At 52.8% G+C, this 111048-nt stretch overlaps 5 protein-coding genes across 11 annotated transcripts; 4 read left to right on the top strand and 1 right to left on the bottom strand.

The window, feature by feature from the left end:
• Positions 1–15436: 15436 nt before the first annotated feature.
• SLC1A5 (solute carrier family 1 member 5) lies at positions 15437–25504 on the top strand. The gene is made up of 8 exons (XM_016155347.2): positions 15437–16584; positions 18377–18419; positions 18848–18895; positions 19725–19891; positions 21687–21920; positions 22580–22774; positions 22895–23029; positions 24607–25504. Exons 1-8 carry the CDS (start codon positions 16013–16015, stop codon positions 24839–24841), a joined length of 1629 nt encoding a protein of 542 aa, XP_016010833.2. The 5' UTR covers positions 15437–16012; the 3' UTR covers positions 24842–25504.
• Positions 25505–29306: 3802 nt separating this feature from the next.
• LOC107516005 (fukutin related protein) lies at positions 29307–38899 on the bottom strand. 3 transcript variants are annotated; one of them, XM_016155351.2, is made up of 3 exons: positions 38849–38899; positions 37231–37292; positions 29307–33041 (listed from the first exon to the last, which is right to left on the bottom strand). In XM_016155351.2, exon 3 carries the CDS (start codon positions 33000–33002, stop codon positions 31515–31517), a length of 1488 nt encoding a protein of 495 aa, XP_016010837.2. In that variant the 5' UTR covers positions 33003–33041; positions 37231–37292; positions 38849–38899; the 3' UTR covers positions 29307–31514. The 3 variants fall into 3 exon arrangements, with proteins under 3 accessions (XP_016010837.2, XP_036087601.1, XP_036087602.1); XM_036231708.1 differs by lacking the exon at positions 38849–38899 and having other exon boundaries at positions 37231–38311; XM_036231709.1 differs by lacking the exons at positions 37231–37292; positions 38849–38899 and adding an exon at positions 35382–37224.
• STRN4 (striatin 4) lies at positions 38458–62661 on the top strand. Of its 4 annotated transcripts, none has more exons than XM_036231705.1 (18): positions 38458–38755; positions 45169–45272; positions 45745–45818; positions 46866–46944; positions 48456–48653; positions 50641–50782; positions 54016–54175; positions 54784–54897; positions 55232–55326; positions 56901–57076; positions 57158–57205; positions 57538–57659; positions 58746–58916; positions 59058–59198; positions 59649–59747; positions 59923–60009; positions 61363–61586; positions 61782–62661. In XM_036231705.1, the coding sequence occupies exons 1-17, from the start codon at positions 38474–38476 to the stop codon at positions 61530–61532; spliced, it is 2262 nt and encodes a 753-aa protein (XP_036087598.1). In that variant the 5' UTR covers positions 38458–38473; the 3' UTR covers positions 61533–61586; positions 61782–62661. The 4 variants fall into 4 exon arrangements, with proteins under 4 accessions (XP_036087598.1, XP_016010832.2, XP_036087599.1 ...); XM_016155346.2 differs by having other exon boundaries at positions 55211–55326; XM_036231706.1 differs by lacking the exon at positions 38458–38755 and adding an exon at positions 39037–39414 and having other exon boundaries at positions 55211–55326.
• A 2364-nt stretch (positions 62662–65025) lies between these two features.
• Positions 65026–91552, top strand: PRKD2 (protein kinase D2). 2 transcript variants are annotated; one of them, XM_016155343.2, is made up of 19 exons: positions 65026–65268; positions 65551–65965; positions 67960–68098; positions 71040–71171; positions 73382–73536; positions 73640–73862; positions 75166–75243; positions 75328–75481; positions 77304–77421; positions 77703–77780; positions 79163–79421; positions 80934–80986; positions 81134–81206; positions 81694–81800; positions 82587–82748; positions 85859–85957; positions 88176–88443; positions 90719–90804; positions 91084–91552. In XM_016155343.2, exons 2-19 carry the CDS (start codon positions 65726–65728, stop codon positions 91294–91296), a joined length of 2637 nt encoding a protein of 878 aa, XP_016010829.1. In that variant the 5' UTR covers positions 65026–65268; positions 65551–65725; the 3' UTR covers positions 91297–91552. The 2 variants fall into 2 exon arrangements, with proteins under 2 accessions (XP_016010829.1, XP_016010831.1); XM_016155345.2 differs by lacking the exons at positions 65026–65268; positions 67960–68098 and having other exon boundaries at positions 65874–65965.
• Positions 91553–97234: 5682 nt separating this feature from the next.
• DACT3 (dishevelled binding antagonist of beta catenin 3) lies at positions 97235–106066 on the top strand. Its single transcript, XM_016155456.2, has 4 exons — positions 97235–97603; positions 102469–102565; positions 102736–102888; positions 103859–106066. Exons 1-4 carry the CDS (start codon positions 97355–97357, stop codon positions 105253–105255), a joined length of 1896 nt encoding a protein of 631 aa, XP_016010942.2. The 5' UTR covers positions 97235–97354; the 3' UTR covers positions 105256–106066.
• Positions 106067–111048: the final 4982 nt, after the last annotated feature.

The following is a 111048-nucleotide window of genomic DNA, read 5'->3' as shown; positions in this document are numbered from 1 at the left end:
ACTTTGTCACAACCGGCAACCACACTCGCTCCCTCCATAAGCTCAATTTCCAGCATCCCAAACCAGCGCCAGCACTGGGACCTTTCCAGCTCACTCCCTCTGGCGACTCGACTCCAAAACTCCTTCAACCCAGCCCGGGGACCTTTCCATCCTATTAATTCCATCACTTTCCGCTGGCTCCGCCCCCTCACGCCCACTCTACCCTCAACCCAGCTTGAGCCTGTGGTTGCAATCTTGTCCTTGTCCTCGCACTCAGCTGCCTGGATCTCTCTCACTCATCCGTCTCAAAGGGAAGCTCTCCAACTATCCGCCTGCCGGGGGCTACCCCTCCTCTGCTGAGTGGTGGGAGAAAAATGCAGAACCAAGATGAAGGGTCTACACTCTACACTTTAACTTCAGGCCCCCCCCCATCTCAAGGGGGCGCTAACGTCTGGCAACTAGCTATTAGAGCCGTGGCCCGGTTGCTTTTCCTGTACCCCTAAAACATTTTTAAATTATGGTAAAGGATACATAACATAAAATTGACCACTTCAGCGATTTTAAGCAAACAGTTCAGTGGCATTAAGTGTGTTTATAACGTGTGCGACCATCACCACTGTCCACTTCCAGAACTTTTTCATCCCCAAGAGAAACTCTGTTCCCATCAAACCCTAAAACTACCCCACCCAGCCCCAGGTAACCTCTATTCTACTTCCTGTCTCTACGAATTGGCCTATTCCAGGTACCTCATGTAAGTGGAATCATATAATATTTGTTCCCTCATGTCTGTCTGATTTCACCGAGCACATTTTCAAGGTTCATCTGTGTTGTGGCAAGTGCTGGAATTTCACTTCACTTTTTTCTCCATTGAGGCATTTTATTTGCGCGCATACATTACAACCCTAGGAAAAAATCCCAGGACTATCCCTCCTATTAGTTTTGTGTTTCTTCTTCTTGGTCCATGATACTGTAACCTGTGGTCGTCAGTACCATGAAACCAAACTAATGGGACAGGCCTGTGAAGATCCCACAGTCCTCCCAGCTCTGTGATCATCCATAATTTCAAATTCACTAATGGAATCACATTTCATCATCATAATCAGAAACAGGAAAACAACTTTGGAGCATGGCCTAATAAGATTTAGGCACGGGCCTCTCTTTTTGGCATTATTGATGCCCTTGAGTTCTTGAGGGGACCTTCATGCCAGCATAATGGTGACACACAAAGATGGTGGCTGAATAATCCATCGTTTGGTTACACCACGTTTTGTTTATCCATTCATTCACTGATGGACGCTTGGTTTATTTCCTAGACTTCTACATGACTTCTCTCTCCTCAAACTCCTACTCCTCATCCCTTTCTACTCTCAATGGGGACCTTGTTTCCTACTTCACTGAGAGTAGAACCCATCAGAGGAAAACTTTCCCTGACTCCTATCACCCATCTACCCACCTTTCCTTCTAATACTTGATGCATCAGTTACCTGCCGCTTCGTAACAAAGAGACCCACCCCTTAATGCTGTTAAACAGCCCTTGTAATACATTCCCAGATTCCATAGGTCAGGACTTTGCACAGGACACAACAAGGACAGACCGTCTCTGTTCCCTGATGCCTGGATCTTCAGCTGGTAAGACTTGCAGACAGGAGGGTGACTTATGGTGGTGGCTGAGACCTAGAATCAGCTGGTGGAGGCTTTGGTCTCATCTGGCAGTCAGCCTAGCAGCTGCTGTCTGGGGCTCCAGCTGAGAACTTTCACGGGACCTCTCCTCGTGGTCCCTCTGTGGGGGCAGCTCAGCTTCCTTATGACATGGGGCTGAGTTCCAGGAGTCTCCTGAGAGCGAGTGAGAAGGCCCTGACTTTACTAGTCCAGGCAGTCACAAAGTTCTGCCCAGGTTCAAGGGGAACAGCCATAATCTCACACAAAACACACTCAGTGGGGGGAATGTTGAGGTCATGCTGCGAGAGTCTTTGGGGGTGGGGGCGTGGGTGGGGTGGGGGTTGGGGAGAGACTGTCATGGCCTCTTGGGAAAATGCACCTTCCCTACCAACTATGGGCTGCGGTGATGGGCTGCGTCTAGAGGGCGAGGGATGGTGTGCATTTCCTCTCTTTCTTCCTCCAGACAACATTCCAGCCATTCCCCTCTCCCTCTCCTCTGCTTCTGAAATTGAGGAATTTAGGCCATTCCCATCAGCACACACCTGGCGTTTGATCTTCTCTGACCTTTTCTCTCTTTTTCTCTCTCTCTCTTTCTTTCTCTCTCTCTCTCTCTCTCTCTCTCTCTTTCTTTCTCTTTCTTTCTTTCTTTTTTTTAAACGGACTCCCTAGCCCCTATCTCCCGCCCCTTCCTTATTTTTCTCCACAGAACTTCCCAATGTTTGGCACACCCCGCATTCTCCCCCACTCTGTTTATCATCCATCTCTCCCATTAGAATATCGGCTTCACGAGCACTGGGACTTGAGCCTCTGTTGCTCACCGTTATACCAGAGCATAGAACGGCTCCTAGCGCATATAGGTGCTCAGTAAATATTTTTTGAACAAACACTTCGAGAGACACTGGTAATCATAATTGCCTCTGTTGCCAGGGAGCTCAGAGCTCCAGTGACCGGTTCTCGCCTTACCCTGAGATAAAGAATTCAAGGGCAAGATGGACAACAAGCAAGAGAGTGCAAGGTTTATTAAAGGGAAAGTACACACTCAAGAGGGGAATGCAGGATTCTGAGAGAGGAGGGAGAGGGGGAGGGGGAGGGGGAAGGAGGGAAGGAGGCCAAGTCATGTGAGGATGTAACCATCTGGGTTTTTGTCCTTCTTGGAGGTAGAGCCCAAAGCATGGTGCTGATGCAACCTCGTTGTCACCTCCCAGTGGGTGGAGAGATCCCTTTGCCACTCTTTCGTCCTTATATGGTGTTTCTGGAACTGTCCTGACCTAGGTGCATGATGGGAGCCTCAGTATTTGCAATGCAGATGAGACGATAAGGTGTAATTAGTCGAAGGTCTTGCCTTAGGCAAAGATGGCGTCTAAGCTGGAAAAGACTGGTTTGGGCTCCTGTGCCTTTGCAGGGGCTAAAACGGGGGCCAGTCTAAGGGAAAGGAGAAAATTTCTGGAGCCATATCCTGGAGGGGCATCTCTGCTCTGTCCATCCTGCCTCACTCCCGGGAAGCGGAGCTGAATGAACAGCAGATATACCGTGTTTAAAGTTTTGAGCTGCCCCCACTCAACATAAAAGCTTGTTTCCAACCTTTTAAAATTGTGAAATAGGGATGCTTGCTTTTCCCCATGAGCCTTTGGGGTCTTATGCATTTTGCATTAATAAATGACATTATTGGAGGGTGGAAATTAGCCCAGCTCCTGGCATGAAATACATCGGCAGTTGGAAGTTGCATTATTACTATGATGGGAAAATGTATGGGTGCTTTTGCTGGGTCCACGCCCTGCTGGTCCCCCCTCCCCTTCATTCTCCACCCTTGAGCACGGGTGCTGGGCGCCTGCGTCCTTGTCCTTGTCCTTGTCCTCGTCCTGGGAGCCTCCTCCACGCTGGCCCAGCCCAAGACCAGCCCTAGAGCCAAACTGTTTGATCTGACCACTTCTGAGGCTTTGCCTCAGGTCTGCAGCTCATCAGGCAGCTGGAGTTGGGGATCCTCCCCAGGAGGGCCTTTGAGGGTGAGATTAAAGAGCCTGGGCCTAAGACACACGGACACACCGGTGGGTGCGAGTGGCCAGGGAGACTGCTAGGGCCAGGCCAGGAGAAGGCACAGGTGGGGGAGGCAGAGAGGAAGAGAAAAGAACCCTTCCCAAGGTGGCGAGGGGATTTTACCGAGTGCCTGCCATGTACCCGGATGTGTGCTGGACAGGGCTGGAGACACCACGGTGGCAGGCCCCGCCCCCACAGGGCAGTGCAGGAGATAAGCCAGTGACCAGAGAGTGACAACCTAGAGGGAACAGGGTGGGGCGGGGGCACCTGACGCAGTCCGGAAGGGCTTCCTGGAGAGGGGAGGCCAGACCCCTCACGGAGCAAGTCCGCAGCCCCCGTGGACACCGACGTTTTCGGTGGCGTCGATGGCACATTCCCTCGCCCCCTTGACTCAGCTGCACTGGCCTTCTTTCTCATTCCTGAACTCTCCAAGTTCATTTCCAACCTCTGAGCCATTGTCCTCGCTGTTCCCTCTGCCTGGTCTCGCATCTCACCTGGGGCGGGGGGTGCGGGGGGAGCTTCTCCTTGTCAGATTGCAAGTCAGTTATTTTCGCAGCATTGAATTCTTTTTAAAAATTCCCTTGTTTCTAGTCTTTGTTGATTTTCTGTCTTCCCAGCTAGGATGGGCCCTCCCATCAGCCTCTGCTCCCTCAGTCCCTGACAAGGTGCCTGACAAAGAGGTGATCCCTGGCAAATGTTTGTTATATGGAGGAAGGAAGCCTAGATCTCTGGGATAAACTACAGTCCAGTGAACAGGTGGGGGAAGAGTGTTCCAGGCAGAGGGAACAGCATGGGCAAAGGTATGGAGCAGAAAGAGAGCTGGGGAGGCAGGAAGGAGGAGCTGGAGGGGGAAGAATAAAGAGAGGAGGGAGGAGGGAGAAATAGGAAAAGAAGACAGGAAAAAAGGAAGAGGAGGGAGAAAGATGGAAGAAGAGGTAGGGAGAATGAGTGGGAAGGAGGGAGGAAAGAAGAGGAGGAGGAATGGGGGGGGAACAGGACCGGATGTGAGTCAGCTCTGTCCCTACGCGATTGGCTATGAAGGGGAGCTTTGATCACTGCAGTCGGAGGCAGCTGGATCTTACTGGAATCTTTTCCACGTAGGGGTGGAGGCGGCCTTTCTGGGAGCTCTGCCTGGCTGGCCTGCAGAGGCTGGGCCTGAGGGACAGGCCTCGCCTCCCAGAGCCTTCTAAGGGCTTCGAGAAGAACATTCCGTGGCGAGACCTTCTGGAACAGGCCGTGATGGCTTGGCAGCCCTGTCCGGTCCGCTGCCGGGTCATTCCCTGGCTTCCTCGTGGCCAAAGCTCACCCTCCTCTATGTCCTTGCTCCCCACAGGAGCTCCAGGTGGTACTTTTCATAGAACGCTTGAAAAAAATTTTAATAAGTAACGAAGGGCATGAGGCACAGATTTCTAAAGGTACAGGAGGGAGTACAGGGAAAGCCTTCCTTTCTCCCCTCCTTCCATGTCCCCTCTAGGAGGCACTGGGGTGACCAATTTCCCCAGAGACAGTCTATCCAATGTAAGCACAGATGATGAAATACTATTCAAGTTATTAGCATGATTCTGCACCTTATCTTTACAAGGTGATCTATAGTAGGTTCCAGATCACAGCAAGAAAACCAGTCGTAATCTTTTTGGTGGTGGAGGGTCTTGCCTTCAATTTGTAAAAAAAAAGGCAACATCTGTAACAATAAGACGACATGTGCCTGTATTCGTTCATTCAATACACATTTATTGAGGACCTACTATACTCCAGGTGCTGTTCTGGGCACTGAAGATTCAGCAGAGAAGAAAACAGACAAAATTCCCTGCCTCGTGGAGCTGCCATTCTAGTTGGGGAGAGAGAGAGACAGTAGTTCGATAAAATGACAAATACATTTTAACATCTCACAGTAGGTCAGATGGCATGGTCAGTGCTGTCGATAAAACAAAGCTGGAGTGTGGCAGAGGCAGCTTTCTATTTCATGACAGTCTGGTCAGAGGGGGCCCTGAGATAAGGTGACATTTGAGCAAAGGCCTGAAGGAGGTAAGGAACTGAGTCATGTGGTTATCTGGATGTAAGTTTAGAAACAGCAGAGAGGACAGCAAGTGCAAAGGCCCTGAGGTCGGAGTGAATTTGAAGTGATCTGGATCCAGGAGAGACGGCGTGTGGCTGGAGAGGAGTGAGCGAGGGGAGAGGGAGGGATGAGACACTTTCTGCAGAGCCTTGTCTAAAAGTGAGCTCGGGCTTTCTCGTTTGGAGCTGTCTGGGTGGTGAGCCAGGGCTGGCTTGTAACAGTCTGTGAGAGCTGATTGCTAAACTTTTGGGAATCTTGCAAGCCAGTTGTTAAACAAGCCATTGCTAAAAATTAAATCATATAAACTCACAATTAAACAAATTATGTTAAACACAAAGATAATACGTCGTCGTGATTTATCACTTCCTCTAGAGGTTATTTGCATCTCTTGTTTCTATATGGTAGAAATACTGCATGATGATGGGCTATTATTACATGTCTTTTCCAGACTCTGCCTTCAGTGGTGTCACGTTGGTAGCTTGAAATCAGTGGCGGTGAGAGTATTTACACCACAGACATTGGCAAACACTATGAATCGGCTCTGTTTTTGCCCCCTGAGAGGTGGTAGTTAAGTACCTACCAGCTCATAACTGTCATACATAGAGTCAGCTCATTCTTTTGTACAGCTGCATAACAGTCCATTGCATGGATGGGCCGTGAAATATTTTGTGGGTGTTAAAAAGACCACGGGCTCAAAATGGTGTCGCTTGCGCTAAAAGCCCATAATAACAAACTTAGATTTAATATCTGGCCTAATTGCTGTTTCACCCTTTCCCAGAAATATCCTCTCAATCAATCAGTCTGGAATTTTCTGGTTTGTACCAATGAGGTTGTCTGCCATGTGGACCCTCTCCATTCCGCGATCCCCTGCCATGAAGAGAAGCAATGTGCGTGGTAAGAACCCTTGCCATTCTCTGCCCTCGAAAAGATGGCCTGATCTAAAAATCAGCTTTTTTGTTTTGTTTTGTTAACAGCTCCCTTGGCCCACCCTTCTTCCTACAAAAAGTCCTATTTCGTACAAGCCCTCTGAGTATCCTTCTAGCTGCTAGGTGGGAGGCTGCCTGATTTGTGAATGGTTTAATAAAGCCAATTAGATCTTTAAATGTACTCGGATGAATTTTGTTCTTTAACGCTGGTCTCCTCCTGATGGGTCCTTAGCTGGTTCCCAGTCTCTTGCTAACAAGAATGGTGCTTTGGTGATTTTCTCCATGTGGATAAACCCCACAGACAAGAAGTGCTGTGTCAAAGGCCATGGGAGTTCTAACACTGACATGTTGCCTCATGCCTTTCCACGGAGGCCCTGCTGATTTCCACAGCCCCCAGCAAACGGGTCAGAGTTCAGGCTTCTTAAGATGCAGACTTGATGGTGTCACTCCACTGAGTATGCCTCCTGCTGCTCTCAGGATGAAACCCTTGGATCCTCCCAAGGGCTCCACAGTTGGGCCTTGTCCTTTTATCTTGCAACCAGAAAGTTGCACGTGAACCCACCAGGACCCCTCGTAAATTCCACATTAGAGCCACCTTGATAATCTGCCGTTTGTCCCACCTACTCTTGTCTGCTCACGCCTTCCCTTCTCCTGGAGTCACTTCCCAATGTTTGGTCACCAGGCTAACTCCCACTCCATCATTGTCGTTCCTTTTCTGTTTCAAGAGGCTGAAACCCCCTCTGCAAGGGTCTTCAGCAAAATCAGGAATCGACTGGCTCTTCTGAGTGAAAAAATCATCGCGTTGGCTGTCTCCAGCCACAGTTGGCTCCGGGTGCTTAAACAATGCATGGAGCCACAGAGCCGGTCTTGGCCTGTCTGTTCTCATCCCCGCCGGCACCCTTTAGCAGCCCCTGCCTTTAGAAATCTCCCTCGTTGTTACAGGAGACAAAGAGCTGGAGGTGGAGGGAAGGTTCCAGGCAGAGAGAGCAGCCCACTGAGCTCTAGATCCTGGCTGGGCCGAGGGAACAACCCAGAGGTTACATGGCACCCTGCGGGCCTCGCTCCAAGCGGGGGACACGTTCTTGTCCACTCACTAAATTCTTCAATTGAGAGGCAGGTTTGAAACAGCTGCTTGGGCTCCGGTGGTAGAAAACTGGGGTTCACATCCTGGCTCTGTTTTCTGGGGTGATGAAAAAAGGCTTGGGACTAAATAGCACTGATAGTTACACAATGCTGTGAACGTGCTCAACGCCACTGAATTGTACCCTTTGAAATGGTTAAAAAGGTCGATGTCATGTCATGCTTTTTTCACCCCAGTACAAAAAGGAGGTTGAACATGCTAATAATAATAACATAAAAACAAAAAGGAGGAAACAAAAAAAAACCTGGCTCTACCACTTACCAGCTGTCAAAACTTGGGCAGGTGAGGCCACCTCTCTGCACCTCTGTTTACTAAACTATAAAATGAGGATAATAATAGGATGCCCCTCACCAGTCGCTGAGAGGCTCAGATAGGTTAACACATGTAGAGTTCAGGGAGCAACTCTCAGGATATAGTAAGTGTTTGACAAATGTTACTCTTATTAAATCAAAATATTGGGTGGGTTGCTGAGTAAAAAATGTCAGATGCAAAAACTCATGGTCTTGATTTGGTTGGTCTGCCCACAGGGCAGACGACCTCCTAAGCTGGGTGGGGGCTTATAAACAGCAGAAATTTATCGCTCACGCTTCCATAAACTGGAAGTGGGAGATCAGGGTGTCACTGTGGTCAGACTAGAGGGCCCGTTTCTGCGTCTCGGATATCTCTTTGTGTCCTTACACAGTAGAAGGAGTGAGGGATCTCGGTGGGGGGGGAGGTCTCTTTCATAAAGGCACAAATCCCATTCATGAGGGCTCCACCCACGTGACCTCATCACCTCCCAAAGGCCCTGCCTAAGCAGCATCACCTTGAGGGGTAGATTTTGAGGTATGAATTTTGGAGGGACACAAACATTCAGACCATCATTTACAGAAATGTCCAGAATCAGCAAATCCATGGGAACAGGAAGTTTAGTGGTCACCTGTGTTGTGGTGCGATCAAATCTAAGACCCACGGCGCCAATTGAGATGAATTGTGAGCCTTTATTAGCCCAGGCCAGTGACTGACTCTCTACCATGCAGGGTTAGAAGAGATCAACTCCGAGCTCCCAAAAAAAGGCAGTTTATAAAGCCTAGAACCACACCTTGGTTAACATCAAACAAGATTAACAAGCAAGCAGATTACAGAGTCAGAAGTTGGCCATTAGCGTATCTTCGAGCATATTACAGAAGCAGAGTAAATCCTTAATGCTGGCTTACTGGACAATTTTCCACCCTTAACAGCCTGCCATCTGAGGGGAAGGGGAGGGTTGTGACTGCTCCATGGGCTGGGGATTTCCTCTGGGGGCTGACGGAAGTCATTTGGAACGCCGCAGAGGTGATGGTGGCATGACATGGTCAGTGTCCCAAATGCCCCTGAATCCTACACTTTGAAATGGTTAACTTGTGCTATGTGCATTTCGTCTCAAAAATGTAACGGGTACTTTGAAAAAAAAAAAAAAAATCAGGTGGACTATATCTCGATGTCCTTCTCAGGCTGTGAAGGAAGGCTCTGGCTTTGGGCTTCTGGATGCTTTGTGCCCTTCTCTCCTCCAGGCCTGACACCTCACCCAGGCCTGGGGCCTTCGCTGGCATAGCTCACAGCTCCTCCCTTGCCTATTTCAGTGATTTGCTGTGAGACTTTGGGGCTCAGTTTCCTTGTCTATACCAAGGCGGGACGGGGGCGGGGGCGTTGGATTCATTGGTTTCATATACCGCGGGCCTGCTTTACTTGGGTTCAATATAGTGCTCCCTTCACCCTGCCCTCCCCACCTCAAAATGCTGACCCTGCCCGCTTAGCTCTGGCAGGACTTGCCCGGGGTCTGTTGAGCACTCAGCCTGCCCCCTCAGCTCAAGCTGAAGTGCAAGTTCTACCAGCTCTCGAATCCAGGCGACTGGCCTTCACCCCTCAGAGAGCAGGCAGGGGCTCTTCAGAGCTTTCTCCTGGGATCCAGCCAGCTACACCCAGCGAGGGGAGTTACTGTGTACTCAAGGACTCCTGTAGCCTCAGGCATTCTGAGGTGGCAATGTCCCCAGACTGAATGTCCTGGTCCTTCGGTCCAGCCCTCGGAGAGATGCCCACATAGTCACGTCAATGGGCTGTGTTTATCTACCATCAGAACTAGCTCATGATGGGGCCACGTCACTTCACACCCCCAAGGCAGGCCCATGTCCCCTCAGATTCCTCAGCGTGTCTCTTGGCTCACTTCTAAGCAGGGCTTTTTAAAGGGAAAAGCTAATTATCACAGCAATAAAAGCCCCCACCTCCTAATATCCTGATGCCCTATTGCATCACTCAGGCCTATGCTAAGGGCTTTTGCCTCTTAGTTTTCTTTAAGCTACCTCGGGGGTGGACACTACTTCTTTGTTTTTCCATAAGTGAGGACGTGAGGCTCAGAGGTGGCGTCAGTGGCCCAAGGTCAGCTAAGAAGTGGGAGGACTCATCTCTCTGCCCCCACCATACCCCCTGCCTTTGACCATTATTCTATACTGCCTCTCTGGAAGCATCAAAGGTCTTTCTATCCAAGTCACCTGAGCCCCAGGGCACCTGTAGGGTCCCAAGGCAGAGCCTGGAGTGGTGGCAGGGACAGCTGCCCTAGGAACCAGCTCCCGTGGCCTTGGCTGGACTTGCAAGGAGGTGGGGAGGTCAGCATGTGACATGCCTGTTCTGGGCCTCCAAGCCCAGAAACCTGAGTTACTGTTGGACCAAGAGCCACAGGGCCCTGACAACCTGCAGCTGGTGGAGGCAGGGCGGAGCAGAACAGCCTGCTCTTAAATAAATAACTAGAAAGGTTGGAAGGGACTCTCTGGGCCAGGCTCCAGTCCCTCAGGCTGCAGCTTATCAACCAGGCCAGAAGGCACGCAGCCGTCATGCCTCTGCCTGTACCTTTTCCCTCCTCTCTTCCCTGGCCAGCTCTGACATCCTTTAAAATTCAGTTCAGATGCCCCCTCTTCCGGGAAGCCCTCCCCAACCCCACTTTCAAGGCTGGGCTTCTTTCCCGGGCTTCTCTAGCCCAGTCCAGCTCGCTGTCTGCCCTTCTGGAGTGTGAGTCCAGGAGGGCATAAGCTAGGTCTGTCTTAGCCACAGGGTCGGGAACACAGAAAGTGCTCAGAAAAAGTTTGTGGAATGCACGAATGCATGTCGAGGAAGGAGACGAGGTCTCGATCTAGAGTCTGATGGAGGAGGCCGAAGCCTTCCAGGTAGGTGTCAGACACCTGGCCCTCAGGGAGGGCACCATTCAGACCAACGCTCATTTCACAAATGGGGAACTGAGGCCGGGCAGGGCCTCCCTGCTCTGTGAGGCCTCGATTTCCCATGGCTCAGCCCAGCCTCCCCTTGGCCCCTCTCCCTTCCGTTCTGGAGCCCCAGGCCATTCACTTTCCCCCAGTGATGAAATCAGAATCTGGGTAGGAGGTCTGGCTGAGTGAGAAGAAAGCTAGCTGGAACCTGGGCCTGGGAGGGCATGGGATGGGGCGCCCCTGGCCAACCCTGGACCACACCCTCAAACCTGCCCCTCTTGGCCCAGGCCCAGCACACGTTCCCAGAGAGTTCCTGAGTCCTGGAGCCTCCTCCCTGCATCTCGCCCCCGTGTCTGGCACCCCTGTGCCTCGAATGAGTGAGCAGTGAGTGACTAGGCTAGGCCCGGTCTGCCCCCCTGTTCCACCTGGCCTGAGCCATATTTCCATCCCCTGGGGGCCCTGATTACCGGGAGTGCTGCCAGAAGCTGTCCCTCGCCCAGCCTGGCACCTGCAGCTTCTACAGCACCTGTAACTCAGCTGCTGGGGCCCACCTGGGGCCTCTTGGGCTGCGGCCTCCAGTCCTGGGGGGAGCACCAGCCTGTAAGTCTGCACCAGAGGGAACCCATGAAGGAGGTCTTTCTTACTTTTGCATTAGATATAATGTTGATCTCAAAAGGTCACCCCAGCTTAAAACACCACGAGGCGGTGGTTTGCCAGGCAGCAAACAAAGCGCTTTACGCACACGAACTTGGCTCACCCCTCCACGATCTCTGAGGCAGGTGTTCCTGTTAGCTCCACGTCGTGGCTGAGTAAACCAAGGCTGGAGAACCGTGTGACTAGATGGAGATCGTTCGGCTGCTAGGCAGGGAGACACGGCCGCCACGCAGAACTGCGAAGCCACCACCTTCCCACCGGAGAGTGACCACTCACAGCAGTTTCTACAAATTCTTGTAGAGGTAGTCAGTGCATTTTTAAAAAATTTTTGTTAATTATAGTTGACATACAAGATTATATTAATTTCAGGTGTACGACACAGCAATTCAACATTTATATACCTTACGAAGTGGTCACTAAAAAAAGTCTAGTAGCCATCTGTCACTGTACATAGTTCTAACACTATTGACTCTATTCCCTGTGCTATACTTTATATCCCCGTGACTGATTATATAACTAGAAGTTTGCATTTTTTAATCTCCCTTCCTCTTTTCTTCCCAACCCCTCACCCCCGTCCCCTCTGGTGACTATTGGTCTGTTCTCCATAGATAATCAATACACTCAAAAGAGGCTGTAATATATTCATTTGTTTCCCCCATAGATGACATTGTGGCATGTCCTATATGCCTTTCTCTGCACCTGTGTTTTCCTCCTTAATATTTCTTGACCATGTGACTTCCTGAAGACTGTCTCAGTCCCCTTGACATCTCTCGGCATTCTGTTCTGCAGATGTGGGAAGGAATATCTTACCGGACAGGTGTCCGGCTGAAGAGTTTGGACTTTGCCCCGAAGGAAGCCAGGGTGGCCGCTCAGAGGGTGGAGTGACTAGGTCAGATCTGTGCTTGGGAACCTTTCAACCTCTTCTCAATCCTGGGGCTTTGCACGGACTGTTCATTTTGCCTGGAATACTTTCCCTGGGCTTGGACCAACCTCTTCCTACCCAAGCTGTGATGCCTCCTCCTCCAGGAAGCACTCCCTGACCCCTGGGTAAGGTCAAGGACCCTTCGGGGCTTCCCCATCCCAGCCCTGCTCACTCTATATTGTCGTTGTCTGGGGGTGAGTTTGTCTCCCCCTCTGCACTGTGATTTTCTGGAGCATGGGGCTGGATCATCTTGGTCACTGCTGGGTCCCTGGTAATCTCCCATCGCAGGGTCTAACAATGTGCTCAGAATAAATGATGGTCCCTTGAAGGAAATGTATCTGCTTGGGGAGAAACCAAGTGTAGGGGCGGACGTGGTGTCCGATAGGGGTTGAAGGCGCAGGCTGGAGTGAGAGACACCTGAGTTCAAGTCCCCTGCCCGGCTCAGAGGTGCAGACCACACCAAACCTCATCGCCTCATGTGCATCCAAATCAGTAAACCCAGAGTGAGTGCTCATGGCTTAGTGGAGACAAGCCAGCGCTGACGACACTACTAACAGGGCGTCCCCTCCTGCTCCCTCAGGCCTCTGCACCTGCTTTTCCCTCTCATCAGAATGTTCATCCTATATTGTCCTAGTACACTCCTTCCTGTCATTTAGATCTCATTGCGAATGTCACCTCCTCAGAGCGGCCCATCATGACCACTGTCTCTCTCTCTGCTGTACGATGCCTCAGCTTTTTCCAGCTCTTACCCGCACCTGAGGGCCCAAGTTTATTTTCTCATCTCCCCTCACTAGAATCTGGCAAGGAGTTTTGTCTGTTCTCTCTCTTTTTTTATTTTGGTTTTTATTTTTTATCACTGCTGAATCCCCAGCACCTCAAACAGTGTTTGGCCATTAGCAAGGGCACAAGGCATGTCTGTGGGATGAATAGAGAGCTCAGAAATTGTCTCCTCGTGTTTTGTATCCAGGGTTAGTGAGTGCACGATTGAATTTATACTCACGTTGACTCTAGGACAAATGAGGAAACTGATACCCAGCTGGTAAGTGGTGAGGTCAGGATTCGAACCCACTTCTGTGTGGCTTTAGTGCCCACACTTTCAGCGTCTAGCATGGAACCAAGTTCACTGGAGTTTACCTTGAGTCTGTTGAATGAATATCAAATAAGACTAGGAGGGTAGGATTGGGCACAGGGGCTTTCTGGAGCAGGTGGCTTTGAGGCTGGGAGGATTTGGGAGGGGAGAATCTGACAGACACGGGAAGGAGTTCCATGAGGCTATGCATGCCTGGGCAAATTGTCAGTTTGGCCTGGCCCCAATGCCACAGATCCTGCAAGATGTCAGTTCAACCTCTCAGAGCATCTACTCAAGCAAGTTTAAGTCTAGGGTTGGCAGTGACCAGCAGAGAGAGCTCACCACCAGGGCCCAGCAGTGTCTGGAGCTGGTCTGGGCCCAAATCATGTCCTTCAATAATAATGACAATAACAACAAGAATAGTAGTTAGTTAACTTTATTAAGAGCTAACTTGCACCCAGTAAACATATGATTTCATTTGATCCTCTGAGCAGCCAGGGAGGTATGCTCTATCATTATTTTTTTCCCATTGTACAGATGTGGAGACTGAGGCTCATAGAGGTTGTGACTTGTCTGAGGCCCCACAGCTGCTGCAGAAAGAAGCTTGTGAGGTGACCACCTACAATCTTTGAACAAGTGTGAACCCCTAAAATGTTACTAGAGAACAGAACAGATGTGGAAGGAATTAGGATTTCAGTAACAATAGGTTCACTGAAAACCACCCAAATGACCACCAAGAGGGAATTCAGAGAAGTGGCAGAATAGGTATGGTTAAAGCCTTGGTTAAGGCCCAAACTCGTCAGGTGTGGCCTCAAGGTGAGTAACTTCCTCTGGCCATAAGCCCCAGTTTTGGGCCTTTGGAGAATGGGTATAAATAGTGAGACCAACTTCACCAAGCAGTTTTGAAGATTCGAGGGATATTAGGCATATGCATTTGTCAAAAGTCAATGAATGTCACTTAAGATTTGTGCATTTCGTAGTATGTAAATTTTACCTAAAAAGAAAAAAATAGCCCCCGTGCAAATATGGAACTCCGATTAATAAGTGTACACCGAAGTATTTAAAGGAAAGTGCTCTGCTATCTGCAATTTATCTTATCATGCATCAAAAAAAAAAAAAAGGTGAAGGGATGCATGAAGAGAGAGAGATAAATGGATAGAAATATGATATAGAAGTATGACAAAATAATTGTAGGCTAGGTTTTGGCAAATGACGTTCATTGTAAAATCCTTTAAACTTTTTGCATGTTCGAAAATTTTTTATAAGAAAATGTGGGGGAAATATTTGATGAAAACATTTGTAAAAGCATTAGCACAACCATTGAATTATAATTTTTAATAAATGAATGCAAATTGTGTACCTAGGGGAAATGGATTACAATCCTAATCTATATGATAATTGCCATTAATTGATAAGTGTAGGGCGCCTACCTAGGAATATTTATTTTAAAGATCATTCACATTACTAAACAAATGACTCCATCTCATCGAAATCTTATACTAAACGCGCGGGGGATCTGCATTTTCGAGGAGGCGATAAAAGACCGAATTTAAGGCAGTGGAGGGAGGAGTTCGAGGCAGAGCTGATTTGCAGATGAGCCACCAGCGGATCCCCTGCGCTGTCTAGAGAACCTCACGTGCTCCAGGTAACCTTTGTGGCCTAACGCGCCCCAACCCACTCTGTGCCGCCCCTCCCTCGCGGGAGGGCCATGAACGCGCTGCAGCCAATCGGCACCCTCAGATGATTTGGGTGCCCGCCTTCGCCAGCCTCGCCGTGTCTTGATCGGAGCAGTTTCCGCCCAGCCGGTTTAGAGCCACGCGCCGCGCTCAGGATCTTGTCTCCGAGTGACCAGTCTTTCCCTCCTGGTGTCCGCGACCGCCGCCCTCTGCATCCAGTGGCCTAGACCGCCCCTCCTGGACCCAAGAGCCTGGGTCCCCTCCTCCCGGGGCTCTGTCTCCGGGCCTCCAGACTCAGGCTCCCGAGCCCGCCGTTTCTAGGACCCGGGCACCCCAGGTGCCCGCCTCCCGGATCCAGGCTCCCGGATCCGCGCCACGAGCACCTCGCTTCTTGAAGATCTCAGCCTCGTGGTCGCCGGCCGCCTTCCGGAGCCCAGGACCCCCCCGCCCCGGGTCCCAGCTTGAGAAACTCCTGCGTTCCCGCTGTTAGGACCAAGACACCCAGGCGCCCCCGGCGCCCCCCCTCGGAGAGCCAGGAACGTCTGCGCTGCGAACCCACGCGGCGAGGAGCTCAAAGTTCTGACCGCCAGACTCTTGTTACTCAACTCTCGGTGCTAAGGACCGTCGGCGTCCTGGGAAGGCGCCCTAAGCAGTCCCCACAAGGAACCCCAGGCACTCGCCATGGTGGCCGATCCGCCTGAGGGAGACCCCAAGGGCCAGGCGGCGGCGGCAGCGGCCACCGCGAACGGCGGCGTCCCGGACACGGTCTTCGTGGAGGAGCTCGGCACGGTGGGAGGCGGCTGCTGCGGCTCCTGGGACCAGGTGCGCCGCTGCCTGCACGCCAACCTGCTCGTGCTGCTCACGGTGGTGGCCGTCGTGGCGGGCGTGGCGCTCGGGCTCGGGGTGTCCCACGCCGGAGGCGCTGAAGCGCTGGGCCCCGCGCGCCTGGCCGCCTTCGCCTTCCCGGGTGAGCTGCTGCTGCGCCTCCTGCGGATGATCATCTTGCCGCTGGTCGTGTGCAGCCTCATCGGCGGCGCGGCCAGCCTGGACTCCAGCGCCCTGGGCCGCCTGGGCGCCTGGGCGCTGCTCTTTTTCCTGGTCACCACGCTGCTGGCGTCCGCTCTCGGCGTGGGCTTGGCGCTGGCCCTGCAGCCTGGCGCCGCCCTCGCCGCCATCAACGCCTCAGCCGGGGTCTCCGTCCTGGAAGAGACTCCCAGCAAGGAAGTGATGGATTCTTTCCTGGATCTTGTGAGGTTAGACCCTGCCCGCGGGCGGGGGGCGGGGGGCAGGGGTGGGGAAGCGAGGGTGGGGAGGATGCTTCGGCCACGTGGGGAAGGGGACACAAGTTAGAGATGGCTGCAGTGGCCACGTGGACAGGAGGGGAACTTTGGGTCCTCCAGAGCTGGACATCCCCAAGGTCTTTCCATTCATTTCCTCCCTCTGCGCTCCTCCCTCTCCCCAAGGGGGCCGCTTAGAAAGGAGGTAGATTCTTTTCCTGGTGGTCTCTGCTTCCCCCCCCTCAAGAAAGGCTCTCTCCCCTTTTAAAGGAGAACAGACTACTGGGTCCACATGGCCTTTGCCTTTGGGGCCTGTGACGCAGTGTCTCTAGGTTGTTTGGGGACTTCCTGGAAACCTTAGAGGGAAATAACGAGTCAGAAACCAGGTTCCACCAGCCTCTTAGGGCCCCCAGAGGCAGCCTGAGATGGGACGTTCAGAGCAGAGCTTGCTGTGGGTGGACTCCTCCTGGCTGGGGGAGATTAGCTGGCCTGGGTGGGTACAGCGGGCCTGCAGACAGGCACACCTACTCGAAAGCTGTTTATGTGGAGGGCTTGCCCTGCGTGCCAAAACAGATGTAACTCACACTTGGCCAGCCACTCGGAACGGAGGCTTAGCTGAAACATCTCAGAGCCACACAACTTTATAACCAATGACACACAGCTGGACACAAGCACACCGACACTCAGCCACGGCTGTGAAGGCTCACACCGACACACGGGGCTAGCATCAACTGTCACACACACACACGTGCGCGCGCATGCGCACGCATTGGATATTAATACCCCGTCAGCACAAACATCCACACTCACATACACACACACCTCTATGGCCACACACCAGCAGTGTCCCACGTATCTCAACTAACCCTCACCCCGACTGGATACCAACACTTGGCAAACTGAGTACAGATAGTAGTTGGGGAGAGGGAGGATGTTGGGGTGCCCAGTGGTTAGCGGGGAGGATGTCGGGGCACCAGCGGTTAGCACTGTGCAGCTGGCTGGCGGGGTTCCAATCTCAGCTCTACCACTTCCTTGCCATGTAAATGTCTTCATCTTTCTGTGCTTCAGTTTCTTTTTCTGTAAAATGGGATGATAGGGCTGTCCTGAGGATTGAATGAGTTGATTTACGTAAAGCGCCGATGACATGTCTTTCCTGCTGTTTTCATCCGGCCCTGAGACACGAGGCCATTGCCTGACACCCCTACATGCTTGGTGGGGTTCCATGCACGCTGCTGCACGCTGAGTCACCCTCACGAAGGGTCACAAAAATGACCGTGTAAACACAGATGCACATTCATGATGCACACAGCCATCCCTTGTGGTTCTCTCTCCCCACCTCTTCCCAACGCCCCGCCCTTTGGACCCACAGGCCGCCGCCAGCCCCCAGGGCCAGCTCTTTTTCAGCCCTCCCAGTCCCCTAGGAGGAAGTGGCTGATGCAAGTCTACTGCCTGGGGCGGAGCTGTGGCCACGGGTCACTCTGCCTCCCCCCTCCCCCGCCTGCCTTGGGGAGCCAGCGTTTTTCACTTCCAACCACCATCCCTCAGGTCTAGAATCCCAGGCTACAGGGGGCCGTAGGAGACCAGCTCAGAGTCCCCAAGCCCTGGAAAGGCACGCAGGCCCAGGTGGAACTTCGCCTGACCGAAAGCGTGCCACATTTGGATTCGAATGGGGCCTCCGAGGAGGTCCCCCCATCCCGAGACGCCAGCGCAGACACCCCCTGAACTATTGCGGTATCTAATAACCTCTCCCCCATGTCTGTCTCTGCAGAAATATCTTCCCCTCCAACCTGGTGTCTGCAGCCTTCCGCTCAGTAAGTCCTCGGGGGTGTCCTGAGGGGTGGTGGGTGTCCAGGGAGGGAGACAGCCAGCCACAGCCCTTTGGGCCCTAACCTGGGGCAGTGCCTGAAAAAGCTAACCTGCCTCATATTTATAGGCAGTATTGCAGGGTTCTTGGGTGACCACCGAAACCCATCTGTGATGCTCATCGAGAAACAAGAATATGAGTTCTGAGTCCCCTTCTAGATTCTAATTCTAGCCATGTGACCCTGGGTAGGTGCCTTTACTGCTCTGAGGTTCCTGCCTCTGGAATACAGGGGCACGGAGAGTCCTGCCTCAGTGGGGTTGCCGGCGGGACAAAATAAGGGATGCTCAGGGCAGGCTCTGAGCACTGTAGGTGCCAGGACAGGTAGAGAAGCCTCAACGACAAGTAACACGGACTCCCTCCAACCCTCTCTTGCAGTACGCTACCTCCTATAAAATGATACCGCACAACGAAACCCTGGTGAAGGTGAGAGCAGGGGAAGGGACAGGGCGAGGACGGGAGACCCCACCCCTTGGTCCCTTGTCGTGGTTTTTCCACTCTGTTCCCTCCCCAGCCTTTGCGTGCTCCCTGAGTCTTCTACATTTGCTGTGCGATCTGTTTTTGTGCAATCTTTTCCCCCATCCCACCTTGCCTGGACTCCCTCCCTGATTGGCCCCCAGGCCCCCTCCACCCACCTTCAGCCTGGTAGCTAGAGAAGTCTTTTCAAAGCACAAGCCCCACCCTGCCTCTCCTGGCCAAAGTGCTGGCATGCTCCCTAGCGTCACTGGAAGAGAGCTTGGGCTTCTCAGCACAGTCCACGTGGGGCGCTGCGAGGTCGCACCCCCACCCAGCTGTCCCCCCAGCCTCGCCTTGTGTGTGACTGACTGCCTGGCTCACTCCACTCCAGGCACAGTGGATTTCTTTCTTGCTCTTCGAAACCCCAAGTCGCTCTCATTTCTAGGTTGTTGCGCATTGTCCCCTCTCTCGAGAACCTTCTACCGCTGCTCTTTACTTGGTTCATTCACCCTTCCTGTTCCCAAGGTCTGAGCCACTTCCTCCCGAAAGCCCTACCTGATGACCCCACCCCTGAACGGGCACCCACCCCTTCACCTCAGTTCCCATACCCCCCCTGGGTTCTCCCATTTCAGCTCAGCTCACTCTGGGTTGCCCCTGGCAATGGGTCTATTACCCCTGGACCTGGATAGTGAGCCATGGGAGGAAGGGGCCCAAGGGACTGGGTCCTAGCAGTGCCCAGGACAGGCTCTCAGTGACTGTGCAGGTTGACTAAGTGTCCCCATCTTTTCCTTGCCAAAAGGTGCCCATGGGGGATGAGGTGGAGGGCATGAACATCCTCGGCCTGGTGGTGTTCGCCATTGTCTTCGGCGTGGCCTTGCGGAAGCTAGGGCCTGACGGAGAGCTACTCATCCGCTTCTTCAACTCCTTCAACGATGCCACCATGGTGCTGGTCTCCTGGATCATGTGGTAGGTCGCGGGAGAAAGGACTGTGGGTACAGGGCGGGCCAACCCTCTGTCCACTCTATGGAGCCTGACAGCCTGGGTTCAAGTCCAGCATTGACCGTTCCCTGGCTGTGTGACTTTGGACAAATGACTTACCCTTGCTGTACCTCAGATTGCTCATCTATAAAATGAGGACAGTGCTGTATTACATGAAAGCTGAGAATCATATGCGCACCTTCTTGATTTTCCTGGAAGATGACAAAAAGACAGCCAAACTGTGGCCACAGCCTGGCTAACACATCTCAATTTTAATTAGAGATTTAAAGGTGACCATGTGTTCACCTTTGGATCAATGCTCTAAAATTGTGCCTGCTTTATAGGATTGTGACAATGAAACAGGTGACTGGAGTTCAGGTAAAGAAAGCCCTTAGGAAGTGCTTTAAATGCCTGGCACCTTCTGAACAGTGATTTAATATCAGCTATGTACAACTAGTGCCATCATGAGTTTTGTTAAATGGCCTTAGGAAATGAGAAAAAACCCTGTGGAGGCCGCCGGCTTCCGCCCTTGTCCTCTCCCCCAGCCTCACCTCCACATGGTGTCTCGCTGGTTCTCAGGGCCCGCCCTGGATCTAGGAGTCAGGAGCTGAGCCAGAGTTGCTGCATTTTTCACAAATCTCTCCCCCCGCATCCACCCTGATTCTGGTGCCCCTGGCATCTGAGAAGCTGCTGTGTAGGCATTGAGCACACCTCGACTAATAAAAGTACTTTGCCCGAGAGGCGGGGTGGAGGGTTTGGAGGAGCAGGCTCTGCAGCTAGGCAGCCTGGGTTCCCATGCCCACGGGGCTGCTTTCCAGCTGTGCCCTATGACAAGTTACTTCTCCCTTTGTGCCTCAGTTTCCTCATCTGGAAAATGGGTTGGTCATACGAGGCACAAATGAATTAATACGTGGGAAGTGTTTGGAACAGTGACTGACCTACAGCAGGCCCACAGTTAACGATATTAGATAATATTTATCCCGTAGTTGTATAACTTTTTGGCATGTCCCACTGGCCAGAATGTGGGCGTTTGGCCAAACCCAGGTGTGCAGGTGGGTGGGAAGTGGTGCCTTTTTTTCTAAAGAGGAAAGAGCTTTGGGCAACAACATAGTGATCAGGCTGTCAAAGGAAGCCTTCTGGCTGGGAGGCATAAGCACCCCAGGATCTTCACTCTAGGAGAAGGTGCTAAAGTTTATAGATGAATTATTAAAAAGCTTTCAACTCATTTCAACAGGCTTCTCGTTTCATCCTGCCAACGTTCCTATGAGGTCAGGAGCATTATCTTCCTCGCTTTGTAGACCTGTTAGGTTTTGTTAAGTCAACAGTAGCTGTAAGAGACTCAATTGGAGCTCCCTTGGGGTGAAGATTCAACCACATTCAAGGGTTCAGTGCATCATAAATGCTTCACGTCTGGGAGTGGTTGTTAAGACCTGAACACAGCCTGAGAGATTGTCTTGGTTTCAGTTACGGTAGTTCTCTATAACAAACGAATCTAGAAAATGTAATTGACTCATACGTGGTGGTTGTTTTTTTTTCTTGGTCATGTGTTAAGTTCAAACACGGTTAGTGACTGTACTCCAGGTGGTGATGAAAGCACCCAGGCTTCTTAAATCTCCTAGCTGCACTAACCACAAGGGCATGGAGCAGGGCAGGGGAGATGCCCGGACATGGCTACGGGCTCCCCTTGACTGCGAGGGAGGCTGTGGTCAGGCCATGCAGAGCACAGTGCCTGCCCCTGGGGGAGTATGTGGTCAGAGTTGCCATCTGTCTCTCGTGTAATTAGGTATGCCCCTGTGGGCATCTTGTTCCTGGTGGCTGGCAAGATTGTGGAGATGAAGGATGTGGGAATGCTCTTCGCCAGTCTCGGCAAATACATCCTGTGCTGCCTGCTGGGCCATGCCATCCACGGGCTCCTGGTCTTGCCCCTCATCTACTTCCTCTTCACCCGGAAGAACCCCTATCGTTTCCTGTGGGGCATCATGACGCCACTGGCCACTGCCTTCGGGACCTCTTCCAGGTGCGGCCTTGGGGTACATCAGGGTGGGAATTTTAAGCTAAGGGGCTCAAGGGTGGCATCGGATGTCTGAAGGCCCATGGACTTTTGTGTTTGGGGTCCCCGCACCTGGGTACAGGAGCCATACTCTCCTAAGCTTCTCACAAGGCCCCGGAAACCCCCCTTCTTAAAATTAGGGAACTGCGCCTTAGAGATTTCTTCCTCCTCTGCACTGAGCCCGGTCCCTGGGTGACTCTGGTGCTCCACCCTGGATGCGACCTCTGGGAGCTCTTTCTCCTTTCTCTCCTGGATATCTCACCCATCTCTACTGTCCCTGTTCCTCCCAGGACTAGACCTTCTCCCAGAGAGTAGGAATTCATAGCTGAGGTCTATTGGTGGAGGTGGCAGGAACTCTCAGACATAGAATTTAGGTTTGAAGTTTTGTGTGTATTTTGAGGAGTAGCAGAGGGTCCAGGACTCCTACATTTTGGAATGCCTACAGTCTGCTGCGGGATCCCTACTGCCTTCAGGCTCTGGGAAGAGGAAGGCCTAGAGAGCCTGCGGGGTGTCTTAGGCCTGGGCTGCAGGGCTCGGTGGGCGGGGCGGTGGGCGTGGTTTGGGGGATTGGGCGGGCCCGGGGCTAGGTTGTCTGTGTGGGCCAGCTCAGATCTGCGGTCCCTCAGCTCTGCCACTTTACCGCTGATGATGAAGTGCGTGGAGGAGAAGAATGGCGTCTTCAAGCACATCAGCCGCTTCATCCTGCCCATCGGTGCCACCGTCAACATGGACGGTGCCGCACTCTTCCAGTGTGTGGCCGCAGTGTTCATTGCACAGCTGAACCAGCGATCCCTGGACTTCGTGAATATCATTACCATCCTGTGAGTGCGGGGTGGGCTGAGACTAGGACCCCCGACCCACCTGACACTAAGAATGAACACAGGCTGGGCTCCAGCTTCTCCCACTAAGAGGCCCCTCCCTGACCTCCCCTCCCCACCTAGGGTCACCGCCACGGCATCCAGCGTCGGCGCCGCGGGCATCCCTGCTGGAGGCGTCCTCACCCTTGCCATCATCCTCGAGGCAGTCAACCTGCCGGTTTGGGACATCTCCTTGATCCTGGCTGTGGACTGGCTAGTGTGAGTGTGGGCTTAGGGCTTCAGGGGGTTCGGGAAGGGGTACCCCTGGGAAAGAGGGCCATTGAGAGTCTCTGGGCAGAGGAGGACAGGAAGGAAGGAGTTCTAGAGGAAGGGGAGAGGTCCTTGAGCATTCCAGTCAGAGGGGGAAAGAGGGATCTTTGGGCTTCTAAGAAGAACCCAGAAAGGTAGTGTGCCTGAGTCGTTAATAGAGTGGACCCTTAGGTCAGGCTGCTTGTGTTCAGATCCCAGTGCCACCGTTGCTAGCCATTATGATCTTGGGCAAGTACTTAATCTCCATGTGTCTCGGTTTCTCCATCTGTAAAATGGAGGGAATAGTTTCTCCTTGTGATTAGATGACTTTTAATACATGCAACTCCCTGACGAGTAGTAAATAGTACATTCATAATTATTAGCTATCACGGTTAAGCTATTGAGGGCATAAAAGATCGGAAATCGTTTGGTTTCAAAAGTTAAATATAGAATTACTATGTGTCTTAGCAATGTCACTCCTAAGTATATGTCTGAGAGAATTGAAAACATCTCCATGAAAACTTAAGTACAAATGTTCATAGTATATTATTCTATTATCACCCTATCAATCACTCTTCATAATAGCGAACAGGTGGAAACAACCCAAATATCCATCAACTGAAGAATGGATAAACAAAAGGTCACCTAGTCATACGGTGGAATATTATTCAATAAAATGGAATGAAGCACTGATACATACATACATGCTACCACATGGATGACCCTTGAAAACATGTTGGGTGACAGAAGCCAGGCACAAAGGACCACATAGTCTATGATCCCATTTCTATGAAATGTCCAGAATAGGCAAATCTATAGACAGAAAGCAGATTAATGATTGCCTCGAGCTGGGAGGATGTGTCGAAATGCGGGATAGCTGCTTAATGGGTATGGAGGTTTCTTCCTGGAGTGATGAAAATATTCTGGTGTTAAATAATGGTGACAGTTGCATAACTCTGAATATGCTAAAATCCACCGGGTTGTATACTTTTAAAGGGTGAATTATGGTATGTGAATTATAGCTCAGTTTTCTAAAATGGTGTACACACACACAGCATAAAGAGGAAGGAAATAGATCCTTAGGATTCTAGGGAGAAGAAAGGCCCGAGGGAGAACTCAGGGAGAAGAGGAGGGATGGATGGGTTTTCTGCAGCCCAGTAAAAGGGAGGGGCGACTTGTGAGGTTCCAGAAGCAATAGATCTCACGTTTTGTTGGAAAAAGGATCATTGGGGTCCAGGAAGGATCGGGGAGATTTTTGGGGTTCTGGGGCAGAGGAAGTATGATGGGACACTTCGAGTTTCCAGAGAGGCAGATAGGGGGCTTCTGGGGTCCTAGATGAAGAGATCTTCGAGGTTCTAGGAGGAAGAGGCACCTGAGATCCTGGGAGGATGGGAGGCTGACATTCTAGGACTACCGGAGTAGGACAGAATTCTTTGTAGGAGGGTGTGATGGGGACTTCACGACTCCAGGGTGAAAGGAGGGAGGGTTGGGCCTGGACCCTCCCTCTCCCACTCCCACTCACTTTCCCATCTCTCCTGTCCCCGCAGGGACCGGTCCTGTACCCTCATCAATGTGGAAGGTGATGCCTTTGGGGCGGGACTCCTCCAACATTACGTGAATCAGACAGAGTGTCAGAGCTCGGAGCCTGAGTTGATCCAGGTGAAGAGCGAGACACCCCTGGCTGCTCTGCCTGTCCCCACTGAGGAGGGGAACCCCCTCCTCAAACGTTATCCGGGGCCTGCTGGGAATGCAGACATCTGCGAGAAGGAATCCGTCATGTAAACCCCAGCGGGGACCTTTTCTGCCCTGATGGGGGTACTTTGGACATTGGGATCATGAGGGATGGATAAATGGACAAGCTGGGACTCTGGGGAGCCTGGGGCCCCAGCAGTCCTCCTGGATGCTATATCCTGGAGGCCTCGTTGCTGGGGGGTGTGTGTGTGTGTGTGTGTGTGTGTGTGTGTGTGTGTGTGTGAGTGTGTCTCCCCAAATCTCCCCAGCTCCCAACTTCTGCCCCACACCCAAGGCTAGGAAACTAGGTGGAGAAGTAGCATCCTCCACACCTCATTTTGGGAGCCTGCCTGGCCTCCCTATCTCAGGACACAGGATACCAGTCACCCCGTGGAATTCTGCCCTCTTTGAGAAGGATGTTCAGACGTGTTGCTCTCTCCTTTGCTGCTTAATTCGGTGGCTGTAGCTGTGTGCGTGCATGTGTGCACACACTCTGTGACTCTCCATAGTACGTCCCACCCTGTCCCTGCACCTCTGTTCATGACACAGTAACAGAAATACTGCCAGGAACTCTGGGTAAGGGGACATTTTTAGCAATAAAATTGTCGAGTATATGTAATCAGATGTTTTTAAGAATATGACCAAAAGCGCTGGGGGGAAAAAAAAAAGGCTGGATGCATTAGACTTCATTGAAATAAAATGTTCATGAATGCCGTTGGCGGCCACCATATGATGCCACTACACACACCTACCACATCGCCACGTGCTGGCAATGCAAAATGGTCCAGTCTCTTTGGACATGGCTGGGCAGTTTCTTATCAAGTTAAAATATACATTTATTATGATGCAGCTCAGGAGTCCTGCTCCTAGGTGTTTAGCCAAAAGACTTGAAAACTTCTGTTCACCCTAAAAACTGGTACCCAATGTTTATAGCTGCTCTTTTCATAATTGCCAGAATTTTGAAATAAATCACTTGTACACAGAAGGCTACTCAGCAAAAAGCAGGTATTATATAGTTGACCGTTGAACATGGGTTTGAACCGCAGGTCTGTTTATAGTGGTTCCCGCCCCGCCCCGCCCCCCCCCCCCATAAGCACCTGTGCTGTTTCCATCTGGTTTAGTAGGGATGCGGAGCGCTTATTGTGCATTGATCTACAATCTTATATAGGAGATGCGCATCCATGGGTTTTGGTATCCACAGGAAGTCCTGGAACCAGTCCCCAGCAGATAGTGAGGGACGACTTAAAAGTTTTAAGGGAGTCATGGATTTTCCACTTTTGGGGGATTACCACCCCAAACTACCATGCGGTTCAAGGGTCAACTGTATCCAGCTTGGGTGTATCTCATAATATTTTGAGTGAAAGAAGCCAGAAACAGAACGTATTCTATAGTTACATTTATGGGAAGGCACGGAACAGCCTAAATTGGTCGATGGTGAGAGGAATCGGCTGTGGAGACCTGTGCCTGCTTATTTTCTGAGGGCACAAGGGACCCGTGATGCGGCAAATGTTCTATGTCTTGATACGGGGGAGGCTTGCACAGCTGTAAACACTGGGAAAAGTTAATCTGTACATTTAAGATATGTGCATTTCACCCTACATATATTATCTTCCAGTTAAAAGCTTTGTACAACTCATGGCAAGAAATTCACTTTACACTGTAACTGCCAGCAGAGGAATGCAGGTATCCCTCGATATCTGAACTCTCACTCTGCACTTAGTCCAAATAATGACTTGCTCTTTTTCTTTTACCCCTAAATGTGTTATTTGGAGCGAAAACCTGTGGTGCAACTCTTTTTTAAGTCATGTGACTCTGGGATATGGACACCAGTTAAGGCTCACTTGTCCTAACAGGATCCTGTCTTGTGCGCTGTTGAAGCGTGTTACAATATTACCTGCCTGGGTCCCTGCCTGGAGGCACGACAGATCTGGGCGCAGTAGATGGCATTTTGATTATCTTTAGCATCTTTTTTTTTGTTTGTTTTTGGTTTAGTTACATCTCATGACCATTGCAGTATGGAAATATAATTTATCTGATACTGGGCAAAACTGCACATTGCATTCAAACGTAGCCACTAATGAGTTCATTAAGTGTCGAATAGTTAAGTAATTGGTGTTTTCAACGCTTTCTATTATTCAAGAACCCTTGGTGGTTTGTTACAGAAGTGTTTTAAGAATGTTTTTAGTGATATTTGGGGAAGTCTGTTGGGGTTTTTGGATGGAGCTGGGAGTGCATTATTTTCCTTGCTTAAAATAATTGTTTATCCCCAAATATTCTGTTTAATGCTTTTTGGGGGATGGATTAGATTTAGATTATGAGAAATGCCTGTTTAAAGAGGTACATACCCTATGCATGTAACATTGCGTATACTATATATACAACATGTGCATATACAAAAAATAGGTAACTGGGCCAAGTTCCACCAAACAGTACTTAGCCATTTTTTCCTGTTCCATTTTTTAAATGTGGGGGCACATGCCACTAATTTGCCTAAAATGCCGGTATAGGTCATACTGGGAGACAGGAACCATCTGGTCTCTGTGGCATTGGACAGGGGCTTAGGTGGCTCCCAGACCTGGTCCCCATGAAGATGTGTGCTCCATGACAGAGCAGCTTTAGTCCTGTTCACTGCTGTATGCCTAGAGCACAGCACAGGACCTGGCACATAGTAGGTACTCAATAAATCTTTGCAGAAAGACTAAATCGGGGTCCAGCTACAGAGCTGAATCTGTCATCCTGGTTCAGATCCTGCTTCTGCTACCTGCCAGCTAACGTTACCTTGGCCAAGCACTGCTAACTCTCACCCTCTGATAACAATGGCTGTTTTACTTCACTCAAAGGCTCTGGTGAAAGAAAGTTAAATACCAGCAGAAGATAAAGCACCTGGATGGCTACTCCCCGGGTTGAACTCCACCCCCCCATGTCCTCCTCTATTGCCCTACCCTCTCTTATGGGACAACCCTCTTGCTCCTTTCAAGGACTGTGGCTTGGGAGAGAGGGCTCAGGCTGACCCTGATTCAGGCTTGGGCCTGGGTTCTAGGCTCAGTGACAGTATGGAAGGGCAGGCAGGCACAAGGTAATGATTTAGTCTTGTCTCTCCTAGTGATAGATCAATGTTTCTAGGTCTGTCGGACTCTCCCCCACATCTGCTTTTTGAGGGTCGACCTTATTGAGGTATAATTTACATACAATAAACTACAGCCATTCAAGTGAACAATTGGATGAGTTTTGACAGATGTGCACACTCTGTGAAAACCCACCATCCCCAAATTTCCCCCTCGTATTTCCCTTCCTCCACCCCCAGGCCCAGGCAACCACTGACCTGCTTCGGGTCACTAAGGTTTTAGAAAGTCACATCAGTGGAATCATAGTATGTAGCTTTTTGCATCAAGCTTCCTTTACTTAGCATGATGCTTTAGAGATGTAGTCGTTTTTGCACAGAATCAGTAGTTCATTCCTTTGTTTTTAATCTCCCCCCCCCTCCCATCATTGAGGATTGCACTGTCTGGATGTACACAGTTTGTTGATCTCACCAGCTAATGAACTTTAGGTGGTTTCCAGTTTGGGGCTATTGGGCATAATGGTGCAGTTGGACACAGGTCTTTGCATGCCACCCGCTGGCAATTGTTGTGTAATGCCAAGGGCGAGTCACAAAGAATTTATTACCTGGTAACTGACTGTACTGGCTCCTCCGACAGCAGCTGGCAGCCCCTTCCCTCCCACTGCCCAGTGTTAACCCGTTGGCCGCTGGTCAGGGGGAGGCCTGGGGGTCCCCAGGGAGAGCCAGGAGGATAATAGTAGGGGACTCAAATCCGTAAATTTTTGTTTTTGTGTTTAAACCACTGTGTGAGTGTGCTGGCTGGAGTCAGCTCAGCTCTGGGGAAGTCTTCTTGGCTCTCCTGAAATGAAGTTCACAGATAAATATGACCTACCTGCACATGATTTTAAAAGTAAGCTCTACATTGTTCTAACTGTAATAAAAGAAAAGAATAGTGATTTATAGCATGCATTTCTGTATTTGAATGGAACCCAAGGAGGTAGCCATTCATTCATTCACACCTGTGATGTATGTGGCTCCAACACAGCTGGAAACACTGTGGTGTCGGTGTCTAATTACCAAGAGCCATGTGGAATGTGATTTTCTGAACTTGTTGACAAGCCTTGGCCAAGTTTTGAACAAAACACGATACAAACTTCCCTCATTTTACGTGGTTGTTGCACTTCCTGGAAAATTTAGAGTTTATTATAACCTTACTAAAAGGACTTGGCGTTTGCATGAATAGTTAGGTTCTGGGCTCAGATAATTCTTAACCCAGTTTTTCAATCTGGTTGTTAAAACATTAAACTACTTCTGTTTTTTTCTGGTTAATAATACAAGAGTAATTGAGAAAGCAGTAAAATTCAATATCATGTAATACAAACTTGCGAGTTCAAGTTAATCGTTGCTATGGGTTTTGTCATATTGTCGTTTAGTTAAAAACAGACATTGGATATACAAAACTATCAGACAATACTATAAGGGCTAGAAAAGTTTTTAATGTATTGCTGTTAGTTTAGGAACAGCAAAGAGAGAAAACACCAAAACATTATGGTTGATGCTAAGAGAAATTCTTTATCTATTGAGATCCCAAGTCACCTAATGATTCTCAATTTAATGGGAAGTCGCTAGAAGCATTTGATGTGGTTCCCTCATCAAATCACAGCTGAGCCAAGATTATATGTCTATACGTTATTTTATGTATATACATGTATACAGCTGTATCGATCAAGAAATCACACCGACAATTTCTAAATAAAACAAAATCATTAAATAATTTGAGTTGAGCTTCAACTATGTTCTCAGCAAAACTTAAAGAAATGTGTATCTACAGATAGACCATTTTGATTGAGACTTAAAAAGTATTTCAAAAATTGGGTGTATATATTGATTTATATATTAATTTATATTCCCATATCAGCTGCAAAATATTATGGACGTCACTCATCCTTCATGAATGTCTGATGGGACATTTTAAAACTGTATGTGATAAAGGATGCTGCTTTATCATGTGCAGGTGCTCTGTTTATAAGACATTTCTGTCCCTGGGCCATGCCGAGAGCTAGAGCAGCACCCCACCACGGTGATAACCCACGTTTCCAGAACGTTCCATGAGAACCCAACCGTCTCTGCGAGCCAGTCACAGGTTCAGGACGTTTGAGTCTTGGGAGATTGGGCCAAATTTGCCTATTTGTCTTCTCTTGCGGGTCTGTGAAACCTCCTCCTATAAGGGTTTCACGTTTCAATCCCCAACCCAATCTATAGGTTTGGAGACTCAGCGACTTGCCTAAGGTCACAAAGAAAGCAGGCGGCCAAGCCAGGATGCAAATCCAGCCCTGACTCGTGACCCCTTTAGCACTCACGGCACCCCTGTGAGAAAAGTGCCCTCCTTAACCGCATTTCCCAGGTGCCAAGCACAGGTGCAGAGACAGAGTCTCTGAGGCCCGGATTCAGGTGGGAGGGAGCAGCAGCCCTGGGGTTTGAAGCCAGGCGGCCTCTACTTCAGAGCCACCCCCAGGGTGCGGGAGACAAGTCATTGAACAAAACACGTTGGGATGTTGGGATGAAACAAGGGAAAAATAAAACCTCTACATTTATAATTTTAAAATGGAATAATTTAAGCCTTATTACTAATATACAGCATGAGAGTAGTATTTGCATATAATTTATAAATAAATACACATATTGGGGACACATGCCCAAACAGCATTTACTTTTAGTTGCACGGTCATAAAGGGCAGGCTGCCATCAAACGTCAACTGCCTTGCCTGCTAAGTGGTGCGAGGCCCTCTGGGGTACTGGAGCTGGAAAGGGGTGCCATGGGTCACTTCAGTGTGGAACTTCCAGCCGGAAGTTCCGGCTCTGCCACTTCCTAAGCTATCTGACCTTGGGCAAGTGACTTTACTGGACTGGCCTCAGTTTCCTCACCTGTAAAATGGAAATAATAGCAACTCTCACCTGGGAGGGTCGAGGCGAGGGATAAACCAGTGAGTACTCAGTAAGTGTGAGCTGTGATTATTTACCCCGGCTGCAAGCAGGACAACAGATGCAGAGAACAATGAGGTAACACGGTTAATAAGCGGTGGGGCCCAGATCCAGAACCCCATGCATTAACCATGGCCGCACCTCAGAACTCTGTTTCCTCCTCTGCAAAATGAGGGTAAGAGCAGCATGCACCTCACAGTGCTCTCCCAAGAGGGAAGGTCATCTTGTCCTGCTGGGCGCAGGGGCTTAGACAGAAGACCAGACTCAAGAGCTGTAAAAGCTACGGACGGAGGTCCTGGGCTTGCTGTCTCCTTGGCCCCGCGGTAGGACAGAGGCGCCCTCTAGTGGTAGAGGCAAGCCCAGCAGCCACGTGTCCTGGGCTCCATGGGCTAGGCGTCGATTGCAGGGCGCTCTCACTGAATCCTGGAGGAAACTGAGGCACAGAGAAACTGGAACACTCGCCCAGGGCCACCTAACTAGTAAGTGGTAAAGCCAGGGTTCCAAACGCAGCAGTCGGCCCCAGAACCTACACCCTTTCTCCCTTTCCTTCCAAAACTCTGTCCCAGCCCCGAGCCCAGGGTTCCTGGAAATCCTGGGCAGGGCAGGTTTCAGTGTCGCAACTGTGCTGGCCTGCCCACCAAATGCCAGTGGCACTAAGCACAAAGGACGGTTCCCTTAACCCCAGGCATAGGAGTCAGGGCCTCAGCCACTTCCTGCCAAACTCAAGAGTGCGGGGTTGGGGTACTCGGGGTTCTCGATGACCCCAGGACCGAACTTGAGCTCCAGGAAGCGGCGGTAGTTGTTAGGCGCCTGCGCCACGAAGCCAGCAAAGGGCAGGGGCACGAGAGGCTGCAGGAAGTGTTCGGGGAACTCGACATCCTGCCGGTGGTCCAGCCACGTGTCCTTGGTCATGACCCCGTTGCGGGGGTAGAAAGGCCACAGGTCCACATGCAGGTGGTTGCTCTCGCTGTACTGCACGCGGAAGAAGTCGCCCTCTATGGCCTTCTCCCACACGAAGCCGCGCTCATCCACCACCGAGCCCCCCTCGGCCCCCCGCAGCTGCTCGCAATTGCCCACGTCCTCCAGGTAGATGCCAAGGTCCACGTCGTAGTCCCACGGGATGATGTCCCCATGGCGAGCCGCCCCTAGTAGCGAGCCGCCCTCCAGCCAGTAGCGCACGCCGGCCGCCTCTAGCACCCCCACCACGTACCGGGCGGTCTCGCGCAGCGCGCGCAGGCAGCACGGGGGCGTCCAGCGCCCCTCGTACAGATAGGCCGGCGTGTCACCTACGACCGTCCCAAAGCAGCGCGGGGTCTCCTTGCTGCAGCCGAACCACTCGAGTCTTCCGCCCTCCCACCTCACGAGGCGGATGCCCAGCGCCCGCAGCAGCGCGGCCCGCCGGGCGCGCCCTTCGCGTTCCGCCTTCCAGCGCGCGTGTGCCGTGGCCAGCGGGGGCTGGCGTGCCACGGGGAAAGTCAAGTCCAGCAGCTGCACCATCCAGCCACGCAGGGCCGTCTGCAGGAAGAGGCTGGTGCCCATGGGCCGGGCCAGCGGCGCAGAGAGGTTGAAGAGGTCGCGGGAGCGCAGGAGCACCACGGCGTCCCCATCCAGGGCGTCGCAGCGGGGAGCGGAGGGGGCCGGGCCGTAGCGCGCTGTCCACTCTCGCAGGCTGACGTTCAGGGCCAGGCACCGAGCAGGGTTGGCCGAAGCGACCGGGGCGGCCACCAGGCGTGCGCCTCCCGCCCGGAGCACCTCCACCATGCGCTCCAGCTGGCCGGGTGTCTCAGCCCTTGCACCGTCGGGTACCAGGGCCACGTACTCAGTGGCCACATAGGTCTCAGGCCGTGAGGCCCCAGCGGTCCGGTCCAGAGCAGGCTGGAGCAGCGCCAGGCGAACATTGGGGATGCGGGGTAGGGCCAGGGGTGGGTAGGGGAGCGTGTCGGCTGCCACCACCACTGGCTGGGCTGGATCCTGTTGCAGGAAAGAGTCCACCATTTCCCGTACCGCATTGTCAAAGGCCTCGAACTCCCGCACCAGGATGGTGACATGGGGACCGGAGGCAGGTCCGCGGCGGGGACTCCGGGTCCGGGAGTTCCTGGGCTGCTGCTGCAGCCACGAGACATAGAAGAAGACCAGGAGGTTGAGAGTGATGGCAGCCGCCAGGGCAGCCTGACAGCGGGTGAGCCGCATGGGGCCAGGTCCGGGCCCTAGATGGGCCTCCAGGGCATCCTGGAGAGGGGGAAATGAAAGAGGCTGGAGCTGGTTTTCAGCAACCCTCCAACCCATCCTCGGCCTATCCCTTCTTTCCCAGCCCTTTCCCTATTTGGTTTCAGCTCTGACTTCCCCTCTTCCAAGAAGCCCTCTCTGACCTCTCCTGACTGGCTGGCACCTCACTCTGGGCTCCTTCAGCCCCTTGGGTAGCCCCACCATTCTAAGTCATTACTGTGTAGGGACCTGTCTGTCTCCTCCCACTGGACTGTGAGACCCATGAGGACAGTCCTGAGCCTGTCCTGGTCACTGCTGGGTTCCCAAGGCCACCCAGCACTGAGCTAAGTACACATTAGGTGTTCAGTTAAGATTTTATCAAATGAGTCACCTTCCCTTCTCTGTTCAATCCCATCCTTCTATTCACTGTCCACTTCTCATTCATATTAGAGTTCAGTTATAAATGCCCTGGACCCCATTCCCAAGCCCGACTTATACCTTTTTCTCCACCATTCTCTCCTCCAGGAAGCCACCCCTGATCTCTTCCTCCTGTTCCTTCCACACCCTGTCCCTGGCTCCAGGGTGAGGCCGATGCCCTGCAGCCTTGGCCCCCAAGCCCCTCCTCCACCACCCCCTTCTCACTTCCTCAGACCCTGTGCTATTCGGTCATCTCGTTCCTGATGGTCAGCCAGATGATTTAGGTTTTACAAAAAAAAAGCTAGAAATGTTTTCTCAAACCAGAATTGTCCTCGTTTTTAATGTTGGCTACTAATTTTTTTTTTTTTTTTAATGGAGTGGGTTGAATTCATAGAAACAAGATGTGGAATGGAGGTGGCCGGCGGCTGTGGTGGTGGGGATATGGGGAGATGTTTAATGGGCTTATAGTTCCAATCTTACAACATGAAAAAGTTCTGGAGATTGTTTGCGCCATAATGTGGATATACTTAACACTACTGAATGATACACTTAAAAACTGTTAGGGTGATAAGTTTTGTTATGTGTATTTTATCACAATTAAAATTTTTTTGTTGTTGTTTTAAATGGAGTGGACTGTATTCAAAGAGGCTGCTAGCCTTAGACTCTCTTTCCCATTCATTGGCTACACTCCTAAGCAACCCCCAGATGGCGCTGTCTCCCTGTCCCCATCGCAACTTGAAGATTTGGCGGGTTTCCAGCACAGGAGTGTAACTAACTCTCTGGGTTCTGAGCAAATACTCAAAAAAAAAAAAAAAAAAAAAAAAAAGGTTCCCATGAAGGGTTTTCATAGGTGTCTGCTCCTCCCAGGGAGGGGGACATCAGAGACCCAGCTAATCTTCCTAGCTCCTAAATACTTAAGACCCTCCTTCCCATTCCCACAGCTCCCCCTCGACCTGGGTCCACCCAGACCCCTACTCAGCCTCCCCTGGCCTCCTAACCAAGTCTTCTCCTCCTGGCAGCCAGAGGGGTGGGTATTCATAAGGCACAAATCTGACCTCTCCCTCCCTGCTCAGAGGCTCCCCAGTGCCCTGTGGAGAAAGCTTCAGTTTCTTACAATAACCCACATAGGCCTTTTGGGACCTGGCCTTGGCCTGCCCACCATTCCAGCCCCGTGGCTGGCCACACCTCCTCAAACTCTATGCCTAAGCCTCCTTGGGCTTTTCTTCAAATAGGTCTTATTTCTAAGCCTTAGCATATTCTGTTCTTTCTGCCCAGAAGTCTCCTCTTGAATACTCCTTCTCCCCTGGGGAACTCCTACCTGTGCTTTAGGCCTCCGCTAAGATGGTCCCTCCTCCAGGAAGTCCTTGCCGAACCCCAGACTAGGTCAAAAGTCCCCTCCAGCCTCTCCCATCCCAACCCTGCCCATTTTGGTTTGGCACCGTGTGGGGATGGGTCTGTCTGCCCCACTAGACCTGGGAAGGTAGAGCTGGGCTCTCTCAATGACCACTGTGTTCCTAGCACATGGCTGGGAAAATGCACTTGGCTGGGGTCAAGGTTTCTGTGGGTCTGTAAAACGCACTCGGGTCCCTGGAGCCAAACTCTGAGCTGTGGCCATGTGTCTGGGGTTCTGCACTTGTCTCCCTGTCTCCACCCTCTCTCCCACCAGGAATGCCCTCCCGCCCCTTTCCACCTGTCCCAGTCCCGCTTGTCCATCTCTGACCCAACCTGGATGTCACTTAAGAATCTGAGGTGACCCCTTAGTCTTTAGGACCTTGGAATTGCCTTCTGGGCCTTAGATGGATCCTTTCTTCCCTTAGTCCTTCAATATGTGCTTGTTGAGCTCCTATAACATGCCAGGCACTCACTGTTCCAGGCACTGGGACACAGCAGTGCGCGCGCGCACACACACACACACACACACACACACCCTGACCTCATGGAACTTACATTTTCGTGGGCGGAAAGAACCTTTTGAACCACAGAATCCCTGAGTTTTAAGAATCTTAGAGTCTTACAGCTTAGATGCACAGAAGCACAGGAGAGACCCTTAGATGCTTTTAGGAGCTTCCAAAAATTCTGAAGGGACTGTCCTCCTGCTCTGCTTTTGTTCCTTGTTTCCCACCTAGCACCAAGAACTTGAATTAGTTACTGTCCTGCATCTGCTCAAACCCTTCCATAGCTCAAAACTCACTCAAAGGGGAAGCTAGTCTTCGCTGTAGCCCATAAGGCACCATGTGACCTCTTGCCCTCCCCCACTTGCTCACAGCTCCTGCCACACTGCTACCAAACGACATTCAAGTATGCATAGGACACTGCGGCCACAGCACTGGCTTTTCCCTCTGCCTGGATACTCTCCCCAAAGGTATCTGCACGTCTCCTTCCCCATGGCCTTCGGGTCTTTGCTCAAATGTCACCCGTCCATTTAACCCTTCCTTTGGCCACCCTATTTAAAAACGCATCTTCCTATTATCCACGTACTTCCTCTACCCCATCTCTGTGTTACTTTTCTCTCTTACTGGTTATCATGTAGATTTTACTTATCTTGTTTCTTGTTTTGTCTATTTTGTTCCCTGCTGTATGCCCAGAGTACAGCTCAGTGCCTGGCACACAGCAGGTACTCAATAAATGAATGACTCCAATTGTTTGGATGATGAACCTGTGGCTCAGAGACAAAAAGGATGCAGGGACCAGGACCCAGTCTCCATGTCCAGGCCCTGGCTCCTGCCACTACCTGTCTGGATGACTCTGAGCTGGGAGATACCAACCAGGACAGAGGACAGAAACTGGGTCCTCAGAGACCAAGAGTGTATGATGACTCAACAAGGAGGTGCCACCTACTGGGTGAGGGGACCACAGAGGAAGAAGAGAGGCATCATCTCGTCCCCTGACAAGGTCAGTTTGGACTTCCCTAAATGTAAGGGCTCAAAACCCCTTCGCTGACGCAAAGTGGATGAAACATGATTTTGAAGCTCTGAATATTCTATGTGTTTCTCAATATTTTTCATAATAGGATACTAACATCGACAATTCTAGCCACTCACGATGTGCCAGACCCTGTTCTAAGTACTTTATACATATCGTTAACTTGGTTAATCTTCAAGTTATGATCATGTTTACAGATGAAGAAACTGAGGCACAGAGACGTGAAGTCACTTGCTCAAAGCCACACATTTGGAAAGTGGCAGACCCAAGATTTGATCCAAGAAGCTGGCCCCAGAGTTGTGCTTTAACCCAATCAATTCTGTTGTCTTTCTTGGGTCCATGCAGCCCGGCTCTGAGTCCACCTTCTATGAGCCTTTTCCAGCCCTAGCCTAAGGAGGGCATTCAAAGCAAAACATGGCACATCAATTAATTCGACTCACTAAGTCAACAAAGCTATTTACTGAGTACCCTCTGTGCCAGACCCAGTATTCTGGGACATGGGATGAATAGGGCAGATGCTGAGCCGGCCTTCTAGAGGTAGGGAGACAAACAATTTACAGATGGGCAAAGAAACCAGCACGGGGCATGGCAGAGGGAAACGGGCTTGCTTTAGAAAAGGTGGTCAGGGAAGAAGACAGTTAAGCCAAGATATTATTTTTCTCTCCATCTCCCATAAAATAATGTTAAATGGATTCAGACTCACTGCAGGCCTGGGTTCACCTGGCTTGAACTCTGATTTGTCATGAACCCCAGTTGCTGCATCTATAGAATGGGAACGTGATGGGGAGAGAAAATGAGATATGTGGGCAAGCCTTTGGGAAAGAGGCAGTGGCAGTGTCCACATCAATGCTGGTGACACTGAGGGACTTCTTACCTCCTACGTTGCAGCCTGGGGGAGCTCCAGGGGGGTGGTTCCAGCCCAACTCAGCTGCACTGCTGAGGGAAAAAGAACCAGAAAACCCCAAATGAGCCAATTTCATACAATAGAGCACAATATCATCTTACTTTCAAGAGTGGCTATGTGAGAGTCAGGGAATCATTTCTCTTGAAGCCCTATAAGCTCAGACACTACCTGGAGCATCTCAGGAATGGGTGGGAAGGATGTCAGTTATAACAACCTATAACCATCCCTCTCTCGTGAATGCATCCAGAAAGGTAGAGCTAGAAGCAACAAGCTGTTACCATGACAACATCTTCTCTTTACATACTCCATCCTGAGAGAAAATCCTAAAACATCCCTACCTTGATGGGTCTGTCCTCAGGTTACTGGAAGGGGGACTGCCACTCAGTAACCAGGGCTTGGCCTTGCATGTTTTCACCTCCCTGGGGATGGTCAGGCCCTGTAACTATAGCAACTACTCCTCAACAGAGCATCTCCTGGTTGGTTTGGTCCATGGACCTCCCACCATGGGAAAGGAGGGGAGATGGTTACCACGGCAATGCGGCAATGCCGACTGGGTGGCTGGGGAGAAGGGATGGGAAAGAGGTGTTTCCCTCAGTAATCAGTACGCCTGGGGCTGGGGTCCTTTATACCTGAGTGTTAGGTGAGGTTGCCATAGTAACCAATGAGGATAGAGGCAGAAGGACCACCAGGGATTTAGGTTACCTTAGCAACCTCCTCCTGGTGCAGGGACAGGAGGGGTTTGGGGCTCCATAACCACAAAGGTGGAGGGGAGGGAAGGCTGGGGGTGTTCCTGGCTGGGGAAGAGTTACCATGACAACCGACCTGGGCGAGGAATCAAAGAGGATGGGGCCGTACCAGAAACCATCCCTGGTGGTCGACCTTTCTCTCTAAGAGTGATAATGATGCTCGAGGAGAGCGGTATTTGGGTCTGAAGGTTAGACTTTTTGTGGCGAAGCGGGAGGAGAGAGACAGAAAGCGACCCCCTCCCCCAAAAGTCCCACTCTCCCCAGGGACCACCCTCCGCAGGGAGCGCACCCCCGCCCCGCCGCTTGCAGCGTGCGCGCGTCCTCGGGGTCGACCCGGGTGGGCGAGGCGCGCGCCCGGCCTCGCGCCCCCCCACCGCCCCGGCCCCCGCCGAGCGCGCGCGCGGGAGTTGGCGCGGCCGCGCAGGCGCGCGAGGTACAGCGGGCGCGCGGGCCGGCCCCGGGCCTCCATGATGGAGGAGCGAGCGGCCGCCGCCGTCGCCGCCGCCGCCTCCTCCTGCCGCCCCCTCGGCTCGGGCGCAGGCCCCGGCCCGACGGGGGCGGCCCCGGTCTCCGCCCCCGCCCCCGGGCCCAGCCCGGCTGCCAAGGGAGGCGGCGGCGGGGGCAGCCCCGGGCCCACGGCGGGGCCCGAGCCCCTGAGTCTGCCCGGGATCCTGCACTTTATCCAGCACGAGTGGGCGCGCTTCGAGGCAGAGAAGGCCCGCTGGGAGGCCGAGCGCGCCGAGTTGCAGGTGAGTGCCGCCCCGGACTCCCGAGCCCCCCGCCCGGCCCGGCCCGGTCCGGCCCGGTCCGGCCCGGCTTGGTCCGGTCCGGCCTCGCCTCACCCGCCGCCGCCGCCGCCGCCATCTTGGAGCAATGGCCGCCGGGACGGCCGGGGGGGGGCGGGAGGGGGCCGCGACCGGCTGGGAGCGGGAGTCCGGGGCCGTCTGAGGGGATTCCTGGGGCACCGGGGCGCCTCGCGGCGCGAAGGCCCGAGCCCGGCCGGCCTGGAGAAGGGGCGGACGGGCCCAGAACCGGCTGGAAGTGGAAGTGGGAGTGAGCGGACCGGACGGCGGGTTCCCGAGAGTGGCCTCGGGTTCTGGCGGGGTCCGGAGAACTCGGCCGAGGGTGCTAAGGGGAGTTGGAGGAGCTCGCGTGGGAGTGAGCGAAAGCTCGGCGGGTCTGGAGGGACGCCCGCCCCCGTCCCGACCGGGTGCGGGTTGGAGGTGGGGCCTGATGGGCTCCTGGTAGGAGAGGGGACGTCGGGGATACTTGGGACCTGCCAAAGGCGAGAGCGATCTGGCCGGGATCGGGCCTGAGTATGGAGAGGAAGTCGCGGAAGCCGGGACTCGGGGTGTTTCGGAGCGTTTGGACGGAGAGAACTGAAAGAAAGCTGTGCGAGGAATCCGGGGTAACAGGACGGTCTCGAGGGGTCCCAGGGTGATGCAGAGGAGAAAACCGGGGGAGCCCAGCGCAGGGAACGGGTCCTGAGGACGTGTCCTAGGAGCCTGTGTGGAAGAGCACGAGAGCGGAAACTCGTTTGGGGGTGTGGGGGAGTAGGGGGACGGTCCTGACATCTCACATCTGGAAGGTGTGCGGAGGGTGGCAGGTGGAAACCCTTGAGCTGGAGTTGAAGGGGGACGGGCATGGCCAGCGTGGGGAAGAAGAGACCTGGGATGGGGACTGTGAGGAGGAATCGGACGCTACCAGGGGATGGCAGAGGGGAGCATTTCGTAGAGCAGGGAGGCAGCGGAAGGAAGCAGCGCAGAAGGACCTTAAGAGACGTGTTTGTGGCAATTTCTGAGAAAGGACCCTGTGGTTCGTGGAGTAGCTTGGGAGAGGGATGCGCCCTGGGATGGTGTCTGGAAGAGTGAGGAGCTGGGCTGGGCTTTGTGACCTTGAGAGGTGTGGTTTTCAGAGTGTTCCCAGCAGCCTGGGCATCCATGGTGTGAGGATTTGGAGGAGTCTGTGCCCCGGCTCTGGGGTTCTATTAGCAGAAGTCAGTATCTACTTCTAGCACCCCATCTTTCCTCTTCTGATTGCTGTTCCCTGTCTAGTCAATGCGAGGACTCAAGTAAATAACCGATGGTGAATTTTGTCCACAAGATGAATAAAGAGCATCCCACAATTCCCCCACCCTGCTGAGGGGTCTTAGCTGTGGGCAGCTGAGGCTTGGGGTGGGAGAGGAATCCTTATGTAAGTGTCCCTCTCTTTTGTGTCCCACCCTCAACTTCTGGAACTCTTTCTCAGTGCATAGCTCATTAGATCTTCTCAATACCCCCATTATGCAGGCAAGGCCAAGGTCATTGCCCTCACTCAGCAATAAATAGCAGCTGCTGTTTATTAAACACATGTTATGTGCCAGGCACTGTATTAAGCACTTTGTATATTATGTTATCACTTAATCCTTGCAACGTTCTGGGAGGGTAAATGATATAATCCCCCACCCCCTTTTTTTTTTTTAATAAGAGGAGGAGGAAACGGAGGCTTTGAGAAGGTCAGTGATTTATCTAGGATACAGCCAATGGGTGGCAGGGCTGGTCTCTGGGCTTTCAAGAAGCCAGTGTGCTTGCTGTTCCTTTCTGCTGCCCAGTGCAGGTGAGAAAACCGTTCTGAGAATGCTCAGTGGCCTCCCCCGGGTCATCTGCGCAGGCATAGCAGAACTGGGGTTGGATCTTGGCCTCTGAGAATTCATGCCAGTACCCACCACACTGCCTTCTCATCTTTGGGACTAACAAGAGGAAAGGTGTGTGTTTATTCCCTTACTGAGCGGCCCCTCTTGGAGTTTGAGAGGAACTGGTGGGTAGCACCCAGTTAGGCTGTCCTTGTTTTGGCTCCAGCACCACTTCGTACTTTTGTTTTTTCTGTTGTTAAATTAGTAAAAGTTCAAAGATCTTAGAAGTGTGTGTGTGTACACATGTTTGTGTAGATGTCCCTCTCCCACTCTACTCCCCACCTTATTGCTATAAAAGTTCAGCTCCTTGGACGTGGTTCCATAGGGTAGCGGTGAGCATGTCTGCTTTACACGCAGAAGGTCCTGGATTCGCACCCCAGTGGAGCCATGGTCCATGGTTTATGGCCATGCTGCCCTGAACAAGCTAAGCAGGGTTGGACCTGGTTAGTACTTGGATGGGAGACTGCCTAGGAAGACTAGGTGCTGTAGGCATTAAAAAAAATAAAAGTTGAGCCCCTCGTGTGTACGACATAAGATCCTTTTTACATCATTTTGTGACATTTCACACACTCGTGCATTGGTGTCCTTTCATGTCAGCACGGAACTCTTTCTCATTATTTTTGTAACTACATTCCACTGAGTGTAGCATAACTCATGTAGTTTGACCCCTGTTACGGACTTTTTTTAAGCTTATTTCCAATTTTTCCCCATCAGAAATGGTTGCAATGCATGTCCTTATATTCCTGCGTCAATATGAGCAGAAGGAATGGGTGGAATAGTAGAATAGGTGTGTTTATAAAGTGGCGATTGGTTCTGCCAAGCTGTTCCACGTTTACACTCCCTTCAGCAGCACCTCTTTTTACACACCTTTGCTCGGGCACTTATCACATGTGGAGGCGTGACCTCCTGTGAGATGCTTTGAGGCCCGGACTGCGTCAGATTTTTCTGATGAACTCTGAATGCCTTTTCTCTGAGTAACAGTACAGCTGCTCCAGGCACAGGAGCTGCGGCGCAGTCAGGGCTCAGTGTGTGTGGCATGGCAGCCCCTCGCAAGGTCCTACTGGGAGGCACCCAAAGATTGGAGCAGGGAGGTGGTGAAGCTTCTGTCTGACAGTAAGCAGGATTTTGCCAGGCGGGGGACTCTGAGAAGTAGGGAGTGTGGTTTCTGCCCTTCAGAAACTCCAGGCTAACAGAGGAGGCCAGTTTGCACAGGAGGCTAGAGTTTTGTGGCTCTGTCCATGGTCTGTGGCACTTCTGGGAAGGGGAGCTCGCTGAGGGCAGGAGGAACCTTGTGTGTGGGAGGTCTGAACTGAGCATCCATGTAGGAGCAGTGGCAGAGATGCAGCGAGTGTAGTGGCAGCAGAGACGGTGTGGAGCTGGCCCCTCCCCACTCAGCCTCACAGGGGGCTCTGAGGGATCCAAGGGACTTATCACCAAGGAGCCATGAGAGCTTGAGAAGGAGGGGTTAGGAGATGCAGGGCCAGATGGGACCAACCAGGGGACGCCTTCTTTGGGGCTGGGACAGAAGGTTGGCTGAGGGATACGTCGAGGCATCAGTTCCTGGGAGGAATGAGATGCCTAGGCTCTTCGGGAAGTCTTTTAGATGCTGCCTGGCTGGAGAGAGGGAGCAGCCGGAGAGGCAGCAGTCTTGTCGCAGAACAGTTCTGGGCTCATGTATGTTCTAGCAGGCTGGCCAGAGGAAGTGGCAGTGGGTGGATTTGGCAAGCAGAGAAATTCCAGATCCCAGACTTACCTGCCTGCCTGCCATGGCTCTGGTAGATCAGGCGGCAGTAGTTGCTAGCATTTGCAGAGTAGGAGGGACTGGCCACAAGCAGTCCCATTTTTGTGGGTTTCCATCACCTTGGGACCCTTCAACCACGTGTTTCTGGTTCTCTTTTTTTCTCTTCTTTGCCAGAGGAACTGGGAAGGGGACAAGAGAGCAGAGTGGGCCAAGTGATTCTCCACCTTCTTCCCCCACAGACAAAAGTCACGGGATGTTATCTGTCCCTCCTCCTTCTCCACTATTCCTCCGGGCATCACACAGTCCCTGGCCTGCCACTAGCAGAAGCCTGGGAGGGCCGGGAGGAGGTACCTTGGAGCTTCTGTTTGGTAATCAGCATCTTCTCCACCTAGCACCCCCCCCCCCACTCCCCTTCTAAAATGACTCATGGACAGAGTAGATTTGAGTGACAGAAGATACACAAAGGACAGAAAGTCAAGCTTCCAAGATGTTGATCACAATGAGTCTGCCACTCCGACTTTAGATATTTAGAGGTATGTATGTGTTGATTTAAAGTGTAGAGAGAAAAAAGTGTTAAGCAGAGAGAAAGAAGTCCATTCTCTCAATGGACAGATGGAGTTTCTTTCTTTTTTTCTCTCTTTTTTTATGACTCAAAAGGAAAGTCTATTAAAGAAAGAGAAAAGCAAAGACCGGAGAAAGCCCAGACAAGGGAAATAGCCAAATAGCCCCGGGTCGGGGAGTCCAGCACATGTCATCATTGAGATTCTGTGAGCTACAATTTAATTAATTAATCTTTGTGTTATTTATTTATTTTAATTTAGGTTGTCCCCCCCCCCCCGTGACATTAATGAAATCCAGTAAGTTTCAGGTGTGCGAGGTTTCCATGGCACACCTGGTTTATTTGTTCATTGTTTGTCCCACACCCCTCTCTAGAATGTCAGCCTCATCTTGTTCAGCACTGTGTTCTCTGCCTACAGCTGTGCCTGATCCATTACTGGGGCTCAATAAACATTTGTGGGTGTGTGGATGATACTTATGCCACACATTAGTGGATGTATGTCCCTTTTTCTTTCAAAAGGAAGCCTACCATTGCAATTAAACCTGCAGGATAAATTCCTATAAATAGGATTAGCTCTTGTAATTCCTAGAAGCAGAACCACTTGGACAAAAGAAATGTGCATTTCACAGGTTTTTGGAACTGGCCAGGTCGCCCATCAGGAAGGGCGCGTCAGATTAGAGCTCGTTCCCTAGGCTCCCTCCCGGTTTCCCTGCCAACACTAGGCTGTATTTCGTATGTTCTCAGTTCTCTGCTAACCTGAGGGAGAGACCTGGTCCCCGGAGCAGAGGTGACAGACAGTAGGCCTGTGGGCACAGGGTTGTGCTGCACTCCAGGTACACAGGGCATAGATGAGGGCCCTTCAAGCCCCAGGGCAGAGGACAGCAATGAGGGTGGGTGTCTGAGAGGCTGCTGAGCTCTGGTGGTCCTGGAGCGAGGTGACGAAAATGGGCACAGCCTAAGGGAGGTGTCCGGGGCTACTACTGGGGCTTGTGGAGCCACCGAAGTTCTTCAGCCTGCACGTGCTATGTGGGGATTGGCTCTGGAAGATGCAGCTGCAGCGGGCGCAGGAGGCCTGTTAGCCATGGACATCCTGCTGCGTGGGCCTCAGGTCTCAGAGGGACCCTAGGTCCCTTAAAGGACTGGGCCTATGATAACACTGGAAGAACAGACAGGAGGATAGAAATAATAAGAGGCAGGAGCTGGCATTTATTAGCTCTTTTTCTGTGCTGTGCCTTGAGCTGAGAATTTAACATGTGAGGGGCAGGCACCCTGGTGAGCTCCATTTTCTAGAAGGGGAAATGGAGGCTCAGAGAAAGCTGATGACCTGCCTAAGAGTGTGCAGCAAGGAAGTGACTGAGCTGAGCCTGGAGGTGTCTCAGCCTGGGACAGTGGAGCACTTGGGGAGAAGCCAGGGACGAGCCTGGCGCTCAGGGCTTTGGCACAGGACTTCTGGAATGTGGCAGGGGCCAGGATCCTGCCTCACAGGCAGCCGGCCCAGTGCCTCCAGAAGACCTGTTGACAGACCAGAGCAGACTGGGGCAGCCCATGGCAGCAGACAGCGTGAGTGGCTGGGAGGGGCCCCGTGTCGAGTCTGCAGCTGGCCTTCCTCACCCTGGGCAGACTCCAGGGGGACGGCTGGTCCCCATGGTGGGGGTCAGGTGGTGCAGCTTTTGTATTGGAGCAGGAGCTGAGCTGAGCCACCCACTCTTGTCCCTAAACTCCAGAAGTAGCTTCCTACGCCTCCCAGAGACAGATGCTCTGGTAGGAATAGTGAGATGCCACCTCCGCCAGCAGCCGAGGGACAGCACCTGCCTTTGGTTGACGGGGGGGGGGGGGGGGGGGGGGAGCCCAGAGCTGTGAATGCCTGCCTCCTTCATCCTTGAGCCGACTTCTCCCCGAAAGGCGGGGACAGGTTAGGCCCCAGTTGGCCCCATTTTCATTTTAGGGGTTTAGGGTTCCTCTTCAGCTTTTTCACTGTGAATGACGTGGAACGGAACTCTGGAAGCAGACCCAGCATGCCCTGTGTGTTCCACTGAAGCCTGGGTCAGAGTTTTCATGCCTGAAGAAGTAGCTGCTGCAGGGCATCGTGGGGGTGGGGGCTGGCACTGATTGTCCTTGCGTGAGTGAGACACACAAATCAGTGAGCCTGAGCCCTGCTATCTTCCTGTTCCCTTCTGTCCCCTCCCCCCAGGCTCAGGTGGCCTTCCTCCAGGGAGAAAGGAAAGGGCAGGAGAATCTCAAGACAGACCTGGTGCGCCGGATCAAGATGTTGGAATATGCACTGAAGCAAGAGAGGTGCGCCTGGGTGCCCCTGGCCCTGCCTTCTGAGAGCCGGTCCCCAGTGGCACAGTCAGGAGACTGGGGATCGGGTATTCTCCCCATCACCGGTACTGTATGGTTCTAGGAGAAGGGACAGAATGAGACTAGTAGGTGGATTTAGGATAGACACTTGTGACAGTATTCATGATGGCGGTGGCCCACTGTGACACCATTAATAGTGTCTCATTCCTTCCAGTAGCCAGGCAAGCAAAGACGGGGACTGCTCCAAGCACTCCTAGAGCTGGGAGAGCAGCCAGTCTCCAGGCTCCAAAGAGTGGGCTCTTCACAGCACCATCTGCGGGGCTTCCTAATGTGGGGTGGGGGGCAGAAGGGGTCTGAGCTTCAGAGGAAGGAGAGTGGATTGGGGGGGATGGGATTTGGGATTCTTGAGGTGAGTGCTGGCCCTGCCTACTCTTCTGTCTTATTTGTTAATCACTTGCTCTTTTAGGGCCAAATATCATAAGTTGAAGTTTGGGACAGACCCGAACCAGGGGGAGAAGAAACCGGAACTGTCAGAACAAGGTACGCACCCTCGGACCCTCCCCACCTGTCCTTGCCAACGAAACCAAATGTGCTGGAAGAGTGGCTGGCGAGCTGGGCCACCTCCTTTCTTTGCTCCCTGGGAAGCAGAGTTGGCCAGGGGTGGCGGCGGGCTGGGGAGGGATCGAATCTGACTCTCCGTTCCCCTCCCCATAGGCCGCTCTGCCAGGTGCTGGGCCACTCGTGCCAATGGGGGTGCGGACAGTGGTAAAAGCCATCCCTGCTTGCTGTCCGTCTGCGAAATTGACACGCAATGTCCCTTGTAGTCTAAGCTTCTACAACAGGGATCAGTTCACCAGCAGGACCTTAGGGAAGGTGCTGTAGGTGGAGGGAAGAGAGTGGTTAGGGAACAGGTGTTATTGGTTATTCGGTGTGACTGGAACATGGTGCTGGCTCGCAGTGAGGGGGCAGGAGACCTGTCCATGACCTGTCAGAGCCCTCACTGCCAGGCTAGTAGTGATTGTTCCTCATGTCAGGCTCTTCCTACTAGAATGTGTGTTCCACGGGGCAGGGGCTTTGTTTACTGTTGCAGCCCTGGGATCCAGCCAGGCACATGGTATGTGTCTGATAAATATTCAGTGGTTAAACAGATTACCTCTTGTTTAATCCACACAACAATTCCAAGAGGTAGGTGCCGCTGTCATTAACTTTGTCAGAAGAGGAAACTAAGGCTCGGATAGGTAAACTAACCAGCTCAGGGTCACACAGCTGGGATGTGGCAGAGCTGGACTTGAACTCAGTTGAATCTGCCCATTCTTCCAGACTGGGCCAGCTTCCCGTGTAGGAGAATTAAATAACTAGAGCTGAGTCAAGAGATAGTCTGGGGATGGTTTGGGGAATGACCAGTCAGGAGATTAGCGACAAGGAGTGCAGAGGGAACAGTAGGTTTCAGACACTCTTAGGAAATGACTCCACAGGACCGCAACAATAACTGATATGGGTTTGAGGGTGAGGAAGAGGGAGGAGGCGATGGGTATGTGGTAGTGCCCTGATCAAGATGGCCTGTTCCTCTTTTTCTCTGCCCTCCAGTCTCCAACGGCCCCGTGGAGTCGGTCACTCTGGAGCACAGCCCACTGGTGTGGAAGGAGGGGCGGCAGCTTCTCCGACAGTGAGCGCAGAGGGACACGGGGGCGGGGGATGAGGGGAAGGGGACGTGTCTGGCTTGGGAGATAAGCCTGAAGGCTCCACAGTTCTTCCTGTCCCCACTGGGGACACTGAACTATTGGGATTCCTGCCGGCCATAGCCGAGATAGCCTGTCACCCTGTAGGTGGAGCCCTGCCTCGGGAGAGGGTGGGAAGATGGCTGCAGAGGCAGACGCAGGGGACCCCGGGGACCCCCACTCTCGGAAAGCAACCCCATGTGCTCCGTCACTTTTGTTTTCCACGAGTAATGTTAAATTATTTTTAATACTTTTTGTAGACACAAAAAAAATTGGAAAATTATTTATTTGTCTATATCCTTGATTTCCTTAAGCTGATATCTGGAACTGGAATTGCTGACTGACAGTGTGTGCAAACAATAACAAACCGATTGTGATAGGCAACACTTGCCAGCTACCTGTGGCACGTGCCTGATACTGTTTCTGTTCGGCACACATCGATTCCTCACGTAGATCCCTGTGCAGCACAACTACTGGCATCCCCCTCATTTTCACGTATGAAAATACCAAGGTGTTCGCATAAGGTCACGTAGCTAATGGGCAGAGGGTCAGAGGTGCCATCTCAGGCAGCCTGCCCCAAGGCCCAGCTCCACCCTTGTGCTTCCCTGCCTCTCCCCTGGGAAGAGGAGGAGCCTCGGACACCCTCAGGTACACAGACAAGACAGCACAGCAGGCCTGTCTTGTCTAATGTGTGAGGGGCACGGGTCCCAAAGGTACAGGGTCACAGTAAATAGAAAAGACTTCTCAAGGACCAGCGAGGGACTCTTGTCTCATATCTTTTGAAGCCATTGATCCTTGTAATTGATTTTTTTCTTCTTCTGTTAGCTTTTAGAGCATTCCTACCTGGCTTTAGTTTTTAAATTGCAGAAGTAATCAATGTTTGTTTGTAGAAATGAATGGAGTAAGTTGCAAATGTTCCTCTCATGTTCCTTAATCCCATTCCCAGATGTAACTGACTGCTCAGAGGTTTAGTATGTATCTATCTTGGCCTTGTGGGGGCATGCTCTGTGTGAGTGGTCTATACTTACGCACTCATTAACACATTTTTTAAAATTCTTGAATTTATGGAATATGTGTAATTACGGTTTTTGTTTCATTCACGTTTATCCTGGCCATCTTTCTTGGCATTCTGCCTCATTTAGTTTCTGGCCAGTGTCCTGTCAGTGATTGACGTCCTCAGTTCCGTCAGTGCATGGGCAGGCTGGCCCTGCGTGCTGTTCTCCTGTGCAACATCGTGGCCAGCATCATGTGACAGCACTGTGTGTGTGACGGCTGCCATGGGCAGTAGTCTTGAAAGTGAAACGGCAGGTTAGGGGTGTGCTCATTTAAAATTTCCACGTACAGTCTTAAGCTGCTCTTCTGCCAAGGCCATCCCGATCCCGATTTGTTGTCCTTTACAAAAGCCTGCAGTGTCTACAGACGCCCCGAGAGGCTGACTGCCCTGCTTCTGCCTCTGCAGGTACCTGGAGGAGGTGGGCTACACGGACACCATCCTGGACATGAGGTCCAAGCGTGTGCGGTCCCTCCTGGGCCGCTCATTGGAGCTCAACGGGGCTGTGGAGCCCAGTGATGGGGGCCCCCGGGCCACACCGGGCCCTGGGGCGCTCAGCGGCGGGGAGTCGCTGCTGGTGAAACAGATCGAGGAGCAGATCAAGAGGTGAGCGAGCCCTTGGGCCTGGCGCGCCCATCACCCTGTGCCTTCCAACTCCTGGCGGAGGCCGCATCAGGAAAGTGCTCCCAGGGACCCTACTGGCTGCTTCCTTCCAGAGCGTACTGTGAGCTCATTTGTTCCAGCGTCCCCTGTCCCTTCATTGTGGGAGCCCCAGTTCTGCTCTGGGTTCCCCTGCACATACTCCCCACAGCCTTGCCTTCGTGCTTCCACGCGTCAAAGTTCATCCCCAGCTCAGCCCCTCTGCTGAGGCTCAGGCCCATCCACCCCGCAGCAGGCATGGGATCGAGCTCCTGCCGAAGGCAGCCCTGGGCCGCATGCCAGCACCCGGCGGGGCATGAAACACGGGCACCGCCCTCGTCTGTAGTTGTTATTCATCAGAACAAGCAAGGGGATGTTAGGTGTCATGAAGAACATGGAAGATGGCAAGGCAGCGGTGGGGGAGACGGTGCCATTTTGGGTGAGGTGGCGGGGTCTCTTCATGCAGCTGGTGTTGGGGCCGAGAAGCGTAGGAAATGTAGGATAAGCCATACAGGTAGCTGGAGCAAGAATGTTCTAGGCAGAGGGCACAGCAAGTGGAAAGGTTTCCGAGATGGAGGAGACCCAACACGCTCGGGACCAGCAGAAAGAAAGGCTCATATGGCTGCCGTGGGGCGAGCACATGGGTATGCAGTCCGGGTGCCCTCAGGGCCACGGGAAACCCGTGGTTTCTAGCAGGGAGGTGCCGGAGTCTCATACTTGGTCTGCTTCGGGCAGGAGTGAGGAGGAGGGCGGAGTAGGGGCAGGGAACCTGGTTGGGAGAGATGGGGGACATTGGAGTGAGCAGTGGTCAACTTCTTGGCGGGGTTTAAAGGAAATTGACACAATTTGAAGAATTGGATGTCGGGGAGAGGAAGGAAATTAGAGCTGACTCCAGGATTTGGTCTGAACTCTGCAAGCGGCATTGGCACAGATGGGGAAGATTAGTGACACGTCACGGAGGCTGCTTAGGATGGATGGACTTCAGGGTACCTCATGACCCCCAGTGCAGGCGATGAGTGGCCAACCTGGAGCTGGAGTGGGGGGGGGGGGCGCCTGACTTTTAAAGTTAACCATGTTTACCGGCACATGGAGGTGCCAGAAAGTCACAGGACTTTGTAGTCACTGAGGGAGAGCACAGATGGGAGACGCAGAGAGAAGGTGCGAGAACTGAGTCAGAGGCGGCCAGCATTGTGACAGGAAGCCCCACGCGGGGCCCTGCAGCTTGTCCTGCAGCTGAGCCCAGAGATGTCCGGGGAGGCCAGGAAGTGAGGCTGGATCAGGCGGCCTGGAGGATGACCTCTACCAAGCAGTAACTGTGTACCTGGGAAGTTGACAATTACTCTAGAGCTTCAGCCTAGTGGAGAAAAAGGATGTTTGCATTTACTTGAACTTCCAATTCCACCCCCTTTCTATCTGGAAATCTGGTTCGACAAATACCTCCTCTGCTAACACATGTCACCCGGTGGGAGGCACTAATGAGTAGGCCGGGAGGTTGAACAGGAGCGCCATCTGTCAGTGGGAGGTGACAGCGTGCAGGCGCTCTGGGGCCAGGCTGGCCTTGGGGCCGAGCATAGAGTGACCAGTTCCTCTTCCCTGCTGGGTGTGTCTCTACCGGGCCATCAGAATGGGATCTGCTGGTCAGTGGCACTTTCTCGTCCAGCAGGGAGACATGTACTCAGGATTGGGTATGGTTCTCTGGAGCTCGGGGTCAGAGCTCAGTGAGGAGTTGGGCCCAGTCTGTGGTCCAAATGAGGGTTGGAGTTGGGGTGAGCATCTGTTAGGAAGAGGCTGGGATTGCCGCCTGGGCGTGACTAGTTAGGGCTCCTGGGGTCATGGTGGGCTCAGCCCCCTCGAGAGTTAGGTCCAGGCTCTGGCCACCAAGCCTCGGTGTTCTCCCATCTGAGCTTTGTCACCTGGCAGGACTAATGCCCCCTCTGCCCCCTGTCGTGGGCAGGAATGCGGCAGGCAAAGATGGCAGAGAGCGCTTAGGCGGCTCGGTGCTGGAACAGATCCCCTTCCTGCCAAACTGTGAGGACGAAGACAGCGACGAGGACGACGAGCTGGACAGTGTGCAGCACAAGAAGCAGCGTGTGAAGGTGAGCGCGTGGCCCAGAGGACGTGCCCCTCCCATTCTCCAGAGGCACCCCCCTGCTTTGTACCCAGCAGCAGGGTAGCCCTGGGACAGCCTCTGTGGTCTGCGTGTGGCCTGACCCCATCCCAAAGTCCTTGTACCTTGTCTCAGTAACCTCAGAGGTGCCAGGTCCCCCTGTTAGGGCCCGTCTCTGCCCACCTGCACTCCTGTTCCCTCCATCTTCCCTCTGCAGCCCAGGTGTTCCCTAGAGGCCGCTCCCAACCTCTCCAGCCCCAGCCGGCCCCTGTGGTGCCCTGCTATAGCACGCTCTCCTTTGGGCTAGCCTGGTGCTCAGATGTTTTGGGTGACTATGGCTCTGTCTCCCCCAGTAGATTGTGAGCTCCGCAAGGCCGAGACTCTGGGTCTTTCCATTGTTCTTACCCCAGCACCCCGAATGAATGTGGCTGGGCCCAGGGTTCTACGTAGGTGGGGCATGGCTCAGCCTGGAACTAGACTAGGGGATGCTTCGGGGGGTGGTTCCAGAGGATGAGGTTGTCCAGTCTGCTGTTGGTGTCAGGACCCAGGCCTAGATCCCCTCAGCATGACATTGAGATACAGCTCCCACCACATTTCACCCCTACTCCTTGACTGCCCAAGCCGCTGTGCCTCCGCCATCTCGACGGCACTGTCCTTAGGCATGGCATGGTCTTATCTGTCTTGTAAATGTCACCTTGGATCTTTGAGGACCAGCTCTGTTCCCATTGAGGAGCTAGTGGCTGGTGGAAGGCTCATAAGCAGTCATGTGCCAAGGGACATGCCATGGTGGAGACAGAGACACATGCCCGTGAGGGGTGCCTGTGGGAGATGGCCTTTCCTTAATGTAGGCTCCCGTCAGAACCTCCTCCCTCCTTCACGCACACCTCAGACGCCCCTCTAGGAAGCCTTCCCCGATTCACCCTTGCACCCCTTGCCCGCACAGGCTCAGGAGCCTCCTGGGGGCTCCCCCATCCTTACCCAGACCACTCTCGGTCCTCCCTGTCTGGTGTCAGGTCTGTATCCTCCCCTCCCCCATCCCTGTGAGGGACCAGGTACCTCCTGGCCTCTGCTTTCTAGTGTCCCCCACACGGCTCAGCGCAGGGTCTTGCCCTGACCAGGGGCTCCGCGAAGGCAGGGCACAGAGCCTGAACTCGAGTTGGGCTTGCGGGTGACCGGACGTGTCCGAGTCTGGCCACTCCAGGACTGTCCCCGGTCCCTTCTGCCACCCCTGGGGATTTTCACTCCTGTACAGGTCTTATCTCCTCTGGGAAACTGTCTGCAGTCCCTGCTCCTTTTGTCAGAAATTATCGCTGACTTGTCATACGCCATAAGGTCTTATTTCTGCCACTGCCCTGTCTCATGTGCCCTGTGGGGTAGCTCATTGTGTAGGGGTTTCACGCCTCCCCGGGCCCCTGGCCCCACACAGCAGACCTTCAGTCACCAGACTATCACTTGGGAAACCTGCTTGCAACTCCCACAGTGGCCACTGGTCTGGCCATGTAACTTTGGGCACCCGATTCTCTTTTGTCTTAGCTTCAGCTTCCGGGGCTAATGGTCTCTGGGTTGTCGAAGATTCAGTTAAAAAGAGTTCACTCACAGAAAGCCCTTCGCTGCACCACGTGCTCAGCGGTGGCAGTATGAGTGGCGTGTGGCAGCGGCGTGGCACCAGTAGTCACAGGCGATATGGGCAGAACATGATTGCCCAGGGCCCTCCTGTGGTTCCTCAGTCCTGTGGGGCCCTGACCCCTGCCAGTGCCTCTCTGGGCATGCTGTCTAGACCTTGACCTTGGGTCTCCTGGGAAGGAAGAGGAAGGTGCCCATGTGCCATCTCTTGGGTCCTCACATGTAGGCCAGAGGCTGGCCTCTCACGGATGCCTGAAAGGTGTTGCCTCCAAATTTGTACCCCCAGACCCAGCTTGGGGGTGCCGAGCCTGTGGGAGTGGGTCAGCTTTGCCCTCGAATTTGCAGTCTGAGGCCACCCCCAAGGTGCCCAGGACACTGGGCCAGGCGGGGACCACCTAGGTGGGAGAAGGTTCTCAGGAAGAGGTGATAGTCCAGCCTGGTGGTCCTCAGACCCAGTGCCGGGGAGGGCTGTGTTCCTAAGCCGGCCCTCAAAGCAGAAGTCGGACATCAAAGCTGTCACTGCAAAACCCTGGGGTTCCCGGAAGCTCCAAGTGCGCGACCCCTGGCTGGCGTTTGGTGTAAAATGGGATGCCCCCCCCCCCCCCCCGAGAGGGTGCGGGATCACGTGCGACAGGTCGTTCCCTGTCTGCATGGGAAAGGCGTCTGTGTGGGCAAACGCAGGTGTCAGGCTGCTCCCAAATGCACACGTCTGGGATGGACCTGAGGAAAACGGATGGTTGCATCCCCGCCCTGGTGAAGGCCCACTGTGGGAGGCGGCACACGGCAGCCACCTGCCCAGCATTTTCTTTCTTAGAGCGGAGGAACTGTTGTTTTCTCTCATTCTAAAAGCAATACGTGGCAGTTATATAAGAAAATAAGAAGTCAGTTAATCTAGAAAGTTCTAAGGAAGCTTGGAGAACCCCAGGAAAGCTCACACCCCAGAGCTGTCTTAGCGTGTAAGGTGGCTTGTACCTGGTCATCTGGGCCAAGGGCCTTTACCCTGCTGAGCCTGTTTCCTCATCTGTAATGTGGGAATGATAATTACTGTGATAACTTTCTATTTGGGGTTGTAAAGTCATATGTGAGTCTTACTCAGTGCCCTGAATAGTGCAGAGAGGCTGGCACGGTGCCCGATGACGGTTTGCTGTTACCGTTACACCCGCGGGTCTGTGCCTTTAACTGTGCGCTTCCATACACTCACACACGCAGACTCGAATGCACCGCTCCTCTCCCCAAAACAGGTTGTCCTGTTTACTTTCCTTCGTGAGAAGTTCTGCGCTGCCTGGCAGGGATTGCGGGGAGCAGGAGCCGCCTGAGCAAAAGCCAGGAGGGCTGTGAGGGGGTCAGAGCTGGAGATGAGGAGGCTGGGGTCTCCAAACCCAGGCGCGGGGCTGGCACCACCCAGCCCTGGTAAAGTGCAGCCTCCGAAGGCTCCCAGCAGGGGGAGCACAGCCACCGAAGTGTGGGGCTTGGGGAGGGAGCTCGTGGCCGGTGTAGAATGGTTCCAGATGGAACCCTGACGTCTCTGTTTGCAGAGACCTGGTGTGCTTAGGCTCTTGGCCTGAGCCCCTGACCTGTCTGGTTTTTCCTGTGTCCCAGCTGCCGTCCAAGGCCCTAGTGCCCGAAATGGAGGATGAGGATGAGGAGGATGACTCAGAGGACGCCATCAACGAGTTTGATTTCCTGGGCTCAGGAGAGGACGGGGAGGTCTCTCCAGACCCCCGGCGGTGCGCTGGAGAGGGTACCCACCATGAGCTGGGTGAGTGGAGGGTTTTTTGTCCAGCCTTCCTCAGCGAGGGTGGTTGAGGCACACAGCCACCTGCAGCCGCTTCCTGCCCAGGGTCTCCACCGGATGGTGACGCTTCCTGACAGGAGGGTAGCCAAGGAGAGCTGGAGGCCCACGCCACAGTGGTCAGGCCTGCACCTCCTCCCTGCAAAACCCGTGGGGACACAAGCGGGCCTGACTCTTCCTGAAGTAGAGCTGCCAGCCCTCTGCGCGCGTGTGTCCAGATCTTGGTGGACCCCAGGGAGGAAATAGGAGGCGGGGGACCTGAGGGGCAGAGGCAGACGGGGCAGTGCTGCATCTTTCTCTCATCCTGTGACTCTGAGCCACGAGGCGCTCAGGGTCACAGGATGACTGGGGACTGAGGCCCCAGCAAGGGCGGCTGGCAGAGGTTCCCAGCTTAGTCACTCTTTTCTGCTTGTCCCCCACCCTCACCCTAACCTTGAGCCTCAAGGCACCCTGGGGCCAGGGCTTCCTAGGCTCCCCACGGTTGTAGGATAGGCTTCCGGTGGTGTGGAAGGCATCACCTGAGTATGACCGGGTTGAGCTGGTGAGTGACTCCTGCCTGGTGCCTGTCCCTATAGAAAGCCGGCGAGTCAAACTCCAGGGAATTTTGGCTGACCTTCGGGACGTGGATGGGCTGCCCCCCAAAGTGACTGGCCCACCTCCTGGCACACCCCAGCCCCGGCCCCACGAAGGTAAGAGGCCCTTTCACCCTGGTCCAGTCCCGCGGGGCCTGCAGCACCTATGGCAGAGGGTGGCTGCAGAGCCAGTAAGCCCAGGCCAGGCCCTGCCTATAGGCTGCAGCCTCCCTGTCCCAAAAGTTTGTCTGTCTGTCTCTGTCCACCCCTCTTTTTGTCTGTTCTGTCCTGTCCATCTGTCTCTCCCTGCCTCTCTCTTTGCAGCTGTGATTCTTGTCTTGTTCTCTCCCTGTCTCTCTCTCTCACACCTCACCTCTCTCTGCCTCTCTCCTGGCTCCTCTCTGCCTCCTCCCTCCCCTCCCCCCACCAGGTTCCTTTGGCTTCTCCTCAGACGTCTTCATCATGGACACTATCGGGGGCGGGGAGGTGAGCCTGGGGGACTTGGCCGATCTCACCGTCACCAATGACAACGACCTCAGCTGTGATGTAAGTCCCCAGGGTGCCCCACCCTCCACGGCCCCCGTCAGGTGGTCTGTGCTCAGTCCCTTACACGTGAGGACAAGAGGTGCCGATGCAGACAGGGTGGGGCACTTGACGGGCACCAAGGTGCGGGGCCTAGAAGGTTCTGGAGCCCGTGTCTTCATCATGGTGCCAGGCTCCTTCTCCAGGAGATGCTCCCTGCCACCCTGGCTCACACACAGCCCAAGTCTAGGAGCCACCACTGCTGGGGGTGAGGCTAGGGGGAATCAAATCGAAGGCCAGTGTCAGAGGAGGACGGGGGCTCCAGGCAGGCGGCAGTGTGGGTGAGGTGGTCTGAGCAGGAGTGGGGATTGAGCTGACCTTTGACGAGAAGGTGGCCTCCAACCAGTGACCAACTGATCAGGCCAGTCTGGTGCACATGGGGAGGAGCCGTCAGGCTAGAATGAATGGCGACCTTAGGGCCACTGTCCTGAGCGTGAGGTCCATGAGGGTCACATATGCACCTCCCTGCGGCAGAACGCTGCCCCAGAGAGGCCAGGGGCACCGCTGCAGGGGGTGGCTCAATGCAACCCCCTCCTGGAGGTGGTGCGAGTGATGGAGTCACCCCACAATGTCAGGTTCTCTGCCCATAAAGAAAGTGCTAGAAGTGACAGTTGAGGCAGGGACCTTGGGGGACAGAGCCTAGATAACAAGGTTCATCAGATGCGATGACTTGGGGCTGATCACTGAGGCTTGCCTGACAGGCTGCTCTTTCCCACGTGACCCACTCTGGGTCCCCACTTGGAGAGTGACACCACTGTCCCTCAGACATGTGCAGTGTCTCTGGGATTCTGCTCACTGTTTGTCCCCATTTCCCTCCCCCAGTGTTTAGTCTAAATGCACTTCTCCTTCGGAAAGACTTCCCCGTGGCCACTTAACCTCAGTTCCGTCTTCCCTGATCCGAGCTCCCCTTGGCTGGCTGCAGCAGGCCAGTCATTTTGCTGCTCTGGGCCCTACCAGGCTCCCCGTGTCCCCTGGGATGAGATGCAGGTTCCTCAGTGTGGCTCACCTTGGCTCAAGCCAACCTGTGTGGCCACACCCTCTGCCACTCTTCCCTGGCTTTCTGCATTCCAGTCTTCTCATGCTTGCATCCACCCCTGCTGCCTCCTGCCTCCTGCCTCCGCATGTGGCATAGGCGGCTTCCTTCTCAGTCCCCTCCCCCTTACCTGGTGAAGTCTCGTTCATGTGTCACTCGCGCAGGAAAGCCTCGTCCTGATGTGCTTTTAATTCACAGCGCTGCCTGTGTCCTGGTGGGGCCATCCAAGTGTTTCCCCTGATCCCCCCTGAACTGGGAGACCGCAGGGCTTTGGGCTCACCTTTGTCTCCCCAGAACCAGCGCAGCTACAGCACACTGTAGGAACTTGTTGAGTTGGGGGGTGGGCGCTGCTGGGCGAGGAGGAAGGGGGCGTGGCCAGGGCTGGGGGCCAGTCTAGGGCCCTCCCCAGGCAGGTGGGGTGGGGGATGGTTCCTAGATGTCAATGTCTGCAGAACTACTGGGTGGGAGGAGACATTGAGGCAGCTCCCATCCCCCCGCGCCCCAGCTGTCTGACAGCAAAGATGCCTTTAAGAAGACGTGGAACCCCAAGTTCACCCTCCGCTCCCACTACGACGGCATCCGCTCCCTGGCTTTCCACCACAGCCAGTCGGCCCTGCTCACTGCGTCGGAGGACGGCACACTCAAGCTCTGGAACCTGCAGAAGGCCGTCACCGCCAAGAAGTGAGGCAGCCACGTGGGTGGAGGGCTGGGCCCAGGGGCCCGGGTGACGAGGGGCTCTTGGTGACACCTGTCTCCCCACAGGAATGCAGCACTGGATGTGGAACCCATCCACGCCTTCCGGGCTCACAGGTAGGGAGGCATCCCCAAAGGCAGGAGGCGGGGTAGTCGGCAGGGTCTGAGTCCCTGGGACTCTGCTCCTGTCCCCTTGCTCCTGGTGCTCTGCACTCAGTGCCCGTTTTTAGCCAGTTGTCAGCGCAGCTTTTGGAGGAGGAAACGTGGGGTTGGGGCAAAGGCAAGGGGCTGGTAGCCTGCCTGGGTGGCATAATGGGAGCCCCAGATGCCAAGCTCTTTTCGGTTATCCTTGAAAAATGCCAGTGGAGAAAGAACTGCACGGTCCCTGGGGCAGGGCGGGGACTGAGTGTTTCGTCATTCCCGGCCCCCCCCCGCCCCGCATCCTCCAGGGGCCCCGTGCTGGCAGTAGCCATGGGCAGCAACAGTGAATACTGCTACAGCGGCGGGGCGGATGCCCGCATCCACAGCTGGAAGATTCCAGACCTCAACATGGACCCCTATGACGGTTACGGTGAGACGGCCTCCTCGCTTGGCCTCCCTTTCCCCTGCCTGTCGTCTACTGGGGCCTCCTTGTTCCCTCAGCACATGTAGCACCCGCCATGCCCAACACTGCAGGTATTTGGGGGGACACCAAGTGCACTCAGCCTGGGTGAGCATGGGACAACGTGACTTTGCCTATGACTGAGGGTTGGACAAGATGAGCTGATGGTCGATCTGGCTCAGAACCGGTGTTGGGGGAGGGGCCGGTACGTGCGAAGGTGGGCCCTGTGCACACGGGCGACGTTAGCTGGGCAGGTGTGTAGGGAGTTTGTGCTTCATCCTTGGGGCGCCTTCAGGGGTTAGGCAGAGAAGTGACCAGACGGTTCCCTCTGTTCATCATCTGTTTCCTTACTCTCTGATGTCTCTTATGATAACCCTGTCGATCACACATGGCTTTGTGCAACATCCTGTCAGGGCAGAGTTTAGAGGCCTGTGTTCCCTTCAAGGGACGTAACGCCATTTTCCTGAGAGCAGTCTCACCCCGTGAAAGGTCAGGCAGGGGTCAGGCCCTGGCACTCTGGGCCAAACAAGCCACCACACACTGGGTGTCAGCAAGGCCCAACCAGAGCCCCCTTTGTGGACTCAAGCAACCAGGGAGGCAGCGGTGGGAGTGGCCTTTGGAGAGACTGGGTGAGGCTGATGCACGTGGGCAGAATAGACTGCAGGGACCAAGCGCAGGGCTGGCCCACGGGGCCCATGAGGCCCAGGCTGCAGAAGGTCTCGGGCCAGAGCCGCCATTCTTTCTTTAAGTAGGTCCTAAAAATCATGTATTGGACACCCATGTTGTGCTAGGCACTACTGCGGGCCCTGGGGGCTGGCAGGGAACAGAGGGCCGTCCCCACCCACTGGAGCTCCGAGCTGAGCTGCCCTCGGGGGCCTGAACTCTTGCAGAGGGGCCAGTGGTCAGAGTGGCAGCGGCTGCCAAGGCAGGCCGCACTGGTGACAGCTCTGAGGCATGGGTGTGAAATGGGCGAATGGGTGGCAGAGCTGCTCCTGGCTTTGCAGAATGGGGCTGGCGGCCCTGACGCAGTCCCTCTCCTCCCTTCCGTGAGTCCAGACCCGAGCGTGCTGAGCCACGTCCTGGAGGGCCATGGGGACGCCGTGTGGGGCCTGGCCTTCAGTCCCACCTCCCAGCGCCTGGCCTCCTGCTCCGCTGATGGCACTGTTCGCATCTGGGACCCCAGCAGCAGCAGCCCCACTTGCCTCTGTACCTTCCCCACAGCCAGTGGTGAGTGAAGGGACAGGGATATTTGGGACCCCGACACCTTGCACGGGAGCCAGATAGAGCTAGAGGCGCGAGAGGAGGATGACGCCTACGTGCCAGTCCCAGGCGGTACCAGTCTTTCAGGCAACCTTCCCTGCACCTCAGATCACGGGACCCCCACCTCAGTGGCCTTCACCAGCACCGACCCTGCCCACATTGTGGCTTCCTCCCGCTCTGGCGACACCATCCTATACGACCTGGAAGCTGGCAGTGCCCTCCTCACCCTGGAATCCCGGGGGAGCAGCGGTAAGGGGGCCCTGGGGCGGGGATCAGCGTTCCTCCATGTTCTCCTGTGGCCTTGGTGACCCAAGGCTCAGTGAGCCACAGAGGGCTTCTCACCGCCTCAGCGGCTGTGAGTGGGAAGGAGATCAGGTCCCGTCTGCTTCCCTTATGGACACCACGGTCTTGGCAGGGCTGAGAGGAGAAGGAGTGTCAGGGACGCTCCCATCAGCCCCCTGGACGGTGTGATGGCCCTCGCAGTGCCCATCACCTTTCCTTCCCACTCTAAAGCAAGCCCTGTGCCTACTGTACCGGCAAGACCCTGCAGCCAGTGCAGGGTGCAGCCTGGGTGCCCAGCTCCCCTGACATTGAGGCCGATGCGGGGCCATGGTGTGTGGTCCTGCTGCTCGTACCTCCATCCTGGTCCCCTGATTTCTCCTTGATGACGTTCCTCCCTCTCCCCGCTTTCTCATCTAGGCCCAACCCAGATCAACCAGGTGGTGAGTCATCCGAACCAGCCCCTCACTCTCACCGCCCATGACGATAGAGGCATCCGCTTCCTGGACAACCGGACAGGTGAGGCTCAGCCCTCCCTGCTCCCTGACTCACCTGTGCTTGTGGGAGGAGGGGGTGGGCCAGACTCAGGTGCTGAGCCCTGGTGCCCGCATTAGAGGCTCTGAGCATCTCTAGCCCTCACCTCCCTGGGAAAGTCGTAGAGTGGGACTGTATGCTGCTGCTCCTCCCCCTTCAGGGAAATGTGTGCACTCCATGGTCGCCCACCTCGACGCAGTCACCTGCCTGGCCGTGGACCCCAACGGTGTATTCCTGCTGTCAGGAAGTAAGTTGGGACCTTCCTGGCTTCTCAGGAGCAAGGGCAGGTGCCTTCCCCATCTGGGCCTGGGCCCCAAGGGAGTCTGTGGGGAACCTTGAGTCAGGGGAGCTGGTGAGGGAGCTGTCTGAGCAGGGGCTGGGCTGGGAGCCTCAGTGGCAGGATGCAAGGTAGTCAGAACGGTGACAGCAAAGCACCGCACCGAGAGCCCACTGCAGTTGCTTTCCTGTCTTATCTTGTTGACTCAACAATCCTGAGGTTGGTACTGCTATCCCCGTTGTACAAGTGTGGAAACTGAGGCTCAGCGAAGTTTTGTAACTTCGGCACAGCACAGTGGGTGCAGACATTGACGTTCCGGTCTGTCTGACTCAGTCCCCACGAGCTTGTTTTGCATTTGGTGTCACTTTGTTCTCTGTGGTCAAGGGCACTGCGGCCCAGCAATCTTGGGGCTGTGCTTCAAAGGTATGGGGCAGATGGAGAAGGGGCTGAAGCTCCCCAGAGGGTGACAGGTGTGTGCTGGTGGCGAGGGAGACCTGACAGGAACGAGCCTGCTATAGGGGAGGGACTGCCACTTGCGTCGGCTTCCGCGTGGGGTGACCTCGAGTGAGCGAGTGAATGCGCAGAGGTGCGAGCTGTGGGGTTGGAGCGAGGCCTGGATCCGTCTCCTCCTCGCGTCTGCCCTGCGATGGGATCAGCGGTCTCCGAGGAGACGGGTGAGGGGGCAGCCAGTGAGATCTAGCTGGGGCAGGGAGGATTCAGTAGAGGCCACAGGTCTCCCCAGAAAGAGACAGAAAGAGAGCTGGCCTCCACCTCAGCTAGCCTGATCCTTCTAACGTAAGTCAGGCCATCTCCCTCCCCTGGCTCACGGCCCCCAAGGCCCAGCCCATTCTGCTCTCTGACCTCTTCTGACACACCCTGCTCAGGCCTGTGGGTGCTGCCACCCTGCCTCCTGTCAGCCCTCGGGCCTTTCCCTAGCTGCCTGGAAGGCTCTTCTCTAGCCCCCTTTTGCCCATTCTGTCCTTACACTGACTTGTGCCCATCGCACTCCTGACCACCTGGCAGTGCTGATCCTGTTTTCTCGTTTCCTGCCTCTCCCACACCGCAACGCAGGGAGGTTTGACCGTTCACTGTGCCCTTAGGGCTTAGTACAGGTGTTCGGTAAATACTTGGTGGCTAGATGCATCAATGGCAGGCAGGGACTTCAGGAGGGGACTGGGCAGAGTTGGGCAGGGGGAGGACTGAGTCTCCACCCAACTGCGAGGCCTTTGGAGAGGCCAGCTGAGGGTTTTAGGGCTGGGTCCGAGCGGGGAGCCAGGGGAGCCGCCGCAAGTGACAGCCCGTCCGGCTCCCGCACCTTCCCAGGCCACGACTGCTCCCTTCGTCTGTGGAGCCTGGACAACAAAACGTGCGTGCAGGAGATCACGGCCCACCGCAAGAAGCACGAGGAGGCCATCCACGCTGTTGCCTGCCACCCCAGCAAGGCCCTTGTCGCCAGCGCGGGTGCCGATGCCCTGGCCAAAGTCTTCGTATGATGCCCACCTGGCCCCGCCCTGGCCGAGGAGCGGGGCCGGGCAGGTGGGACTGAGGTGAGGGGCTGGGCAGAAACCCCCTTCATCCTCACCCACAACAGGGCCCTCGAGGGTATCAGGTCCTACAGTCGGGGCACCTATATGTCCCCTGGGCATTCAGGAGAGGGGCTGAGGCCCAGAGGGACCCAGAGCTGCCTTACCTCCCATGCCCTGGAAGTCATGGGTCATTCTTCCTGCCCTTGTTTCCCACAGGTGACTCCCAGCTTTGGTCTACAGGCCCAGAGGCCTGGCCTCTCCCGCCCGCCCTGGAGCCTGGTGGTGCTAATGCCGCTTCCTCGGAGGCCCCCACACCCTGCCCTCCCCTCGGCATCCAGCCTGGGGCGGCACCTCCTTCAGGAATTGCCCTCCAAGATGGCCTCCAGGAGTCTCTGCCCTGACACCCACTCCTGGTCTCTGAGTGGCCTTCTGGGGCAGCACAGCCAGGGCTGGGTGTCCTTGGGAATCAGCTTTTCCAAGACGCCAGAAGGTGCCAGGTTCTCTCTGAACCCCCAACCCCACCTCTCCATCCTCCCAGACCTGGGTGGGGACCATGTGGGGGTAACGCCAGATGCCCCCATTCTGGTTTGCCAGGCTGTCCTCAGTGGGAGTGCCAGGCCTGGCCGTCCCCTCCAGCTCCCTCAGCGCAGCTTTCCAGACACTACCCATCACTCCAGGGCCAGTGACTGCCTGGGAGCAGGTGACGCCCTCCGGGAGGCGCCCACCCCTACCTCCCCAGCACTCCTCTGACAGCAGCCCTCCACCTCCCACAGGGCCACCCATGGCGGAGATGGCCTCTTGCTCCTCCCTGGGGCATGGGAGGTGGAGGAGGGTCCCCCAAGTCCCCCACAACTCCCTGTATATCTGTATAAATAAATGGGATTTTAATGGAGCCCTCTCCCCCCCCCCCACGTCGTTATCACTGTGTGATAGTCTGTCTCCTCTCCTGGCCCTCCACTCTCTTCCTCTATTTATTTCACTCTTTTTTGGGTTCCATCATGAGCCCTCAGGCCCCTTCCAGATTCCTGTTTATAAGCCCCACCCCTCTGTCCTGGAGTTGTACGTGAAACTTGTTTCAATAAACCCTTTGGAGTAAGATGGGTGCCAGTGCTGACTGTCGAGGGACAGGGTTGGACTTACGGGGGAGGAGTAACTGGCTCTCCATAGGTGGGTGGAGCTTGGAGAGAGGAGCCCAGAGCTCGGGCAGGGTGTGGGTGGAGGGACGGAAGCAGGGGCACAGGACCGAATCTCCCCGTGCCCCTCCTTTCTGTCCCTAAGCACTCTGTCCCCAGGGGCTGCAGCAACAGCCTCGGACAGAGCCCCACAAACAGATGGTGTGATGTGACAGTCTGGCTCCAGACTCTCCTCCCCAGGAGTGTGATGAGTCCTGTGAGGCCAGAGACCCCCCGCACCAAACACCTTGCCAGGGCCTGGGAGCTGCCTGGAGGAGTGTTTTCGGAGGAGTCCCTTCCCTTCTCTGAGGTGGCCGAATCACGGCCGTCAACTGTGCACTAAGCAGGAACCAGGCCTCATGCTCAGCTCTTCCTGTGCCATGACACTGGGTTCTCAGGACAACCTCAAAACAGGGGCGCTGTGCATGTTTTCCAGAGGAGGCAGTGGAGGTGGGTGTTGGGGGAGGCTGCTGGGGGGGCAGGCAGTTTGCCTAAGGCCTCCAGCAGGTCATCAAAATTTGTATCCAGTCCCTTGTCACTCCTGCTCAAGCCTCCACCACCTACCAGCCCACTATCCTTGGGCGAGTCCCAGCACCACCTTGGTTGTCATGGGCTGTGCTCCAGTACCCAGAACAGGACCTAGCCACTGGCAGGCCCCCCGAACACTTGAGGATAAAGTCCTGCTAACTGCACGCTCATGACATGTAAGCAGCTCAAGGAAAAAGGGTGCAGGTGGGCAGCTGGCCCTCTGGCGACACTGTAGGAGTCTGGCTGTGGGCTTCATGTAGCCTCACTCCCCCCTCATCCCTCTGGGCTCTGAGCAGCTTCCCCAGGTGGTGGTTTGGGTTTTCGCTCCAGCCTCAGACTTCCTTCCCCAGCCTCAGCCAGCCCCAGCCAGCCCCCGGATGTGGTGACAATCGCTACTGTACAGACCTCAGCTGCCCCCAACAACCTTGCACCAGGAAGTGGGGCTCATCTCATGGCCCTCGTCCCCAGCCAGCCCTGCCGGTCTGGAACCCAGGCAGGCAGATGGCTCGTGTGTGTCGGGATGCCTTTGGTGCTCAGACCAAGATGACCTCGAATAGGATGGGGTGGTGGTAACTGGCTTGATGATCTTTGACAAGTCACTTTGCCTCTGAGTATTCAGCTTCCTGTATGTAAACTAAATGGTAGCCACTCTTACTAGCTGGGGAGAAGTCTGAATTGCTTCTGAATGAGTTGGAAGAGGTGTTTTATGACAAACTTGGCACACAGTAGGCTGTCAGTTGGTGCTTGCTGGATGACTAAACATACCCGCCCACCTGAGTGCTTGAGGTACCCACCTTTATCCCTGCAAATTATAGCGACACCCACCATTTCCTGAACTGTGTTCAAGGCACCATTATACAGTCTCATTAATCCCCACAAAGACCTGGAATCAGACCATCTAACAGATGGAGAAACAGGCTCAGAGAGGGGCAGTCACCTACCTAAAGCCACACAGAAAGACACATTTCCCCAGGAGAACAATTGGTTCTTCATCTATGCAGTGGTGTGGATATGTTGCCCGCCCTGGTTGTATGGCCCCTCCAAGCACCCCAAGCCTGCTGACGGGTGGAGTGAGGAGCTGAGGGAAGGAAACCACACGCGTTCTCCACCCGCCCTGTGCCTGACTCCTGCACAGGTAACCCGGGCCCAGCCCCTTCGGTTCTCTCCATGCACCTTGCTCAAGGGTCCTGGAGACAGAGCTGAGGCCAAGACCTCTGCCCATCTGGAGATCTCGACTTTCCCACGTGTGGAATGGGTTGGGGGTGCTCTGCAACACCCCCTTCCCGGGGCCGGGGCGCGGAAAGGCAGAGCTGAAGCCCTGGGAAGAGGGAGGCCGAGTCCTGAGAGCGGGCCAGACCTGACACCCTGTTTCCTACCCTTGCACTGAGGTGCGCCCTGGATTCAGGCCGTGTGCAAGGGCCCCCTTCCTTGAAGGGCCAGGCACCTCCCCCGGCCCGGCCCCCGGGACCTGCAGCGGCAGTGAGGAGGGTTCGCCCCTCCCTCTCCAGTCAGGAAAAAGTTAACCTTGCACACCCTGGTGTGTTTGGAGGCGGAATCGGCTCCGCCCCGCTGCCCCGCACCTCCCAACCTAGGCCCTCGGACCCACGCGGGGGTGGTGCCGCCCCCAACTCGGAGGTGCTGCGCCCGCCCTCCTCTTCCGCCCCCAGCCGCTCGTCAAACTCCGCCCCTCGTGACGTCACCGAGGCCGGCACCGATTGGCTGGCTGCGCCGTCGCTCCGGACACTTCCTCCTGGGCCGCCGCAGCGGAGTTAAACTTTGGGGAAAGAAAAAGAGCCCCGGAGCCGGGCGACCCTCCCTTGCCCCACCCCTCACCGCGGCCGGTAACGCCCCCTTTCCGCGGGCCCCCGACCGAACTTTTCTCCAGCGTCCGAGATCCGTGAGCTTCCCTCCTTAGCACCCCGGCCCTCTGGATCCCTCTGCCCATCCCCGGGCCCGTCGCGATCTCCAACTCAGAGTCTCCTGCCCTTCACCTCCAGGGTCTGGTGAGTTCCTCGGCTCCGCTTCTTAATTGGATTCTCTTCTTAGAGCCGCTGAATTCTGGGGTCCCCCTGCTCCTTTTCCAATTTCTTCTCTCTCCAAGGGGCCTTTGGATCCTGCGCTCTGCTGATTCCTGCGACCCTGACCTATTAGATTTTCTTCTTTGCTTTCTTGGAATCCCTCAATCGCTGGGCCCCCAAAAACATTTTTTTTTTTTCCCTGATCGTCTGTGATTCCCTTGATTCCCGGGCATCTGAACCACTAGATTCTTTTCTCTAATTTCCTAGGGTCCCGCCATCCTCCAGTCCCCTCAACCTGCCGGATTTCTCTTCTCGTATCCTTGGGATCCCGCGCTCCCACCACCCGTTTACGAGACCCCTTGGATCCAGTGATCCAGATTTCCCGGTCTCCTCCGGCCGGATCCTGGGTGGGCGCCGGGCGGCGGGTCCCGGGCCTCCCCCCATGGCCGCCGCCCCTTCTCATCCCGCCGGGCTCCCGGGCTCTCCTGGGCCCGGGTCTCCTCCGCCCCCCGGGAGCTTGGAGCTGCAGTCGCCGCTACTGCTGCTGCCCCAGGCCCCGGCCCCAGGCCCCGGGGTCTCCTTCCACATCCAGATCGGGCTGACCCGCGAGTTCGTGCTGTTGCCCGCCGCCTCCGAGCTAGCCCATGTGAAGCAGCTGGCTTGCTCCATCGTGGACCAGAAGGTGAGTGTGCAGGGTTCCCCCATCCAGCGTGGGGAGGGGTTTGGAGGAGGGGGGCGCAGGCATCGGGGAGGAGGATGAAGGGAGTCTAAGCCTTGGGAGACTGAGGGCTGGAGGTAGGACATTGGCCCCCATTACCTCCTCACCCCACTACCCGATTGCGGGAGGCCTGAGCAGGGGTGGAGTACCCCAGAGGCCTCCCGAAATTGCGAGTCCCTGCATGTTGTTTTCTGCAGCCAGCAGGGAGGAAGGGAGGGGCCGGCCAGGTGTAGAACAGGGGAGGAGGAAGGGGCAGGTGGGGGCAGCAGATGGGGTGGCCCCTCCCTGGCCCGGCCCATCCCTGACCTCCCCTTTTGTGGAAACAGTAGAAATTGAAGCCAGGCTGACCATGGCGATCGGGTGACATGTGTGGGTGCGGGCGTCTGTGCTAGATGCCAGGGGCAAGTGAGGTCTGGGAGCCCAATCTCCGTTCTCCCTCGGGCTTGAGGCGTGTGGGGGCGCAGGCACCTCTTCCCAACCTTCAGAGGCTCTGGGGACTCTGTTCTCTCTCCTAATCAATGTCCCCAGTCCCCAGTCCCCAGGTCTGACGCTGGCCTGTTAAAATCAGACTTCTCCACCCACCCCCTCTCTTAGCTTTGGACAGCAAGATCACCAGGATGGGGGCTGGGATCACGGCAAGAAGGAATCAGATGGGGCTCAGTGCCTGAATCTGGGAGCGGTTAAAAGTTAGAATGGTGTGGGCTTCTCTGTTGTTGGCATTCTAGACTGTCGAAAATGTGAGACTATTTGAATTCTAAATTGTTGAAATATGCAATTGTGAGGTAATTGAACTCTGATATGAAGTGTGCAGACATTGGACTCCTAGGTTGGTTTGTCAGACTCCTAGAAGATCGAAATTAATTAGACAACTGCTAATCTGGGTTGTTGAACATCCTAAAATGTATGATGAGAATGTGTTGCAATCTAAAATGTCTAATCCTGTAACGTGAGGAAGTTGCAATCCCCACATCTCCAAATTCCAGAATCTTTTCAGACTCCTGGAAATGAATTCTTTGGGCCTCAGAGAAATGCTGGGAGCTGGGCCAACTCCCCCATTTCACTGACAGGAGAACTAGGACTTGGAGCAAGACCCCTCCCACGCAGCCAGGGCCCAGGCAGGCTGGGTCACCTGTGGACCCTAAGAACACATAGGGCTCTCTTTGTTCCCCGTAATACACCAAACTAGCAGGCCCAGCTCCCACACTCAACTCAGTCCGCTCCTTGGAAGGGCGCATGAAGGTTGGGCAGATTGTTACCTGGGTGAAATTCTTTGTCCGATGCTCAGAATCTTTAGCCTGCCCCCCAGGCCTCAGCGTTTTATTTTCTACTCTCTATACAGGTGTGGTAGGGCCTTTGCTTCCAGCCACCCCACCTGCGCTGTTTCACTTTCTGTTCTACGGGGTTTCGTTTCCTGCCCCTACCCTCCCAAACTGGGGACCCGGACACCTGGGTCCTTTGCGCATTGGGTGGGGGCCACCGTCCTATCTCCAGCTCCCTTGAGCCCCAGCCTCCCTGCAGCTCCCCCCAACTCCCAAGAGTCCTCAGTGCCCTCCTTCCTTCTAGCCCTGCCCCGATGCTGGGACTGGAGCCAGGTACCAGGGACAACAATAGATCCAGGAAGGAAGCTGGGGGGGGCAGGCGGTGTCATAAGGAGAAGGGTGCTCACTCAGACCCCACCCCACCCCCAATCTCCAGGAAATTCTAGGTGCGGGGGTCCGGAAACCTATCTCCCTCCCACCCCAGATTGATGATCCAGCCACCAAACTCCCAGCACACCTGGGGCCCTGGCGCTCTGCCAGGCTCCAGCTGGGCTTGGGAGGGAGCAGACAGGAAGCGAGGGGCCGCAGGGTCTCTGGGTTTCCGGGGGAAACAGCCGGCCCTGCCCCGGGGAGGGTTCCAGACGGCTGCTCAAGGCGGCTCTGAGCTTTTCCGTCGCACCTCCCTCTCCCGCCCGTCAGTTCCCCGAGTGTGGCTTCTATGGCCTTTACGACAAGATCCTGCTCTTCAAACATGACCCCACGTCCGCTAACCTCCTGCAGCTGGTGCGCTCCGCGGGAGACATCCAGGAGGGCGACCTGGTGGAGGTGGTGCTGTCCGGTGAGCGGCCAGGCCCGCCTAAGGGCGGAGCCTCGAGCGGGGGCAGGGCATCTGGAGAAGTTGGGGGGAGGTGGGCCCAGAAACTTGCTCCTTAAACTTAGGGGTCAGTGGTTCTAAGACCTGGCTGCAAATTAGAATCACCCTGGGAGTTTTACAAACTGCTGCTCCAGAATGGGTCAGTTTAGTGCAGTGCACGCACAGGGGAGTTTGCATGGCACTGAACATAAACCATCCACAGCAGCAGGGATGAATTCACGAACCTAATACTGACACAAGCCAGACATCAGACTCCATTTCCGTGTAGTTCCAGTTTTGAAGCACAAAGACAGATACAATTACTCTGTGGTATTAGAAGCCAGGAGAGTGGGTGCCTAGGGAAGACGGAGTTGGGTGGAGGGCACAAGGGAGCTTTCTGAGGTCTGCTTTAAACTTCCATTTTATCCATCAGGGTGCTGGTGACACGGTGTGTACGGTTTGGCAGTTCGTTGAGCTCTGTGCTTCTGATGTGTCCTTTTCTAGATGCATGTTAGATGTATGTAGTTTTAAATGTTTTGATGCCATGCCTCCTTCTCAATGAAATGCTAAGTGAAATCTGACTACAAGGCGAGATGACACCTGGGCACCTGTATTTTCAGCCAGAATCTAGTCCACCTGCTGGCCAGCGCCACTTTACGCACAGGTCCTCAGCACCTTAGAAGAGTCTGTGGCCCTTGGTTTCTTCGGGAGGGGGGTTAGGGTGGGGGAGGGTCGTGATGGTCTCCATTGTGGCTGTCCTTCCTCTACCCTCTACTGCCCCTTGCAGACTGTAATGATCAGTTAAATTTGCTAAATGGATGGGTGACAAGTTAGAAGTTTGGATTTAAATTCCCGGTGACCTTATTCAGGTTTTAAATACCCTCGGTGTAGGCTGTCAGCTCTTAGATTTTTGTCTTCATCCTGGTCCCTCCCCTAAAACTGAGTCTTGTTCGTGTCGCTGCCTCCCTGACACTTCCACTTGGTATCGCTGGGCATCTCAGACATTATCTGTCCAAGACAGAAACTTTGATTTGGCCCAAACCTTGGGGTATTCTCGATTCCTCTCTTTCTCCCACCCCTTCGTTTCATCATCAGACCCGTGGGTCCCACCATTACCATATATCCTACATTTATTTCTGACTACCTCCACTGGTCCGAGCCGCTGTCACCTCCTGCCTAGACTGTTTCGGTAGCACCTAAGTCAGATCACAACACTCCACTGCTCAGACTATCCCCATGGCTCCCCATTAGCCTTGGAGTAAAATATAAACTCCTCGACATGACCTCAAGACTGCCCATGATCCAGCCCTTGCCAGTTCCCTGAATTCATCTCGACACCGTCCTCACTTCCTTTGTTCCAGCCATGCTTGCCTGCCCTCCATCCCTTGAACAAACAAAGCTCCTCTTCTACCTCAGGCCCTTTGCACTTGCTGTTCTCGATGCTTGGAATGCTTCCTCCTCCCCCATCTTCTCTGCTAGCTCCTTCTTGTTATTTGGACCTCAGCTTAAATGCCATTTCTTCCATTGTCTGAAATTTCCTTGTTTATTTATATGTTTTATGTTTCGTGTCTGTCTCCCCAAAAGAATGTCAGCTCCCTGAGATGTCAGTTCTCTGTCTTGTTTATCTTCAGCTAGTGAACAGTGCTTGGCTCACAGAAGAGAGTCCCCTTCCCGTTGCATAATACAAAAAAAAAAAAAAAAGCTTAATATTAGACCAAAACTCGGGTGGAGCCAGATTTAGTCTAAAAATAAAACTTTCAAAATAATAGCTGACATTTATTGAGTACTTTCTATATGCCAGGCACTGTTTTAAGAGCTTTCCACATATTCATTTAATCCTTAAAGAACCTGTAAGGATATATATTATGATACTGGTCTGTTCTTTCCTAGATATCTGGAAGGCTCATATCTTCAGCCTTTGCTTTAACGCCACTTTCTCGAGGAAGTCTTCTCTTATCACTTATTTAAAATGGTACCTCTTGCAGCTTCCCTGTATCCCTTCCTTTCTGATTTTTCTTTTGAACATGTATTGATTTCTAACCCGCTGTATATTTTATAACTTAAAATTCTAGAGGGGCAGTAAGTTTGGTGCTAAAAGCATTGAATCCTAGAGCCACGCTAGCCTGGATTCGAATGCTAGTTCTGCGACTTGCCAGCACTGTGTGACTTTTGGCGCATTGCTTGACCTCTCTGTGCTTCGGCCTTCTCATACAGAAAATCCGGATTATAAAAGGATGATTCTCACAGGGCTCTTGACAGGGCTAAATTCATTAGTGTTTTTTAAGTCCTTAGAGCAGCTCCTGGCACAGAGTAACTGCTGGACCAGGTGATGGTTGAATAAGAATATTTATTTTATTTATTTTGTTTATGTACCTTCCTCATTAGAAGCTAGGCAGGGATTTTTGTCTATTTTGTTCTACGCAGTGTCCCTACTGCTTAGGACAATACTCGGTAAATATTTGTTGGATTTCCATTTTAAAGATGAAAAACCGAGGTATGGTAGGTCAGAAACTCTGAGGGTGGCACCCAGGCATCTGTATTTTTTATATTTAAAGATATTTAATCGTGGTGAAATATACATAAAACTTACCATCTTAACCATTTTTAAGGCTACTGTTCAATGGTGTTAATTATATTCACGTTGTGTGCAACTAGTCTCCAGAATTATTTTCATCTTGCAAAACTGAATCCCATTCATCAGCTCCCCATTTCCCCTCCCCCAGTCCCTGGCATAGACACCTACGTGTTTTGCCCAGTGGTGGAGCTGGTATTTGAATCCAGGTAGATGAAACATGTGAGTAAATGAATGAAGGACGGAACGATTAAACCTTGTAGCTGGGAGGATTGTCAGAAACCTGGGAACGCGGTGACTGGAATAGCCTCCGCTGGTCCCGGCTCAGTCATCCCTCCTCCCCGCTGCCTGCAGCTTCGGCCACCTTCGAAGACTTCCAGATCCGCCCGCACGCCCTCACGGTGCACTCCTACCGAGCGCCTGCCTTCTGCGACCACTGCGGGGAGATGCTCTTCGGTCTAGTGCGCCAGGGCCTCAAGTGTGACGGTGAGAGGGGACGGCCTGGAGGCGGGGCCTGAGGTGGGGCTCAGGACCAAGAGGTAGGAGCCTAGGAGGCAGGCTTGGAGGGAAAGGTAAGGGGGAGGGGCAGGAGGTGGGGTCAAGAGGCGGGGCTTGGTGGTGGGTGGGGCCTAGGGCGGGCCTGAGCCCTGGGGGTGAGGCCTAGGAGGTGGAGGGCAGAAGGAGAGGTAAGGGGCACAGAGAAGAGGGCGGGGCCAGAATCAGTCAAGAGTCAACCAGAGAGACAGTAGAAGATACCTATTAAAGGATTTTTGGAAGGAATTGGCTCACAAGATTTGCGGGACTGGCCAGTCACCTCCGACGTCCGTAGGGCAGTGGTCAGCTAGGGGGGACTGGAATGCTCAGGCAGGAGCTGAAGCTGTTATTCACAGGCAGAGTTTCTTCATCTGAGAAGTCTCAGCTCAGCCTTTTAGAGCTTTCTGCTGATTGAAACAGGCCCACCCGGATGGACTAGCAGGTTAGGACCTCAACATACAAATTGGCGGAGGGGCACAAATAGTCTACAACAAACACTGGAACACATCTCTTTAAATCATACTTTAAAAAATAATAAAGGAACACACCATGTTCCTTTAGCCAAGATATCTCAAGGTTAAGCCCAAGCATCAAGATCACCAGCAACGTTTGAGAGAACATTGAGATCTCGGCCACCTGCAGATGAAGGCCACACGCCCACCTTGGATGTGCTCCACACACAGCAGGTGAGGGCCGTCCATTCTGTGATGACAAGCTGCACCTCCATTGTCTGTTCAGTATGCCTGCTCTTAGAGGTATATTCCATTGTTCCATTGTCTAAAGATCTCCAGGTTCGTGGCTGTCATGCTCACATGGGAATCTAGAGTCTTCAGTACCCTATTTTCCAGGTGATCTACAGCATTGACTAGAATTGTTATCATGCAGCCCTAAATACTGTGGCATTATTTAAGGACTTGGGATGATAGCCATATCAGGCCTGCAGAAAGCCGTTTCGGTACCGTCAAAGCTACTACCAACATTGCCATCATCCACATAACATATCCAACTCTGGATGTCTTGGTGTATGTAACTTTCATCGTGGCACAACCCTGGTATCGTCAAACTCCGATGGGCATTCTTAGCATGGATTTCCTTGGTTGAGCATCACAGATGATGCTCCAAGTTCACATAGTTCCCAAAGATGCCACAATGACCATTCTGAATGCCACCGGCGCCTTCCTACGTGACTTTGATTTTACCTGGATACCCATACCTGGAATCATGGGTGAGATTCTGAAATTCCGTGAGGCATGTGAGTGATGAAAGGCCACACTGGGAGGTGGTTCCTCTGTGCAAAGGCCATTTGCCATCCCAAAGGTCTTCTCTGCAGTGTGACATTGTGCATCCGATGGAGAGTTTTGAGCTGGAAGGTCCATAACAGGCAGATTAACAGGACAGGCTTCATGAAGCATCCCAAAAGAAGCTTCCAGAGGCTGGAAGCACATTCTTCACTCCAGAGCAGATCCTGGAATCACTGGAGATGGACTGGAGCACGGTTCCAGGAAGCCCCGTGGGAATCACAAGCTGCACCTGTTCTTTCATGGATGAGGATTGAAAAAAGAAAAAGGAAAAAGGAAAAGAAACAACAACAAAGTCATACTTCCATCTGATACGATAAGCCTTTCTGAATACAACCAAAAGCACGCTAACCCTTTCTTCCCCCAGAAGACGATGTGTGTCTTTGGGTGGTGTTCCTTCTTCTCCTTTGATGTCCTGTCACTTAAATACCACAATATAAAGTTAGTTATTATTAATATATTACATTAGGTGATAAGGGGGTACAAGAGGGGAGAAAATTAAAGTATTTGGTACACACACACATATTCATAAAATATGGGAGAAATACACCTTATTTCTGCACTGGTCACTCGGCGATGGCTTTCTTCTTCCACTCCCCAAGCTGTATTCTCTTTGTCCTCAGCAGATGCCTCGCCTTTTCAGGGTGCTTTGCCTGGCCACGTGGTCCAAACCTTCATTCCTAAAGATTCTGAGCCATTAGCAGTTCTGTCTGAATTAGGTTTTCGTAGATTTTTGTTGGCTTTAATCACGGGAGGGTTCCGCTGTACTCTCAACCTGCGGAAAAGGAGGGGACGGAGCTTTCGAGGCCAGGGCAGGTGGAAGCTGTGCCTTTAATGCTCTTCCCCCGCCTCCGCCCCCTACAGGCTGCGGACTGAACTACCACAAGCGCTGCGCCTTCAGCATCCCGAACAACTGCAGTGGGGCTCGCAAACGGCGCCTGTCCTCCACGTCTCTGGCCAGTGGCCATTCAGTGCGCCTGGGCACCTCGGACTCTCTGCCCTGCACAGCTGATGAGCTGGTGAGGGCCTTGGGGAGTGGGCTAGGTTGGCGGCTGCGGCCTGACGAGGCCCAGACGTGGGGCGACGAACCGATGAGTTCATTCTACTCTCGCTGATCCACAGAGCCGCAGCACCACCGAGCTCCTGCCTCGCCGCCCCCCGTCATCCTCCTCCTCCTCGTCTGCCTCATCCTACACTGGTCGCCCCATCGAGCTGGACAAGATGCTGCTCTCCAAGGTCAAGGTGCCACACACCTTCCTCATCCACAGCTACACGAGGCCCACTGTCTGCCAGGCTTGCAAGAAACTTCTCAAGGGCCTCTTCCGCCAAGGCCTGCAGTGCAAAGGTCAGCGGGATCCCTAGGCGTGGGGTAGGGAACCGACAGGGTCAGAACTCTCTGCACCCCCTCCCTACACACCCCCAGAGGAATACAATTTTAAAAAAAGGAACTTAGAAGCCCAGAACCTTATAAATATGTATTCATAAGACAGCACAGAATTCGAAAACTGTAACTTGGGAATTCTAGAATCAGAGAACCTTAGATGTATAGGATTTAAGAATGCTGGATCATAGGATTTAGCTAAAAGAACCACAGACGTTTACATTCATAAATCTTAGAACTACTGATTGTAGAGTCTCAAAATATTAGATCTTTAGAACCATAGGATCTGAGAATAACAGAAACCTGGAAGCATCAAATTCAAGGCTTAGAAGTCTAGAATCATATAACCATGGAATCATGGCATTGTAGAGTTCTAGAAATCTAGAACCTCAGAATGTTGAATGATCGAAATCTAGAATACGGAAGTCCAGCTCCATAAAAATTTGGAGCCTTCCAATTTTAGAATTTATTGGAACAATTAAATTCTAGGATCTTAGATCTCTATTCCTAAAGAACTGTAGAAACATTAAATTCTAGAATCTTAGCGCTACAGAATCCTAGAACCTTAGAAATCATCAGCTTCTGGAGACCTTGGAGTGCAGACCCTAGAACTCTAGAGTCACCGAACTCTAAGGCCTGGGACATCAAGGAGTCTTAACAGTCTAGAACTGTATAACTGTAGAATCCTACATGTGTGTAAAGTTCTAGAAACTTGGAATCTAACTCTAGAGTCTTAGAAATCTAGAAGCACAGAACCTTAGAAAATTAGCTTTCTATCAAGTTCTAGAATCACTGATGTGTACAATCCTATAACCTTCGCATCATCACACTCTAGAGCAACGATCTCAGCCAGGGACAGTTTTGCCCCCTCCCAGGGGATGCTGGGAAACATTTTGTTTGTCACACAGGCATGGTGCAACTGGCATCTGGTGAGCAGAGGCCAGGGATGCTGCTAAGCATCCTTATGCACAGAACAGCTGCCCACACGGGGAAGTAGCCAGCCCCAAACACTCCCAGTGCCAAGGGCTGAGAAGCCCTGTCCTTGGGTGTTCAAAGTCTAGAAGCACAGGATGTCAGACCCTGTTACATTCTGGAATTGTAGGAAGCTAGGGTGATGGGTATTGACAGTGTTTGAGCTTTAGTGTCCTGCCCCAGATAGCAAAAGCAGACTCTTTTGAGCCTGGGGGTTAAGGATCAAGATTGAACCCTTACAGGTGACCTCTCTTCCCCCACTCACCTGTCTTCTTATTCTCTGTCCTACTTCCAGACTGCAAGTTTAACTGTCACAAACGCTGCGCCACCCGAGTCCCTAACGACTGTTTGGGAGAGGCGCTCATCAATGGAGGTAAGAGGCTGTGGGCTGAGAGCGAAGGGGCGGGGGGTGGGGACGGGACTGGGTGGAGGCCCCTCTGATACCTTGACTCCCCAGATGTGCCAATGGAGGAGGCCACCGATTTCAGCGAGGCCGACAAGAGCACCCTCATGGATGAGTCAGACGATTCCGGTGTCATCCCCGGCTCCCACTCGGAAAACGCCCTGCATGCCAGTGAGGAGGAGGAAGCTGAGGGAGGCAAGGCCCCAAGGTACCCAGGGCGCCCTCCGTACGTGCCCCTGCCTGTCTCGCCTGAGGGTCGGTATCACCCTCTGCTTGTAAATGTCCCAGGTTCCTGAGGTGAAGCATTTGAGCACCCACAATTCATTTTTCAATTTATCCTTTCTTCCTGATTTAAATTTTTAAAGTTTTCATAAGAGCATATTCTAATTTATATCGTATTTTGGAACTGGTAATACAGTCATTCAAAAGGTACATGGTCAAACCCTCCCACTTTCCTGCCTCCCAGCTGCCTAGATCCTCTCCCCAGAGGATGCTCCTGGGAGCGGTTTCCGGTAGGTCCTTCCAGAAACAGTCTGTATTGCAGACTGACAGTACAAAGTGTGAATGAGAACATGGACTCTGGAACCAGACAGCCGTGTGGCCTTAGGCAAGAGATTAACCTCTTTGAGCTTCAGATTCCTCATCAGTAAAATGGGGAAAAAACGGTGCCTACCTTATAGAGTTGTTGTGAAGACAAAATGAATGAATACAAATTAAGAACCTGAAACGGTGCCTGATATGCAGTGTTGTATAGTGTAGTGTTAGTTCTTATTACAGAGCACTAAAATCTTAAAAAGGAAGGGAAAATATCCATTTCTTTCAACGATTTTGGCCTCAGATTGACTCGTGTGGCCTTAAACAAGCCCCTTTCGGTGCCTTAGTCTCCCTGTCCGTAAAGTGGGGGAGGGGAGATATCCCCAAGGACCTGGCAGGTAGTGACTTTCCTCCCATGTGGAAGCTCTGAAAAATAATAATGACTTGTACTTAATTCCACATTTTAAATTATAAATGGAACTCACATTTATTCTGCTCCACTAGAACGTGAGCTCAAGTGCTTGAGGATAAAGATGCTTGTCATTCCCCAGGTGCCAAGGACAGGGCTTAGGTGTGGGGTGACTGTTTAGCGAGGAGGCAGGAAGGCAGCAGTGCTCAAGCCCAGGGTGCTGGAGGCTGAGGCCCTTGTCACCTCAGCATGTGCCTCAGTTTCCCCTGGGACAGTGACGGCACCCACCTCGTACGGCAGTGTGCAAATTCCATCAGATCCTGCAGGTGAAGTGCTTGCCGGGTTCTAACTGCTGAGAAAATGGAAAAGAAGTCCTTCCCGGTATTTTAACCATGAACCCCAAAGAGGGGAGGGTGAGGGATGATCCATTTGGGGGGTACGGGAAGAAAATGTTTGACTTTCCAGTGCCCTTTATTTTTAATCTCATCCTTGAAATGTTTTCAATTTTTTTTTGCCTACGTTTTAGAACAATGTTAATACAGTCTCATGAATACCTTGTATTAATACAGTAATACATGTCTACATAAAGAGAAACAAAGGGAAGTGGCCACGGCCACTCTAGGCCTGATCTAGTGCAAGAGGTAGTTGGTCCTGGAGTTGGGCAAGTCACTTCATCTCGCAGCCTTCTCACTGTAGTGACAGCATATGCACAGAGGAGGGAAAGGAGGCACCGAATGGTTGAGTCACTTGCCCAATGTCACACAGCTGGCTGCATCTCTGGGCTCGAAACTAATTAGCACTTACTGAAGGCCCACTGTGTGTGGAGCACTGTGCTAAGCTCCTTAGCAAGGTTTTCACTCTTCACAGCCACCCCTTTGCAGGAACTTGGTAATCTGTCAGGCAGCCTGACTTGAGAGCCCAGCCTCTCAAGAGTCCCCTTCTAATTATGGGATATCTGCAAAACAGGAGGGAAAAGTGTGCCCCCCCCAAAAAAAAAAAAATCGAAGTCTGGGGCCACCCAGAAGCTCTGTGCAGTGGTTATTTTCTGCTTGCAGTAACCTCTCGCCCCTTCCACTCCCCTCCTCAGCTCCCTCGGTTACATCCCCTTGATGAGGGTGGTGCAGTCAGTGCGACACACCACACGGAAATCCAGCACCACACTGCACGAAGGTTGGGTGGTTCATTACAGCAACAAGGACACGCTGGTGAGTGGACGGGGTGGGGCCAGAGTTAGGGGCGGAGCGGGGCGGGGTGGGTGGGCGTGGCTGCGCTGAAGACCTGCTAGAATTAGAGGTGGGATGAGGGGGCGGAACAGGAATTAAGAAGAGGCGGGGCTAAGGGCGAGGTCAGGTGGGGCGGGGCCCACGGGGCAGAGCTATTGCTAGGGGCGGGGCTAAAACTAGAGGCGGGGCTTGGCTGAAGGCGAGGAACCCAAGCTGCAGACTGGGCCGGAGACAGCCTCACCTTCAAACACCTCTCCCAACAGAGGAAGCGGCACTATTGGCGCCTGGACTGCAAGTGCATCACACTCTTCCAGAACAACACAACCAGCAGATACTACAAGGTAGGCCTTCTGGCTCCCAGTTCCCTCAGACTTTCCCTCTTTGCTACAACCCTCTCCATTTCTCTCCTAGTTTCTCCAGCCAAATGCCCAGAATCATACCCTGTCCGCACTCAGTGCTTGTTTGCTCCCAGCCGATCAGCAAGTGCTACCCCACCTGTGTGTTTGATTCCAGCTTCACCACTGTCCAACCGAAGGACCCAGAGTGCCTTAACTCTTTGCATCTCACGTCTCTTACTTGAAAAAGCCTCAAAGAATAGCCCTCCCCTCAGGGCTGTGGCCAGAATTTGGAGATAATTTATAGGAAGCAGTTAGCTTAGGGCCTGGCATGCATTAAGCTACCAATAATTATAACCTCGTTCTCATTATTACTTTAATTTATTGAATTATTTATTTGTATCCATCACTGCCCCCCATGCCAGCACTGTATTGCAGCCAATGTCCTACCTGGATGATTGTGACAGTCTCCTCACTGGACCCTTGCTTCTGCCCTTGCTCTCACAGATTTTCCCGCATAGCAGTCAGAGGAGTCAGTTAAAACCATCAGAACCCTCTGATGGCTTCCACTGCCCTTAGAATAAAACCCAGATGCCTGGCTGTTACCTGCTGTGCATCGCCTTCCCTACACTTCCCATGGCTGGGCCCTTCTCATCCTTCTCGCCTTCCTCAAAACACCGTCCCCACTATCTAAAATGCCATCCCCACCATTACGTCTCCGACTCCTGGTTTTAGTGGCTGCAGAAGTCTGTCACTCTTTTGTGACTCTTTCATTCTCTTCTTCCTCTCTCCTTCCTTTCTCTTTCAGTCCTTTTCAAAACACATCCTTTTCCTTTCCCAGAGACCCTACGCCTTCTCTCCCACTGGGCCCCCTCAACCTCCTTCATCATTTCCTGTCTCAATCCCATGGCCTCCCATCCACCTTCAACACACAGCCAGGGAGACCTGCCTTTTCTTGCTCTAAACCCTTCCATGGGTTCCCAGGGCCCTGGAAATAGAGCCAAGGCTCCTCCCTAGGGCCCAGGAGGCCTTGTGCATGTGGCCTGGCCCTTGCCTCATTTCCTTTATTTATTCATCAAACATGGCATACCTAGCATGTACCAGGCACCATCCACGTGATGGACATATAACATGTCCCCTGAACACCAGCCTTTCCCACCTTAGGGCCTTTGCACGTGCTTTGTCCACCCTTCCTCCCCCAGCTGGCCTCTCCTTACCTTTCCAGTCTCTGCTTCAGTGTAGCTTCCTCCAGGAGGCCTATCCTGACCAAATCATGCAAACCAGGCCCTTCCCCACTGACACTGAATTCTGTGTGTTTCTGAGTGGGGGGTGGGGTGGAGCAGACCCTGCCCCGCACCCTCACCTGCACTGGCTCTGCGCCCTGCCAGGAAATCCCACTGTCGGAGATCCTCACTGTGGAGCCCGCCCAGAACTTCAGCCTTGTGCCACCAGGCACCAACCCACACTGCTTCGAGATTGTCACCGCCAACACCACCTACTTCGTGGGCGAGACGCCTGGTGGGGCCCCAGGAGGGCCCAGTGGGCAGGGGGCTGAGACCGCCCGGGGCTGGGAGACAGCCATCCGCCAAGCTCTGATGCCCGTCATCCTCCAGGACGCACCCAGTGCCCCAGGCCACACGCCCCACAGTAAGTCCCCCACCCTGGGTCTGGGAGGCCTTGGGTGGGGTCCTGGGGAAGGGAAGAGCCCGGGGAAGGCCAGGAGCAGCACAGTGGTGAATGTAGCCCCTGGACTCAGTAGGCCTGGGTCCAAATCTCCATTAAGCACTGGACCTGATGTGTAGCCTTGAGCATGTTGCTTCCCTTTCTGGGTTTTGGCCAGGTGATGGCGACACCTCCAGACTGTGAGTTCAGACTCTTGAATTCATGCATTGACTGAGTACCTCCTCTGTGCCCAGCCTCTGCTGGACAGTGCTAGGGACACAGCTGTGACCAGGACAACCCAAGACCTGCCTTCACGGGGCTCACAGTCCAGTGGGAGAGATGGAGCTATCTTTAGACAGCACTACCCCAGAATGAGCAGTGCTGGGACATGGGAACTAGAGGTATGGGGAAGCCCAGAGATGGTGCCTGATGGGTATCCAGGAGGGCTTCCTGGAGGAGGCAACATCGGCTGTGACCTGGAGGCTGAGGAAGGGTGAGATGGGGTAAGCAAATGGGAAATGATGCCAGACAGAGGCAAAGGGTGGTCAGAGAGTTCCAGGTTCCTGGACTTTTGGAGCTTATAATTCAGTGTAAGTGACAGGCATTAATCACATCATCCTGTACGGTGACAGTGGTTACGTAGAACATGTGCTGGAGTACTCTGACATGGCCCCAAGAAGTGACACTCAAGCTGAAACTAAAGGACAAGGAGGATTTAACTAAGTCCACAATGAGGGACACCGGGTGCTCCTCGCGGAGGGAACAGCAAGCACCGAGGTCCGGAGGCAGGAGAGAATGTGCTGTAACTGAGGCCAGGGTATCAGTGACGCACAGCGGAGGGCAGGGCTTGAAGCCAGAGGGGCAGACGAGGGACCAGACCTTGCCTGATGGCCACAATAGGGCCTCGGGCTCCTTCCCCAGGGCTCTGGGGCGCCATGGCGTGTTCTGAATGCGGAGGGATTGGGTCGGACCTGCGCTGCAGGACGATCCCTCTGGCTTTTCTCTAGGAAAGAATAAGATGGCGGCTGGGAAACGAGGGGTGAGGTCTTGAGGGAGGGGAGATGTTCCGTGGTAGGAGGATTGTGACTTTGGAAATGTCTGGTTCTGGTTGGGCCGGTAGGGGAGCAAGCTCAGGGGAAGATGCTGAATCACTTTGGGCTCTCCTCCTCTATGAAATGGGGTCAGCATGTCTTCCTTGGCGCCGAGACCACGGGGTGAGGCGCTCAGTGGGGTCGTTCATGACATCGCTTCTCGAGCCCCCTCAGCACATTTCACTGGCTCTTTTCTCCCGCCTTGCGAGGGAGGTCCTGGTATGATTCCCATCCTCCAGACAAGGAAACCAAGGCTCACAGAGGACAAGTCGGTAGCCCGAAGTCAAGCCTTGGGCCACCTGGATTCAAACCTGGGTGGTCTGGCTCCATAGCTGCCTCTGGAGCTATGGACAAACATAATCTCTAGCCTGGGGTCCCCTCACCTGTGCCTCTCCCCTCTCCCCAGGACAAGCTTCTCTGAGCATCTCTGTGTCTAACAGTCAGATCCAAGAGAATGTGGTGAGACCCCTGCCCATACCCCACGGCCCCAAGGCTGTCCTCCCCCTCCCACCACAGTCTCCTAGTCCTTCCACCCACCCCACCCCCCAGTCTCCTAGAACCCCCATCTCCATTCACACCCCTGATCGTCCCTGTCCCCCGCCACAGGACATTGCCACTGTCTACCAGATCTTTCCAGACGAGGTGCTGGGCTCAGGGCAATTTGGAGTGGTCTATGGAGGTAAGCATGCTTCAGAGTCACCCAGAGCGGGTCCCCAGGGGTTTCTGAGTTCCTGATCATCCCATCTGATTAGCCGCCTGTTACCTCCGGCTTTGGCTGCTTAGAAAGCTAGATCCTGGGTCAGATGGTCGCAGGCTGTCCTTTTCTCCTTGGGAAAAGCAGTGGACTGTTCTCCCAGCATCACTAGGAAGAGCAGGTCTGCGCTCTGATTGGCCACAGAGCTAGAGCCTGGATTCCGATTGGTTATGAATCTAGTTTCCCAGGTAATCGAGTCCCCTCTTTAGGGCTGTCTTTACCTTCCTTCATTCCACCTTCGTACTGTCTGCCGCCCCTCACATCTCTCCCGGGGGCCACTCAGAGCCATCTCCACGGCCTTCCATCCACTTTTGCCTAATGCTGGCCATGTGCCTGTGTTGGGGGTTCCTCTTGCCAGTACTGGAAAGTTCTGCTCCCCTCATCCCCCCCCCCTTCCCTACCCACTGTCCAGGAAAGCACCGGAAGACGGGCCGGGATGTGGCAGTAAAGGTCATCGACAAACTGCGTTTCCCCACCAAGCAGGAGAGCCAGCTCCGGAACGAAGTAGCCATTCTGCAGGTGACCACTGGGGTCTGTGCCCCTACCTAGGAAGGACCTTTCCTTCTCACTTTCTCCTTTCAGGGGTCAACTGACCCAGTCCGGGAGTAGTCAGGGAAGGCTTCCTGGAGGAGGGAATATGCATGATTAGACTGAAGGTGTGGAGAAAGTGTTCTGAGCAGAGGGACCAGCCTGTGCAAAGGTGATAGGGAACTTAATGACTTCTGGGAACTTGAAGGAGTTCAAGATTACTAGATAGTTTATGTAGTGGCCAGGGAGGAGGCGGGATCATACCCTGTGGACTTTCTCTTGAGGATACTGGGGATCCATGGAAGGATTTTGGGCAAGGAAGGGATGTGCTCTAGAGAGATCCCTGGGCTGCCATTGGAGGGTAGGTGGACTAAAGCCTAGAGCCCAAGGAGGCAGTGGGTGGGGACCTGGGGGGCAGAGCTGGGGTCAGGTCAGTCCAGGCCTAGGGAGAAGGGAGGAGGTGCAGGTTTAAAAGACAGATGTACAGAGATTCTTCTCATTTCTTCACACTCTCCTTCCATCCCTCCCACAAGCCTGGGCCTTTATCAGAATTTCATGATGTAAAGATCCTTCTGGACCCCCAGTGGTACAAGGGGTTAGTTCTGTCTGGGCTTGAGGAACACCTCATTCCTTCCCCCAGTGCCACCCCTAGAGAACAAGCTGCTCACTTGGGGACAGCTTCTTTGTCGTCCACCTGTTCCCACGGCTTGTCCTCAGGGGTCCTAAGTTCAGGGGTGACCTGGGCCTTGACCAGCACCACCCCACACCCCACCCCAGAGCCTGCGGCACCCGGGGATCGTGAACCTGGAGTGCATGTTCGAGACGCCGGAGAAGGTGTTCGTGGTGATGGAGAAGCTGCACGGGGACATGCTGGAGCTGATTCTCTCCAGTGAGAAGGGCCGGCTGCCGGAGCGCCTCACCAAGTTCCTCATCACCCAGGTATGCCACCCGCCCCGCCCATCGCCACCCTCCCTGCCGCCCTGAGGCACATGTCCCCTCTGAGAGGGCCCACGTGCCCAGAGGCCAGGCAGACACTGGGCAGAAGTCACAACAGTGGACAATAGAAAACATAATATTAGAGTTATAGTAACAATAGAAGAAATAATAGAGTGATAATGATTTTTAAATAATATTAGGACAGAAACAGAGTAATAGCAATAGAAAAGTAATAGGATAATAATTAGAAAAATTGTATTCATAGTTATTAATACAGTTGGGGGCTGTGTTTCGGTCAACAATACAGCCTGTGTACAGCAGTGGCTCCGTAGGTCACAGTGGAGTTAAAAAGTTCCTGTCGCCTAGCAACACTGCAGCCATCGTAGCATGTCAGAGCGTAACACACGGCTCACACGTCCTTGGTGACGCTGGTGTAGACACACCTACTGCACCATTGGCCGTACAAAAGTGTAGCACACACAGTTATGTGCAGTACCTGATACTTGATAGCAAACACCAATGTCACTGGTTTATGTATTTACCGTACTGTACTTATCATCGTCATTTTAGAGTGTTCTCTTTCTACTTATTAACAAAGCATGCACTGTAAGCAGCGTGTGTTACCCCAGCGGCAACCTCGTCCCTCTCGTGTTCATCACGTGTCTCTCGATCGCATCGTTCTCTCTCGTGCTTGATGTTGTTTCGTGCGGTGTCGTGCCTGGGCTTGCAGCCCGGGAGCAGCAGGCTGCACCCCGCAGCCTCGGCGTGTGGTGGGCTGTGCCATCCGGGTGCGTGCGAGCACGCTCTGCGATGTTCGCACAATGATGAAGTCGCCTAACGACATGATTCTCGAAACAGCCCTGTCACTAAGCGGCACGTGACTATGCTCTGTTGCAGCCGTTGGCAGAACCACCCCTTTTTCTGAATTGTATTCCGTGATGGATGTCACCAAATTCCCCAGCTGCTGAGCATGGAGGCTATTTTCACTTCCTTGCCAGTACAGACAACCTCCTGTGAACATCCGTGTTCAGACGTCACCGGGCTCTGGTGGGAGAATTTCAAAAGAACCCTTTCAGAGAGTAGATGCCCTAGTCCAGCAAAATATGCTTTAAATTTTCTTAAGGATGTCACCCAGTTATTCTCTAAAATCCATTTCAGTCTTTGCTTTCACCAACAGAGTTTGAGCATGTCTTTTTCTCATTTCTCACTAACATTGGATAAAATAAATGCCAGTTTTACAGGTGGAGAAGTAGCACTCTGTGGCTTCGTTTGGCCATTTAAAAATATGGGTGTGCTCGAGCATGTTTTTATATGTTCATCATTCTGTGTTTTATGTACCCTTTTTTTGGTTGGGTTATTCTTATTGAATGGTAAGAGCTCTTTGTATATGAGGAGCTTTGGATCCCTGTCACTGTGTCATTCACTTCTTTTACCCCACTATTTGCTTTCCTGCTCATTTCATTCATGGCTTTTATTTGCCAGAGAGAATTTAACTTTTACAATGTGAAATGTTGCCTTTTGTGGTTTCTGAGTTTCACGGCCTTCGTAGGAAAGCCTTCCCATCTGACTGGTTTCTCGCCTGGTTCTGGGACGCGTTTTCTGTTGGTTGCAGAGACCGGCTCTCCCAAGCTGTGTGCCTTTGTCGGGCTGGCTGGCAGGGTGGGGAGAGGGAGGTGCCAGTCTGCAGCAACCGAGTGGCATCTCTTCCTGTCTGGTCAGCCATCTCTTCCTCTCTTTCTGCCTGTGTTTTTCTCTCTCTTTCTCTCTGCAGACTTCTGCTTTCTGCCTCTTGCCTGTCCCACCCCAAGTCCTGGGCTAAGCCCTTCACTTGTTTAGGCCTCATGACCACCCTTCGAGGTAGGTATTACTGTAACCCCCTTATCTTACAAGTGAGCAGACTGAGGTTCCTGGCTATGGACCAAGGCCACACAGCAAGGTAGCAGTCTGGCCGAGATTCGAACCTGCATCTGTCTAGCTTCCCGTCTACCCTGTTTGCTCACTACACTCACTGGGAGTATAGAAATCAACAAACAGGAAATTGAGAGAAGAAGATGTACAAATACATCCTGGTTGCTCAGCCTCTTCGCATGTTGAATGAGCACATTAAACCTAGCAGTGGCTTTCAAGTAGCATTTCTGTCCTCGAAAGTCATCCAGAAAAACAATGAAGACAGACATTTCAGTTCTGAGGTGGAGGTGACAACTTCACGCTCACATCACTCTCCTTCCATTGTGTTTGGTATTTTGTTTGCATTACACAGAATCAAAGGAAAATCGTGGTTCCCACAGTTAAGTGCTTACAAATGGTATCCATTTTTGTTTTTTGTTTTATTTTAAAATCAGCTCACCTTGTCATCCTAGAATATTCTTGACTTAACAGATAACAGCAAGAGAGGCTTTGTTTGAAACACAGAGAAATATGTTCACCAACAGGCCATCACAAAAATAATACCCAGTGACAACAATAATGGCAGCTAACATGTAGTGCTTGCTCTGTGCCAGACACTGTCCTAACACTTTCTATGCGTCGGCTCATTTAAATCTCACGGCAACTCACGAGGCTGGGTGCTATCATCACCCCCATTTCACAGGTGGAAAAACTGAGGCCTGGAGCGGTAAAGCAACTTGCCCGAGGCCACAGCCAGTATAGAGCCAGGCTTTCCACCTTGGTAGGCTGACTCCGGAACCCCTCCCACCTCTTAATGCATGTCGTGGTGGTGTTTGCATCGTTTCGTATTACAAATTTTTCATGGATGAAAGAAATATTTTTAAAGTGGAGTCACACAATTGTACTCCCTTGGGGACCACCACCTTATTAATAGCTTCTTTTTATCAAGAGCCAACATGCCAGAGGGTCTCGGTACCTTCCCAGACCCATTGTTCCGATTCAGTGTTTCTAGAATTATGTGTCTAGAATTATGCCTGTCTCAAGCATAAATGGTTCTGGGGTTCTGGGATTCTTCTTTGGCCCTCCAATGCCTCCCTCGGCCCCAGCGAGGATCTTTAGGGGTTCAGAGAGGAGCATGAATGGGGTTTGGAGGGCCAGCTGCTTGAAGGCAAATCCGGGGCGGGTACCTTTCTACCTTTCTAACCGGCCCCATCTCATCCCCTCAGATCCTGGTGGCTTTGAGACACCTTCACTTCAAGAACATCGTCCACTGTGACTTGAAACCAGAAAACGTGTTGCTGGCATCAGCCGACCCATTTCCCCAGGTCAGTTATATCCCCTCGAGATTCGGGGAAGTCCAGTCAACACTGGTGGCAGGTGAGGATGCTGCTGACTATCCTGCAGTGCCCAGGACAGCCCCAGAACCAAGGCTTCTCTTGCCCTAAATGCTAATATTGATGAGCATGAGAAAGACTGATTTTGAGCAATAGTATCCACTAGAAATACAATATGAACCATATCCATAGCTTTACATTGTCTAGTAGCCACATAGAAAAAAGTAAAGAGACTGGTGAAGTAAATTTTAATGATATACTTTATCCAAGTATATCCAAATATTATCATTTCAACACGTAATCAACATAAAAATTATTAATGAAATAGTCTTTTGATTCTCAGGCTTCAAAATCTGGTGTGTATTTTATACTTAACAGCACATCTCAATTCAGTTGTTAAACTGTCATCAGAAATTCTTGATTTGTATTTAGATTTCACAAAATTAACAGTTGGATAAGTACATCGGCGTATGCCAAATTGTTACAAACATGTTGAAAAGTTTTTCAATAACTGAATCTAGGATCCATTTTAAACACACGTTAATTAAAATTAAATAAAAATTTAAAATCAGTTATTCAGTTGCATTTGCCACATCTCAAGGGCTCAGTAGCCACATGTGGCCAGTGTCACCATAGCGGACAGTGCAGATCATAGAAGAGCGAATGTTGATCAAATTGTCACAAAAAGGTAATTATATCTGTGATGAGTTCTGTGAGCCCAGTTGGAGGGTCAGAGAAGACCTCTCTGAAGCAAGTGGGAGTTAGTTTTTTAGGGCAACAAGGGTTCCAGGCAGCGGGAACAGCCTGTGCAAAGGCCCTGTGGTGGAAAGATCTACGCTTTTGCTTAACAGCTTTATTGAGATATAATTCACATTCTGTACAATTCAGCTATTCTAAGTGTCTTTCAGTGGCTTTTAGCGTATCCACAGCATCTTGCAACCTTCATCACAATCAATTGTAGAACATTTTCATCACTCCATGAAGAAACCTCATGTACCTTAGCCAGCATCCTCCAATCCCACCAGCCCCCCACCCCCACCCCCAACTACTGATCCACTTTCTGAGGATTTATCTGTTCTGGACATTTTATGTAAACAGAGTACATGATAATATAATATGTTGTCCTTTGTGACTGGCTTCTTTCACTTAGTTAATGTTTTCAAAGTTCACTTATGTAGGAGCATGTGTTTCATTTCTTTTTATGGCTGAATAATAGTCCATTATGAGGTCTGTAGAAAAGGGTAGATCTTAGAAAAGAAAAAGCTCTATAAGGAAAAGGGTCTTAGGGAAAAGTGGTATTGGCTATCAAGTTGGGATTTGGGTTGGGGGTTGGAGTGTGCCTGCTTTTGAAGGTGACAGGCTTGGGGCTGCAAGGGTTTTGGACTTTATCTGGAGAGCGGTAGAGAGTGGGGGAAGGATTTTGAGCAGGGAAGGGACGATACATGACTAGAGGTGGCAGCACAGAGGTGGTGCTGCCCATGGATTGGTTGGCATCAGAGCAGGACCTTGGACTCAGGTATCGCTGGCTCTAAAGTCTGTCCCATAACCCTAGACCGCCTCCACCACTGAGGGAAAGGTAGGCGCACACCTATTACCATCGGGATACTGTGGTCAGCAGTTTTCCTGCCCAGTGCCATTGAATCCCTAGGGGAGCCTGAGAAGAAGCTGCTATTGACATCCCCAATACGGATGACAAAACTGGGGCTGGGAGAACTTCGGTCCCTCTACTGAGATCATGGACTCACTCTGTCAGACACTGCTCCTAACACTTTACGTGTGTATGCTTTTTCAGTCCATCCAGCCACCCTACCCTCTAAGGGAGGGGAGGCAGGGACAGTTAGCATCTCCACTGTACAAAAGAGGAGACAGCCACTCGGGGGTTAACACCCGTTCCACCTGACAGGTGTAGTGGCAGGTAACATTTATTGAGCGCTCATTGTTCCAGGCATTTGTTGTCCTTTGAGCTTTGGATGTCGATTGACTCATGTAATCCTCATGACAACCCTTGAGGTAGGCACTGGTATGATCCTTCTGCTCATACAGATGAGGAAACTGAGGCACAGAGAGTAGAAGTCACTCGCCCAGGGTCACTCGACTAGTGAGCGGAGGAGCCTGGATTCGAATCAGTATTCCAGGTTCTCTGGAATACTGTGATGGGGAGGGTGTGGTCTCAACACTCTTTCAGACCCTCCATCGGTCACCTCCACAGGTGAAGCTCTGTGACTTCGGCTTCGCACGCATCATCGGTGAGAAGTCATTCCGGCGCTCAGTGGTTGGCACGCCCGCCTACTTGGCGCCCGAGGTGCTGCTCAACCAAGGCTACAACCGCTCGCTGGACATGTGGTCGGTGGGCGTGATCATGTACGTCAGCCTCAGTGGCACGTTCCCCTTCAATGAGGATGAGGACATCAATGACCAGATCCAGAACGCAGCTTTCATGTACCCAGCCTGTCCCTGGAGCCGCATCTCTGCGGGAGGTGTGTGAAGGCTTGGGACAGAACCACCGCGTGGGCGGGGCGAGGCGAGTGGGAGGGGCCACGAGAAGAGAGGGGGCCCTGAAACAGCCCAGCGCCGTGGGGGCGGGGCCTAGCGAGGGGGCGGGGACGTGGGCGGTCCTTTAAACAGTGAGGCACCCTGGACCTGGAACTTTGGGGCAAGGACTTAAGGGCGTGTATGGAACCAAGGCCCCAGATTCAGGCCTAAAATCAGGAAATGAAGTCCCCAGAAGCGTTAAGGCAGACATTTGGTTGGCTCCTTGGGGGCCGAGTGAGGCCTGATCTATCTAGGGACTGGACCTGAGGGGGCCGAAGGGCTGGGGTGGCCAGGAGAAGAGGCACATCCTCCTAAGGTGTTGGCTGGGGCCTGGGGTCTTTGGGGTTATGACCCCCAAAGGATTAGCCCTGCAAAAGCGGGGCACCAGGGGATAGGGTTGAAGAAAGGGGCTTGGCTAATTTGCTGGGTGCTAGGATGGATGGGGGATTAAGGCCTGGGGGTGGGTCCTGGTTTAGGGGCGTGGCTAGAGGAGGGGCAGGGCCGCGGAGGGTTTCTAAAGTTGTTTGGAAAGAGGACGGGCCCTGAGACCAAAGTCGCACCTGGAATCTACAGGCCACTAGGGTGGGGAGAAGCATGGCACCGCAAAAGAGAGGGAGGCCAGGATCCAGGAGGACCTTGGATATCTGCATATAGGGAGAGGCTTTGGCGTTGTGCCAGGTAATGTCACTGGGTCTGTGACTTGGACCTGCTGCCTTGGGGACTGGCCTGGAGAGTTAAGTCGTGGGGCCCACAACTTTGAGGGGGAGCCAGGTATGAGGGTGAGCCAAGGGCGGGGCTAAGATAACCATGAATAAGTTAGAACATGGGGCAGGCCCTGGAGCCAGGAGTTGAGGAAGACAGAGAGAGTTTGGGAGGAAGGTTAAAGACAGTCATTTCTCCATGACAGCTTATTCGACAAGGACATGTCGAGTGCCTACTATGTGCCTGGTACGGATGGTCTGAGGTTCTGGGGATACTGAGATGAGTCGGAGTAAAGGGATTGTGTGGGGAGAAGGTCGTTGAAGTGGTCTGTGAACAGAGGGAGGGGAAAGAGCCCTAGAGAGGTGTGACTTCATGAAGCAAATTGGAGGGGACAGTGGTGACAAAAGGGGTACTCGATGCAGAAAGACAGTTGGCGGTGGGCCTAAGAAAGGTAAGCACTAAGAAATAGGCATGCGGGTTGACTTGGGTCCTGGATAATACAGGGGTCCTCGGGGTTGTCTTTCTAGACCTACTCAGAAGTCACTCAGTAAAATTCATCAAGTGTGCGTGAGTGAATCTGAGTGCGGGTGGATGTGCATGAGGGGGCCTGTGGGTGTCGCCCACAGCAGAGGGCATGTGTAAACAAGGCCTACACTCAGAGGCGGTCCTCACAGTGAGGCCCTTGTCCTTTAAGGGTACTGATCAAAGACTCTCAGACAAGTGCTGGTTTGTCTTGAATGCCTGACACTCGCTAATCCTTTTCATAAAGAACAAGCCTCGTCTCTGGGCCTTCTGCAGGAAACCAGTCGGTGACTAATTACCATCCACTAACATTGTTTATTTTTGTTTTCTTATTGTGGCCATGATGAGTAATCTTTGGATTCCCATTGACCAGGATGATGTAAAATTTCCATTTTATATAAATTCATTTTCACCTTAGAAAGTGAACTGAAAAAAAAGTGAATTAATTTAAAGCAATCTTATCGATTTTCACTTAAATTAAATACATGGTTCAAAGTTTTAAATATACAAAAGGGCCTATAGTGAAAATTCTCTCTCTTTATCTGCCATTCTTCCCAAAGGCAGTGGCTATTATGAGTCTTTTATATATATGCAAGCAAATATGTGGACATATATCCTCTTATTTACCCTTTACACGGCATACTATACATGTTGTTTTTCAACTTGCGTTGTCCACTTCACATTATATTCTGGAGAAATAAGTTGGTTTAAGCAAAAATATTAAGTGAGAATAGTACAGGTGTACCTATACAAACCTGTGTACGACACAGGAATGGGGAAACTGAAGTAGAGACTTGAGATGTAGGAGTGCGTGTGATGTCACGTGTGTGTGGGAAAACAAATGTGTAATTTAATGAGGAAATGGTCGGGTGAGTGACTGTGGCAGGTGGGGCCGCCTGGGTCAGTGCAGAAGGAAGGCCTGGATGGCAGGTGGGCGGACAGGCTTGTTGGAAGAGAGGTGGCAGGACTTGAGTTGTCTCTCTCCTTTCCACTTAGCCATTGACCTCATCAACAACCTGCTGCAGGTGAAGATGCGCAAGCGCTACAGCGTGGACAAGTCTCTCAGCCACCCGTGGTTACAGGTGATGCAGGGGGCCGAGCTTGAACTAGACCTTTAATTGGTCGCGCAAATAGTGAAGGGCGTAGGTACATTTTCCGCGGTTATGGGACGTGGCTGAGTCTCCCATTGGCTGGGCTGGAGGATAGAGCTACGTCTCTATTGACTGGGCAGGTTTTGGGTGTAGCTTCACCTTCTTTGGTACCTGGCCTCTCACTGGTGGCTCAGATAATGTGGAGTCACTATTGTTTGCCCTCCGTGCACCGCCCCCCTCCCCCACTAATCCATTTGCTCCCGGGCCCAGGAGTATGAGACGTGGCTGGACCTCCGAGAGCTCGAGGGGAAGATGGGCGAGCGGTACATCACGCATGAGAGCGACGATGCGCGCTGGGAGCAGTTTGTGGCGGAGCACCCGCTGCCCGGGCCGGGGCTTCCCACCGACGGGGAACTGGGTGGGGCGCTCCCACCGCAGGACCACGAGATGCAGGGTCTGGCCGAGCGCATCAGCGTCCTCTGAGGTTCTGTGCCCTCACCCTGGCTGCCCCGTGACGCCGTCCTCCCGCCCTCGGCGAGCCGCCCTGCACACCATCCCAGTGATGGCCGAACTGCTCAAGGGGAAGCGGCTTCCTGACCAAACTGGATGAGACACATCCCAGGGGAGGAGCGTGGTGGAGATGGGCGTGGAGGGCGGGAGTTATTTCCAAAGTTTATTACTCAACAATTAAAACGGACTCATCTCTGACCACGTGGCCATGGTCTCTGGCCACACCACACTTTTGTGTCGTTAGTCTGGTGGTCACCTGGAAGGAAGGGGACCTGAAAAGGAGGCTGGATGGAGGGGGGGATGGCGGGAAAGGTGGGGAAGAGGCGACTTAAGGGGGAGGGCTTTGGGAAGGAGGACTGACTGGGGTGGGAAATACAGAGGGGGAAGACACCAGGAGGCGAGACTAGGGTGGGGGGGATGGTACGGAGGTGGCATAAGGAGGAGAGAGAAGAGTAAGGGGTCAGAATTTGGAAATGGAGGAGAGAAGAAAGGAATATGACTGGGGAAGGAGGCTGAAGGGAGCATGACCGGAGGGTGAGAGGATTTAGAGAAAAGCCAGTCATCTCATGGCTCGTTTGAAGCATCTTTTGTTTGGTGATGTTACTAATCACAACTATTGATAATGGCAATGCAATTAGCATCCATAGTAGAAACCTGATATTTAGTATTTTAAATTGATGTGATAACTTCTCTACACACCAAGTGTGTTTATTCATGGGTTCATCCGTCTGTCATTCTGCACTAGGTGATGCTGGGGACACCCTCAGAAGTTTCACCATCCAGGGTGGAAACAAACCTCTCCTTGGACAGTGATGACCCAGAGTGGGCAGGGCTGGGATGGGGAGCCGAGGACGCTGGGGCAGCCTAGCGGGAGCCTGGATGTCAAGGGGGGCGCATCTTCAGCGCTGCCTTCTTAAACTTCATCTAGGCTCTGACACTGTAGGCAGAGGGATCTCCCTCCACTTTGACCCCTACCCTCCAGTCCCCCAGCTCCCCATTGTCAGCCAGACTCTGGCCTCACGGCTGGAGGCTGGCGATGGGAGCATGCACCTGAGAAAGTTCTCTACACCTTGGTCACGCTCGGACTTAACACAATATAATTAAAGACTCCTGTGAAAACGGCAGCGCTTAGCAGCCAATTTAGGCTACCTGGAGCTTCCTGGTCAGGTCTTCCCAATGCATAGCAACTAGTCCCTCTGCCTGTCGGTTCTGGAACTGCAGGTCTTTGATTTGCAAAAGCTATATGAGCCTCAGTCAATGAGGATATCCAAATGAGCCAGAACGCTTTTGAGGAGTAATCCAAGCTAATACTGATGGGTAGTGTGTTTCAGACTTCATCCTGAAGGCCTCTGCCTCCAAAACAATTCGATCTAAGATCTAGGGGTATAGACAACAGAGGGACAAATCTACCTCCAAAGTAGACCCAGTCTGGGAAATGTATGGCAAGTGTCCTCAGCCCCGATCCCTGACAATCATACTCATTCTGTCTTAGCCACTAGTTTTCATATCCTGAGACCAGAAATCAGAGACATGATCAAAAGACAATGATAACTAGAAAAATGCCTTAATTACAGAATTCCATGGGCTAGCCCAACATCATGAGAACTCTGGTAGATAAAATCAAGTCCACACAATGCAATTTAAAGTCCTATAACTTAAACAATTAGAGACAAAAAGTCCATCCTCTCAGGCCATCAATACCACAAAATCTAATCTTGATAGAGACACTTGTAGGTACTGAAAGAAAAGGGACACTGGACTCGAGACTGTCCAGCATTATAATGCAAAAAGGAATTTGAGTCTAAGATTGTCTCCCCAGTGACCCCCTACCAGCAGACCTTCTCTGTGTCTGTAAATACCCCTCCACCCACACAGGGAAAAACCAGCTCTATTAAATGGCCTGCTGCGTCCCTTTAAGATAGCTGCCCCTCTCCCATTTGTATAGTGCCCCCCTGCCCCCAGTAACAGCAAAGGTTGTCAGGACCTGCTGCATTGTCCCCTGTCTAAGCCACTCTGCCTCGTCAGACCCCTTACAGTAAAGTTTCTTATTCCAACTACGTCAATAAATCTTTTCAGAGGGTATATTCCATCTGGAATGTTAGCATTTCACATTTACGAGAGCGCCTCTCACAGCCCCTGACTGCTCCTATTCATCTTGGTCCACTAGCCTTTCTCGCCCCCCCAAATAACCCATCGGCCTCTCCCTTGGGCCCACGAAGTTGAGCCATGCTGACTCCAATTCCTGACTTTCTTTGGGCCTCCAACTCAACAGACATAGGGTGCATCTTGGGGACTGAACCCCTTAAAGTAAAAATAGATCCTCTCCTCCCCCTCCTGAAACTGCCTTAACAAACTCTGACACCAGAAGCTCTCCAGGGCCTCCAACCCATCTTTCAGACTGTCTAATAATCTGCCTCCAGCCCCTGTGACACTCCAATGTTGTTCGTCAAGGACCCCAGTGTTATCATTGGCATATGGCTAATCCAAGACCTCTAGGCAATAAATAAAGTAGTCAAACCGAAGTTCCCACAAGTTCCCAATCTAACACCACCCCAGCCTCTGTACCTTCCAAATCCTACCCACTCTACTGTATTAACATCTCCTTTGCTTTCTTTCACATATCTCCACATCCTGAATTGCAATCTCTTTTTGCTGTCACCTGGAAAGTCACCAATACACACAGACGCTTATGCTTCAAGGTTCCACTGAAGTCCCTGCTTACTTTTCTCAGACTCCGACTGCTACTTTGAAGGATTCAGTTTTCTCTTGCAATTCCTCCCTAATCCAATGTGTGTGTGAATGGTCTTGTCTGCTCAGCTCAACACCTCAACAGCTCACTCACTGACAGTATCTACCCCTAAGCCCTTGCTCATAGGGACACAAGGTATCTAGGGACAAATTACAACTATGTCAGTCACAAGTACACTGTTTAGGACATGACCTTGCACCTGAAGGCAAACCGCTTATCTACAGAACACATTTACCTCATCATTACTTTCATCTTTACCTGCAACTCCAATGGTTTCTAGGACTATTATGGGTTGAATTGTGTCCTTCCCCCCACCCCACCACCCACCCACCCAAAGATATGTTGAAGTCATCCCCAGTACCTCAGAATGTGACCTGATTTGGAAATAAGATCATTGCAGATGGACTGAGCATTATCCCACATACCTCCCTCAGAGACTCCTCCCCATTTATGAATTAAGGCTTCTGTGTTTCTTCCTCAACTTCCCTAATGGCTCTTTCACAGGACTCAGCCTCTGTAACCACTGACCCTTTTATGCAGGAAATGACACACTCTAACAACCTTAATGACAGGAGCTACCCTCATTGAACTCACCCGTGTTTTCCAGATATCAGAATATTACCCATCCCAAGTCAGTCAATACCGCTGATGATATCTCTTGGTACCAGCAGCATCGCTCCTCTTGTGACTCATCTCATGGTCCCAGTCCTGTCCCTGCATCTTCTTCTTGGTTTTTCACCTTTAATTAACATTTGCTTTCTGACCACTCAAATAAAGAAGAAGTTCATCTCCACGAGTCTTGGATTGTCCCCAGTGGTGCATACTCTACGTGTGGAGAGTTCACTGACCAGTATCTACATACCAGCCGAACCGGCTTTGTCATCGTGCCAATCCTGTAAACCCTTATCAGAGTTTCGACTCCCCTTATTCTCTCAATACCCAAATTTCGCTTTTTCTCCCCTCAAACCCCCAATCTCTCACAAATGTAGGAGACCAGCCAAATCCTGTGGAGGCTGAAAAATCACCACGCAGACACAAGATCCAAGATGACGGTGATCTCCTTTTTCATCAGGACTCCAATAAACCTTGGAACAAGAAGGCAGAGGCTTAGGGTAAACTTTAAGGATTCAAATATGGCCTCCAACCATGTTTGGGCAACTTTTGTACCCAGGTCAGGGACTGCCAGGGGAGGGACTTGTGGGCTGTGGTCCAAAGTAACTGGTACACGTTCATTCCCAGAAACTCTTCAGGCATTGTCGTCATCAATAAGGACATCAAGAGGCCAACAAGGAAACCTTCAGAACTGCTACCGCTGTTCTGAATCCATCAACCAAGGGTCTCTCTTCGCTTCCTCCTCGGGCTCAAACCTTGGTTTTGCTCCTTTATTCAACCATTTTTATTTATCCTTCTAGGAATACCCATTTTCAAATGCCTGGTGACCGGAACCCGAAATCAGCTCCAGATCCAACATTTTACGCAGCAAATGGTTCATCTGGTCTTGCGCAAACAGCAGGGATGAAAAACCAATCCTGACATCACCCCAGACACTAACTACTAAGATCTTATTCAAGAGCAAGCTTTCCAGATCCCTATCATCTCCCCATTGTTGGAAAATTGAGGCCATTTAAGAACAGTATAGGTCCAGCTTAAACAAGAGGGGCATTGAAAGAAGTTTGTCTCTACTAAAGTCCAGACTTGTTTTTCTCCTTTGGACTCACTAGAATCTTTTTTACTTGTTTATCAGAACTTTCTGTAGCTCTAAGCACTTGACAAATATCCCACTTAATCCTCAATATGAGGTAGACAGTATTCTGACCCCCATTACACGATGAGAAAATTGAGGCACAGAAAGGTTAGGCAAGTTCTCAGGGTCACACAGCTGGAAAGTAGCAGAATTGGGGCTCACTCCTGGCAGTTTTTGCTTTCAATCACTACTATTGCCTCTCAGCTCATGACCAGAAGGTCGCTGGTGCAGGTGAGATCGTGAAAGGGGGAGGTTCTCACATGATCTTCTGGGTCCCAGCTTTTAGGCAGTCGAGATCTGTCTGAGAAATGGGTATAAATATTGGAGCTAGATATTGAAGGTTGTAGGGTCGCACACACAGCGTAGTGACACTGATCGACCGCCTGAGGGGGCGCCAATCCCTCTCGCGGAGCCCCGGGAGGGAGGAGGGAACCTTGGAAACGAATGTCAGGCTCAGACTCTAAGGACCATAGAACGTTGAGAACACAGCGTCTAAAAGGCTGAGGACAAAGCCTCTTAGAACGTAGAACAAAGGCCCCTAGAATATAAAATGGTGAGCGCAGAGCCTCATAGCATGAGGGACAAAAGACACTTAGAGTCTGTTATGGTCAAATCAGAGACTCTTCCACCCAAGGTCTTATAATTCCAGAATTTAGGAAATAACCGCTCTTAGACTCTTCGAAGCAAGACTGGTTACAAAATTTGCGAGGCCCAGTGTAAAGTGTTCTAAAACTAAGAATTTCAAGACAGTAACAGCAGAACATTAAAACCAAGGCCCTGGACCTTCTAAGACGCTCGCCTGCCAGTAAAGCAGGTCTCGCTTAGAATCATAATTTTATCGGAGGTTATTGACGTTAACTGTTCTGGCCCTCTAGTTTTACAACTGAAAGTCTGGGAAGGCTTCGTGGAAGAGGAGGCAAAATCAGAGCTCTACTCTCTAGCCCTTTCCTCCCCCGGCGCGTCTCAGAAGCTGAGGGTTTTGAGGGAATAGGGGGAAAGGAGCAACTGCCAAATTCTCGCTTGGACCTATTTTCTATTTATAGATCACCCCTTCCCCTCCTGGCCCACAATCCAATGGTAGCCAGAGCTCTCCCGCAAGAGGGCGGAACCAGCTGAGGAACCGGGGAAGCACGGACCAATGACATTAGAGCAAGGGCAGACTTGTTTCATTGTGATGCGTGGGGGGCGTGGCCAGGGTCCTCTGGCCCGCAGGCCGTGGGAGGCGTGGCGAGGCCGCTTGAGAGCAGAGCGAGTAGGCAGCTGCGAGCATGCGTCGCGCTGTGGGGCGGATGCGCGGCCGAGCATCTTCGCAAGGCAGGGTACCGGCCAATAGGCGATGGTTGCCGTGCGGCCGGGGGCGTGGTCATGCAGATAAGGCGCGGGTGGGCGGCCCAATGGGCGGGCGCCTATGCAGATGAGACGGTGACAGCCGGGCCAGCGGGCGGGCGGGCTGGCAGGCGGGCTGTTGGGGCGGGGAGGTGGGACCGGGAGAGGGGTGGCCGCGGGGCCCGGCCGGGCTGGGGCGGGGGGCCGCAGCCATGATCCGGGCCTTCTCGTTCCCGGTGAGCCCCGAGCGGGGCCGGCTGCGGGGCTGGCTGGAGGGCAGCCTGGCCGGGCTCTGCGAGTTGCACTGGCTCCGGGAGAGGCAGGAGTACCGCGTGCAGCAGGCGCTGCGGCTGGCCCAGCCCGGAATGGGGGGCGCCGAGGCCGAGGACGAGGAGGACGCCGACGAGGATGAAGATGCGGCGGCGGCGCGCCGGGCCGCAGCGGCCCTGGAGGAGCAGCTGGTGAGGGGCCGCCTGTCCGTCCGTCCATCTGTGTCTGTTTGTCTGTCTGTCTCGGTTGGATGCTCAGACACCCGTCCCGATGGGGGAGGGGAAGGGGAAAGGACAGGGGGTGGGGCTGCAGACCCTGGAGTCTGGGCGGCAGGCGGGTTGTGGTCTCCCCGCCTCCAAACTGGGAAAGGGGGGATTGCATCGCTCCGCTGGAGCCTATTGAGATGCACAGGCCCTATCCCCTACTCCCCTTCCCCAAAGAAAATTCTTCTGGGCGCCAAGTATGTGTCAAACTGGAGGCCTGCATTGTCTTCTTGTAGCTTGGGAGATAAAGGGGATAGTCCCCATTTTACAGAGAAAGAAACTGAGGCTCGGAGAGGGCAAGCGACTCACCCAAGGTCACACAGCTGAGATCCAAACATGCCCCCGTCCGGGCCCTGGCTACCAGAGCTCCATCTTCCCTAAGTCCCGGTGTGCTTGGAGATCTCTGGAGGGGGCGAGATGGGGGGAGGGGATCTTAGGGCCTCCTGAGGGAAGGATAACTGCTGAGAGGAAGCTCTCCATCTGAGGTCCTCATAGTGATCTCGATCCTCTGGACACTTTCCCTCCTTTCCTACCTGGTCCCAGCCCTGGTTAACCCAAGAGGTGGTAGGTTGAGGCAGCATGGGGGTCTGACTTCTGCGTTCCCTGGGTGCTCTAATGGGGCAAGATGAGGCAGAGGTCTCTGAACGACTTAAGGAGCACCATCCCGCTCTCCCTCTCCTGTCCTTTCTTGAATCTCCCGACTTCTTCCTGGGTTGCTGGCACTCTCCCTTCCCACCACATCTCTGTGACTTTCTGTGTGTCTCTGTCTCTTAATCCTCTGTCTTTCTGTGTCTTTCTATCTGTCTCCCAGGTCTTTCCTTCCTGCACGTCTGCACCTCTCCCTGTCCTATGACCCCCTCCCCGTCTCTCTCTCCTTCCCCTTCCCTCGAGCCTGCCAGGGCCCAGACCCTGCCTCCCCTTGCAGATCCCATCCCCAAGCCTGTGGGTGGTCAGAGCTTCCCGGTCGGGGAAACCTGAGCCGAGGAGGCTGGGGGCAGGAAGGGGCTCTCCCTGCTGCTGACCTCGACTGCCCCCTCCCCAGACGGGGGCTGGGGAGGGGACTGAAGTCAGACTCCCAGGCTGCGAGCCCAGCCCCTCCCCCGGCTGGGAGTGGGACCCTGCACATTCTTCTTGGAAACAGAAACAGCTGTGGGAGGCCCCACCCCCTCCCAAAGTTAGAGACGCACTGTGGGGGCCTTCACCAGCTCCCCCACCCCACTTGGAGCTGGCTGGGCTTGGGAAGGCACCTCCCACCTCTGCAAGGAGAAGGCATGGGGATGGCAAGCTGTGTCCTTCCTCACTGTCCCTCAATCTCTCCCTCTCTCTGCCTCAATCACTTTCTCTCTTCCTCCCTCAGCTTCCCCATCTCTTCCCCTCAGCCCCCCACCACCCCCCCATGAGCTGGTAGTAGACAGGCCTATTCCCCCCACAGTCTCCAGGCAAAGCTCCGTCCCAGCGTCAGGGAGGAGGCGGTGGCAGGCAGCAAGAGGGAGACAGCGGCACTGAGGGAGGAGCGGAGAAGCGCTAAATATAAACCCCTCTGGTGTTTGGAGTTCCTGGGTCCTTCTGAAGGGGACGTGGAGGCCTTACTGATACCTGAGCCTCTGTCTTAGGATCCTTACGCCTCCACCCCTCACGCCTCCCACCGAGGAATACACTCCCTTTGAAGCAAGAAAGGCTGAAGCCAGACTTCATTCCTGCCTTCGTTTCTAATAAGAATGATAGGGATGCAGGTACAGACTAGGATATTGCAGAGAAAAGATGCCAGGATCGTGGGAAAGGGTGGGGGTCCTGACCTCTCCCACCATGGAAAAAGTCTCCTTCTATCAAGAAGGACTTAAGTCAGACTTGCAGAAGGACTTCCTAACAGGGATAAAGGGAATTGGACACGGAATAGAGGCATGTGAGGAGAGGAGCAAAGGTCTTGGAAGGTTTGGGCAAAGGGGTCTCCAGGGGCCCTAACCACACTGCCTGAGCTGGACGCCCTCAGGACCCCTGGCAGAAGGACTTGCAAAAAAGGATGAAGGGCATTATGGGCAGACAGGGAGCCAGATTCGGACCAAAGACCTTTTCGTCTTTTAAAGATTCATCCTTTTGCAGCTGGAAAGAATGAGGTCAGACTTACAAATAGCCTGGCAGGGGGCAGAGGAGTGATGGGGTGGGGGTGGTCTGGGCACAAGGGCAGAGGAGGCCTCTCCTTTCTGTTCCCCTAACTTCTGCTTTCCCTGCAGTGGAAGACCTGAAATTAGATCTACAGAACTCACTGGCATTTATTTTTAATTACACAAGTAAAACATGATTTTATATTTTCCTTGTAAAAATTCAAAGCTTTCATGTAATAATAAAAGCTAGTATTTATTAAGCACTTAAAAGGGACGGCTATTTTAGCTCATTGAATACTCACGACAACCCCATAAGAGAGGGAGTCGAGTGATGCCCACGTTACAGATTAGAAAACCAAGGCCCAGAAAGGTTAAGTAACCTGCTCAGCGCCAGAGCTGAATTTGAAGCCTGGCAATTTGGCTCCAAGCCGTGCCTCCTTAACCACTTCATTTTACCATCCAGTCCCCTTATCCCTCACTTGACCCCCTAAATACACCCTCTCCCCTGGGATCGCCGCTATTGTCACCTTGGCATGAGTCCCTCCGGACTGCTTCCCGTGCATCTACTGGCAGAAACAGTTTATGTACCAAGAAATGTAAAGTTTTGCTTTGCTTTTTACAAATTCCAGTTTCTTGGGTGAGATCCCAAAGACTATGCTAGCACCACCCCATGGGAACCTGTAGGAAATGCAAGTTCCTGGGCTCCAGCTCTGGAGGCACCACCGGCAGTTCAGGTTTTAACAGGCCCTGCAGGGTATTCGGACTCACCCTCCTCCTACACATTCTGCACTTTTCCCACTCAGTGCTCTATCTTGGTGATGGTTCTATATAGAAATCACCTCCTTCCATTTTGACAGCTGTATAGTATTCTGCTGTATACATTTATTCCTTAATGGAACATTTCCTGGGCACCTACTTGGTGCCTGGCAGTGTTCTAGGGATTGGAGGGTGGGGGATGGGAAGGGTGCAGCAGTGAGCAAAACAGATGGGAATCTGCACTCCAGGAGCTGACATTCTAGTGAGAGACTCTAATAGACAAATGACGACCTGATATATAGCTTTGAACTGGGGAAGGTCATTACTGCAATGTAGGAAAACAGGCAGGACCCCAGGGGTACAGAATGACAGGGGAGTTATTTGGAAAGAGGGTGGGAGGAGGGATCCGATAAGCAAAGTTTCTGAATGAAGCAAGGGAGCGAGCCAGGAGTCGATGCAAGAGACACATCCCGCTGAGGCAGGAGCACGCCCGGCATGTTCGGGGTATAGCAAGGAGGCCGATGTGGTCAGCGCAGTGAGCAAGGGGCAATTAGTGGGGGACATGACATAGGGCATCTGGGTGGTTCATGGGTTTTTTTTAGCTACTTACTACTCCTGATGCTGCACAATTTGGCTGCTTTCCTGGGTTTTGCTCAAAGATAATGCCACCCCAAGCACCTCTGCACACCAGAGCCCAGAGCGGACTGATTTGTTGATTTTCTTACCATAAACAAGCCCTGATGGGGGCTTCTGTTCTGGGGGGGAAGGGGGAGGACAAGGGCCTAGGAGAGCAGTCACTGGAATGGGAAGCGGGGGTGGGGGGGTGGGGAGGGTGGAGCAGGCCAGTCTTTCTGCCCTAAATAGGCAGGGCTAGGCGCCTGCCCTCCCAGCCCCTCCTCCTCATCCCCTCCCTCTACCCGCCGCCCAGACAAGCCGCTTTTGTCTGAGGGTCAGCCGTCGGCCCAGGCTGCCCGCCACCTCTGGCCTCACTGAAACCCATGGGAGACTCTTCCTGGCTCTGGCCCTGTTTACCAAAATGGGGTTAAGTCCTGGTGTCTTGGACACCCCATCTGTGTTGTTTCAGCCCCCACCCTCACCCCCAGTTACTGTTACACTCCCCCCAAAGGGTTTTTACCTTCATTTCTTCACCATTTCTTTGGAGATGGTCTTTTCCTGCGGCAAGAAGGATCCCGGGTAAATGCAACAGAAACTTCATATGAGAATGAGGAGCAGTGAGCAGACACGGGGGTGCTTCTGGGTGGGAAGGGAGCAGGAGGAAGATGTGATCCCTGGGGGAAAAGCAATCTGCTGGGGCCTATTGCTGCAGCACCATCGATCGAGGCTGGACTCACAGAACTTTCTAGTCAGCATGGGGGTGGGGTCCTCTTGATGGGAGGAGTGGAGACTTATGAATCATGTAGTCAGCCTATTTTATCCATACGAGGGGAAGGGGCCATCTGTACCCAGGACTCAGGAAGACTTGCAAACCAGCTTTCTACTGGCGGGAAAGGAGCAGTGAGGGGAGACGACAGCATCTGAGAAGGAGAGACTGGGAGAAGGCAGACCAGTGGCTAAAGGATCTCAGGTCCTGGCCACCAACTTTTAGCAGAGAACTGCCCTTCATGAGATCAGCAGTTAGACTAATAGGGGTCAAGGGGCCATGAGCACAGATGGAAGGAACAGTTGACAGGGAGGGGGAAGGGATGGGGCCTCACCACACCTAAAAGGGAATGGGGTTTCTGAAGTGTGCAGGACTGGAGTTTGCCAGAACTTTCTAATGGGATGAAGGGGCAAAGACCTTGAGGAGGATCCTGGGACTCAGGAGCTGCTTGTATCCTTTGAAGTCAGAGTCACTGTCTGTGAGCTCTTGGAACAGGGGACCAGTCCACAGAGGACCGGAGCCCACTGACTGTCCTGTCCTCATCATGCCTTCAGGAGGCCTTGCCGGGGCTCATCTGGGACCTGGGCCAGCAGCTGGGAGACCTGAGCCTGGAGTCCGGGGGCCTGGAACAGGAGAGTGGCCGCAGCTCGGGTGAGCATGGGGGAAGGGGGAAGGGTCGGCCTGACACCCAAATGTTTTCCACTGCCCCCCATCTCTCAGGCTGCCCCGTCTCTGCCTCTCGGTCTCCTTGTCTCCCCATCCCTGGTTTCCCCAGCCAGGCCGGTCCCATGATTGTCTCTCCCTTTTTCCCTGGAATCCAGGCTTCTATGAAGACCCCAGCTCCACAGGAGGTCCCGACTCACCACCCTCAACCTTCTGTGGGGACAGTGGCTTCTCTGGATCTGGCTCCTATGGACGCCTGGGTCCCTCTGAACCCCGGGGCATCTATGCCAGCGAAAGGCCCAAGTCCCTAGGTAAGGTGGGTGGAGCTGGGGCTCCGAGGGCCAAGAAATGGACAGTGAGAGGATGGTTTTGAGTAGAAGCTTCTGAGTCAGACCAATCTGGATTCGAATTCCGGCCGTGACATTCCCTTTTCGTGTAATTTTGAGCACATCACTTCTTTCTGGACCTCTGTTTCTCCATCTGTTAAAATGGGATTACTAACAGCACCTACCTCACAGGGAAATTCTTAGTATACAGCGAGCCTCTACCTTAAGGCATTGGACTGGGCATATGAGAGCCGCTCAGTAAACAGGAAATGCTGCTGTTCATTTATATGTGTCTGAGCTCCTACTCTGTGCTGGTTTAGCACTGTCCTAGGGAAGAGGGATACGGCAGTGAAAAAAATCCCTGTCCTCACGAAGCTGACATTCTAGTGGGTGAGACAGAAATACACAAGATAAATAAGTAGGATATATAGGGTATTAGATATTGGCATGTACAATGGAAAGAAAATTAGGGAAGGGGGCTAGGGTGTGTCCCTTTGAGTCAGGCCAGGAATTGCAATTTTTCAAAATATGGACAGGGAGAGCATCGCTGAGACTGTGACACTGGGAGTGACACCTTGAAATAAGGGCGTGGGCCAAGCAGATATCCTGAGGGAAGGGTGTGTCGGGAACAGCAAGTGCAAAGGCCCTGGGGCCGAAGCATGGCTGGCCTGGTCCAGGAGGTCAGTATGGCTGGAGACCTACAAATACAGAGGAGTGCAGTTAGAGATGAAGGTTGGAGAGGCAGAGGCAGGTCAGTCCACACGGGGTCCTGTAGGCCACGGTGGAGAGTTTGTCATGAGCCTGGTGTGAGGGAAGGGGTGAGAGCAGGGTTTGATGGGAGTGGGAGCATTGGGGTACGGGAACAGTAGGCAACGGGCGCCTCCGAGGTACATCGAGAAAGGGCTGGGAGCCTCTTCCCTCTTCCTTTGTGAAAACGTGCGCTTCCTTTCCCTAGGAGACGCCAGTCCCAGCGCTCCGGAGGCGGCGGGTGCTCGGGCAGCTGTGCCGCGGTCCTTCTCCGCGCCCTATCCGACGGCGGCGGGGTCCGTGGGCCCGGAAGCCTGCTCCTCGGCCGAGCGGCGGGCCCGCACGGGGCCCTTCCTGACGCCCAGCCCGCTACACGCCGTGGCGCTGCGCAGCCCGCGGCCGTGCGCGCGGCCCGCGGCGGACTCGGCCGACGCGCCGGGCACCGGGCGGCCCCTGGACGGCTACATCTCGGCGCTCCTGCGCAGGCGCCGCCGCCGGGGGGCGGGCCAGCCCCGGACCAGTCCCGGGGGCGCGGACGGGGGCCCGCGGCGCCAGAACAGCGTGCGCCAGCGGCCGCCCGACGCGTCCCCGCCCCCCGGAGGCGCGCGGCCCGCGCCCGAGCCCCCCGTGGAGCGCGCGGGGGGCCGCCCCGCCAGCCCCGCCGCCTTGGGCCGCGCCTGGGCCTCACCTTGGGAGTCGGAAGCGCCGCCCGAGCCCGCCGCGCCGCCTGCTGTCCCCTCGCCCCCCGACAGCCCGGGCGAGGGCCGCCTGGTGAAGGCGCAGTACATCCCAGGCGCGCAGGCGGCCACCCGCGGCCTCCCTGGCCGCGCGGCCCGTCGCAAAGCGCCACCACTGACCCGCGGCCGCAGCGTGGAGCAGTCCCCACCGCGGGAGCGCCCCCGGGCCGCGGGCCGCCGCGGACGCATGGCGGAGGCCTCGGGCCGCCGGGGCTCGCCCAGGGCTCGCAAGGCCGCGCGCTCCCAGTCCGAGACCAGCCTTTTGGGCCGCGCCACCGCGGTTCCTCCGGGACCCCCCAAGTACCCCACAGCTGAACGCGAAGAGCCTCGGCCTCCGCGGCCCCGCCGCGGCCCAGCACCCACGCTGGCCGCGCAGGCCGCGGGGTCCTGCCGCCGCTGGCGCTCCACCGCCGAGATCGACGCGGCCGAGGGGCGGCGCGGCCGTGCCCGCGCCCCCGCGCCCCGTGGCCCTGGGCCTGGCCCGTCCCCGTCTGCCCCGCAGCGCCGGCTGCTCTACGGCTGCGCGGGCAGCGACTCAGAGTGCTCGGCAGGGCGCCTGGGGCCCCTCGGACGCCGGGGGCCAACGGGTGGCGTTGGCGGCGGCTATGGGGAGAGTGAATCTAGTGCCAGCGAGGGGGAGTCTCCTGCCTTCAGCTCAGCATCCAGCGACTCAGAGGGCAGCGGTGGCCTCGTGTGGCCACAGCAGCTGGTGGCAGCCACCGCGGCCTCCGCGCCAGGGGTTGGCGCAGGTGGAGGGGCACCCGCAGGCCCCGCCAAAGTCTTTGTGAAGATCAAGGCTTCCCACGCGCTCAAGAAAAAGATACTGCGTTTCCGTTCGGGTTCTCTCAAGGTCATGACTACAGTGTGAGTTTGGGGGTTTGCTTGGGCTCCCCCTTCATAGCGTCTGCACCACCACACTCCCAATCACTGACCCTTCCACGCCTCCCTTCCAAAGACCACCGTTTTCTCTGCTTCCAAAGACCCTTTCTCACGTGACCCTTCCACTGCAGTCCTGTCCCCCTTTACCACAGGGGGAATGGGGGAGGAGCCCCATCTAACCCAACCCCTGGGCAAGCAGGTGCCCTCTCTGGGCCTCACTTCCCTCATCCGTACTATGGTATGCAGAAGGGGTGATTCAGTTTGAATTTCCCCATTTTAGTTTAGACACTTCGTCTGTTCGATGCCCTTCACTTCTCTCACTGAGCCCTCTTATTCCTCTTTGTCACGCCCAGATGAGGCCCCCTTTAAACACAAAGTGCCATCCATGTCCCTGGGCCCCTAAGATATATCCCCTTGGCACCCTGGCTGAAAACTGTCTGACCCAGACGGTGCCTGCAGAGTGCCCGGGGAAGGGGAAGAGCACTGACCTTAGGGTTGTGAGGGTCAAGTAGGAGTTGGTATCACCCGGAAGTAAAGACTCTTTCACCTCTATCCCTGGACAATTATGGAGGATTGCGAGGTAGGAGAGGAGAAGGAAGATGGCTTCTATCTCATGGGCCCCCTGTGAGTGAAAAGGGGGGTGGCTCAGGATGACCCTCAGCTGTTCCAATCCAGTATTTTTCTCTTTTTTAAAAAAATTACTGTATTTATTATGACAATGGTGACTCCCCGTTGCACAGGGGGGCCAGATTCTGTGTGTTTCTCTAATCTCTTTGTAAATAAATGCACAATGTTACATATGCGGTGGACTCATGTGTTAAAGTGGAAGGAGTGTGTTTCCTTTGTACTAACATTTATTGAGCAACTACTGTTTTGGATAGGGCAGTGTCCAGAACCAAATGGCAGATGCCAGGGTGGGTCTCAGCATCATTTTCCTACCATTGGCTATTTTACTTCAATGAATATGATCTTTAATGGAGTTTTGTTTGATCAGAAATATGGTTTCATAAAGACGGAAACAATGTAGATAAAGGAACAGTCATCATAATCAGGATGATGCACATCATGTGCATACATGTATGTTTGCATACATATATGGACTAAGTAATTATATAAATATATATAACTAAATATGCATATACTTATTGTTATACTGTGTATATAAAACTATATACCTAAATTAAACTCCATGTATGTATCATTTATCAATTTTTTTTTTTTTTTTGGTTAAGTCATCTGCGTCTGGAGATTTCTTTGTGAGAAGGATTTTAATCAAGAATTGAATTTCTTTGATGGTTATAGTACCACTTAGCTTTTCTATTCCTATGTCAGTTTTGCTAAGTGCTATTCTTCTAGGAATCTGTCCATTTCATCTAAACTTAGACGCCATATTTTTCTATCACTGCAGTGGCTGCATGGGATCTCACTGTGGCGAGTCCCATAATCTAACCCTATTGAAAGCTCTCCAATTCCTTTGTTCTTTTGACTCTTACTGCAGTAATGTCCTTGTACGCACCTCTTTGTATGTATGTGTGAAGGTCCATGGGATCCACTCCTAGAAGTAGAATTGCTTCTAGTCTGCTCATTTAAAAACTTTGGATTGGTTCGGCCACATTTCCTTCCACGAAACCTGCCCTCAACTGCCATTTGCAACAGCAAATTTTGAGATGCCTCTTTTTCCACCCCTTCCCCAGACACAGGTTGGAGAACTGTGTCATTTTAATGGCAAGTCTTCCTGTTTCTTTCTTTTTTATTTTATTGACCCAGTTGTGTTTCTTATGCCTGCTCACATCCTTTGCCTGTTTTTCTATTGGGTATGCCCAATAATTATACTAATTTCAAGGATGGGTAAATAGAGGCTCAGACAGGGGCCTTCAGTTGCCCTGGTCACACAGCAAGAAGGAACCAGGATAGGACCCAACCCCCATGGACTTCATAGTCTGAAGAATGGGTATTTGTTGCTGCTTTGTGCCTACCTGGGTGGGTTCACCTTTCTGTCCCTTTGAGGTCAGAGAGAGTGGGGACCAGGCCTGCTGTGCTCATCTTTATCTCTAGTGCCCAGTAGGGCACTGGGAACACAGCAAAGGAACAAAACAGACAAAAAGTGTCTGCCCCGTGGAGCTTCCACAGGGCGGAGTGTGTGGATAAACATGTATTTCTTTTAGAGTACCAATCAATCAAAGTTAATTTTTAGTTTGCTAGTGAAAGGCATTGCTTATCAGGCCCTTGGGAATATTCGCCCAATCTCCATTCCAGAAAGGGGACGGGATTTGTCTCAGGCCACACAGGCCACTCAGTGATCAAAATGGTCAAAGTAATATGGATAACCTTACTTCCTAAGAGTCTAGGGCTTGCTCATAAAAAATAACAGCTGACACTCATCCAACACTTATGACATGCCAGATTGTTCTCAGAGCTTTATATGTACACTCTTTGACTCCTCACATCCTCATGGGAGGCAGATACTATTCTTATGCCCATTTTACAGCTGGAGAAGCTGAGGCACAGAGAGGTTAGTTAAGCAGCTCACCTGAAGGTATCAAATAGCAAAGCCAGAATTTAAGCTCAGGCTGCCTAAGAGTTCAAGCTCTTAACCACTGCCCTACATAGTGTATTTGCCATATAGATTATTTCTAGAAGGATATACAAGGAACTAGTCACAGAGATGGAAACCGAGGGAGGCTGATAAATACATTATATAATCTTTTCAGTGTGATAAGGACAATGAGGAAGAACAGAGGAGAGGAATGAGGGATTAGGATAGGCTGGGGGAGCAGAGGAGTAACTGGAGAGATCAGGGATAGTCTAATTGAGAAGGTAACACGATTAATTGAACGGAGGTCTGAAGGAGGAATGAGGCTTGTGGGTATCTTGGACGAGAATATCCCAAGGTGTCAACCAGTGCAAAGGCCCCAAGGCTGAAACGGGGCCTGGTATGTTGGCAAAAGAGCAGCAGTCCAGTGTGTCTGAGGCAGTGAGCAACGGAGAGAGAAGGAGAGGCGAGGGCAGAGAAAGGTAGAGACCACCATGTCACGTGGGGCCCTGTGGGCCATGGTGAGGATTTTGGTTTTTACTCTGAGGGAACTGGGAGCCATGGAAGAATTCTGAGCAGAGGAGGGACTTAGTTTTTGTTTTTTCTTTTCTTTCTTTTTTTTGGGGGGGGCTCGGGGGAAGGATGAGGGGCTTAACGTTTCTATTAAGATATAATTCACATGCTATGAAATTCATTCTTATAAAATTTAAAACTCAATGTCTTTTTTTTTTCAAAAATTTTTATAGTCATCGTGCCGTACATTACATCCCCATGACATTTAAAACTGGAAATTCGTACCTTTTGACCAGCTTTACCATTTCGCTCATCCCCCACCTGACCTCTGGCAACCACCAATCTGTTCTGTCTATGAGGTCAGTTTTGTTTTTTTTTCATTCCACATGTAAGTGAAATCATATAGTCTTTCTCTTTCTGACATACTTCACTTTGATTAATGCCCTGAAGGTCCATCCACGTTGTTGCAAATGGCAAGATTTCCTTCCTTTTTATGACTGAGTAATATTCGTGTGTGTGTGTGTGTGTGTGTGTGTGTGTGTGTGTGTAAAGAGAGAGATTTTCTTTATCCATTTGTAAATAATACTGCAATGAACATGGGGGTGCGTATAACTTTTTAAGTTAGTGTTTTAATTTTCTTCAGTTAAATACCCAGAAGTGGAATTGCTGTATGATATGGTAGTTCTAGTTTTAATTTATTGAAAAATTTTCATACTGTTTTCCATAGTCGCCGTACCAATTTACATTTCCACCAAGAGTGCACAAGGGTTATCTTTTCTCCACACCTTCACCAACATTTATTATTTCTTGTTTTTGATAATAGCCGTTCCAACAGGTGTGAAGTAACAGCTCCTTGTGGTTTTGACTTGCATTTCTCTGATGATTAGTGATGTTGAGCATCTCTTCATGTACCTGTTGGCAATCTGTATGTCTTCTTTGGAAAAATGTCCGTTCAGATCCTCTGCCCATTTTTAAATCAGATTTGTTTTTTTTTTTTTGCTATTGAGTCGTATGAGTTCTTTATGTATTTTGAATATTAACTTGTTACCAGATATATGATTTGCATATACTTTCTCCCATTTAGTAGGTTGCCTTTTCTTTTTGTTTCCTTTGCTGTGCAGAAGGTTTTTAGTTTGATGTCATTCCACTTGTTTATTTTTGCTTTTGTTGCCTTGGCTTTTGGTGTCAAATCCAAAAAATCATCACCAAGACTTATGCCAAGAAGCTTATTGTATGTTTCATTCTATGAGTTTTATGGTTTCAGGTCTTACATTCAGGTTTTTAATCCAATTTGAGTTAATTTTTGTGTATGTGTAAGATAGTGGTCCAGTTTCATTCTTCTGCATGTGGCTGTCCAATTTTCCCAACACAATTTATTGAAGAGACCATCCTTTCCCCCATTGTATATTCTTGACTCTTTTTACTTAAATTAATTAAACCCACATATGTGTGGGTTTATTTCTGGGTTCTCTATTCTGTTCCATGATCTATGTGTCTGCTTTTATGCCAATACAATACTGTTTTGATTATGATAACTTTGTGCTATAGTTTGAAATCAGGGAGACTGATACCATCAGCTTTGTTCTTTTTCAAGATTACTTTGGCTATTTGGGGTCTTTTGTGGTTCCATACAAATTTTAGTATTTTCCTTTCTATTTCTGTGAAAAATGCCATTGGAATTTTAATAGGGCTTGCTTTGAAAATGTTGATTGCTTTGGATAGTATGGACATTTAAAAACTGTTAACTTTTTCAATCCGTGAACATGGAATATTTTTCCATTTATTTGTGTTTCTCCAATTTCTTTCATCAATGGCTTTTAGTATAGTCACCCTAGATAGAAACTCTGCACCCTTAGCTGTCATCCTCCAATTTCCCCAGGCCCTGGCAACCACTAATCCATTTTTGACTTTATAGATTTGCTCCTTCTGGACAGTCCATATAACTGGAATCATGCAATATCTGAACTTTTGATTCTGTCTTCTTAGCATGTTTTCAGAGTTTACCCATGTTACAGTTTGTGTCAATACTTCATTTCTTCCGATTGACACGATATTCCACTGTCTGGGTATATCACATTTAGTTTCTCATTCATCAGTTGATAGACATTTGGGTTGTTTCCACTTTGGGACTATTATGAAAAATGCTGCTATGAACATTCCTATACAAGTTTTTGTATGAATGTCTGTTTTTATTTCTTGTAGGGACAGACCTAGGAGTGGAATTTCTGGGTCCAGTGGTGACACCGAAAGGTGGTGACCTTCTGGGGGACTGCCAGACTGTTTTCCAAAGTAGCTGCACCATTTTGCATTCCCACCAGCAGTGTCTGAGGGTCCCAGTTTCTCCACGTCCTCACTGACACTTGGTATTATCTGGAGACTTCAGTTCGAACAGGGTCCCTCTGGCTGCTCCATGGGGATCAGGCTGAGAGAGACAGAGGCAGAAGCTGGGGACCCGGTGAGGCGTGACTGTACTACTCCAAGTGGGAGGGTGTGGTGGCTGGACCCAGAGTGTGGGCAGCAGGGGAGGTAGGTAATAAATGAGGGATTGTGTAAAGACTTTGACGATGGAGCTAATGGGATTTATTGCTAGATATTTGTGGAGTGTGAGGGAGGGAGGGACGTCAAGAATGATCCCAGGTTTTATTATCAACTGAGATGGTTAAAGCTGCAGTAGGAGTGGGCTTGGCGGGTGGATCTGAAGCTCAGCTTTGGACGGCTGAGTTTGAGAGTCCCACC

This window comes from Rousettus aegyptiacus, unplaced genomic scaffold (assembly GCF_014176215.1).
Source record: "Rousettus aegyptiacus isolate mRouAeg1 unplaced genomic scaffold, mRouAeg1.p scaffold_m13_p_14, whole genome shotgun sequence".
NCBI lineage: Eukaryota > Metazoa > Chordata > Mammalia > Chiroptera > Pteropodidae > Rousettus > Rousettus aegyptiacus.
Note: the sequence above shows the minus strand (reverse complement) of the source record. Positions and strands in the feature narration are given on the sequence as shown.

Coding starts and splice junctions, on each gene's coding strand:
- LOC107516005 (XM_016155351.2), bottom strand. CDS start 33,002: ATGCGGCTCACCCGCTGTCAGGCTGCCCTGGCGGCTGCCATCACTCTC.
- STRN4 (XM_016155346.2), top strand. CDS start 38,474: ATGATGGAGGAGCGAGCGGCCGCCGCCGTCGCCGCCGCCGCCTCCTCC. Junction 57,077..57,157: donor AAGGCCGTCACCGCCAAGAA/GTGAGGCAGCCA, acceptor GTCTCCCCACAG/GAATGCAGCACTGGATGTGG. Junction 59,199..59,648: donor GGAATCCCGGGGGAGCAGCG/GTAAGGGGGCCC, acceptor TTTCTCATCTAG/GCCCAACCCAGATCAACCAG.
- SLC1A5 (XM_016155347.2), top strand. CDS start 16,013: ATGGTGGCCGATCCGCCTGAGGGAGACCCCAAGGGCCAGGCGGCGGCG. Junction 18,420..18,847: donor TGTCTGCAGCCTTCCGCTCA/GTAAGTCCTCGG, acceptor CCTCTCTTGCAG/TACGCTACCTCCTATAAAAT. Junction 18,896..19,724: donor ACAACGAAACCCTGGTGAAG/GTGAGAGCAGGG, acceptor CCTTGCCAAAAG/GTGCCCATGGGGGATGAGGT.
- PRKD2 (XM_016155343.2), top strand. CDS start 65,726: ATGGCCGCCGCCCCTTCTCATCCCGCCGGGCTCCCGGGCTCTCCTGGG. Junction 75,482..77,303: donor GAGGGAGGCAAGGCCCCAAG/GTACCCAGGGCG, acceptor TCCCCTCCTCAG/CTCCCTCGGTTACATCCCCT. Junction 90,805..91,083: donor TCAGCCACCCGTGGTTACAG/GTGATGCAGGGG, acceptor TCCCGGGCCCAG/GAGTATGAGACGTGGCTGGA.
- DACT3 (XM_016155456.2), top strand. CDS start 97,355: ATGATCCGGGCCTTCTCGTTCCCGGTGAGCCCCGAGCGGGGCCGGCTG. Junction 97,604..102,468: donor CGGCCCTGGAGGAGCAGCTG/GTGAGGGGCCGC, acceptor TCATGCCTTCAG/GAGGCCTTGCCGGGGCTCAT. Junction 102,889..103,858: donor CGAAAGGCCCAAGTCCCTAG/GTAAGGTGGGTG, acceptor TCCTTTCCCTAG/GAGACGCCAGTCCCAGCGCT.